The sequence below is a fragment of the Rattus norvegicus genome, chromosome 10 (assembly GCF_036323735.1).
Source record: "Rattus norvegicus strain BN/NHsdMcwi chromosome 10, GRCr8, whole genome shotgun sequence".
NCBI classification, from domain to species: domain Eukaryota; kingdom Metazoa; phylum Chordata; class Mammalia; order Rodentia; family Muridae; genus Rattus; species Rattus norvegicus.
In genome coordinates, this window is record NC_086028.1 from 55516492 (window position 1) to 55639444 (window position 122953).

Here is a 122953-nt window from a genome sequence, read left to right on the forward strand (position 1 = left end):
TTTCTTTCGTTTCTTCTTCTTCCTCTTCTTCCTCTTCTTCCTCTTCTTCCTCTTCTTCCTCTTCTTCTTCTTCTAAGATTTACTTACCTATTTATTTAAGTACACTATAGCTGTCTCCAGACACACCAGAAGAGGGCATCAGATCTCATTACAGATGACTGTGAGCCACCATGTGGTTGCTGGGATTTGAACTCAGGACCTCTGGAAGAGCAGTCAGTGCTCTTAACCACTGAACTATCTCTCTAGTCCTCTTCTTTTTTTGTTAGCTATAGATATCCCAGGCTGGGCGTGGTGATGCACCCTTCCAATCTCAACACCTGGGAGGCTGAGGCAGCATGATCTCACATTCCAGGTCAGCATGGGCCACGGGGTGAAAACCTGTCTCAGAAAACCAAAACTGAAATTATGGGCATCTTAGTTTGTATGACTTGGAATTTCATTGCTGTTTGATAACGAATCCTTTCATGGTGTGTTATATGCATATTGACTATTTTTATGTCTTTCTTAAGAAAACAAACAAACAAAAAACAGGGCTGGAGAGATGACTCAGTGGTTAAGAGCACTGACTGTGCTTCCAAAGGTTCTGAGTTCAAATCCCAGCAACCACATGGTGGCTCACAACCATCTGTAATGAGATCTGAGGTCCTGATCTGTCTGAAGACAGCTACAGAGTACTTATATATAATAAATACATGTAAAAAAAGAAAAAAGAGGGGTTGGGGATTTGGCTCAGTGGTAGAGCGCTTACCTAGGAAGCGCAAGGCCCTGGGTTCGGTCCCCAGCTCCGAAAAAAAGAACAAAAAAAAAAAAGAAAAGAAAAGAAAAAAGAAAAAAAACACCAATTCATACTGTGCCCATTTTAAAATTGGGTTATTTTGTTTCTGCATGTGAGTTTTTGGAGTTCTTCTTGTCCTCTGGACACTTCCTCCTAATGAGATAAATGACTTGCATTTCTCTTTACCCCACTGGGTACACATGTAAATAAAGCATCTTTAAAAGAGTGCTATTTGTCCCATATTAACACAAGAAGCTCATCACTTTTCTTGGTCAGCGTGGCGGGGAGAAAGTGTGAAAACGTAAATAGTAGAAAGGGCTGGAACAGGAGTTCTCAACCTGTGGGCTGCAACCCCCTGTGGGGTCAAATGAACCTTTCACAGGGGTCACCTAACACCATCAGAAAACACAAATATTTACATTCTGATTCATAACAATAGCGAAATTACAGTTATGAAGTAGCAACAAAAAAGTAATTTTATGATTGGGGTCACCATAACATGAGAAACTGTAGTAAAGGGTTGCAGCGTTAGGAAGGTCAAGAATCACTAATCTAGAATTTCACCACATTAACAAGCTAACAAGTCAGTTTATAACAGTTCAGAGAGGCAAGCCTTTTCTTCTTCCCTTCTTTTGAGCCAAATCTTCTAATTCAGAAATAAAAGACTTGATTACTCACACAAAATTTCTCCAAGGGGAAAAAATGTATCAGTTGGAGTTACATCACTATAACAGCATATCCCAGATAATTAACTTAAAAAGAGAAAAGGTTTATTTTGTCTCGGGTTCAGAGATTTCAGTCCCTGGTGGGTTCAGAGGTTTCAGTCCCTGGTGGGTTCAGAGGTTTCAGTCCATGGTGGGTTCAGTGCTTTGGGCCCTGCAGTGAGGGAGAAAATCAAATGAGCCTAATTAACAAGGCTGCTCACCTCAAGGAACTGCGCCAGCAAACCAGCGGCCTCGCTTCTGTCCATGAGGCCCCATGTCCTAAGAGTCACTGACTCCCAGTAACAACCCAGCTTTCAGTGCTCAGTCTTGGGGAAACATTTCATCCTCAAACCATGACGCCTCTGCTCCCCAAATAATTCATTTCCCATGGCATAATGCACAATACATTTAGCCCATCTCCGAGAGTTCTTAAAGTTTCAAAAGTTACAATTTTGTTTTAAAGTCCAAATATGAGAGAGATTAAGAGAGAGATTGAGAGAGAGAGATTGAAAGAGAGAGAGAGAGAGAGAGAGAGAGAGAGAGAGAGAGAGAGACTTCCAAGATACAATTATATGGAGAAAACATTTATGTTATGGAAGGGGAAAATAGACAGACATAAAAACACAGACAAAAAGCAAGGCTGAACCCCCATTGCTTCTTGTCTGGTGTCTGGGATATCATGATAGAAGCTCCAAGCAATAGGGCAGATGGGGCTGAAGAGATGGCTCAGCAGTTAAAAGCACTTATTGCTCTTGCAGAGGACCCAGGTTCAAGTCCCATTACTCACCTGGGGGCTCACAACTGTCTATAACTGTAATTCTAGGGTATCTGACACCCTTTCTAGCCTCTGCAGGCTCTGCATGCACTCATACATTTGCTACATAGCCCCATGGCCATTTTTCTGTTACATATCTTTCCCTGCATCTAAACTTGAGGAGAGTAGGAGTGACTGCTTAGACCCTAGTATGGCTCCCGGAATGGTTAAAAAAATAGTCCTTGGGGGTTAGGGATTTAGCTCAGTGGTAGAGCGCTTGCCTAGCAAGTGTAAGGCCCTGGGTTCGGTCCCCAGCTCAAACAAAAAAAAAAGTCCTTGATTTAAATAACTGTGAAAGGGTCACACGTGTGGATTGTTACCAGTGAACTGTCTAGGGCCTAGCTACATTGTTACCAGTGAACTGTCTATATGGCCTAGCTACATTGTCACCAGTGAACTGTCTAGGGCCTAGCTACATTGTTACCAGTGAACTGTCTAGGGCCTAGCTACATTGTCACCAGTGAATTGTCTAGGGCCTAGCTACATTGTTACCAGTGAACTGCCTACATGACCTAGCTACATTGTCACCAGTGAACTGTCTACATGACCTAACTACATTGTCACCAGTGAACTGTCTACATGACCTAGCTACATTGTTACCATGAACTGTCTACATGACCTAACTACATTGTCACCAGTGAACTGTCTACATGACCTAGCTACATTTTGACCTCACCTTGATGTTTGAGAACAGGATGCTCAAAGGCCAGGAGTTCCTCTTTAGATGACTTATTCAACACTGGGTAGCTCTAAAGTGGCTGTCAGAAGAGCCAGCAGATAACCTCTAGATTCATCACATTCTAATTTCCGTCCTAAGTAACACAGCCATCGGCAGATAGGGCAGGAAGTGCTGGACTTTCAAGGAAGCAAAGGACAGGGGTGCTCAAGTCCCTGGAATCTTCGCTTCTCCAGGGAAGGTCATGACACTCTTCCCCTGGCATCTCCCTCCCCCTGCCATCCTTGTCCTGTTGTCCTGTTTTGACAATGTGGTCTGGGAGGAAGGTTCCTAGCTCTGTTCAGTAGTCACCGTATGAACTTCTGCCTGTGTTCAGGTTTCCTTTTGCAGTGTGACTTTGAAAACCTCAACAGAGAAAGGACCCTACCCTGAGGATCCCTTCCTCACTAGAAGTGCTAGCAATCCGAGTAGCCAATAACCCCCAATTGTCAAACTATACACTTAAAACCTTTTTAATGACAAAATGTCAATTTGGAAACGGTCAAGTGGAAGCTTTCAGCACTGGCCTCTGCTCCTACAAGAAAGAATGGCAAATGCATTGGAGTTGTGTGGCCGAAGGGGAGCATGGGAAGAGGAGACAGACACTGGGCCTCTGCAGGACACTGATGCCTCGGATGGGAGCATGGGCAATTCAGTTAACCACACTGGCAACCAAGGCCTGCAGGAAGCTGCCTGCGCCATAGGGAAGGGCTGTGTAGGTGAGTCCCAGAAGATTCTGCCTCACAGGTGACACTAGCCAGAGGACAGTCCGACAGTTGCCATGGGGTTAAAGTCAGTTAGGGGAGCTACCTGGATCCTGCAGTCTTGCCTCAGAGGAGAAACTCACATTGCCTTCTGATACACGTTCACCATCAGAGCACCTGTCAGAATTCACTTCCCTAGAGGAAAGACACCCCTTATACACATCTTCCCTGGGGCCACCATCACACCCGTGTCCGGGGTGCCCCTGCCACATAGACTCAGTGCAACACGAATCCAGCATCTCACATCTGGACTGTAGCAGGGGGACATTTCATTCTAGCAGCGATTTGGCCACCTGGAAGATCTGAGTAACAAAGGACCGGGGCTCTGGGGCTTGAGACCGGTCCTGCATTTGCCACTACGTCTATTTCAGATGTCAGCTACTCCTTGACTCTTGTCACTTCTAGGCCTGAGGACACACATTTCTCATTCCCTGTGCTGCTAGGGCCACCATTATCAGAGGTCTATTGGCACCTGAGGGAATAGAAAGAGTAGATAAGTCTCTAAGCAGACACACTTGCACACATACCTCATACATACACAACACATACATACATACATACATACACACACACAATATAGATAAATACAATACATACACATGGTCTCTCTCTCTCTCTCTCTCTCTCACACACACACACACACACACACACACACACACACACACATACACACACACTCAGATCCACCCCTGTTGGCTTGAGTTTATGGCTGCATAGAACATACAAAATTAGGTTGTGCGCTTCTCTGTGTTTCAGATGTGGAAGAGCAACAAGCATGGTATCCAGGTACTGCTCCAGCATCATGCCTGCCTGCTGCCGCGGTCCCCATCTTGATGATCATGGACTCATCCTCTGAAACTTCCCCAGATGTGCCACTGGCTGCGTGCTCCCTGGAGCAGTTGTCAGTATTGGACTTCATTTCTTTACGTGTTTATGCTGCGTCAGCCCCACTGGAACTGAAAGCACAGATGGGGTCTGCTGTGCTCATACGTCATTGAGAACATGAAGAATGGGTTCATTTATCTGTTGCTATGGAACACATTACCCCCTAAACCTTCAGGATTAAAATAGCAAGCATTTCCTACCTCACCATTTCCCTGGATCAGGAATTCTGGAAGGCTGAGCTGCATGGGACGTGACTCAGAGTTGTATTGTGTGGGGGTGTGAGGTGTTATGTGCTGTTCGAGTGTCCACCAAGGGCTGAAATCCGACATTGGATGGCTTCCTTAGCTGCTCTCCGTCTTATTTACTGAGGCAGAGTCTCTCGCTGAACCAAGCTCACTAATTTGGCCCTCTCCCTGTATCTACACTCTGAGTACTGGGGCTATCCATAGTTTCCAGACCTGCCTAGCTTTTATATGGGTGCTGGGGATTTGAACCCAGGCTTGCACAGTACTGTTCTCCTCTCCTGTGACTCAGGGTTTTAGAGACTGTACTCAGTGTTGGTCAGAGCTTGCTCATCTGAAGGCTCAGCCTACATCAACTGCAGGATCTCTGTCTCTCCTAAAGCTATGACCAGAGGCCTGGGTTCCTTGCTACTGAGTTTCTCCATAGGGCTGCTGCCCATATAGTGGTTGGAAAGTGATGAGACAGCGGTGGGGGAAGAAGTGATAGATATTAATGTGACAACCATAGGAGTCCCACCCTCTCAATTTGCACACCATCTTCCCACTGACATTTTCTTATCAAAATACAAGTCATGAGCCAGACTGCAGTGGCATACGCCTGTAATTCTAGCACCCAAAGGCTGAGGCAGCTAGAACCAGTCTGGACAAATAAATACACTCAAAATAAAGTAATAAAAGACACTGGAGATGCCCAGCTCAGATTAGTGGGCTGTTTTGTTTGCTTTATACAGAATCTCTCTATGTAGATACTTAGTTTGAGAGCATTTGAAATAAATAAAATGATCAATGATATTTGAGTTAGACTATGTAATGGCTATTCCTGGTTGTCAGCTTGACTGTATCTGGAATGAACTACAATCCAGCAGTGGAGGGCAGACCTGTGATCCAGATCTTGAGGCTGGAAGACACAAGTTTTTGACCTGGATCTTGGCATGGAGATCTTGAGGCACAGTGGCCATAAAAAGCTTAGGCCAAGGCAAGGTAACATATGCCTTTAATCCCAGGAGACTGAGGCAAGGAGATCTCCAAGTTCAAAGTCAGCCTGCGACAAAACAAGTCTCAGATCCAGGGGTGGTGGTACGAATCTTTAATCTGGGACTCACCTTCTGCTGGAGGCTTACTGAAGGACACTGGAAGGAGGAAGATTCGCTCTTCTTTGCCTGCTTGCACTTACTTGCCAGCACATCTGTTGGAATCTACTTCTACAGAAGAGCAGCTGAAACAACCAGCCTCATGGGACTGAGCAACTACTAGGTCCTTGGACTTCCCATCCACAGCTGACCAGTGTTGGGAGTTGAACTACAGACTGTCAGTCATATTAACAAATTCCCTTACTACATAGAGACTACCCGTAAGTTCTGTGACTCCAGAGAACCCTGACTCATACAGACTATATATTTTTGCATCTGTTTGTTTTTAGTTTGATGAGCTAGGAGCTCACTCTGTAGCCCTAAATTTAAGGAAACCGTCCTGACTTAGCCTCCCAAGTGCTAGTATTACGGGTGCAAATGACTATGCCCGGCTGGAATAAACCTTTATATGATCCATTAGTGTGGTGAATGATGTGTTGGGAGAACATGTGACTACAAGAGTAGTCACATGATTGTGACGTTAATGGCAGCCGACCCTACTCCTTTTTGTGCCAAGCACTTCACAGCTATTAACTCTTTTAATCATTAGAGCAACCCGTAGAGCAGGTATCGTTTAATAGATAAGGGGACTGAGCCGCCTAGACACTCAGATGTGGCAAGCAGTGAAGTGGATCTGCGGTACTGTGGTTGACACCAATTCTGAGTGGGAGGTTCCAAAAATCTATTCAGATCCTGTGCTCCCATATAAAATCTAGGAGCACCTTGATCCAAGGCTGGGGTGGACAGAGACAGCAGATCCAGAGCCTATACTATCCCTGCAGGGGAATAAGACTCACGTCGGTATTCACACCAGAACTCACATCAGGCGGCTCCTGTAACTCCAGCTCTAGAGGATCTGTTGTTGCCAGCCTCTGTGGGCACAATCACGTGTGTGTGTACACGCACACACACATAAGGTAAGTAAAAAAAAATTAAACTATGCAAAGCAGGGAGCAATTGAAAAACATCTATCTACCTCTGTCACCCACATGCACATGCATGGGTAAGCACCCCTGCACACACAGGATACACACCACCCCCTCAAAACAAAAATGAATCAAAAGAAAACAAAATATAGTTGGCTGAGGAAAATATATTGGATATAAAAATACTCATAAATATATGTGGTAGATTTTAAGTTGCTTCCAGTATTAGCTTATCTTTTTTCTTAGTTTTTGATAATAGGAGTATATTGTTGTGATGAAGATTGGCTAAGTGTTTCTGGGACAAGAGAAAAGAAATTTACAAACATGACATTTGTTACAGTAAAAAAAAATTAGGTTATGTATCCATATGTTTGCACAAGAATGCCAAAATTTGAAGTATAGTGCTGCTTACGGGAGCACTTAAGGTTAAGTCCAACAGAATGTGCCACCATCCTGACAGAAAGGCAGCTGTGAACAAGTGACACAGCATAGTATGCCCGATGACTGGAAGACTCTAGTCAGAACTTCAACCCTCCCCTAATAGAGACACAGTTTTCCTTTTTCTTTTTTTTTTTTCTTTTTTTTCGGAGCTGGGGACCGAACCCAGGGCCTTGCGCTTCCTAGGCAAGCGCTCTACCACTGAGCTAAATCCCCAACCCCGAGACACAGTTTTCATACAATTTATTTCGAATTTCCAGCAATGGTGTGCATATCAGTAAGATTAACCTAAGACTTTTATACAAAGGGAACAGCATTGGAATGGCTAACGCAATTGACAAGAACAAAGTGATAGGTAAGGTAGGTCCGTCTACTCATTTTTGAGACTTGCATAAGTATAGTGTGCAGAATTAAGACGAAGGAGGAGGGGTTGGGGATTTAGCTCAGTGGTAGAGCGCTTGCCTAGCAAGCGCAAGGCCCTGGGTTCGGTCCTCAGCTCCGAAAAAAAAAGACTAAGGAGGAAAAAATACAAAGATAAGTGGAACGCGGTGTAAGAGCAACACAGCTATGCCACCGCCTTCTCAAGACAGTCATAACTTTTTTTTCATTTTAGTGTATGACGTTTCACCTGTGTATGTCTGCGCAGCACATGCATGCAATGCCTATGGAGGCCAGAAGAGGGCACCAGATCACCTGGAACTGGAGTTACAGATGGCTGTGAGCCAACATCCGGGTCCTGAGACTCAAACCCAGGTCCTCCCTCTGCAAGAGCAACCAGTGATCTTAACTTCTAAGAGCCATCTTTCTAAAAAATTGGTATCTATGGATTCTGAAAAAGAAACTTGCCTCACACCTTGTATAAAATTACCTTAGAATGCATACTAGTCTAATGTCTAAAGTATGAATCTGCTGGGTAGCATTCAGGAAATGGAAAGATTGCCAGTATGAAGAGATAGTCAGGCTGTGCGGTAGTGATGCACACCTTGAATTCCAGCATTTGAGAAGCAGAGGCAGGCCGAGCTCTGAAAGTCTGAGGCCAGCCTGGTCTACATAGTGAGTTTCAGGAAAGCCAGGGCTACACAGAGAAATCCTGTCTTGAAAAACAAAAACCACACAACAACAAAAGAGTCAAAGAATTCTCAGACTTAAAGTATGATCTATACAAAAATAAATAAACAAACTGCAGAAAATTAGAAACGTCAGCTGCATGAGGGGAAAGGGAAACTCACTTGTCTCCTGGGGCACTTTGTATTGAAGCCACTTTCACCCCAACTGATGTGAGCTTTTTTTTTTTTTTTTCAAAATTAGAAAAGAAAGACAATTGAAGCACAAAAATAGGAGGAAACAGAAGTTAATACCAGGAAATAAAGCAATAAGAATGCACACAATGAAGCACTTTTAAACTAAAAAAGTACACTAATCTTTAAATCTGTTTATTTTAAAACATTTGCTTCTATTTGTAAAACTCCAAGCGAATTTTTGTTAAAAAGTTTGTTTGTACATAATTTTTTGGGGGGTCTTTTTTTTTCTTAATCACAGTAATTCTGTTGCTGGGAATAAAAGAGGAGGTTGGAAAATACTCATAACTTAGTATTAACTCTTTTTTGCTTTTTAGGCATTTGAGATTATTACGTTGTTTTCTTTAAACCCGTAAAGAGAAAAATATAAACCACCTGGTGCAGAGAATCAGCACCAAACCCCACGCTGACACGGTCAGCTCCACCGGAGTCAGTGCCGATTGTTTAAAGAGAGCGCCCTCTCGAGGTCATTTCCGGAACAACAGCAAATGACATTTGAGATGAAACAGAATGAGGGTCCTGTGACTTGGAATTCTTTCCATAGGTAAATGGCCGCCATGTTGCAGAACTGCACCAGCACTCTCAGAGTTCCCGCCCCAGATTTATGTAGAATGCTGCTTTGGCGGAGGGTACAGACGGACTGAGTGGAGAATTGTTCAAAGTCATCTCAAAGTAATCTAATCAAGATTACCAAAGTTTTCTTGAGCCTAATATAAAAGAACGAAAGATCTAGAAAAAATGTAGAAGTTCCATAGAGTCCAGCAATCCCATTTCTGAGTTTATTTTGTATTGAATTAAATAGGATCTCAAAGGGCTGTTTAAGCACCCACGTTCATTCACCACAGCCACAAGGTGGCAACATCCATCGCCAGGTGAAAAGAACAGAGGGGCCCACCTCTCCCTCGGGCTAGAGCAGAGGTAATGTGGAAAGCCATGACTCTCAACCTCTGGGTTGGGACAGAGGCAAACCTCGTTGGTGGCTGGCGGGATTGCCCCCATGGCACAGGCTGCTTTGAACACGCCACAGATGCCTTGGGGAAGCTACACTAAGACTACAAGTGTTTGCTGCTGAAACTGCCTCCCCCATCCACAAAGCACTTTTCTAGCCATCCTGTCTGCATAGCTCGCTCTGGCCTTTCAGCCACCACGAACCTTTGTGGTCTGTAGCAGCCATTTTGATCCAGGCACACCCTGAAGGAAGGACTGCAGCTTTGTTCCCTGCTTTTCTGAATATCTTTTTGTCTAGTCAGCAAGAAGTTCCTCTCTTGTGCCTTTTCCAGCATTGCAACATTAGGCTCAATGAAAAGTCTCTCTTAGTCTTTGCCTAATCATGATTTTTCATTTTTGTCTTTTTTATTTTTTAGATTATTATATAGTTACAACATTTCTATCTTCCCTTTACTCCCTCCAAAACCTCCCCTCCACCCCTACTTGATCTCTTGAAACTTTATAGGTTCTTTTCTATTAATTGTTATTACATGTATATATTGTATGTATGGTATATATTTCTAAAAATAACCTGTTCTACCTATATAGTTACATGTCTATTTTCAGGGTTGACCACTTGCTATTGGATAACCAATTAATTAGTATGCTCTTCCCTGAAGAAAAGTATGTATCTGCTCTTAGCATTTCTTTGTTGTCTGTAGATCTTTGGGTAAGTGTAGCCCTTACCACTCATTGAGAAGAAATATACATATGCAATAAACAGAGGTCACTACATAATACACAACCAATCAAAATGCAGAGTCAAGGAACCCGTCCCAGTGGATACTTTCACACACACACTCCCACACCTGAGGCTCAGAGAACATCGTGGAAGAGGGGCCTGAAGGATTAAGAACCAGAGGATCGGGGAGTTTGCTGTGAGGTTGTGTTCCCTGCAAATGTCAGTATCGACACCCATGAAGTGTCAGTGCTTAAACATGAGCAAGGACATCGATGGACTTGCCAAAGAGGATAGGGGAAAGCCCATGAGGCTTGAGCCCTACACAGAGTTTTCTTTTTAAGTAGAAAGGGCTGAGCTGATAGCACAAAGACAAACATAAATAAAAACCCAAATGTCGGTAGCAGTGAGGAGATGGAGCATCTCATAGTGAAAGGTTGGGGCTTAGAGATGTCAGGGACATAAAGGAAAGAGGCAACAAGGAACACCAGAAGAAGACAGACAGACAAGGAAGAAGGAATGTAGACATGTGTGAAGAGAAAAAGATAAGAAACTGTGAGTGCTAGCCACTGGAAAATGTCTAGGAAGCAGCCAAGCATCGTCTGCTGTATTAGTCAGGGTTCTCTAGAGGAACAGAACTTATAGAATGAACACACACATATTCATACATACATACATACATACATACATACACACACATATATACGTGTGTGTGTGTGTGTGTGTGTGTGTGTGTGTGTGTGTGTGTGTGTGTATGCGCTGTGGTCCACCTAATCCAACAATGGCTGTTTACCAACTGAAGGTCTAAGGATCCAGTATTTGTTCAGTCTACAAGGTTGAATGTCTCAGCTGGTCTTCGGTGTGTCAAAATCACAAAGAAACAACTCAGATGGCAGTGAAAGGGACTTGCCAGCAAGAGCAAGCAGACAGCAAGCTTCCTTCTCTCATGACCTTCATATAGGCTGCCACCAGAACGTGCGGCCCAGATTAAAGGTGGAGTTTTTAAAAAATATTTATTCATTTATTTTACGCATAGGTACACTGCTGCTGGCTTCAGACACCAGAAGAAGGCTTTGGATCCCATTACAGATGGTTGTGAGCCACCATGGGGTTGCTGAGAATTGAACTCAAGACTTCTGGAAGAGCAGTCAGTGCTCTTAACCTCTGAGCCATCTCTCCAGCCCCTAACGGTGGATTTTTCTATTGTGGGTTGCTGGGGGTTTTTTGTTTGTTTGTTTGGTTGGTTGGTTGGTTGGTTTGGGGTTTTTTTTTTTTTTTCTGCTTCCTCAAGAAAGGTGCCTGTACTCAGGTGCGGTAAGGTGAGATCTCAGTCAGCAGATAAGGCTGTGATTGGGCAGGGGAAGGAGAGGCAGAGCTGAGAGAGAGGGAGACAAGATGGAACCAGGAGAGGAAGTCGGAGATGACCCACGTGGTCTGGAGAGGCTGCAGGCAGCCAGGGACCTCATAGATGGGCCATAAGCAGTGTAGGGCACATTTGCCCAATCGAAGTGTGCAATTTGTATTTATATCAATTGAGTTGTGTGTTCTTTGCACAGGCATTTTGGGGTCGGAGATTTACCGTTGCAAATCTGGCTGGTACATTACACGTCTCTAGTGTTAACATTTTACGGGAGTGGTAGCTGACTTTCTGAAGTCTAGCCTAGGGGGCAGATGGCCTGCGGAGATCGGAGCGGCGTGGTGGCAAGCTAGCCTCGGGAACCGTGGGGGTGAGCGAGACCGCGCTTGCTTAGCCGGTTTAGCATGGATCATTTTTCAAAACTGCATGCTACATCTTTCCACCTCAGAATATTTAATCAAGAAAAAAAAATCCCTCCCAGGTGTACCTAACAAGTGGGTTTTAGTTAATTCCAGATGTAGTCAACCTGACAACCAAGAATCGCCATCTCCGTGGGCCAAGGGTCCTAATGCCCCAGGTCTGGCAACAAGACTATGGCTACTGCTATGGACACAGCACCCCAGACTTGGAAGGCAACATGCTGGCTGGAATCGGAACTGAAAACCTCAATGTCCACGTCTCACCCAGGGCTGCAATGCTAGCAAGAACCACTTTTGCATTTGACTGCAGCTGACCAAGGGTTGCTTGGTCATCACTCTAGTGATGGCTTTCAGTAGCTATTAGGTGCCAGGCCATGAGTAACTGGAGCCTAGAACAGTAAATGTCTAATCTCAGTACTTTGAATTGTAAGCCTCTAGCTTCTAATGCCCGGAATTCAAAGTCTCTAGTTTTCGGGATTTGGTGCTCTATGCCTCTGTCTGCACTCAAGGGCCCAGGGCTACCAACACCAGATGAACCACTTATTGCTAACACCAGGTTTCCAGCCAAGCAGATCAAAGAATTTCATCCTTGCCAGGCAATGGTGACCCATGTCTTTAATTCTAGTACTGGGAAAGCATAGGCAGGAGGATCTCTGTGAGTTCGAGGCCAGCCTGGTCTATAGAGTGAGTTCCAGGACAGTCAGGGCTTCTCAGAGAAACCTTGTCTCTAAAATAGAAAAACCAACCAACCAAATAAACCCCATCCTACTCACTGATAATAAACCAGTGGAGTAGAATGGATTATCGTTCCGAATCTATAGAAGGAAACCCTCTCACATTTGCCTACATGAATGAACATCGAAGAAACTCCACAAAGACACTCCGCTAAGCGAAATAAGCCAGTCGCAAAAAGAACAGGAAATGGAGACTAGAATTATGGTTCTCAGGTCTAGGAGAGAGGAAGTCACTGCTCCGTACACTTACTGCAAACAAGGTGAGTATAGTCAACGTTGCTGAGCTGTGCTGCTGAGCTGACCATCACTGCAAATATTTCCCCAGCCTAGGGTTGCGAGTTCACGTCTCCTCTGGTCTGATGTAATCCCACGTGTCCACCTTTATGGCTGTTGCCCTTATGACCTTTCAGAATCATATCCCAGAAATCTTTGCCCAGCCCAATGGCATGAACGTTTTAGGTCATCTTATAGTTTAGCAATGTTTAGCAATCTCATAGTTTTAGGTCTTGTATTTAAGTGTTGAACTTGTTTTGAGGAGTTTTTTGTTTGCCTTTTTTGGGGGGGGGGAGCGGGATTATGCACATGAACATTTGTGTGTGTATGTGTGTGTGTGTGTGTGTGTGTGTGTGTGTGCAATTGCATACACAGTTGTGCACACATGTGGAGAGGCAGAGGTTCTCACCGAGTGTCTTCTGAAATCCCTCCCCTCCTTACTTTTTGAGCTATCGTCTCTCACTGAACCTGGATTTTACTGATCGACCATCGTTCTCCCAGCTGCTGGCGACTACTGCTCTATACCCGATTGTGATAGGATCTACTCTCTCTTTCCTACGGGGATGATGAGGTCACATAGCTCTTTTCACTGAGTGCCTGGCTCACGCCACCATTTAGTAGAATGCTCTCTAGTTCTGGCCTGTTCTGCTGCTGTAAATCAATGGATTTCACCTCTTCTCACTGCTCACACTCTCCTCTCTCGTGTGGACACCATGTTTCATCCATCCATCCACCAGTGGATGGGCCCTTGTGTCATCTCCAGTTCTCGGCCATTACAAATACTGGCGGGATAGACAGATGACTCCAGATGTCCCTTCAGTGTAAGGATTTGTTTCTTTCATGTCTATACTGAGTAATAGTATTGGTATAATTTTATTTTAGATTTTCCTTTTAATTTATTCTTTGACAGTTTCAGATGTGTATAATACATTGCTTCCCTCTCACCCACTCCCATCCCACAAACCTCTGCCTTCCACCCAACAACTCCCTCTCTGCATTCTATTTTTCGTTTGGCTCTGTTGTGTGACTCGCTAAGTTTAACTAGGGCTGCCAGTGTGGGTGTGGGTGTGGGGCTACCCCTGATACATTGAAAAATGCCTTTTTCTTTTACACCAGTACTTTATTAAAAAATGTATTTCTTTATTTAATGTATATGTGTTCTGCTGCATGTACACCCACATGCCAGAAGAGGGCATCAGACCCCCTTGTAGATGGCCACTAAGTGGTTGCTGGGAACTGAGTCAGGACAGCTGGGAAAGCAGTCAGTGCTCTTAACCACTGAGCTATCTCACCAGTCCTGAGTACTTATTATTTTTAATTAAACTTTGTGTGTTGATTGTAATTGTGGGTGCACATGTCACAGCATTCAAGCCGAGGTCAGAGGACAACTTTGTATAGTTGGTTCTCTCCGTCCACCTTTGCATGGGTCCTGAGAGGTAAACTGAGGTTGCTGGACTTCAGTGAGCACCTTTATCCACTGACCCATCTCACTGGCGCACACACACTCACACACACACTCACACACACACTCACACACACAGAGATACACAGAGAGAGAGATACACACATACACAGAGAGAGAGATACACACACATACACAGAGAGATACACACAGATACACAGAGAGAGTGATACACACATACACAGAGAGAGATACACACATACATAGATACACACACTCACACACACAGATACACACACACATGCACACACACAGAGATACACACACACTCACACTCACACACACAGATACACACAGAGAGAGATACACACATACACAGAGAGAGATACACACATACACACACAGAGATACACACATACACAGAGAGAGAGATACACACATACACAGATACACACACACAGATACACACACACATGCACACACACAGATATATACACACTCTCACACACACAGATACACACACACACAGATATATACACAGAGAGAGAGAGAGAGATACACACATACACAGATACACACAGATACAGATATACACACATACAGAGACCACACACACATACATACACATATACAGAGAGATACACATATAAACACACACACACACACACACACACACACACACACACACGAATTCAGTTAACTTAGCGAGAACAACACTTGTCAGTTCTGGTTCCAACATCTTGAAATACTTCCTTTATGTTTTGTTCTAGTAGTTCACAGTTTCGGCTGTGACACTCAACTTGACTCTATTTTGAGTTACCTTTCTACCTGACTAGAGAGAGTTCTGCATGTGGACAGAACTCAATTTTCAAGGCCCATTGGTTAGAGAGGATGTCCTCTCCCTAATCCTGTATCCCAGCCTCTGTGTCCTATCCCGGTGGCCTGCGTGCCTGTTTTGATGTCAGCGCTACGCTGTTCTGACTGCTATAGACTCACAGTATACGTCGAAGTCTGTGTAATGACTCCTGCTTTCCTTATTTTAACTGTAGTTTATTTTCTATATTCAGAGTTGCTTTTGGTTTTGGTTTGTTTTTGAGATGCCTCAAGAGAAGCTTAGAATTGTCAGTTTTGTTTTTGTTTTGAGAATTTTATGATTGTTTTTCTTTTTTTTTTTTTCCGGTTCTTTTTTTCGGAGCTGGGGACCGAACCCAGGGCCTTGCACTTCCTAGGCAAGCGCTCTACCACTGAGCTAAATCCCCAACCCCATGATTGTTTTTCTAATTCTGGGAATAGCATAGAAGGCTCTCTGTAGCCTGAGTGTTTTTAATGACGGTGACTTTTCCAATCCGTGAATCTGGGATATCTTTCCGTTCTGTCCTCTTTAATATTCCTCAATGGTGTTCACTTTCACCTGTTCAGATGTTTCAGGGAAGTTTATTTCTGGAAATGAGATTGTTCTGTTTGCTTCAGTTTTAGATAATTGACTATTCATATTCAGGTGCCACTGATTGGCAGCCCGTGTGCTGCAACCTGGCCGCACTTGTTCTGGTTCTAATAGGTTATCGTTGGTAAAGCCACTGGGGGTGCCTATACAGGTACATGTCCTGCTGACAGTGACAGGAAGACTTCTTTCTCTCCGGTGGATGCCCTTTGCTCTCTTCTTCCCTCCTGCTGGGAATGTGAGCACCCACCTTTCTTCAGTGCCTGAGACTCTGGGCTCGGTGGTTTGTTTTACTGTTAGCAGAAAGGAAAGAACTGAAGAGGAAGCCTTATCTTGGGTAAGAGCTATGTCTTGGGTAAGGGCTAAGGAGTGATTCAGTCTGAGAAGAGATCGTGGCAGTTTGATGCTGAGCTGGGAAGTCTGACTTCAGTGCAGGTGGCCAAAGGAACGCATTAAAGATTCAGAGAAGCCTGAAGTTCATATCCAGTGTTAAAAGCCATAATTCTCAGCTCCACTGGGTCCAGTCGGCCATAACCAATGTCATGAGTATATGTATAGTTTAAGGAAACCTTTGAGGAAGAGACTTTTGTTCCAGGAAAAACATCATTCCTTGTTCCTTTTATCTGAATAAGAAAGCAGGAAACAAAATAAGATCTTTTTCTCTCACCTCCTCTCACTTTGTATAACTACCTTTATTATTTAGTCATATTTTTTACTAATGTATAAACTGTATCCTTATGGGAAGAGAAGTAGGTAATGGGAATTCAAGAGTAAACAAGCATGTAACTGAAGTCAGCATGGATTAAGGCAGCTAAAACGCCCCAGGAATGACCGCTGTGTATTCCCCAGGGCTGTGTGGTGCGAAGCTACCTATTCACAAGAGGGTGTGGCCACGGAGGACAAGACTGTGCAGACACAGAGACAGCAGCTTCCTCTGGGGCAGATCTGGGCAAGGCCTCTCAGATGGTCACACTGTTCTCCACCATGCTGGGTCGGAGGTACTCATAGGGCAGGTCCAGGCTTGCATTCCGGACCTCAATCTCCTTGTCCATGACAGCCAGCTCCTCCTGGAACTGCTTCAGCACAGCCCGGGCCCCGGGGTCTGAGAAATATTCCTCTTTATGCTGCCCCAGGGCCACCTAGGAGAGTGACAACAAAATGGTTCAGGACTTTGGGTCTTTCTCAGGCAAGAATCCTGCCTGCTCCTTGGTCAAGCTGTCTTCCCCACCCCCAGGGCAGGACCAGCATCTGTGTCTAACCATGACAGGCTGGTGTCTGCCGAGGAACTTGGTGAATGTAATCTGCATCCGTGCCTGCTGGAGACAAGGCAATGCGTCCAAAATGTCCCCCTCTGTCACATTCTTGGAGGTGGGTGGGGGCTTCCGCATGGTGCATGGGCCATTTGGGATCCAGGAATACCAGTCCAGCTACAGGTAGAAGAGTCACTCAGAAATTCACACTGACTGCCCAGATGTTTGGTGTTTCTCCCCATCCCCTACATCCCAGAAGCCTGGGGAAGCCATCACACAGATTACCTGACCCAGATGTGTAGATGCATGCTGACCAGTGCACGTGAAGATGCACATGGTGACGAAACGACACAGCTGAGCCCGGGACTCTAAGGACAGGGGGAACCTGGGCAAAATAAAGAGAGGCAGATCTCAGCCATGCAAAAATATCTGGAGATACACAAAGGTCTTGTTCTGGTCATGGCCGCTGGATCTTATGTCTCTCACGGAGTGCACACTCAAAAACTGATGTGTAATGGAGACCATTATGGAAAATCACAGCCAATCACACTGCAGAGTTGTAGAGCCCAGTCCCAGTGGATACAACAACCTGAGGCTCAGGGATCTTTCCAAAGACAGAGCAGAAAGGTTCTAAAAGCCAGAGGCTTGGGGAGTTTGCGTGAGACTGTGTCTCCTAGGAAGTCAGAAACTACACCCAAGGTCTCACCAACTTCCTAAACATGGGCTGGCCAAGGATGGCAATAGATGTGCTAAATGGCAGGGGAAAGACCAGGGCACCTACACAAAGGCACCTAAGAGACACTGAGAGTGTGAGAAACGGTCTTCCCCAGGGAAGAATGCACCAATTGATCATCCAACACCAAACAGGCAGCTCTGAAACCAGAAACATGTAACATTGTACAGACTGAGCAGGGTGTGAGCATATGTGCAAGAATAGATGTGTGCACATGCATGCATGTATATACATATATGTATGTAACAACAATTAGTGAAAAGGGCGTCATGGATTTGAATGAGAGCGAGGAGCGGTACATGGGACAGTTTACAGGGAGGGGGAAAAAAGGAAGGAAAAAAATCCCAAAACATAAAAAATAATACTAATTAATAAAAACAAATAAATAAGCTGGTGTATAAAGGATGGGCCATGGGCTGCTAGAAAGGGCAGGGATGAAGAAGGGGATATATCCAAGAGAGATATTACTTCTGGCTCCATGTGCATGAGGAGAGAGAACTCTGTGGGAGGATGAGAAGGCAAAGGAGCTGCAGAACCCAAGGGTGATCATTAGGGCTTCTGGAGGCCTGGGTGATGCCCAGGGAAGGATTCATAGATCCAGATGTGGACTGTTGACAGATGTGTGCAAGGTGGACCCTGTGCCTTACCCTCGGTCCTGGGCCCCAAGCAGTCCGATCTCAGTGACCTCTCGGCACCAGACCTGCAGCTCCGGATCTTCCTTCACCTCTCTGTCATTCTTGTAGAAAAGCTCAACCATCCTTCCCACATACCTGTTCCCCAGAGAAGACAGGGCTCAGCCTCAGACCCAGGCGAGGGCTTCTGAAAGCTGCCGTCTGCCCTCCTCATTGTCCCCTCTGTTGTTCTCACCGACTGATGATCTCCCATAATCTGAGGGCATCCCGGGCATAAAGAGAAGATTTCACGTCCAAGAGCCCACGGTCAGCCAAGTCATCCGGAGGGCAAAAGGAGCGGTAGGTCAAACACGCTGTGGCTCTCTGGAGAATGTCCACGTGGCCTCCACTCCCTGTGCTCACCACCTGAGGACAAACTGGGATCAAGCAAGCTAGGTAACAGAATGGGGAGATGAGGCAAATGAAGGACAGCCCTCCTGGGCAAAGTTGTGTTTAGGGGAAGAATATGTGAGGGAAACAGCCTCGAGAGACTTCCAACATTGAATGCCCCTCCCTCTTCGCCCACCCCTGTTCCATACCAGATCAAAAATTCCCCATTCCGAGACAAGATTATTCCGTGCCAGGGTGTTGATCTCCATGGTGTAGCGAAAGTGGGGGGCAAGGAGCTGGTTGGTTGTGAGGAAAAGAAATGAGACAGTCAAATCCCAGAAACGGCAGGATCCACAGGGCAAGGGGGTGAGACGACCCGTGATGAGAAGGGAGAGAAATATCTTCCCAAAGTCCTCCAAGGTCAAACGTTCCAGGTTTCACTACTTATTTGCATAATCTTGTGTTTGTTATCATAATTCCAGCCGTCACTGAGCTGAAACCACAGAATCCAGTAGGATCCTTGGCTATGAGCTCCCCCATTTGCCTTGACCAGTACTCATATTCTCTCTCTCTCTCTCTCTCTCTCTCTCTCTCTCTCTCTCTCTCTCTCATCCTCTCTCTCTCTGTCTCTCTGTCTCTCCCCTCTGACTCTCCCTGTCCCTCTCCCTCTCTTTTTCTTCCTCCCTCTCTAGGTATTCAATGCCCTGTAGAAGACAATTCTTCCTTGACCCCACCTCCTTTCCCTTCCTAGAAGGACCTATTCATTTTTCCTTCTCAGTGAGCTTCCCGAGGAGGAGTCTCTACCGCCTCAACTCACAGGTCCCACTCAGCCCACAATCAAACTCCAGACTCTCTGCTTCCCCAAGTCAGCCTTCCTTGTCAACAAGGTGATGGCCATATTGACAGAGTGGCCTCCTCTGCTACTGTGCTGACAGAAAGGAGAACCAGCCTCTCTTCAAACACTTTCTTCTCTGGTGCCACAGACTCACACTCTTGTCCCTCCCTCACCTCACTGGGTGTCCCCTCTCTATGGCTCCTTCTACCTCTTTGTGCAGGGTGGGGCTGACTGGAATTCTGTCTCAGGCTCTGTGTGCCTCTCTGGCACTGCACCTAGAGAATTTCCTCCCGTACAGTGAGCTCAGCTACTCCTCTCTGCAGCCAACTGGAATCCGAACCCCCAACCCCTTTCTCACACATCACCATCCTCTGCTGCTGTTTTCAGACCGATGTCTACACGTGTATGGTCAGAGTGAGGCTCTGGGCTCTCCTCTCCAAATCTTTTTCATCTTCTCCCACTTCCCATCAACATGCGAATCACTTTCTGATATTTCAGTAATACCTAACATCCAAGATAGCCCACACCCCTTTCCTCCCTCACCACTACGGAGCGCTCCTTCTCCGTGGAATGCCCCCACACTTCCCTACCCATCAGACAACCCCGTCACTGGAAACTGCAATTCCTATATAAAACGTATTCTTTCTCTGTCCCAAGCTCATAGCAAGGGCATACCTTCAGGGTTTCCATAGCAAGCTTTCTGTGTGTGTGTGTGGCTCTGTATGCTCATACAGAGAGACTAGGATGGCTGCCTTGCCTTATATGCCCAAGAGCAGATCCGGAGTGGATGCTTCCTGAGAATTGTGAACTTCAGACAGCAGATGGAGAGTGACAGATATCCTTAAATACCTTGTATATGGGATGCAGGCTGGGTAAGCTCCTCATTGTGGCCACAGAGATAACCTCGGCCATTAGATGTCCCCTTAGCAGATGTGACTGTAACTGGTGCACTTGGAAATCAGAGCTTCGGACCCAGATCTTGGCCAGAAGCCAGGCCATGGGAGGGTCCGAGGGCAGGAAGAGCAGGGGTGGGGGACACCCATGTCGAGGTGGCTGGAGCTGGACCAGAAGACAGACAAGACAGGAGCTGAGGCCCTGTGTGTCTAACGCCCTAATGAGAATCAGGGTTAGGACAGACACATGGTTCCTCGCACCTGAATGACCATGGGTAAGAGTCTCCCATCAGACTGTAGCTTCAGCATGACCAAAGGGGCTGCCACGTGTTGCTGCTTAAAAATTATGACATTAGGCTTCACCCCATCCAGCAGGGAGAAATCGGCTTCAAACAGAGATCCAGCCTGTGGGATCAGGGCACATGGGCAGATAAAGAGGCCAAGCAGAGTCAGTTCAGAACCTGCCTTTCTTTCACTTTGCCAAAGTGGATCCCCTCCCTGCCACCCAACAATTTTACACTAAGCAAGTGATCTCCCTGGAGCTGGTGTCCTGGATGTATGGGTCAGTGCTTGAGCCTTCCTGAGTTGAAGTTTGTGCCTTCAATTACCATGGACCACAGTTCCCAGTCTAAGTCCTCACACACACTCCTCATAGGCTTTAGCCAAATGTAGCACGATTTGCTGTTTTACTCCCTCCTCCAAAAAAAAAAAAAATCTAATTTTTTCAAGGCCCTATTTAGTCCTCCTCCTACCAGATTCTTTCCCCTCTTCCTCCTACTCTCCCTCTGCTTCTTTCCTCCATTCCTCTTCCCTTCTCCTCTTCTTCCTCTTTCTCCTCGACGCCAACCCCCTCCTCCTCCTTTCCGTTCTTTGGGGCAGTCTCTTTGAGACATGATCTCATAAGGTAGCCCTGGGTAGCCTGGGGCTCACTATGTACAACAGGCCGGCTTTAAACTTGCGACAATTCTTCTGCCGCTGCCTCAAAGCACTGGGTTTACGAGCCACTACACACTTGTTGGGTCCTGATTTTCCCTCCAGAAGCTCTCCCTAAGGACAGAGGCTGAGCTCTGTCCCATGAAAAGGGAAGGGGTGAAGATGAGGTGGGGAGTGTAAAGGACCTAAGAATACACCGATTATAGTTCAGCCTCAGGTAATTCTGCCCCTCGCAAGCCCCCAACATTTGGCAATGTTTTTGGTTGTCACGAGGGATGTGCTACTGACATCTAGTAGGTAAGAGGCAGGGGATGGTGCTAGAACCTTCCTGTACAGGAGAGTACCCTACAACCTCACAACCACAGCACAGTTCCAAAGTCGAGAAACTCCAAGTGCTAATGAAACCCGTCACCACTTTGTATCCTAACCTAAAAAGAAATTGCTTTTAAAAAGAGAAATCCTAAATGCAGATAAGGGAGGGTATCGATGATGGGGTCACCCAAGGAGAGGAGGGGAGGAAGCGGGGAAGTAGAAGGCAAAGCGGTTGGAACTGCGGGGACGGGGGTTGGGCAGGTAGGCTACACAGATGCAGCGCAGGACCTTGAGCTCCTTCTCCAGCTGGGTTTGTAAATCTTCCATCCCTGGAGGCAGGACCAGCCGGGCTGGAAGGCGCTTAGACCGCCTCAGGAGCATGGGGTTTGCACCGTTGAGGAACTGGTACCCAAAGAGGGCATCTTCCTTCCAGGAGTCACGGACCCGTCCTGAGGGCATCAATTAAGAACACAGTGTGAGCTCTAAATGTATCCTCCAGCGACCCCATTACCTTCTGCGCCCTCTCCCCAGCTCTCTCCGATATCCGGGCTGGAATTCTGATTAAGAGACTTTAGGAAGTTGTGGTAACTGACCGGCCAGAGCAGTCTTGCTATGTGGAAATACTTTCTGGTAATCTTCCAGATGTTGTACACGACTTACGAAGTCTAGAGTCCCCTTAATAGCAAAGTCCTTCAACCTGTGCAAAGGACAGCGTGCAAGAAAATCAAGAAAGAGCCCACCTTGCCCCTTAAGGTGAAACCGCGCAAACTCAACCCACTACTCACACTTTGGCCAGAGAGAGGGAAAAATCTAAATCCTTATCCTCCATGAATCTCTGGTTCCTGGGGAGGTCCCGCTCTGTACTTCCTGCTATAGGCAGGATTAATCCCTCCTTCCAGGAGCCCCACCTGGAGGATAAATACGGAGTCCTGCATGAGGCAGTGGTTTGGAGGCTCTGGAGGGCGATCTCGACGGTTTTCTTGGACTCACCGATACACATTCCTTCTGTCCTCCAGCTCCTGCTCTCGATACTTCCTAAACAGGTTCTTAGTGTCGTCGTTTACCTTCAGGGCTAAGAGAGGAAGACACAAGAGTTTGCTTCCTCTCAGGACACCGCTCTGTGCTGGGGTTGCTTCATCTTCCTGTCCCCTCAATCTCATCCTTTCTCTTCCCCCCTCCCCCCCATCTCTAATCTTTTCCTTTAATTTATTTTATAACAAGTCCAACGACCTCCTGCGGCACCGTCAGTGTCCTCACCAGTGCCCTCGGGTAGGTAGATAGTCTCCTTGCCCTGCACCCAACTGTAGCAGGGGAAAAAGGCTTCTCCTTGGATCCCAGGGCCCTGCACAGTGATCCACTTGCAGAACCAGTCAGAATCCAATAGGCCTTTGTGTTTGCGAAGCTTTACCACCAGGAGGCGCCCTAGATGCAAGGGGACGTCGATCTCCAGCTCTGTCTTCTGTGGGATAAGACACAGTTCCTAAGCAAGTCTGGGGTCCTCCGTGAGGGCAGCGGTGTCAGTGAGCCCTCGGAGAAGCTTGGCTCCGATTGCCCTGCTAAGAATCACTCAAGGAAAGAGACCTGAACCAAGTGGCGCCGAGGAAGGATCAGGGCGCTCTGTTGGGCTCCAGGCTCCGCTGTGCACCTGCTGCGTGCCCCAGCGCTGTCTCATCCTCGTCCCTCTCCTGTTCCTTACTCTTGCCCCCTTTCCTCACAGTCAGTCCACCTGCGCCTGCTATCATACCCGCGTCATGTTCTCAATGGTTCTCTGGGACCAGGCTTCCTCCCGTCCCCACAGTATCAAGGACCCCTGCAGAGCCCCAGGTCCCGGGTTTCTGCGAGCCCACCCAGTGGCCTCACACTCACCCTTCCCCGCAGTGGCCGCAGCTGCTTCCCAAGGTCTGCCTCCGCATGCTCGCCCACCAGCCACAGCTGCACCAGGTTGGTGGAGCCCGCCAAAAGCGAATCTCCAGTGACCACAAGGATCTTGTACTTGCCCATCTCGGCTGTTCCTCTAGAGGGGTCTGGGAGAAAAGCTACTCTTAAGAGGATCTGAGAGGCTGCCTCCAAAGAGCCAGAGTTTTGTGTTTGAGTTGCTCCGCCCACTCAGGTCCCTCCCTCAACTAAGGTGCAAGTATCTGGTTTCCCAGAGTTTCCAAAAATGAAACCATACCTTGCTTACTTGGCAAGCTCTTCATGCCCCAACCGGTGACCTAAGCTAGCTAAGCCTCGCGCCCACCCAATTTTAGTGGAAAACAAAGAGCAGCAGGCGGCGATGAGAGCAGTGGAAAGGCTTTGGGTGGGGGCGTGTTTTTCAGTGGAAATGAGCTTACCATCTTGGCAAGGACAAGGAGTTTTGTTGAGGACAGGTGCAGTAGAGGTGTTCATTGATGGAACTGGAAGGCCCGGAGAGGGAGTTTGGAATTTCCCTATAGTCTTGAAGTTTCCATAGAACCTCCCTGAAACCTGATCTTTCAAGCCAAGGCTTTAGGCTGGACACTCATACTGTGCCTGGTGGGTGAGATCAGGCGCAGGTGGACAGACTTCAGGGAAGGGGAGAGGGACAGGAACAGAGAGAGGACTCGCTTCAGGACTAAGGCTTCCTACCCCACCTCCCAGAGTTTGGCCGCCTTCCTCCTCAGAGTAAGAGGTACATCTCTCCGTCCTATGGCACTCCTGCCAACACTATTCCTGTCTCTGTCTAGGTCCTCCTCTGCTACTGTGGACAAAAGTCCCTGAATCCACCATGGGTTTTGCTTAAGACCTATTCTTGCCTCGTGGTCAAAGAGTCAGTCAAAATACGTGGCTAATACCTGAATCTAAAGCATACAGATGCACTTTCTTGGACAAACCATGGGGAGCGGGAGGCTTGCTGTTAATTTTCAGTGGAGCCTGTGCTTTAAGGATTTTGTGGAACAAACACTATAAATGTAGTTTGTCTAGCTCTTTACCAGATTTCTCACAATCTTTCTGGTTGTTTGTTTTTCGAGGCAGGCTGAACCCGTCTCTTGTGTTCCTTTCACTGCCCTCTTTCCTGCAGTCAGTCGATCCTGCCTGACACCATGCCCTGACTATCTTCCCAGTGGTTTTCAGACTTCCTCTCCTCTCCCCAGTCCCCAGGACCCTGCAGAATCCCAGGTCCCCAAGTCTCTGCTATCCCATCTGTGGTCCTTCACTCACCCTTCCCAGCAGTGCTGACACAGGCTTTCTCTGTGTAGCCCTAGCTGTCCAGGAATTCACTCTGTTGACCAGGCTGGCCTTGAACTCAGAGATCCGCCTGCTTCTGCCTGAGTGCTGGGATTAAAGGCATGGGCCACTATGCCTAGCTTTTTTTTGATACCGTTATCTTGACTACTTCACATCGGTATGCAGTGCTTTCTAAATGACTTTTGCTTATACAGCCAGAGAATGTTCTATTTGATTCTACCATCCCGTGGCTAATATTTATCTATGAGTTGCACAATTTCATAATAATCACAGTTCACATACATAGTTGAAAGCTTACACAACTTGCTTCCCCCCTTAGACATGTTCTCACTATATACCATATGTAGCCCAGGCTGTCTCTGAATTGCAACTTTTCTATGTCAGCCTCCTGAGTCCTGAACAAGTGTTCTTTTTTCATGGTCTGTGTGTTTGTGTGTGTGTGTGTGTGTGTGTCTGTGTCTGTGTCTGTGTCTGTCTGTCTGTCTGTATCTGTGTGTGTGCGTGTGTCAGTCTGTCTGTGTGTCTATGTGTATGTTTGTTTGTCTGTGTGTGTGTGTGTGTGTGTGTGTGTGTGTGTGTGTGTGTGAGAGAGAGAGAGAGAGAGAGAGAGAGAGAGAGAGAGAGAACTTTTGGGAGTGTCTTTCTCTATTGTTCCCTGCCTTATTTCATTGAGACAGAGTCTCTCGCTGACCCAGGAGTTCACTGTTCTGTCTAGGCTGGTTGGTCAGTGAGATCTCAGGACCTGCTTATCTCTACTCCCTGTGTGTGTTGGGGTCACAGGCACACACAGCCATGCCTAGCTTACTTTGTGGACATTGAGGGTTGAAATTTAGGGTCTCCTGCTTTCAGAGTGAATGTTCCTGTCCATGCAGCCCCCTCCCTAGTCCCAAAAAACTGTTCTTAGCAGACATACAGTTTACCAGGCAGGCACTGACGTATCACACCCTCTCCTTGCTATGTGCATTTGGCATGCTGAAGGCATGTATGTCAGTCCTTTTGGAGGAGATAACAGGGTAAGTGCCCAAAAGGTTAGCTTGAGAGTCTGGACCTTGAATACCCCTCAAGAGTTCCTGTGTTCTCCACCCCATTCCCAACACAGCAAAGCTCAGAGGTAGGGTCTTTGGGAGGTAACAGGCACCTCACTCTGAACCTTCAGTTCTTACATCTGAGTTGCCCATCTGTCTTCACAACTTAGGCTTCATTTCCTGAAGTATTGAGTACAGTGTGTTGTCCTTTCTGCCTGTGCCATCCCCCTTTCCAAAGGACAGCAATTGGAAGGAGAAGGGAAAGAAACCACCAGTTCCTGGGGGGTTTTCCAGGTCCTGTGAGACCCACTTGGGTTCTAAAAAATACCCACGTGTCTTTCCAGCAATCCTCCCTTGCTGCCTACGTTACCTCAAAGTGAGCTTCCAACAAAAGCAAATACAAGACCGAACTCCTAATGGGACTGAGTCTAAGTTACAGATACATGGGAAAAATGATGGATTCAAGTGGAGACAGGTCTCAAGAGATGACGTATGGCCAGGAGCTGGGTCCCTTCCCTCGGAACCCACAGTCCCTTTGATTAGTGGTTTGCTCAATGACTCCTTGGATCAAATCAAAAACATTTTCAATCATTGTTAGGTAACAATCTAATTTCAATAAAGTTACTTATTTTGTAATTCTCATGTCAAAGTCCATGCCAGGGCCAGAGAGATGGCTCAGCAGGGAAACACACTTAGCACACAGCTGAATTTGACTCGGCGTGAGTAGATGAAGAAAACTGATTTACAAAAGTTATCCTCTGACCTCCACACATGTACCATGCCATGCCTGCCCAGGATCCCACACACATACTCCATGCCCAAACACACACTCACACATATCATACACATACTTACATGCACACATTATGCACATACAATAATGCAAATAAAATAAACCCTGAAGTGCACTCTGAGCTCTTTTGGTTAGGTCTGGGAGAGTGGAATAAAGGAACTGACTGTGTTTATTAGAGATAGTTGGGTAGCAGGTTCTCTCCTTTGGGACAGAAGATCCGCAGGGGGAGGGGAGCTGGTCAGGGCTCATTGAGGTATGCAGAGGGGCTCAAGTATGAGAAGATCAGGTTACAATAGCTTCCTTCTTCTGCAGCTGTTTGTCTCAGCAAGGCAGTGTTATCTGTAGGAACTGCTTGCCTCAGTGAGATTTGGTTGGCTGATAACAGTTAGGCAATGCCAGCATCTGTTTTGTATTCTCTCTCTCTCTCTCTCTCTCTCTCTCTCTCTCTCAGATATATATGCATATTTTGTAGGTTTATAACAGTAACAGTATCTATTCTATTTTTATTTTCATTTTATTTATAATTATTATTTTATATTATCTGTATATCTTATTTTATATGTACAGGTGTTTTGTCTACATGTATGTAGTTCACCATGTGCATGCAGTGCTCATGAAAATCAGATGAGGACACTGAATTCCCCAGAGCTGGAGTGGCAGATGGTTGTGAGCCAATATGGTGGTGCTGAGAACTGACCCCAGGTCCCCTGGAAGAGCAGCTAGTGTTCTTGACCACTGAACTCCTCTCCAGCCCCACTCAGCTTTTAATGGCCTCCTAGGAAGGGAGCTGGAGACTGTGCACTGACTTACTTCCCTTGCTCCCCTATGACCTATTGGAGCCCCACCCCCACCCCACTGAGCAAACCCAGATAGAAATCAGAGAGCATGAGAATCCATCAATGTAATCTTCACTCTTTCTTCCCAGGGAAGAGAGGAGCACATATGGGTAGAAAATGGGTTTGGGGATGTGCTAGCTGATATTTGTCAGCCAGACACAAACTAGAGTCACCTGGGAAGAGTTAGTCTCAGTGGAAGACTCTCCGCCATAGACTGGCCTGTAGGCAAGGCTGGGTGATGGTTACCTGATTCATGATTACTATGGAAGGGCACAGCCCATTATGGGCGTTGCATCCCCTAGGCAGATGAGTCTGGGCTGTAAAGAAAGTTGGTGGAACAAACCATGAGGAACAAGCCAGTAAGCAAGGACTGTTCCTCCATGGCCTGGGCTTTGGTTCCTGCCTCAAGATCCCTGCCTTAGACCCCTGCCCTGGCTTCCCTAGATGTCGGACTGTAAAGTAAAGTCCTCCTCCCCAGGTTGCTCTCAGCCAGTGTTTGATCACAGCGACAGAGAAGCCAGTTAGGACAGAGACACACACAAGACGATTTTCATAGTGTTTCCTTTGTAGCCATTCCTAGTCTCAATGGAAACTTCTCTGCAGCTGTCCCTGCAGCTTGGCTTTGGGGACACAGGAACCCTTGCCCCCTCTCCCATCTGAAAGGCAGCTGTGTGGAGGCACTCACTAATATGGCCACTAAAGACAAGATCTAGGGAAGCGCACTGTGAGCCTTGTGACTCTTGGGTGCAACAGAAGAGGGAAATTTCAGCTCGAATTTATCCATCTGAAGGCAGACAGGGAAGAGAGGAAGTTCCTGGAACCCGCTAACACAAATTCCCTTTTAATATAGTCAAGTTATGTGGAACCACTGGGGCCAAATAGCAAAGTGGTTGTCAGTTTTAATGAGGATGAGCACCCAGATGGGAGAAGCTGATGAATTAACTGGGAGAACAGAGAATCCTGGCAACAGAAGGAGCTGAGGAGTGGTCAGTACTAGGGAGACCGCTCTCAAAACCCAGCCACCTCATTCCAGGTCCTATCCCATTCTAAGTCCTATCTCTACATATGATGGGACAAAGGGCCAGACACCTGTTCTCTTATGAAACACTTTTACGAACCATTACTGTGGGACCCCCCACCACCACAAGAAGGGGAGGATAGTGTTCCAGGACTGAATTACCCTCCTACCCTTTAATCCCCCTTCAGGCCCTGAGGCCAAAACAATAGCCCTGATATGGCAGAGGCGCAGGGAGCTTCTGCTCACGGTGCTGAGGAACATAAACTTCACCCAGCTTAGTTCTGGCCACGAGCTTTCAAACCTGGACTCGTGCTGAGCAGTGTACTGAACTACTGTGCACCTCTCTCTCCCATAGACAAACAGCCTGACTGGCTATATCAGAGATGCAGGTCTAAACACATCGGTTCTAGCTACGTATCTAGATCTTTTTCTTCATACCTTAGATACACAGACATGACTACCTAGAGACAGCAGCAGTATTGTGCCCACAGGAAAGTCCCTTTGTAGGAGGAAAAACCACCAGTTATCTGTGTCTGCTATTGCCAACTAGTAAATAGGAGTTATGAACCTAGCAGGAAGCTTATCCAGGCGGTCTTTGGAATGCCCATCTCACCGCCATTTCAAGACATTAGGCAATGGAAAGCACCAAATCCAAACAAGGTTAGAACTCATTAACACAAGAGGGGCACCTAAGGTTTTGTGATCCCCACGTGGGGAGAAACGTAGACTTGAGAAAATGGAGGTGGGACTGGAAGGAACAGTGGTCATGCGTATAGGCTCGGGTCCACACTGGAGTTCTGTTCCATCTGCACCTGTCTTAGTCAGGGCTTCTATTCCTGTACAAACATCTGACCAAGAAGCAAGTTGGGGAGGAAGGGGTTTATTCAGCTTACACTTCCACATTGCTGTTCATCACCAAAGGGAGTCAGGACTGGAACTCACACAGGGCAGGAACCTGGAGGCAGGAGCTGATACTGAGACCATGGAGGGCTGCTGCTTACTGGATTGCTGGCAAGTACATGCAAGCAGGTGAAGAAGAGTGAATCTTCCTTCTTCCAATGTCCTGATGTAGGTCTCCAGCAGAAGGTGTGGCCCAGATTAAAGACGTGTACTACCTTCCCTGGGCCTAAGCTTTTCATAGCCACTATGCCTCAAGATCTCCAGGCCAAGATCCAGGTCAGAAACTTGTGTCTTCAGACTCAAGATCTGGATCCCAGGTGATTCTGGGTTGTGCTTCATTCCAAATATCGTCAAGTTGACAACCAGGAATAGCCATTTCAACGTTCTGTGCATGGACCGTCACTAATCTATGTGTCTAACGAAGGAACTGGGTGGAGTCTGCTCTCACCTTATCATTGGAGGATCAATCAGGGTGCAGACGCAGACGGCTTTGTCTCTACACCTGGTAACTCAGTGACACATGCCCAGTACTTAGAAGATCTGGCTTAGACATGAGGGGGATAAAGTACAGTGTTGTTGGCTTCAACATGGCCTCTGAATAGAGAACTTTGACCCAGATGTACTAGACCTATCCTTGATTACCTGTTATCAAAAAACAATTAGACACCCCCTGAGTCCTAACTTCTCTGTCACAGCATTCCTCCTCATAGACTGGCTAAGTGAGTGTCTGACCCATTTAGTGGGGTTATTCGCTACAACTGCATTGGGGTCTTTAAAAACTCCCTTTCGCATGCCCTGATGTTCAAACCTCCAAACTGTGAGAGAGGACATACTTCAAAGGTCTCTCAGGAGAGTGGCATATGCCTGGAATCCCAGCACTTGGGAGTGAGGGGCAACCAGGAGTTCAATGTCATTCCCAACAACACAGGGAGTTCAGGGCTAGCCTGAGCTACAAGAGACCACATCTTACACACACACACACACACACACACACACACACACACACACACACAAATCAAGAAAAGAAAAAGAGAGATAGGGAACTAGAGGTCTCCTGGCAACTCACTCTCACACTGGGCCCACAGCACCAGCCTTCCCTCCATGCTCCTCAGCGGTCACAGTAGCAGAAAGTTTGGTTCAAGACACAACTGGATCTACACTGTGTTATTCTGTGCGTGTTACATGCCACATAAGATCCAAATCTGTCCCCTGATGGTGGCGTCCGACCTTTCCCAAGCCTTCTTTTTATGACTTTTTTCTTTGTCTACTCCTTCCATCAGTCTATCTTTGCAAACGGCGTGATCTGCACAGTTCTCTTGGACTTGAAATAAACCCCAGTTAAGGCGCAAGTACCCTCGCTCCTTCCCTGTCTGATCTGACTGAAGTTCACCTTGTAGCTCTGAGAGGCCAAATCTCTTAAGTCCAGACTGCATTTTAGAGAACCCGACCTAAGTTTGAACTCAGGTAAACTAACAGGCTGGTACCTAGCATTAGTTTCCAAGTTGCCTCCCAACAAACCCCAAGCTTAGTTCCAGTCTCTAGGCTAATCCCCAACAAGACCAGTGTCTCAACAAGACCAGTGTCTCCAGGTTATTCCCCCAACAGACCTGCACCCCCAGGTTACAAGCCCACCCCCTGCCTAACGAACACCAATGCAGAGGGGAGCAGAAGTTAAGTTTATGATGTGACTCCCAGCAGCAGCCAATTACGTTAAAGACCACAGTAGCTTTCCAATTAGAGGCTTGCACACTCACTCCCTGATTGCTGCTTACTATAAAGCCATGCCCCCTAGACATTCGGGCTGTACACTACCACCAAACTGTCCTGCGTGATGGCGGTGGACTGGAGGGCGAGCTAGCTCAAATAGAATAAAGACTCTGCTGTGAGTTGCATCAGATCAGCTCCTCTGTGGTTTTTTGGAGATCACTAACATTTCCGTGGCACAACAGTTCTAGATCTCATCTTCTGTCTTGACTGTTGGTACTTCTGTACCCAGAAGGTTTCCAAGAAGACTCAGCCCTCATCCTCATCAGCCCACAGAGCATGAGCCCCACCTAAGCAAAATCCACTCGACTAGAACTTGAGACTCTTACAGGGACCTACAGTTTAGCTGTGGGAAATAGAACATCCACACAGCTGGCAGACATGTTGTCTGAGTAGTCTGTGACTTTAGTGACTTACGTAAACTCTTCCATTTGTGATTTATCCTGGGACACTAGTTCAAATGAGAAACAGGTGACTGACCATCTTAAGACCTGGTTTTTCAAAAATGTGTGCGTGTGTGCGTGTTTTTGTGTCTGTGTTTATGTGTGTTTGTGTGTATGTCTCTGTATGAGTCTGTGTTTGAGTCTCTGTGTGTACATGAATATACACATGTCTGTGTGTGTACTTATGTCTATGTGTGTATGTTTGTGTATATCTGTGTGTGTTTCTGTGTCTGTGTGTGTATATGTCTCTGTGTGTCTGTGTGTGAGTGTGTTTCTGTGTTTCTGTGTGTGTGTTTCTGTGTGTGTGTTTCTGTGTGTATGTCTCTGTATGAGTGTGTGTTTCTGTCTGTGTGTGTGTGTTTGTATCTGTGTGTGCATGAATGTGTACATCTGTGTGTGTGTGTTTGTGTTTGTGTATGCATGGATGTGTATGTCTTTGTGTGTACTTATGTTTGTGTGTGTATGTTTGTGTATATCTGTATGTGTGTTTCTGTATCTGTGTGTTTGTGTGTATGTCTCTGTGTGTCTGTGTGTGTGTCTATGTGTGTGTTTATGTGTGTGTGTGTGTGTGTGTGTGTGTGTGTGTGTTATGCGCTGTGAGCTCACAGAGGCCAGAGGAGGCTCTGGGTCCTTTGGAATGGAGTTGCAGGTGTTAGCTGGCCAGCCCACTATGACTTTGAAGCAAATGGTCTTAAATTCTGTACCATCTCTACAGTCCCTCAAGACCTTCTTTAAACAAGCTCTGGCCATACAAAAATAAAAGTTTATGCAGCCAATAAGTAAGATCCCAGGCCAGAAGAAAGCCATCGCTAACATAAGACCTCAGCAGTTTATCTGTTCTAATCCCAGGGCAGTGGGACCAGAAACTAGGTCTACTCACCTTACCAGCTAATGCCCTCACTGAGGAAATTCAAAGATCTTCGCTCAAAGCCCTTGAAGATACAAACAGAGACAACTGTTTCATCCCCTCAAAGTCCAAAACCAGACACTGAAAGGACCACTTGGCATCTTTTTGGTTCCTCACCAAATTCAGTCTTCGCAAAACCATTCCTATCAGGAAGGAAAGCTGAATCAATCCTTCAGCCATCAGTGACATGGCGACCTCACCCCTTACCGGAGTCCAGCAGCAGCTTGTCATCTCTTTTGTCAAAACTCTGACCATGGGAGGACTGTGGAATAGACAAGAGATGTTGCCTCTGGCAGAGCCCTCCATGCTGGTGTGTAGATTTTATCCTCCGTCCTAAATCTCGGGGTGTGGATACCCTCTGGACATGACTTGCCTGTACCCGCATTAACAGCAGCCCCTCTCAAGTCCCTCTACATGGTGAACCTTCTGTTGGGATGCATTCCCCCTTGGGAAAATCCACTTGCCTCTTCACATGACCAACAAAGTCATGTGAAAGTTCAACACTTAATTCCACAGTCCCCAGATTACATTGTCCTTATCCCCAGTCATCTTAAATTTTTGAGCAAGCCAATAAACAAAATAAAATCTGGAGTATGCCTAGCTCAGAGCCATCCGGGGCATGAGGGTTCATGCCTAGTCTCCTTGTAACTTGTTATACCATGGTCAGTTGCTATCCCTGGGAGACTCACTTGGTTTCTGTTGTTGTTGTTGTTGTTGTTGTTGTTTGGGGTTTTTTTTTTAAGGGAATCAGAGGAGTGGATCTAGAAAAGAGTGGAGGGCAGGGGTTAGGAGGAGAGGAGAGAGTAGAAACCACAGTCAAGATGTAATGTATGAGAGAATAATTTTTTTAAAATTAAAAATAAAAATAAATTTAAACACCTAAAATTTGAAAAAAAAGGGGGGGGGATTTATGAGGGATCCTCATTCTCCATGGTCTATCGAAGTTTTTGTCCCAGTCCTGATGACCTTGCAGTCTGCCCCATCCCCACCCACCCCCACTCCCATTCCCACCTCAGGCCACAGTATCCGCAAAAGGGCTATCAACAGAGAAATGTGAGAAATCTGTGTATAGCATACGCAGAAAACCTCAACTAAGTTCATTCACACTCCTTCCTATGACCCGCCCCTGGGGCCCCTGAAGAGCATTTTCTCATCTGTTTCTCATCCTCCCCGGACCCCCTGCTTTTCCCTACGATGTGCCTTTCTATGTCCTCCAACGGCTCCCCCTCTCTTCCTCTATCTCTCTCTATATAAAGATACAGATATGTGTGTGTGTGTGTGTGTGTGTGTGTGTGTGGTGTGTGTGCTGTACATGCGAGTGCGCCTGCGCCTGTGCCTGTGCATATGTATAGATATAGATGACATAGATCATAGATAGAATAGTTAGAGAGGATATAAATGTAGACGATATAGTTGTAGCCCCACGTGGCAGTGCTGGTTTAGGACAGAGTATCTGGAGCGCACCAGGCAGCAAACTCCGCCACTGACTCGTCCTCCTAGCTCACAACACGTTTATATCAACTTCTCTCTTTCCATTGCAACACCAGCCACCCACGGATCTCTGTGTGTTATCTCTTCATCCTTCTCTGCTCAAGCTACGCCTCTGGTAACTCCTCCGTGTATCCCCACCCACCAAAAGGCATAGAATTCTTTCGCATAGTTTATCCATAACCTTACCTCCTTTGGGATTGGCTCTGGCCATGTTTTTATAATTGTTAATCGATGTAAGAGGGTGCTGTCCATTGTGAATGGTAACAAACTTAGGCAGGTGGGTCAGGGCTGTGTGAGAAAGGTAGCCGAATGGTAATCTCAGAGCAAGACAGTAGGGTAGCATTCTCCCGTGCGTGCACTCTGCTTCAGTCCCTGCCTCGACAGGAACTGGAACCCCGAGGGACTGGAACCCATGACTCAAAACCAACTCTTTTCTCCCCAAATTGGTTTTGGTCCGAGTTTTATCACAGTAGCAGGAAGCAATCTAGAACACCTCCATTTGAGGATGTGTGCCTCTATCCCCGTTGGATGTAGGTTTTTGAAGTGCCTGTTCCCTCTCCTATAAGCAAGCACCTGATCCTGTAGACAGGCACTTCCACCCTCGCATTCTTGAAATACCCATGTCCAAGAATTCCATGTTTAAACATCCCCGTTTCTTTGATTTACATAACACTGTGTTTCTTTAACAGTCTTACTGATCATCTTTTTATGGGCTAGAATAAAATAAAGCCCAGATAACTAAGATTAAATGTAAAGGCTAAACCACCGCTATGGACTGTTCACTTTCCAGCTCAATGCTGCCCCCTTGCGGGACACTCAGAAACCTCACAGGATCATCCATTCATTGTATACCCCACCACGACTCCAGCAACCCCGGGCTAAGAGCACTGGCGGCTATTCTAGAGGAATGGAGTTTAGTTTCCAGCACCCGCATGGCCACCTACGATTGTCTGTAATTCCAGTTCCATGGGGTCCGACACTCTCTCTGGCCTCCGCAGGCACCAGACGCTTACATGGAATGCGGGCAAAACCTCCATAAACATAATAAAATCATAAAATAAAATAATTCCAGCAAAATGGCCCTTCCTTCATAGCCATCTGGCATCGATTGTGATTCCCGCTTCTCTCGGGGGCACTGACAATTGTAAGAAAAAACTGCTATCGAACAGTCTGTGATGTCTGTGCCATTATAATAACACGGTTAAGAGTACTTGTTGTGGGGCTGGGGATTTAGCTCAGTGGTAGAGCGCTTACCTAGGAAGCGCAAGGCCCTGGGTTCCGTCCCCAGCTCCGAAAAAAAGAACCAAAAAAAAAAAAAAAAAAAAAAAAAGTACTTGTTGCTTTTGAGTCCTCAGTCCTGGGGGTGCCCCAGTCCCCATGTCCTGAGATCCACTAATTTGGTTCCTGCCTTCCAAATGTGACCTCTATTAACTATTCCTTGTCTTTTTTTGGTTCTTTTTTTTTCCGGAGCTGGGGACCGAACCCAGGGCCTTGCGCTTCCTAGGCAAGCGCTCTACCACTGAGCTAAATCCCCAGCCCCTCTTCCTTTCTTTTTACTTATTTTTTTTCTTTCTTTCTTTTTGGAGCTGAGGATCGAACCCAGGGCCTTGTGCTTTCTAGGCAAGCACTCTACCACTGAGCTAAATCCCCAACCCCAACTATTCCTTGTCTTTCCAGGCAATCCTCGTGGGAACCTCATTCCAATATCTTCCTGCAGATGTCAGTCTGACAACAAGCTTAAGAGACAGTGCAACCGATCCTCCGGGAATGTCAGCCTGATAAGACAATTGCTCAAGCCCCTCCTCGGTCCTTCAAGAGGTTCAACTATTGTCTCTGAGTTGTCTGATGACAAACAGTATTGTCCACCTTAAATTGGGGGCTGTACAACCTTGAACTTTCCTGCATCCCTGTGATCCTGGAGAATGTTAGTTAAAGAACGATGTCCCACCCAGTCTGCATTCAGGAAAGGGCTGGCTGCAAAGGACCATTTTCCCCTATATGACTTAAATAAAACTTGTTTGGTGAGACAAAGCCAGGCACAGACCCTCTACACTCCTATCCTTTGTCTTATAAATCATATATGAACGGTTTGTGCAACTAGGCAACTGGAGAAAAACATTTTGTGTTTAACGACTGTCTAAGTCAGGGTTTCTATTCCTGCACAAAACATCATGACCAAGAAGAAAATTGGGGAGAAAAGGGTTTATTCAGCTTACACTTTTCCACAACACCAAAGAAAGTCAGGACTGGAACTCAAGCAGGTCAGGAAGCAGGAGCTGATGGAGAGGCTATGGAGGGATGGTTTTTACTGGCTTGCTTCCCCTGGCTTGCTCTCCCCCCCCCTTTTTCGGAGCTGAGAACCGAACCCAGGACCTTGCGCTTACTAGGCAAGCGCTCTACCACTGAGCTAAATCCCCAACCCCTCAGCTTGCTTTCTTATAGAACCCAAGACCACCAGCCCAGGGACAGCACCACCCACAATGGGCTGGGTCCTCCCACCTTGATCACTCGTTGAGAAAATGCCTTACAGCTGGGTCTCATGGAGGCATTTCCTCAAGGGAGGCTCCTTTCTCTGTGATAACTGCAGCTTGTGCCAAGTTGACACACAAAACCAGCCTGTACAGCTACTTATTGCTTTAGTTGTATATGCTAAAGTGGTTTACTCCAATAGCACAACATATTTGCACAATGTGTAACGATCAAATCAAGGTACTTAATGTTCACTTAATATTTGTTGTTACCTTCTGGCTACACCTCCAAGTGCTTCTCTTCTAATTATTTACAGAATGCATAGTAAGCCATGGTGGATTGATCGGTCATTCCATTGTGTTAGGGAAGAGCAGCGTTTATTCTTTCGACCACTGTTCTGTTTCAGCATTTGCTATTCATCCTCCTCTTACTCATCCACCCATCGCCCTCCCTAGGTCAACGTTTATAGCACCCAACGTGAGAGGGAATGTGTGGTGTCTTAGGGAGCCAAGCGTATTTCACTAATGCAGTGTTTCCCAGTGTTTTCCATCCACTTTCCTCGGTGGGAAAGATACTGCTGTTCTTTTTTTTTTTTTTTGGTTCTTTTTTTCGGAGCTGGGGACCGAACCCAGGGCCTTGCGCTTCCTAGGCAAGCGCTCTACCACTGAGCTAAATCCCCAACCCCTAAGATACTGCTGTTCTAATACCTGGTACGGTGACTCCATATCTTAGCTGTTGTGAATCACTATTAACTTCACCAAACTGCAGTCAAATCCCTCTGCTCCTCAAAGGATGCAGGAATCTTGTCCCATGCCTTTGGCAGAGCCAACGCTGGAATGTAGAACAGCTCTCTCCAGATAACTTTAAGGGAAGTTACATTCTGCTCAAAGGCTGATCCCTGCAGCTGTTCACTCTTCCCTGTTAGAGAAAAGTTTGAGAAGCCTGACTGACTGTGAGGATTAATTTCAGTAGTCAATTTGAGGAGAGGGTTTCTGAGTATGCCTGTAATTGGGTGAAGTGAGGTGGGAAGATCTACCCACTGTGGGGGGCACCATTCCCTGGGCTGGGACCTGCACTGAATAGATGGAGAGAGTGCACAGAGCACATTTAGTCATGGTATCTTCTTCCTAACCTCAGACACAATGTGGCCAATGCTCCAAGCTTCTGCTGACTTTCCTCCCCCACTATGGACTGTGCCTTAAACTGTGAGCCAAACCCTCCCTTCCTTAAGTTGCCTTTGTCAGAGCATTCAACACAGCGACAAGAAAAGAAACCAAGACCCCGGCCTGTGAGATATAATATGTTCCCCCAAGGCCAGCATGGCGCACACACCTGTAATCCCAGCATTCAGGAGGTGGGAAGAGTTCAGGGTCATCCTCAATTTCATCATGAGTTGACACTAGCCTGGGCTACACAAGATCTTATCTTGAAAAATGTTCTCATGTTGAAAAACAATCTTTTTAGGGCACAGCAGATAAGGCCATGAGTGCTCTCAGACCAGAGTTCAGATCCTCAGAACCCACGTAAACGCTGAATGCATGTGGCTGCCCACCTGTAATTCTAGCACTCAAAAGGCAGATGGGGGGGTGCAGGCGGTGAGGGTCCCTTAAGCAAACTAGTTGGTCGGACAATGTGAACCAGCAAGCTCTGAGTTCAAATGAGAGACTCCACATCCATGGACAAGATGGAAAACAATAGAGAAGGACTCCAACGTCAGCCTCCACCTTCACATGCTCGTGCACACACACAAGCACTCGCATATGCACACACATGCAAGCATACACATTCCACACACATACACAGGCAAAAGGTAATTTTTAAATGTGGGGGGGGGCGTTGGGGAGGGGGAGAAGGAGAGGGGGAAGAGGAGAGGGAAGGGGGATGGAGAACATGTGTGCAGGTACCACAGCGTCTGTGTGAAGATCAGAGGACAACCTGTGTGAGCCAGTTCTGACCTTGCACCATGTGGGTTCCACTCAAGTCGTCAGGCTTGTCATGGGCCTCTTACCTGCTGAACCATCTCATCGCCCCCAAAACATATTTTTAATGAAAGTTTTTTTTTTTTTTCAGAGCTGAGGACCAAACCCAGGGCCTTGCACTTGCTAGGCAAGCGCTCTACCACTGAGCTAAATCCCCAACCCCTAGGAAAGTTTTAAAATAGCACCTCCTGGGCAGAGCAGATGGCTCAGTGATGATGAGGACCTAGGTTCAGATCCCAGCACCCACAGCAGCAGCTCACACCACCTGCAACTCCAGCTCCAGGGGACCCATGGCTCCTGCAAACATTAGCACACATGAGACTCTCTGTCTGTCTCTGCCTAGCCCTGTCTCTGTCTCTCTGCCTCTCTCTGTCTGTCTCTGTCTCTGTCTGTCTCTCTGTCTCTCTGTCTCTCTGTCTCTCTGTGTCTCTCTCTCTCTCTCTCTCTCTCTCTCTCTCTCTTTCTCTCTCTCAAAAAGACAACAACAAAAATAGAATCTCCCCTTAGGGATAGATTGATTTTTTTCTTGATGGCGTTACAAATGGTTCTTTTCCTTAATTCCATCACTGTGGTTTGGATATGCTCTGTGCCTCAGGAGGTCATGTGAAGGAGCTTTGGTCCTCAAGGTGGCAGTGTTGGGGAGATGGTAAGATTGGTAAAGTAGCTTACCTGGTCTTCTTACTGGGACCTCCCCACTCTCTGGTTCCTACCCCACCATGTGATTTCTCCCACTCCCCCAATTCTCATGACTTACCATGAGGTCCTCACCAAAACAATGAACTACACAACCTGATTTTTATACACCCCAGAACTGCCTTCCTACGGTGTCACCCTCATCTCAGGCTGTCCCTGCATCAGTCATTAATCAAGAAAGTCTGCCCGACAGACTTGCCTACAGATTATCTGATGGAGGCATTTTTTCCACTGAGGCTCCCTCTTCCCATGGCTGGAGCATGTGTCAAGTTGGCCTAAAGCTAACCAACACCCTGGTCCTGTGGCAGCCTCAAAGCATCACAAGCCACTGTCGGCTCTTGTTTCACTCTTCCCACACACCTTATCATGGGGCCACATTCTTTTTTATTAATTAATTAATTAATTAATTAATTTGATGTCTATGAGTACACTGTAGCTGTCTTCAGACACACCAGAAGAGGGCATCAGATCCCATTACAGATGGTTGTGAGCCACCATGTGGTTGCTGGGATTTGAACTCAGGACCTCTGGAAGAGCAGTCAGTGCTCTTCACCACTGAGCCATCTCTCCAGCCGGAGGCCACATTCTTAAGGTCTGTGATGGAGACGGTGGCCTAAAAGGACCAAGCAGCAAGAACCATACGCTGAGCTGGCAAGTATGCTTTTCCAGATAAAGACAAAACTCTAGTCTATTTTCTAGTCTTACCTAAGAATACAGACAAGAACCAGGCTGGAAGGCAGCTTCCTTCTCGGCGAGTGCAAACCCTGTGTGTTATTCCAGAGTTGTTTGCAAGCGTCTCCATCAAGCCATTCTGACAAAAGACTATTACTGTCTCCTCACTTCCAGAAGTTGTCGGGCTATGCTTACTATAAATTTTTTGAGACAGGCTCTCTCTGTGTAGCCCTAGCTGGCCTTGAACTCACAGAGGTCGCCTGCCTCTGCCTCCCTAAGAGCTGGATTAAAGGTGTGCGCCATCATGCCTGGCTTTGCTGATTCCTAATGACTTGTCATAAGAGAAGATATTTATCAACCTTAGGATGGCGGTTCCCACTGGGAGCCCAGTATTCGGGAGATCAAAACAGGAGAATTTCAAACTCAAGGCCAGCCTGGAGCTATATGGTGAAACTCTGATAAAGGGAAAAAGACAAAAAATAAACACTTGTCAGATTATGTCTGTGGCAAGAAACTGTGTTTGCATGCATGCATGTAATGCAGTTCATATCCAGTGACCTCACCCTCCACTTAGCAACTGCCTGACCTGCAGCATCAGCCCCCATGAAGGCTGGGCCTCTTGGTTTTCAGCCTTCAAATCAGTTTGTAATAAACTCAAGGGTCTACCGCGTTTATTTCCAGAAAGCAAGAAGACTGTCAGAGACTAAGGAGAAAACCTGTGTGGACATAAGAACACCCAGCCAGGAGCCAAGAAGGATGTGATGACCCCAGGGGAACAGTGTGGCCCCTAAGGAGCAGGGCACAGACTCCCAGGAGATAGAAGCCTCCAAGGAAAAGGGCATGGTTTCTGAATAGCATGGACCAGTGGGAGGGCTGGCTTCTGAGGAAATCCTCCTCTACCCAATGAAATGCTAGCATTTCTGTAGAGTGGCATCCAGGACCCTGCTGTGCCCTTACCTAAGATCCTCTAGTGGCTGCTTCATAAAGATCATCCGCTTTCCTGGTCTTATGTTTCCCTTCCCACAGGTTCTCCTAGCACACCCCGCCCCCCCCACACACACCCCTACTCCCCCGCTCAGCAGACTCTGTAGCTTTGTTGTGGAAACTACAGTGTGTTCTGACTTTGACGATTTTCACAGATTCTAACATTACATTCTACCCCCAACCCTAAAGTCTTCTCTGGTCTTTCAAGACTTGGACCAAGGGCTAAAAGTGATATCCAGTGGTAGTGCTCTCACCTAGCAGACCGGGGCCTTGGGCTCCATCCCAAGTAATGCACGGGAACACACAGATCAGACCACATCTCACATGGAGTTAAGATCTAGGTCAACGTCATGGTTGAATGTGGCCCAGGGAGTGGCACTATTTAAAAGTGCGGTCTTGTTGGGAGTAGGTGTGTCACTGTGGGCATGGGCTTTAAGACGGTCTTCCACTAGCTGCCTTCAGATGAAGACGTAGAACTCTCAGTTCTACCTGCACCATGCCTAGATGCTGCTGTGCTCTGGCCTTGATGATAATGGACTGAACCTCTGAACCTGTAAGCCAGACCCAATTAAATGTTGTCCTTACAAGAGTTGTCTTGGTCATGGTGTCTGTTCACAGCAGTAAAACCTTAGCTAAGACATTCAAGCAGCTTTGTTTTCTTTCTTTTTTTTTTCTTTTTTTTTTTCTTTTTTTCGGAGCTGGGGACCGAACCCAGGGCCTTGCGCTTGCTAGGCAAGTGCTCTACCACTGAGCCAAATCCCCAACCCACAGCTTTGTTTTCTTAAGGGAACGTTTTGCCCTTAACACATTCCACTAGTTTGTTTTTACATACACACAGGTTGTCATAGGAAGAAAGAAAACCCCTTAAGTTTATTCTTCCAAAATGTCAGCCTGGTGCCCAAGTTAGATGTTCTTAAGTCATGCTGTACTAAGAGAATCATGAGGTTTTCCAGACTTGTTTTATAAATTTGGAGCTTCCCAACTGGCAAATGAAAGACAGTTTATAAATATGTCTCCTAATCCTTGAGACCAAACATCGCCAGCCAGAAGATACTTTAGTTTAAAGTTTGACCAGTTTCCTTCCATTTACATTTTCTAAGTGATTTGTAAAAATGAGAATCTTAAGAATTCAAAAAAACCCTGGCAATTGCTATATTTATACTTTTTCCCAAATCCTGCCCAGGTAGAAGGAGTGAACATCTGGATGCACTACAATCTCTGCGGCATTTTATTTAAAATAATTAGGTCTGTGTTCTTTTCTACCACTAGCCCAAAACATCCTTTATTGTTATTAGACTCAATTGAGGCTTGAAATCTATTCTATTCATAAACGGTGGGTAACATGATCACCCTTTTGTGTTCCTGAGGTGCTCCTCCTGAGCATGGCTATTATTTACCTTCTGGGGAAGGAAAAGCAAAAAGGATGAATGAAAAGTGGCACTCTGGGTAATGCATCCAAAGCAAAATGTATTCATTGCAGCAGACAATGGACAGCTTGGAGGAGGGTCCCACATGGGCAGGGGGTGGGGCTTTGAGGGTCAGAGGGCGGGGCTTGGGAGGGCAGGACTGCCACCACTCAAGCACAGGGATGTACTTGGGTGGTCTTAACTAAACAACAAAGCAGGAGTCTGGGGATGCTCATATGGCCACGCTGTTTTCCACCATGCTGGGCCGCAGGTACTCATAAGGTATGTCCAAGCTCTTATTACGAATCTCAATTTCCTTATCCAAGGCAGCCAGTTCCTCTCTGAACTTCTTCAGCACAGCCTTGGCCTCAGGGTTTGGAAAGTGTTCCTCTGAATGCTGGCCCAGGGGCACCTGGAATGCAGGAGGGAAAAGCAGCTTAAGCCTGTGATTTCAACCAGTCTTGGGGTGCAGAGTTTCCTCTGGACCCTGAATGACTGACTCTCACCATAACAGCCTGGCGTCTGCCCAGGAGCCAAACGACATTTATCTGGAGAGTAGACTGATTAGGGTTGGGCAGTGTAGCCATCAGCTTCTCCATTGTTGCTTCCTTGGTGGTGGGTGGTGGCAGCCGCATGGTGCAGGGTGCATTAGGAACCCAGTAGAACCAATCCAGCTGGAGAGACAGTGATCTAGGGTCAAGGCTGGCTAAACAGAAAGGCCCTCGGCCCACATGCTCATATTCCCCTCCCGCACCGCACTCCCCAAATCCCCAGCTGCCTCCCTCTGGGAAGTACCTGGCCAAGATGGACGGAAGAGTGCTGTGCGGTGCACGTGAAGATGCACATGGTGATGAAGTAGCAAGCCTGAGCCCGGGACTGAAGAGAGGTAGGGAAGCCTACGAGAGGTGTGAACAGTTAGTGTGTGATGTCACCAGAACTGCTAGAGGTGAGGCCTGGAGAGGTGAGAAGGGATGCCATGAACTCTCAGGCCTGGCATGAGAGTGGGGCTGGTGAGGGAAGAAAGGGGCCCTGGCACCTATGTCATACCCCCTCCCCGAGGTTCAGGGTCATTGTCAAAGGGAGGACAGACAGACGGTAAGAGCAGGGTAAGTGAGGACTTAGGAACTGACAGTGACTGTGGCTGCCAGAGTGAGATAAGTCGGTGACCATTACAGAACTGAGTGGGAAGGGCTCGAGAGTCCCCACCCCTAACTGAAGAGCTGTGGTCATTGACGGCTTCTGAGGGACATCATTTTCTTTGGGGGTGAGGTCACTGTTGAACTTTTATGAACGTGGTTCTTACTAGAAAAGACTTTGAGAGTTTTCATAAAGATCTAAACGCTTCTGGGAGATTCCATAGAAGCAGAGGGGGTTCTGGAGAAGTCTCAGAACATATGTCTTAGGGCTTCCTACTACCTCTGTCCTGGGCCCCTTGAAGACCAATGTCAGTGATCTCTCGACACCAGCTCTGCAGTTCATAGTCGTCTTGCACAGCTTTGTCGGTCTTGTAGTGGAGATTGAACATTCCCACCACGTACCTGCCACCGAAGGTCAGGGAAAGCTGAAGTCCTGTGTTCCCTGATCAGATGGCCAGGTCATAGTGTCCACACCCAGCCAAGCCAGGGTACAGACTTCTTATTCTCTTGGTCTCCCCACCACCACTCCGTACCAGCGTGCAGACCCGTCCCTCGGCCTGTGGCCCTCACCGATTCATGATCTGCCAGAGTCGCAGGGCGTCTTTAGCATAGAAGCAAGTCTCGATATCCAAGAGTCCTCGCTCAGCCAAGTCATCGGGGGGACACAATGAGCAATAGGTCAGAAAGGCTCCAGCTTGCTTGAGAAGATCCAGGTGGCCTCCCCCACCTGTGCTCATTGCCTAAAGGACCAAGGACAGGCAATTTCAGTCCACTCAAGCTGCCCTGAAGCCAGAGGACAGAGAGAATCTAAACCACTTCTGTCCCCATACCTTGTCAAAAAAGCCTCTCTCTGAGATCAGGTCACTCCTGGCCCGGACATTAATTTCCATGGTGTAAAGCAGATGAGGAACTAGAAGCTAGGAGAAGAAAGGGGGTGGGTAAGTCAGAAGGCATCTGTGACAGGTCACCGCAGGAAACAGGCTTGACAAGGGAAAGACTCTAAAGGAAGGCAAGGCTGTGAGGCTACGTGACCCTCAGTACTGGTAACTGCTGGTTTGCTGCCTGACTAGAGCCACAAGTGTCAAATTACTGCTTTCTGACACTCTTTCACTCTCTGTGTTGTCTTTTCAACAGTCTTTCTCGATCACCCAAAAGAAACGCACACGGCCTTGTTCTGATTCTCTACGGTCTCATCACAGCCAGTGTGTTGGATATAATCACCATTGGGGGTTTTTGTTGTTGTTGTTTTTCCTTTTTGTTTTTGTGTTTTTGTTTGTTTGTTTTACCTCTTACTGGAGATTAAAAAAAAATCTCAAAAGACCAGATGTTACCAGGAGCATCTAGACAAGTTCTATGTAGAGACATCCAATAGCAATTTAAATGGATGAGCTCTTTGCTCTGATTGGCTATAGTAAACCAGGCTACTCTAGGCTATGGCTTCAGAACTCTGCTGTAAGGAATCTGTTGTGTTATTTGCATGGTCCCCTCTGATTGGATGGAATCTGTAAGTCATTCACACCTACTTTTGTACTTGTACTGGCTGGTTTTGTGTTTCAACTTGGCACAAGCTGAAGTTATCACAGAGAAAGGAGCCTCAGTTGTGGAAATGCCTCCATGAGACCCAGCTGTAAGGCATTTTCTTAACTAGTGATCAAGGGGTGAGGACCCAGCCCACTGTGGGTCCTGGGGTGGTGCCGTCCCTGGGCTGGTGGTCTTGGGTTCTATAAGAGAGCAAGCTGAGCAAGCCAGGGGAAGCAAGTCAGTAAGAAACATCCCTCCATGGCCTCTGCACCAGCTCCTGCTTCCTGGCCTGCTTGAGTTCCAGTCCTGACTTCCTTTGGTGATGAACAGCAATGTGGAAGTGTAAGCCGAATAAACCCTTTCCTCCCCAGCTTGCTTCTTGGTCATGATGTTTGTGCAGGAATAGAAACCCTGACTAAGACAGTACTCTGTGTGTGTGTGTGTGTGTGTGTGTGTGTGTGTGTGTGTGTGTGTGTGTGTGTGTTTTGTGCATAAGAAGAATAGAATCTTTACACCCATTTCTGAGGAATCACTTGTACACACCCCCTTGGGAATTAGTGTCACTGAAAATGTAGAGGACACCAGTTCATCTCTCTTGTCTTCGTTGTTCATCTCATATCTTATCATCCTGAACCCTGAGATGCCGCTGAGATTGTCTCAGGGGCAAGAGTGTGCAGTAAGCCGAGAGCTGCAGTCAGAACAAAAACAAGTAAGGTGTTACCTTAAAAACAGGGTGCACGGAAGGCAGGCACCTCATGGTGGCCACAGCAAAGACCTCAGCCATCAAGTGTCCCCTCAGAAGATGAGCCTGCAGCTCATGGAGCTGTAAGTCGGAGCTCCGGACCCAGCATTTGGCTAGGAGCCAGTCCATTGGGGGATCCGAGGGCGTGAAAATAGGTGGTGGAGTAGACCCAGTTTTGGGCAGTTCAAGCTGGAACAGAACAAGAGGGTGTGAAGAAAGGGCTGGATGAAGATCTGCAGGTCAACGGATCAGCAAGCCCTGTTTCCTCGATCCCACACGTGTGTGGGCATCTTGTCTCTCCCTCATCCTTCAACACCATCTCTCCACAAAGGTCCAAGTCTCTGGGTTTCAGCTACTAGTTAGAGGATTTATATGCGTCCTCGTTACTCAAACTTGGCAGGACCAAAGCCTACCTGGGTGCCTACCTCTCTTTACTTTTCCTGTTTCTGAAGAAATCTCCCTGACTCCCACTTTTCCTGTCTCAACCCCAGGCCAGTTGATTCTCTCTCTGCTCTCCCTCCTCTCCAGTCCTATGTCTGCACTAAGAGCCCATTGCCCCCTGAAGCCTTAGCTTGAAACCCTAATCCCAGCACTAGTAATCCCCTTTATCCATTCTAACCTCGCCTATGGAGAGGAACTGTCCACATGCTCCTCTTGAGCTCCGCTTGGGTAACCCTCCCCACCTCAGTGCAAGCCACAGAAATCTCCTGGCTTCTCCACCTCAGCCTCTTCAACCTAATGCACCATGCTCTGGGGATAGATCCCACCCATCCTCCCAACACTGCTCCCAGGATCCCTCCTGAACTGGCTCTGTCCTTGGCATTGGAGTTTACACATGCCGATTAGTCTGTCTCTCAGCAAAGTCACAAACCCTTGAAGTCAAAGCCTGCCCATGTCCTCTAGTGCCTCCTTGGTACCTTAGGGCAATGCTACTGAGAAGAAATGGGAGAGGACTTGAGGCTCAGCTGAAGAGGCCACCCTGGGTTACAAGCTCATCCTCTCACCTGGATGGCTATGGGCAAGAGTTGTCCATCAGGCATCAGCTTCAGCATGACGAGAGGGGCAGCCAGGTACTGCTGGCTACAAAGGATGACATTGGCCTTGATCCCATCCAGAAGGAAGAAATCCGCTTCAAACAGAGTGCCTTTCTGCAGAGGGAGAGAAATCAGGGCTTCTGCCAACATAGTCTACTCACCTGAGTGCCCAACAAGGAGACAAAAAGTGAAATGACCTGTCTCCATCAGCCATCTGGCACTGTTTGTCCTTACTACCTCATGAAAGTCTTCTCAAACTTCTTCCCTTTTATCCTCTTACATTTTTATTATATTTGTTTGCTGTGTATGTTGTGTGTGTGTATGCATGTATGTCACATGTTTGCCATGACATTATGTGATGATCAGAAGCCAAATTATGGTAAGTAGTTCTCTCCTTTTAGCACATGGGTCCCAAGGATCAACTTAGATTGTTACATTTGGCAACAAGCAGCTCTACGTGGCCTTATCACATGTAATCCTTATATGCTCCATTTAAATTACTCCTGATTACTGGAGAGGACACTGAAAGGGTTTTCTAGCAGAAGGGTTTCTTGGCAACCGGAAGCCAAGGAATACCACAAAGTCACACCATGCAACAAACCTCACACATGAGATTTATTGGGGAGAGACACAGAATGGTGGCTGCCTCTGAACAGGAACAGAGACATCAGCAGGCTGAGCGGAGAGGCAGGCTTTTACAGGGTCTTTGGAGCATGTGCAGTGAGCGAGTGGAGCATACGCAGTAAACTAGTGGCGCATGCGCAGTAAGCTAATGAGGCAGTACAACGAAGTATTGCTTGGCTGTGAACCTTGAATAATGGGGGTGGGGATCTCCAAGTTCAGGTTCAGGGACAGACCAGGGGCAGGGTGATTTTTCCACTGGTCTGTGGCCCTAAAGAAACAGACCAGAGAATGGAATAGTGTGTTTAAAATCACACAGCATACACACGACAAGACCTATCTGGCCCCATGAATGTTGTCATTGTCCCACATTGGTTCCTAATTAACCCCAGCCCTGCCTTGGATTCCCTCATACTAGTCTGGACCCATGGCCTCCAGGATGACATCACATCTCTATTGGCCACCCCTCTAAGACTCCTCTCTTCAACCATATACTCTTCTCCTGGCGTGGGAAAGCCACGGTACTACATTTCTCCACGTTAGTCTAGGATGTGCCCTGCAGAATGCTCTCCTGACAAGCAGCAGGAAGTAGCGTCCACAGTGAATCTGAGCACAGTACCCTGGCACCCGTCTCCTCTTCCCTGCTTGTCTTCCTGGTGCTTTGATGTCCATACCTGGAGCTCCTTGTTCAGCTGGGCCTGTAGCTTCTCCATTCCTGGAGGGAATACCAGGCGGGCAGGAAGACAAGTAGAGCGCTTCAGCACCATGGGGTTAGCACCATTGAGAAATTGGTACCCAAAGAACGCATCTTCCTTCCAGGAGTTTCGAACCCGCTCTAGAGATGGGAGGTGAAGGTGTCTAAGATCCAACTTCCTGTTCTTTCCAACACCCCCAGACCATCCCTACTTGACCCAGACTACCAGAGATGTCAGACAAAAGCCTCTGACCCACTCCCAACCTGGCTTTCTCAATCTCTTTGGGGGTAAGAGTGGTTTTGGGGTAGGTGAACTAACCAGCCATTTTGGTATGGCCACTCTTGAAAACGCAGTTGAAGTCATCTAGGCTTTTCCAGCAGGTCACAGTGTTTATAGGAAAGTTGACAACAGTATCCATTACCCTTCAGGGAAGAATGAGGTAATGGGTTTGACAGTTATACTTAGAACCAAACATTACAGCCAACGGTGCCATAGGCTAGACCAGCATACACCCTGCCCCTCAAGCTGGGTACCCTTGCCCTTACCCTATAACCTGTGAAGCTTCAAATTCAATTCTTTTGTCCTCTCGAAATCGTTGGTCTACAGGGAGGTCAGATATACTGGCCGCCGCCACATTCAGGATTGAGCCATCCTTCCAGTTGCCCCACCTGAGGGCAGAAATGGCATCAGGCATTGCCCTGCAGTGTCGGCTCACCGTGGGTCGCCTGGGTCAGCCTCACCTGTACAGACTCCTCCTCTCTTCAAGCTCCTCTTCCCTATGTTTCCTGAACAGTCCTTGAGAATCTTCAACCACGGTGCAGCCTAGAAGCCGAGGAGGGAGGCACTCGAGATGTCTACCGAGAGCTTCTCCAGCCCCTGCTAGCCATACCTCTTCCAGGCAGCTCTGGCTGTCCTCTGGGCCTGCATCTTCATGCCCCTCCCCAAGCTGCCATGACACCTGGACCAGCTTCAGCAATTCTCTTCTTTGACAACTCATTTAAAAGAAACCAAGCCCAGCCTCCAGGCTCTAGCTCCCACATGCTGCCTCCTCTTCCTCAGACAACTTAGGCTGTTTCCCCAATGCCTCTTCGAACACTTCCACCCCTCTGCTCACCAGTGCCCTCAGGGAGGCTCAGGATGCTTCTGCCCTGAACCCATCGGTAACAGGGGAACATGTACTCTGATCCTTGGTCTCCGGGGCCCTTCACAGAAATCCAGTTGCAGAACCAGGCGTCATCCGTGAGATAATGCCATTTCTGCACTCTTACGAACAGCAGTGGCCCAAGGTATTCTGACACATCCACTTTGAATTCTGCTTCCTGCAGATAAACACAGGGTTGGGGGAGGGGGGACAGAATGGAGTGTTCAGGCTGGGCCACAAAGAAAATGGTGAAAGGGGCTTCATGACACATTCGCCAAGAGTGCAAGATGGCAGATGGGGAGGTATGCACCTTCCTTTCCTTTGCCCTTGGTGGAGTGGGGAGACTGGAGGAGGAGCAACGCTGGAAACCCTGCCTGAAGCCCAGTGAGGATACAGGTGAGATGGGACACCCCGCCAAGGCAGAGGATCCATGGGAATTCCATTTGGTCTGAGCCAGGGTTTCCAGAGGATGGTCTTTAAGGAGAAACCTGGATTTGGAGAGGGAGTTTGGCGAGAGAGAATGAAATCAGGGAAGTCACTGAGAGTCCACTGAGAACACAGAGGCTGAAAGGACCAGCACCTTCAGGAAGCTAGGACGCAGCCAAACAGGATCAGATCCTGAGGGACAGAAAGTACGTCAGAGGCTTCGCAGTCAGTAGAGAAGCAGCTGGAGCCGTTTTTAACAGGAAGGGTTCTACAGTGGGGATGAACTCGAGGTGATTCGGAGTCTGGGGCATCTAGTAGACATTAGTGTAGGACTGGGCAGGCATCAGGTTAGTCATGTAGGAGGTAGAGCTGACTAAGCTTACTCCATTCTTGGACAGATGAAGACCAAGGGGGAGGAGCCAGTAAGAACCTCATATCTGTAGCTTCCTTTGAAGTGACAATAAAACAAAATGCAGATCTGGAGATCTGAAAGAATTTGAGTCATAAAAGAAAAAAGAAAAAAGAAAAGGGAAGGAAAGGGAAGAGAAGGAAAAGAGAAGAGAAGGAAGAGAAGGGAAGAAAGAGAAAAGCGCTCCAGACCTGCCACATCTAACAGCGAGCCTTGCAGAGTATTGCTTCCTGCCTCCCACCTTTCTTCCTTCCCATTGCACCACCCGTTCGGTCCTAAAATCAGAGATCCAATATCTGCAGAGAAGATAGGAAATCCTAACTTTAAAAAACAAAACAAAAAACAGAGACATCCAGGCAGCTGGTACTACTGACACTGGCACTATGGTACAGCAGAACTCTGTGAAGTGAGGGACGCACAGGAACATCCCCCTCAATGAGGTCAGGAGGCAGCAACAGTTGCGGAGCGCTCACCGAATGCCTCTTGCACCCTTTCCGCTTTCCGTGACTGTGAGCGCCTCCCTCGGAGCTAAGGGGCCCCGCACCAGGGCTCCTAAGGATTTTTCTGACTTTGCCCACCGCTCCGCCTACCCGGGCAGCTCAGCCCCAGCTCTGTGCAGCTTACCGAGTCCCGACAGGGTCGTAGCAGCTTCCCGAGAGATGCCTCTCCATGCTGTCCAACCAACCACAGGTAGACCTCGTTGTTGGAGCCCGCGTACTTGGAGTCTCCGGTGGAGACGCGGATGCGGTAGACACCCATCTTGCAGATGATTTCTCCCTTCTGAGAATCAAGAGCGGTAGATGCGCTAAATAAGAAAGCTGAGGCCACGCCCCTTCAGAAACCTTGTTTAGGGTTGAGCAGTAAGTGACAATCAACCCCGCCAATCAACACCGCTTCTGTCACTTGCAGGGCCCCCAAGAAAAGGCGGGGCCTGGGCAAAGCAGAGCTCCCAAAAGTCGTTTTGATGAGAGGAGGATAGGAGAGGGAGGAGTAGATGGGGATTTGAAAAGAAAACATGCAAGAAAGAATCAACATCTGGTCCAGCTCCTCCTCTCTATGTCCCCCCACCCCGTGTGCACGCGCGCGCGCACACACACACACACACACACACACACACACACACTCTTACACACATACGCCCATGCATATACATACATACATACACACATACACGTTCGAGTGTGCACATCACGAGTGTATTCACCCACGCCCAAGCATAATCTTAAGGTAACAGGTGATGTGCAGCATTTAAAGGAGTACATTTTAGCCAGGCAATTAATTCCACCAGCCCCATACACTTTGCCCATCCTGAGGAAGGCTCTGAGCTCATCCCTTCGAGTTTCAAAGCATCCAGACATCTCCTGATGTCTGCATAATAAAACCCAAAATTGGGGGTTGGGGATTTAGCTCAGTGGTAGAGCGCTTGCCTAGGAAGCGCAAGGCCCTGGGTTCGGTCCCCAGCACCGAAAAAAAAAAAAGAACAAAAAAAAAAAAAAAACCAAAACAAAACAAAAAAAAAACCAAAATTACGTGGCCTTCGAAGCCCTCAAAAACCTGATTTCCTCATACTGCATTCCTGCTGAAGCCCCTTGTTCTCCAGACCCACCACCAAAGACGCCATATTATTTGCTGAAGAACCGTGAACTCGGGGTCAAATCTACTTATCTTTTCAAATCCTGAAGAGTCTCTAGCTTCTCAGTGAAGGACCTCTACACCCCACCCAGGTTCTTCTACACTGCCTACCCCCGGTGGTGCTTCTGCCGCTGCCCTGGTCATCTGTGTGTCTGTATCACCCGCTCTCAGGACATGGGTCCACAAAGGCTCTCGGGTCATGTGACTAATAAAGACGATGGAGTGTTAGAAACTGAATTAAACAAATAAAGTCAAGGGAAATGTGTTGTGGTATAGCAGCCTCCACTGTGAGTCAGTTCTGTGCACATTCCCAAGCTAGTACACACCTCCGATTGAAATGAGAATCACGTTATTGGCTAAGTCCTGACCTGACCGATGGCTAGAACGGAGGTCAGCATTACTCTCTGGCACACATGGCACTTACAGGAACTTTTGCTAACCTGAATCATTCTGCTTCTGTAAATGCAAGGCTTTCTGCTCCCAGAAACACCAACGGTGACACAAGTGTGCCCTATTCTTTTTTTTTCTTTTCTTTTTTTTTTTTTGGTTTTTTGTTTGTTTGTTTGTTTGTTTGTTTGTTTTTCGGAGCTGGGGACCAAATCCAGGGCCTTGTGCTTGCTAGGCAAGCGCTCTACCACTGAGCCAAATCCCCAACCCCGTGTTCCCTATTCTTAAAAGTTCAAATCCTATCATGCTTGCTAACAGCCATCACAACTACATCATCAGGAGGTACCAAACCTGTGATTTTTACCTTCACCCCAACTCACCCAGCTCAGGGCTTCCTCTAGATTGGTACTCACAACAGTGTGTACCCCTGAATAGAGCTGTGTGTCCCAATAAAAAATTCAAATTCATAAAAGCTCATCCTGGACTCCTCTTGGGTGAGAACAGCCTCGAGACAACACCATGTCTGTCCCTGCTGCATGCAAGGTAACGGGATTCCTACGCTCTCTGCTCTGCATTTCCCCCACATTTTAACACAGAGCAGGAAATCATTTCACAGTGATGCACAGAGATCTCCCTTGTTTTTGAAGGTTGCTGGCGTTTTGCTGTAACATAGTCTACCAGCCCCTTATAAACAGATGTTCAAGTTATTAGCAATCTTCTGTAGCTATTTCTGCTTACAGCAGTAAGTCTACTACTTGTATCGATTCTCCTGGGTAAATGCATCGATCCAATCAATCAATCAATCAATCCAATCCTATCAATACAGAGTCCTAGAGATGCGATTTATAAGGTGAATGCATGTGTAATTTTGGCAGGAAGTAAGGAGTCCCCAGCACGGGCTGGAAAGATGATACTTTATAGCATGAGACCTGGTTTGCTCCTGGTGCTTACACCATAGCTCACAACCATCCATTAACTCCAGTTCCAGGGGACCCGACCCCATCTTACCCCTGAGAGCTGAGACGTGCACATACAGGCGAAGAACTCACTTATAAGAAAGTACAGTTCCCTGCTTTAGAAAGCTGTGCCAACTTATGGTCCTATTGGTACACAGTATATGAGAATGTCTGTTCTCCCTCACTCTTCTCGTTGGTGTGTGGTAACCGTTTTTATCTTAGATAATCTAGTGAGTGTTTTTATTTTTTTTTAATGGCCTCATATATTATCTTCTGTGAACTGGCTGCCACATTTTCCCTTTGGGTCTCGGTCTATTTCTGAAAGGTTTGTGAAACAACTCACACATCAAGAAATTAGCCTTCCTCCAGCTTCCTGCCACTCGCCGAGTGTGCCTTCTGCCTGCACCGGCTTCGCACTCTTTTCTCCTATAATGTTGCTCTGCCCTACAAGAAACATGAATCTTTGAGTGAAACTGATTCCAGGTCCCACAGTGGATAAAATACAGGATAAGCCTAGAACATTCTGTCGTTTCTAAAGGATGCTTCAGAAACTACTCAGCAGCTCCTTGCTGACCTAAAGTGAGGAACAAAGAAAGCAACTCTTCAAAGCGTTTGAAGAAACAGCCGGGGCTGCAGTCCCCACAGGCATGAAGCCCGAAGCAAAGTCACGGAGACAGAGAAGGCTAAGGCAGGCTAGTGAACAGCGTGCGTATAAGACAAATGTCTTTAAAGACAAAACGAAGACGGTTACATGCGTTATTTAAAACAATTATTCTGAGAAAGGTAGTTTTGGTCACAGGTGAAGCAGGCGTGTATTTCTTTCAAGGAGACCCTGAGTAAGAAAGTCACCATTCAGCAGAGTCTGTGACAAGAGTTCCTATGGCAAGCAGACATTCCCGGGGCTCCTCCGTCCACGGACTCTCGCCTTCACTCACTATGACAATGTTCATGTTTCCACTTTTGTTTTTTGTTTTGTTTTGTTTTGTTTTTTTACCCAAACTGAGAGCCCAGACTGAAACTATTAAATGGAAAAGAGAGACAGAAACTCCATAATTCTTTCCGCCTCAATGGAATCAGCTCTGAACGCAGAGCAAGAACTGACACCCAAGTAACCACAGGCTGCCTGTCACAATCAAGAAGGCCAAAGAACCGGGAAGTAGACACCAAGTGTGTCTGCTGGATTAGCTCGCGAAAGGCCTCGACTCACACTAACACTCAAAAGGGAAAGCTGCCATAAGCCTTCACAACAGGGTATTGTGGGGCTGGAGGTGGCTCCGCTGTTAAAGCCTAGGCTCACAACAAGAAGGCATCCGAGAGGCCGGAGGGATAGATGCTCAGTAGTCAAGAGTACTTGTTGCACTTCCAGAGGACCTGGGTTCGGTTCCCAGCACCCAAAGGGTGCCTCACCGTCCATAGCTCCCATTTCCAGAGGATTGAACATTCTTTCTATCCTCCTCAGGCACCAGGCACACACATAGCATGCATGCATACATACATACATATATACATACATACATACATGTAGTCATACACATTAAGTCTTTTTTAAAGGTATTTTAATTAAACACTAGGGCCTTTGGCATCTTTATAGGGTTTTAATTAGAAGGGGGTATTCTTACATGTGTGTACTCCTTCTAAGTTTGAAGCTGTTTATAGAGACAGACACACTTATTTACACTGGCGAATAGATAAAAGTATAGACCTGTGCGTGAGCCAACTAGAGCTGGAAAATATTGGAAGACTTCCAAAACCCAGGACTGCGGGGCACATGTGCTCACACACGATAACCTGGAACATGTTCTAAACAGCCAGCGTTGCTGCTTTAACGCCCTTACTGAGAAGAAAGGCGGTCCTAAGATTCGGAGGATGTCAGCTGCTCTTCGAGGAACCTGGTGTGCAAAACCCCGTTTCCTCAGAAGATCCTGGTGGATCCCCATCAGCTATGAGAAGGTGTTAACTCGGCTTGCAGCTGTCTTTCACGATACTCAAAAAGCGAGATACTAAAAACCCACGTCACAATGACAGAATGAGGGGTTCTATAACCCTGATCACATAAACAAGAAGGAATACGTCGCTTCAGAGGGAAAACAGAGTAAAAGCCAAACACTTATGTGGAAGATAAACACACACACATTGAGGCAGCAGAAGATTTACAGAAAATACCAGATCCCCAACCACAAAAGTCTCCTAAAGGAGCCTGATTCTAGAGCCCCTGGGGAGCCGAGGACAGATGACATTAGACACTATTCCTTAAGGGATAGATCTGACAAGATTTCAATAACACAGAGACAACATGAAGGGAAACCTTATACTCTAGCCAAGCATGGCAGCTCCTAGCAGAAGGCTCACACGAATCTGAGAGTTTAGGTTCAGCATGCCAATACCTTGAGACCCTGTCTCTTAAAAGAAATGGAGCATTAAATGACACCCATACAGTTAGTGTTTAAAAACAGACACGCATCATTTGGGATGAGTTTGTTTGGGGACAGGATCTCACTGTGTATCCCAGGAAGACCTCAAAAGTGCAACCCTCCTGCCTCGGCCTCCTGAGCGTCTCTCTACCTGGCGGATTTCAGCTTACCTATGGTAAGGCTTATGTACTGGGCTTGCCAGGCAAGCAGGGAACCACTGAGTGGCATTTGAGCAGTTAAGTCACCAGTACATCTGCTTGTGTCCTGTTTAAAGAGCTTAAAAGAGTGCACAGCAGGCCTGGGTAGGTGAACTCTGAGTTGGAGGCTCTACTTCAAGAGTAACCTACCTCGGGATATGCATAGCATTACAGGTGTGGTTATTATGTCACCGTCTCAGTGGTCACCTCCCATGTGTCATGGTTAGTCTAGATATCCAGAAACTCTGGTAGAGTGGTCGGGATGGCTTCCCATGCTGGCCTTTCAGACAGTACAGTTCTTTACCTACTCTACCTCCTGACCCCCACCCCAGCAACTGTGTCTTAGTTGCTGCTCTATTGCTGTGAAAGAACACCACGACTAAGGCATCTCTTAGAAAAGAAAACATTTAGTTGGGGGATTGCTTGTAGTTTGAGAGATTTAGTCTATCATCATCTTGGTGGGGAGCATGGCCGCAGGCATGGAGCTGGAGCAGTGGTGCAGAAAAAGAGGCTGAGAGGCTGAGAAAAAGAGAGAAACACTAGGCTGGGTGTGGGATTTTAAAAACCTCAAAGCCCACCACTACCACCACCACCACCACCACCCAGTGGCACGGTGACACACCACATTTAACAAGGCCATACCTCCTGATCTTTCTAATCCTTCTCATACAGTTCCACTCCCTGGGGACTATGCATTGAAATACATGAGCCTATGGGGGCCATTCTTACTCAAAGCACCACAAACTGTCAGGGAGAAACCATGTGGGCACTCAGGAAACTCTGCACAATAAGGAACTGAGCTCTTCTTCTCAGAGCCATGGAGGACCAAGGTTGGCAGTCAACAAACAACCTGTGAGCATAGACTCTTGGGAGCAAATCTACCAGCTCCAGCAAATCCTTCAGACGACTGAATTCCTAGCTTTCATCTTGGACGAAACCTTGTAAGAGATGTGAACTGAAACCACTGGGTTGGCCCTCAAAGATAGATATGTAAAGATATGTAAAGATATGTAAAGATATGTAAAGATATGTAAAGATATGTAAAGATATGTAAAGATATGTAAAGATATGTAAAGATATGTAAAGATATGTAAAAGAAGGTTTGTGGGTTTCCACCATCACGTTGGAGTAATGGTGATATGGTGATAGCCATTTGGTTAACATGGCCCATGCCCTTATTTTCCAAATCCTCAACCTCACAAGCTTACCAAAAACATTCATGATCAAGCAGCCACTTATAAAAACCAGTCTTCCCCCAGCACTGTCCATCCCAGCAGCTACACAGTGAAGCCAGGAGTCTTAGCAAGACACACTGCTTAGGGCTGGTGCTGTGGTTCAGATGTGGAGCATCTGTAAGCCCCTGGGCTCTGTCTTCAGCACCAAAAGCGCAGAGGGAGACTACATAAACTTTATTCAAGAGCCAATCAATCGGGGTTGGGGATTTAGCTCAGTGGTAGAGCGCTTGCCTAGCAAGCACAAGGCCCTGGGTTCGGTCCCCAGCTCCGAAAAAAAGAAAAAAGAAAAAAAAAAAAAGAGCCAATCAATCTGCAAAGCAATTGGTAAATAATACCGGTGTAGAAGGAAGAGCTGCCACTTGTGATGATCAGACAGTCTGAGCAAATTTTCAAGAAAGAAACTGTCAACAGGCAACACTGGCTGTAGTCACCGGCACAGGCTTGGGTAAGCATAGCTTTTCTGTATAAGTGAAGTCCACTAGCTTTTCTGTATAAGTGAGGTCCACTAGCCACTTCTGTATTTTCTCCTCTGTTCCTCCCATGGTTCCTGGATACTAAACAGAGATGGCACCAGCAAGTTAAAGGCAAAGAAGACCTACCCCTCCATTTAGCTTCTGACCTCTACTTTCTGTATGTGTGTGCAGATACACACACCTCTGATGTCATTCTTCAAGAACCGTCCATCTTCTTTTTACTTTTATTTTATTTTAGACAGGCTTTCCATAGGCCTGGAGCTCACCGAGTAGGCTGACTGGTTTGACAGTGAGCCCCAGCAATCTGTGCCCCTAGCATTGGGATTACAAATGCATCACCACCAACCATATCTAACCTTTTCATGAAGGCTCTGGGGTTGTAACTCAGGTTTTTCTGCTTGCAAGACAAGCATTTTGCCAACTGAGCCATTTTCTAAGCCACTAAAATCCTTTTTTTTGGAACCTGAGACTGAGGTGCAAAAGGCGGAGAGGAAATCAAAGAAGGCACACACATCAGCGCTTCGCTTTACGAGCATCTTGTCTGCAGCGCCCAGCTGTGCAGTTTGATGGGTTATAACCATTGCTCTCACCAGTCTAGGAGAATGGCGGAGAGAGGACAACAACATCACTACACCATAAGCCCCTCCAGGAAGCCTCTGGGTCTGTCGTAAAATTGTGAAGTACCGTATGGGGTGGGATTTTGAGTGGAGTAAGGCTGGCCTCACAGAACAGAATGTAAAATAGATATTCTCTCCATAATGTTTGGCAGTAAAGCCATCTGTGCCTTGGGTTTTCTTTGTTAGAAGACTTACAGCCATTACTCCATTTCTTTACTAGACACTGGACTTTTCAAGTTACTGTTTCTTTTTTCTAGTAGCATCTTTCACTACAAGCCCGTCCACGTTGTCAAATGTGTGAGCACAAAACTGTTCCAATCCAAATAGCGTACTTTGAATAAGTTTTAGCCATTTACTATTGAGTAGTGTCTACAAGCATGTCCTCCTTTATGTTTTTATGTTAATTATTTCTTCACTGGTCTTCCGCCAGCTCTTGGGTTGTCTGGTTTTCTGTATAGCTTTTGTCCCCAGATTCACCTTTGTTTCTTCTCCTTTCCTTCTTCTTGCTTTCGATTTATTTTGCTCTTAATTTTTTTCTTTCTTTCTAAAGACGAGAGATCATATTTTATGTAAGTTTTCATATTTTCTAATCTAAGTGTTTAATCTGTAATTTTCCCACAAGCAGTGGTGTCCTGGAGCCAGCCCGTACCAACTTGTGAGAGTCGGTTCTATATTTCTCTTCCCAGCTTAGCGCTCGGTGACGTCACGCTGGTGCAGGAAACCATCTCTCCATGGTGCAATCAATTACCCCACAGGATGGAAACCACTGCCCACCAACGCTGGTTCTCCCTTACAGCGCGTAGGAGCTAGTGACTAAACACCACTTTGACTGTAGCTTTAAAAAAAAAAGGTCTAGAGGTGTATTTTCATTTCCCTTCATTTCAAAATATTTCTCGTTTCCAATTAGACTTCCTCTTTGAGACTTGAAATAGAAATGTATTGCATAATTTCCTAATATTTGGAAGACTTTTGAGATAGCTTTCTGCTGCTCATTTCTCATTCTATCCAGTTATAGTGAGAGACAGTTACCTTGGTTAATTATAATTTGTTAAGCATTGTGGCTCAGAGCAGGATTCATGTTGGTGAGTTGTCCATATGGAGCTGCAGACTGCACCTCCTGGTAGTTTGAGAGCCTGCACCACAGTACTAATTAGATCAAGCTTTCCGGTGTTGCTCAGACTTGCCACATCCTTGTTGACCTCTGCCTTCCAGTCCTGACAGCAGGGAGGGCACTGGCAGTTTCCAAATGCTACTGTGTATCTGTCTGTCCCTCTGTCTATCTGTATCAGGGAATCTTTTTTGCCCTGTTGTGTGTTTTGAGTCCTTCTCTGTAGACACATATGCACCTAGAATTGCTGCGACTCATTCTGGACTGGTCTCTGCTAGTCTTTGCTCTGCTGTCTCTAGTCCTGCAACACAGCTTCAAGGCTAATAATTTGCCTAAAATTGGTGTGGTCATTCCAGTTTTGTTGGCTAGTGTGTTATTGCTTAACTTTTTTACATTTGTTTATTAGTGCGTGTGCATGTGTGCATGTGTGCATGTGCATGTGTAAACCCTGACAGGTAAACATAATAAAGCCAGGAGACAAGTATATATTGAAACCAAAGACTAAGTAAATAAACCACAGACTGAGCAGAGGTGGCCCACTCCATTAATCTCAGCACTCAGGAGGCAGAGGCAGGTGGATTTCTATGAGTTTGAGGCCAGCCTGGTCTACAGAGCTAGTTCCAAGACAGCCAAGGCTGCACAGAGAAACTCTGTCTTCAAAACCTAGAGAAAGAGGGAGAGGGGGAAGAGGGAAGAAGGAGAGGGAGAGGGAGAGAGAGACTTCCAGTTACATACAGAAGAGCTCCAGAAGACATGATTATAGGGTATGGTAGGAACTGCTTGAATGACCGTGGTCTTCTATCTGGGGATGAAAATGGCAAAGGCAACAGAACGGCATGTGTAGAGCATTTAAGGACCTGCGTGTCAATCTATACCAAACATTTTCTTAGTAAATGCCAATCTTGCTCTAAGTGGGAAAAGCTGAGAAAAGAACTCGGAATTCTATTTCCAGAAGAAACAAATAATTCAGGTACAAAAATCCTCTCCCTCGCTCCTGTCCGCCTCACTTCCCTTGTTATGTACTCCAGGCTGCCCTCAAACGTGGTACCCCCCTGCCTCCACCTCAAGAGTGCTGAGATTTCGGGCATGAATCATCACGCCAAGACATTCTTAGACGAAAGATAAAGGAGAATTTTTGCCGTCACTCCTGTCTTATAAAAAGTGAAAGTGCTAAAGGAACTTTCTTGAGGCTGGAGGAAAACGATACCAAAAGATGGCACAGTGACAGAAACAAAGACAGAGGCAGCAGAAGCACCCGGGCACTGTGCCGAGCCCTCTCAGCAAACAGCTAAAGTGTGCACTAGCAGTGGAAAGCAGAAATCAGCACATTGCCTGGTGGAGTTTTCAGTGTATGACTAGGATAGAGAAAGGAGGCCTGAGAAGACGGCTCAGTGGTGAGGAGCAGTGGATTCTCTCCAGATGACCCAGGTTTGAGCAATTCCCAGCACCCACATGGCAGCTCACAGCCATCTTTACCTCTAATTCCAAGGTGTCCAACGCCCTCCTCTGGCCTCCTTGGCACCAGGCACTCATGTGGTGCACAGACATGTAGGTACACAAACATTCATAGATAAAAACCAAAGAGAGCAAAGGATGCTACGTGGTGGGAAAGCTTTACTATTAAGTGAGAAAACCATTAACCCTAAGCAGACTGTGGAAGGTCTGTGGTAAATTCTGCAGAATTCCCTGAAAAACAGACAGGAAAGGTTAAAAATGGGATCCTAAAATACTTAAATAACTCTAACGCAGGCAGTGAAGCAGAAAATAAGAATAGAAACAGGCATGGTGGAAGACCAGAACTCAAGCGTGTTGAGAGTTACTTTTTGGTTCCGAGCTAAATTTGGGGAGTTTCCATCAGTATGTGTTCAAAAAGCACCCTGCACCTCGTTCTCTTTGGGAACTTCAGTCATGTCATTGTCAGAACTTTGCCCCGTCCCATGGACCGCAGAGCCCCTGTTTGTCACTTTTTAATTCATTTCTCCCTGTTTCCATCAGCTTGGCACTTTTCTTCTTGATGATTGGCTCCTCTGTCATCTCTGTTTCATGACCGAGTCATCCCAGAGAAATCTTATTCCAGACGTTGTTCTCTTAGCTCTAAACTCTCCACTTAGTTCTCAGCAGAGCCACTGTGCTGCTGAGAGTATCCACTCATTGTCTTCACCTCGTAGGACACAGTTCTAAGAGCTGCTTTAGTTTTGTCTAACAATTCTAGTAACCAAGCCACCTCACGACTGATTCCTGCTAATTGCCCTTTTCTGGAGAATGAGAACAATCTTCCAGATCCTTTTTATAACAAGTAATTTGAATTAGATCCTGAACATTTTGAAAGCGATAGTGAGAGACTCTCTCCACCATCAAATTTTCTGGAGAATGTCAATTTTGTTTTGTTTTCTCTCCTTTGGTTTTGTTCCTTGACCTAGTTCTTCCTAGTTCCTCTGAACTAAAATTCGCTCTCCTGAAGAGAGGAAGGAAGCTCATAAGACTCAAGAAGTAAAGGAAACATAAAAGGCCCAGAAGTAAAGGAAATCTACAGAGTTCAGGAGCTCCCGAATGTTACAAGTTTCATGAGGTCTCTCACCGAAGCTATAGAACATATTGAACAACTGTTGGAGAGAGAAGACTCTTCAGCTGAGATACTGACAAGTTGGTTGGAAAGCTGCATTTCTGAGTAGGCTGGATGGCTCAGTGGGTAGAGGTGCTAGTCCTGATGTAGAGTTTGAAATATAGAACCCACATGTTTAAAGAAAGAAAACTGACTTCACAAGTCTCTGAATTACACATGATTCAACAGAGAGACATGTCATTTTAAACTAAACAAAAAAAAAAAAAAAAAAAAAAAAACACGGTCTTTGAGAGTTGTCACCAGGCTGATGGGCTTCTTGGAAATGAATCTCTCTTTTAGTTATCCACACTTCCCAGGCTTTTGTGGAATGATTTATTTGTTGGTGCACTGGTTCAGGGGATTAGCTATTTAGCTATTTATCCCCATTCTGTGGGGGAAGACACACAATGGTGAGTCAAGGTCACTCACTATTTATCTTGCTTTCTGTGGTTTCAGTGTCAAAACCTTTGCCTAAGCAGCTTCAGATCAGCTCTGCACACTCCTTTCTCGTGGTCTGAAACCCAAATTGCGGTGTGTGTCATAATTCAGCCCTCAAAGGCATTGGTGGCTGTGTGAACGTTCTCTGCATGCACATCTCTGTGATTGGCCCCAGACTTGTATAAATCCATACACACAAATCAAGGTTCCTTTTCCCAGCTCTCTCCTGTTCCGTATTTCCTACTCTTGCCAACTTCCAGAGCTCCACTTTCTTCAATGCAGGGCACACCTCCAAGCTGTAGGCACTGTGCTACTCAGTGACGACTGTCCTGCTGTGCAGTGGTGACATAAAGGGGATACTAGGCACTCTTCGACCCAAAAGAGTTTCTTTTCCTGGTTCCTTAGGTCTCCACTTAAGAGGGTGATTATCAGGTGGCCAAACTGGTCCCATCATAGTTTCTCCTGTGACCAGGTTATTTATTGTATTTTAAATATTTAAGTTTAATTAACATAAATTTTATATTAAATGTTAAGATGACGAGATGAAATTTTTTGATAAACCATAACAAATTCACAAGGGATTAAGGATAAAGTTAATATTTACCACTTTAAAAATGAACTGTGTGATAATGTGCAGAGGGAGAGACTTTGGAACCCAGTCCGAAGTGAACTGTCTTCATCAAACCCTGACTCCAAGTTCGGGGATCTATGCAGAAGAGGCAGAAGGTGAGGTGCAGTGAGAGGCAGAGGTGAGATGCAGTGAGAGGCAGAAGGTGAGGTGCAGTGAGAGGCAGAAGGTGAGGTGCAGTGAGAGGCAGAGGTGAGATGCAGTGAGAGGCAGAGGTGAGGTGCAGTGAGAGGCAGAGGTGAGGTGCAGTGAGAGGCAGAAGGTGAGGTGCAGAAGAGGCAGAAGGTGAGGTGCAGTGAGAGGCAGAAGGTGAGGTGCAGAAGAGGCAGAAGGTGAGGTGCAGTGAGAGGCAGAGGTGAGGTGCAGTGAGAGGCAGAGGTGAGGTGCAGTGAGAGGCAGAGGTGAGGTGCAGTGAGAGGCAGAGGTGAGGTGCAGTGAGAGGCAGAGGTGAGGTGCAGTGAGAGGCAGAGGTGAGATGCAGTGAGAGGCAGAGGTGAGGTGCAGTGAGAGGCAGAGGTGAGGGGTGACTCCAACAAACAGTGTCTTCCAGACACAGGAGAAGTGATGCCCACATGCACTCACAGACAGCACACAAAGACCTGCACAGGTTTTAGCTTGATAAGGTTCCAGCACAGAGAAGGAGTGGGGAGGTAGACACAAAGTCCTAAGTGAACTCTTTTGACATCCTCTACCTGTAGACTACATCAGAAGCAACGGTTTGCGGCCTCCACAACTGAATCCATCAGAACTTCATGTGTGCCTTTCACCTTGATTTTTTTTTATTGTTTTTGTTTCATTGTTGATATTTTTAAGATAGGGTTCCTGTAGCCTGACTCGGTATGTAGCCAAGGCTGGCCTTGAGCTCCTGATCCTCCTGCCTCATCCTCCCAAGGGCTAGAATTGCAGGCATGCATCACCATAACCCACATCACCTTATCCTTCTGGAACTTAGCTACCACACTACAGGAGAACACGCCTCATGTCGAGAACATGTGTAAGTTTTCCAGCCAATGGTCAGCACCCGGCACTAGATGTGAGCATGGAAGATAAGGCTAGCTCCAGACACAAGGTAACATACTCACTGAAAGACTGACCAAGAAACACTCTTCTTGATACCCAGCTACCCCTGGTAATCCCAACAGCCATTTGAGAAATCAAATTGTTAATATTTTATACCCCCAACTTTTATAATAATTTACTCCAGAATTAGCACTGGAGGAATCTGTATTGAGGGTTTAAAGGAAAGTGTTGTCAAAAGCTAAGAGATAATGGGACTGGGGTAGCAGTGGTTAGGAGCACTTGTTGCTCTTGCAGAGGACAGGGGCTCAGTTCCCAGCACCAGCATGGTAGCTCACAACAATCTGTAACTCTAACTCCAGAGATCTGACAACCCTCGACTGACCTCTGGCAAGCACCAGACACACACACGGTGCACACATATACATGCAGACAAAACATTCATATACATAATGCTAATAAGTCTAAAATGTAAAGCTATAGTTACATATCCAGTGGCATTATGGTTACATATGTAAAATTGTGACATAATAGTGAAAGCTACTGTCCTCTGCAGTAGCATGGAGTATGGAAGCATACAAACTCAAAATCCAAGAAATTTCAAGACACAATGTTTGTGTCAAATTACCATATGATTCTCAGTGTGATGACAGGCAAGAGGCAAAGGATGTGTTAAAATAAAGTGTTATGGGGTTGGGGATTTAGCTCAGTGGTAGAGCGCTTGCCTAGCAAGCACAAGGCCCTGGGTTCGGTCCCCAGCTCCGAAAAAAAAAAAAAGAAAAAAAATATATAAACATTCTAAGTTCTAAACATTTATTTCCCCTTGTAAAGGTGCTTTGAGGATTGGTGGTGACAAAATTAGGAAGTGAGATCTGGGCACAGATAAAGCTCAGGGCATTTCCAGAAAAGAGGATCTAAAGATTAAGCCCAAATCTGTGAGGTCTCTTGCTAAACCTCAGGACGTTTCCAGAAAAGATAAAACCCAAGACTCTCATGGGAAAGCGAGGCCAATGAGCCTGGCATGGTGGTGTTTGCCTGTGTTTTCCCAGTACTTTCAGAGAGGCAGAAGGACTGTGAGGTCAAGGCTAGCCTCTGCTATACAACAAAGCCAGCTATCATGAGATAGCTATCTCCCCTTTTTACAAAACATTTTTAAAGACAATTCCAACCCAAACTAGGAAAGGGTACCACAAAGAAATTCTAAGTGTGTTTTAACTGATAGCCTGAATTATAGCCGAAACATGTAACATGTACAGATGACTTTTTGTTAGTGTTTGTTCTGAACTGCAAGGAACAGAAACAGTAGAAAGACAAAAGCAAGCTTTGGACCTGTAGACTTCTGTACCCAAGGATCGCAGGAAGAGAATTAGTCGCTGATGAACACAGAAGAAGAATGGCCCACAAGAAGAAACTAAAGTCCTGAAGGCTGGCCTGGGAGAGAGTAGACAGGGGACTTGCCCACAGCCTGATCACCCAAGTTGAGACCAAGAGACCCGAGTGTCTGGAAGCTGCTGGGCCACTCAGCCTGGCTTATATAGCAATGGGAAAGGACCATCTCGAACAAGGCAGAACAGGTGAGGGATGCCAAGGCTGCCCTCTGACCTCTGCATGTATGCCATGGTCACCTATGCCTCACACACATGCATATGCATATGCATACACACACACACACACACACACACACACACACACACACACACACACTTACATCACAAATAAGTGAATTCCCAAAAGCTGAGGCCAAAAGCCATTGAGAACTCACAGGAGGTAGAGTTTTTACCTAAGAGACACACCAGGGATCTTGGTCTGCATTTGGACAAGACCCTGAACCTTAAACTGATGTCAGTCAGGCCATGACTTTTTTTTTTTTGGTTCTTTTTTTCGGAGCTGGGGACTGAACCCAGGGCCTTGGGCTTCCTAGGCAAGCGCTCTACCACTGAGCTAAATCCCCAACCCCAGGCCATGACTTTGAGAAGGAATTGAACAGAGTTTACATTTGGCAGAGATGTGACAGGGTCAGAGACTGGACTGGGACAGATCATTTTCCATATATGACCACGTGTATAGCATCTTGTGTTCCCTTACATGACGCGATACTCCTCTCATTGAGAAGACTATCTCTCCCTCTTCCTGTACCTGAGTAGACCTTTGGACTCTTGGCCAGTAGAATACAATAGAAGGAATGTTATGTGGGTTCTGATGTCAGTCAGGCAACCCCCTTCATCTTGATGTCTTACTATGTTCACTCTTGGAATGAGGACATTCCTAGTCACCATGCAATGACGACACACAGACCCTTTGTCAAAAACATATAAGCATTCCACTGACAATACTAACTTAGGACCCCAGTTTAATGCCAGTATCAACCATCAGATCTGTGAATTAGGAAGCCTCTGAGTTGACTGTGCCCTCAGCCACTGTGATCACAGCCTCATGAGAGTCCTCAGGTAAGGGAACTTAGCTGAGCCCCAGGACCATCAGAACTGTAAGACAATGATTAAATAACTGTGACAATTTTAAGTCATTAAATTTTAGGATGACTCATCACAAAATAGATAACTAGAACATACATACAGAAGCAAAAAACAGGAAGCAAGAGAAAACATGGAGAGAGGAGCAAACCTACTTCTTATTGCAAAGGTGTTGACATAAACCACAGGCCCCTTGGCTTGCAGGAAACAGATCCTAAACACAAGATATGGCAGCTGCACCCACAGGGCTTGTCTGGCCAATGGTCTTACACTCTGTGGAGGTAGCAGGTATGTGAAGCAATCAGGTAAAGTCAAGTGTGGGGTAGAGTGCTTCCCGGGGTCACCCTTCAATGTTTCCCAGCCCCCACCCGACAAAAGCTATAGATAGATAGATGATTGATAGATAGATAGGTAGATAGACAGACAGACAGACAGACAGACAGACAGACAGACAGACAGACAGACAGATTGTATAGGTTGAACAGTAGCCATCGTGGAAAGAATGGGGTGTGGGGAACAGTTCTCTAAGCAACCAGAAAGAACCAGGAAATATTACTTCAAAGGGCCCTAGAGAAGGTCCCATGCAACCCTCCTGGAGGAATGAAAACAGCACCGGGCTGAGTCAAATAAGACTCAGCTCGGGGCGGAGAGATGGCTCAGTGGTTAAGAGCACTGACTTCGGGGTTGGGGATTTAGCTCAGTGGTAGAGCGCTTGCCTAGGAAGCGCAAGGCCCTGGGTTCGGTCCCCAGCTCCGAAAAAAAAACAGAACCAAAAAAAGAAAAAAAAAAAAAAAAAAAAAAGAGCACTGACTGCTTTTCCAGAGGTCCTGAGTTCAAATCCCAGCAACCACATGGTGGCTCACAACCATCTTAATGAGATCTGATGCCCTCTTATGGTGGGTCTGAAGACAGCTACAGTGTATTATAAATAAACACATTAAAAAAAAAAAAAAAAGACTCAGCTCACAGGCAAAAGCTAGGCCTCCCCTCTCCTCACCTAGACCTCAAAGGAGATCATTTGTGCAGTATGTGACTTAAGAGTGAAACCTTGTGTTTTGGGGAATTAATCTATTTTCAAATAGATATGGATGTCACATATCCTCAACCAGGCACAGTGGAAAACACACATAAACAGACACACAGACACAAACACACACATACACACACATACACACACACACACACACACACACACACCTCTTCTTTTGACTAAATATAAATTAAAATATAAAGATATTTTAAGCCATTGGACAATAAAGCAGTTTCTCTTTAAATCCTGCTTTATATAATAGTTTGATTCAGTTTCTACTGAACTGCCAATTAGTGACACGGCAAATCTTTTCCTTCAGCCTGCAGTCCAGTCAATTGCTGGCCCCACTGCTCACCTCTTCATGTGTCTGCTTTGATCACACACTGTGCTCCACTGCTGTGGTCTTCACCGTGCAGCCCGATCTGTAAGAACTCCCATGACACAAGCAAGGAAACGGGGCTTTGTCTCCACTCTTCAGTGGTCAAAGGCCCCACTCAGCAATTTTGTGGCTAGAACTGGTGGGTACCTGACAGTCTGGCGATTCTACCATAACCTGAACTTAATCTTTATCGGACACATGCAGGTACCATTTAGTTAGAAGGTATGAGTCTGAATTATGCACTAAACGTACTCTCCCTTCCTCCCCCCTTCCCTTCCCCAGGCATTGTGGAGGCTAAGGCAGAGGAGCTAGACTTTGAGACCAGTCTAAGCTACAGTGAGTCTGCCTCAAGCATCCCTCGCTCCCAAAGATGAGATTTTTTTAAATTAGGGTGTATCTCATCATGTAACCCTGGCTGCCTTGGAACTAACTCTGGCAACCAGGTTGGCCTTAGACTTACAAAGATCTGCCTGCCTTTGCCTCCTGGATGCTGGGATTAAACCTGCCCCACCACGTTTTTTTCTTTAAATATTTATTTTATGTGAGTACACTGAGTTTTCCTCAGACACACCAGAAGAGGGCATTGGCTCCCATTACAGATGGTTGTGAGCCACCATGTGGTTGCTGGGAATTGAACCCAGGACCTCTGGAAGAGCAGTAGGTGCTCTTAACCACTGAGCCATCTCTCCAGCCCTCCACCAGGTTTTTTGAGACAAGGTCTCTCACTGGGTTACCATACAAAGGAGCCTGGCTAGCCAGGGAGGCCCAGGATTCTGTCTCTACCTCCTCAGTGCTAGAATTACAAATGCAACCAGCCTTTATTCTTTAATTATGGGTACACATATAGGGCTGTGTGTGGTTACATACATGAGTACTTGCCATGGAGGCCAAAAGCACCCGATGTCCCTGGTGCTGAAGTTATGGTGGGTGCGATCTACCCTGAGTGCTGGATTTTCTGAGAGGGCACAGCCCTCTTAACCACAGCCACCTCCCAGCCCCTGCAACTGGCTTTCTTAGGTTCTCAAGTTTAACCTCCAGTTCCAGTGTTTACACGGCGACACAAGCACTTTACTGAGCCATCTCCCAGTTCTATTTTTTAATGTCTATTCATTTTATGTGTATGGGTGTTTTGCTTGTGTGTATGTCTGTGCACATGCATGCAGTGCCCACAGAGACCAGGTGTTGGATCCCTGGAACTGGAGTTAAGAGTTACAGATATTTGTGAGCTGATGTGCAGTTGCTGAGAATTGAACCCAGGACCTCTGGAAGAGCAGTCACTGTTCTTAACCACTGAGCCAATCTTCCTTGCCCTCAATTTTGTTTTTAACTTGAGAAAAAAAAAAAAAAACCATAATCGCTAATCTAGACGCCAGTGATAAACTCCAGTAGTTAAGCAGGAGTTACCGGAGGTGCCCATGGCAGAGATCAGTGCAGGGACTCAGGAGCCCAAAAAGAGTTGAAGCTCAGAGATGGGATTAGGACATTTATGTCATGGATGGGACTCAGTATATGCCATGAGGCGACATAGAAAGTTTAACTCCACAAACAGCATTAAAGGACACCAGTAGTTGGGCATAGTGGTGTACCCCTGTACTCCCAGCACTCAGGAGGCAGAAGTAGGTAGATCTATGAGTTCAAGGCCAACCAGGTCTACAGAGTCATCACCAGGGCTACACAAAGAAACCCTGTTTCCAAGAAACAAAAACAATAACAAAATATATTTTTAAAGGACATTAGTGGAATAGTTGGAAAGATTTCAACTGCGACAATTCTTTGGGTGTTTATGGGTTTAGGAGTCTCTTAGGCAGTTCAGGCTGGACTACACCTTATACCCATCTTGCTTTATTCTCCCAAGGAATTACCTTCCTCAAAAGACAAAATAAAAATTTTAAATAAAATGTGAGCACTGTGTGGTGGCATGTGCCTTTACTCCTGCGGAGGAAAAGCCAGGCAGATCTCTGAGTTCAGACCAGCCAGGTCTACATGTGAGTCTTGAAAGAAAAAGGAAAGAAATGAGTCTAAAAGGATTAAGTATTGTAACATCACAACTCCCACAAAGGATACACCTGTAGGGAATTAGTATTTAATCTCAGTTTATGGTATCTGGATCTGGTACACTGTTACTGTTTCTGCAAATGTGGAAATTTCTGAGAAATAAAATTTCAGTTGACATAGTCTGCAATAGTGTAAATGTCACAATGTAACAATAATAATTACAGAGGAGGTCATGAACTTGGGAGGGAATAAAGGAGCAGGGAAGGAGCAAAAGCAGGGAGAAGGGGAGGAAGTTATGCAAATAAAGTACTCATGCATGAAATTCTCATAGAAATTGGTTTTGGTTTTGGTTTTTTTCAAAACAGTGTTTGTTTGTGTGGTCCTAGGGGTCCTCCAGCTCAGAGATCTGCCTGTCTCCGCCTCCTAAGTGCTGGGTTTAAAGGTGTGTACCAGCTCCACATGATTTCAAAAATGTTTCCTTGTTTTTGTTGTTTTAAGCAAAATAGTAAACACACACACACACACACACACACACACACACACACACACACACACACACGGCTCTTGTCCCCAGCCAATTAAAAGTGGTGGGGTACTCTATCCTTCTGGCCAGAATGCCTGAGCTCTGAAATACCAGACAGTGGATCCTCTGGACACCCTTCAAGCTTCCAGCTATGCCCACTCTTTGATGCCCAACTACTGGCTCTTTCGTGATTCCCATTTCCAAGAGAAATATGTTCTAATTACATAAGGATTTTTTGAGAGAGAGAGAGAGACAGAGAGAGAGAGAGATTGATTTACTATATAACTCTGGCTGACCTGTAATTCCCTATGTAGACCAGGCTGGCCTTGAACTCTCAGAGATCCACTTGCCTTGGGCCTCCCAAGTGCTGAGAAGAAAGGTGTGCGCCACCATGCCTGGCCTCACGTAAGAATTTTAGGTCACTGTGGTCACACTTACCTCTGTTCTTCTGTTTTCATCTTTGTTACCTCTTCCTGCACACAGCATGTGGAGTCTGCAGGAAGGACTGTTTCTGTGAAGAGAACCTGAGGAATGGCTCAGGGGCTGACAGGTAAACAGACAGCAGAAAGGAGAAAGCACAGTGCCCCCAGGCTAGTTGTTGGGCTGGGCCTATCCGAGTGAATGCAGGTTCAGAGTCTTTGTACTCAACACACCCAAACGTGTGGCTTAAGCTCTAAGCTAACAAATGGAAGCTAGGCAAACAAGATACGGTAAAACCAATAGCTGCCTACAGAAAGGTAAGGACATCCGATGTAAAGTGGGGTTCAAGTATAAGGAAACCTTAGAACACCACAAGTTGGGACCAGGTAAAAGCACAAAGAATATAGACGAGGAAGATGGTTCAGGAAGGTAAAGGCACTTGCCACCAGGCAGAACCACCTTAGTTCACTCCCGTAGGGTGTTCTCTGACCTCCACAGTAGCGTGTGTGTGTGTGTGTGTACGTATTTGCGTGTGGGCACACACAGGACAAAGGGGATCTAGAGATGATCAGTTGTTAAGACACTTGGTGTTCTTGCAGAGAACTCAGACCCAGATCCCAGCACCCATATAGCCATCCATAGACAACCTTTGTAGCTCCAGGGATCTGATGTCCTCTTCTGGCCTCTGACAGCATCCCATACATACACATGTACACATGAAGAACTTTTTAAAATAAAGTTGTAATAAATAAAACTTTAAAACTCAAAGAACTTTCTCTTTACTTCAAATCACCGAGGTGTGCACACTTCCCTCTGGCTAGGATTCCTTCATGCTGGGCGCCTTCCTAGGAAAACACCGTGAACATTGGCACACCACCCTGTCTATAGGGCAACGGATGAGTTAGGCTTTAGGGAAATTCACTGAGCAGACCATTCGAATATCCAGCATTTGAAAACATATTTGTACTTAAGCCCAGGCAGGTAAAGGCCAGAAGTAGGAAAGTGACAAGGGATAAGAGCCAATGTGGCCCAGTCAAGGTCAGAGGAATGCAACCCTGTGGCTGGCTCCACAGGTAGAACCTGAGGTTACTCCTTGGCTTACAAGGGAGGAGGAAGCAGGGTTGCAGTTCCCGGGATGCCTTCCACCAGCTCCACCTTATCCTTCATGCTCCACCTTTAAGAGCTGAAGGGCCAGGACACGGATTAGGTAAACCGCTGAGCATGGACACAGCCACTGCTCATGCGCGGCCAGCGGGAAGCATCTCCTCCTACCTAGTCTTTTTGGCTAGGACCCCGCCCTCTACGGGCTTCTTGCTCTCCCTGAATGGCCCCCTTTGTCCCCGAATGTGATGTTATCTGGGTTCCATTTCACATCGCTTCTTCAGTTCACCTCCCTTGGTGACTTATCCTTTCCCCAAATCTTCAACCATGGGCTGGCTCTCTTCTGAGCTTCAGAGCCCACACGCCCTGCTGCTGCTACCCCGAGGCATTGCTCATTCAAGTCCTGTTATTAATACTCTTAAGCCCAGAGGCATCCTGTATGTTTCCCGAAGCCTCCAATCCGCTGACACACTGCTGATGCAATGTAAGCACTCAGTACTCCCTAATTCTCCTAAAACCATTCTGCTTGATTGGGTTATCTACAGACTCCAGCCACTTTCCTCCTAAAGCCCCATCTCTAGGGAGTGTAAGCAATGGAAACGCTGACTCATCATGCTGAGTGGCCAGAGCGCCCAAGGCCTCAAGGCTGGGAGGCTCTCTGCTGGGGAGACTTCTGTCTCTTACCCACTAAGAGTCCATAAAACAAGTGCACAGCACAAGGCGGCTGATCCCAGACACTCAGGGCAATGCCAGGGCAGCTGGACTTGCCTAGACTGCTTGGTCTCTTGAGCGCCAACCCTCCTCCACAAATTCCCAAGGCTCACTGAAAATCAAATTAAGTCACGTTCCTCAAGAACATTTTAGAAGAATCCCTGCTTCCTGAAATAAGGCCCCGACTCCCACACTAGGTTTCCAAACCCTGCACCACCCCCAAACCAGCCAACAACTCCTTGTACTTCTTTACTAAACCTCCTGCATCTCTCTACTTCTATAAAAACATGTCCTCCTCTTGTGGTGATGAAGCTGAGAGGCCTCAGTCTGTTCCAGACACTACATGCAGATACTTTTTCTCTGGCTTGGCTTGGTGGTACTATGGAATCAAGCAAAAGACCTCCCATTGGCTAGGCAAACTCTGACATTAAACTACACCCTCATGCATTTTTTAAAAAATCCTTATACGCCCAAAGAGTCTAAAGATCAGCCCTTTAACTTTCAACATTGTGACTCACAGTTGACAAGACTTAGAAACAAATGGTTTTGACAAGAGTGCAGGAGGGAAACCTTCTCTAGGTGAAGTGATTTGTTAAGCCATTCAGAATGATCACTGACATTAGCTCTCAGAATATTCACTCCTTGGCCAGAAGCACAACCTAGAAGAATGAGGAAGAGCTCCGTGTGGACCATGCAGTCTCATTGCTCTATTCACTGCCTACGCAGAAATCTGGCCTAGCCTGACTGACCTCATTCTGGACCTTACCAATTACCCTTTCCTCCCATAAACCAAGGCAAACTACACCTTAATAAACTACTCTTCCTACCAGACATTTATTTAGATACACGATAAAGACCTGACAAGTGTGGATACAGTCAGATCAGGGATAAACCCAGAGGAATCACGACTTTATAAAACATGGCATATTTCCAAATGACATTTGGATAAAATACTAGATTTAATTTGTACCTAATATTTTACACTAGGGTAAAAACTTTAAAAACAAAACATTAAAACCATAATTTTTTTCATATTAAAAAAACATGGGGGCTGGAGAGATGGCTCAGCAGTTAAGAACACTGACTGCTCTTCCAGAGGTCCTCAGTTCAATTCCCAGCAACCACATGGTGGCTCACAACCATCTGTAGTGGGATCTGATGCCCTCTTTTGGTGTGTCTGAAGACAGCCACACTGTACTCACATACATAAAATAATCAAAATTAAAACACACACACACACACACACACACACACACACACACACAAAGACAGGGTATTACAAAGAAGTCTTTGGAAAAACAAATGAAACCTGTCCGATAATCTGACCCAAGGATTTTAAAATACTGCCGGGCTGGAGAGAGCTGAGGGGTTAAGAGCACTTAACTGTCCTTCCAGAGGACCAGCATTTACTTCACCTCCGAGCTGCACAATAGCCTACACTTCCAGCTTCTACAGGCACCTGCACTCATGCACACATACCTACAGATGAGGGATATAGTTGTAAAAATCATGCCAAATGTGTGAGGCCCTAGAGTGAGGCCCAAGTTTCAATACACACAGAGAGAGGGGCCAGAGGGGAACAGCACTGTGAAAGACTGATAAACATAGTAAAAATTAAAATGTTCAGAGGCAGAAATGTTACCCCTGTAACTCCAGGGTAGAGAACTTATGGTTTAATATGCACAGTACCCACGGTTCAGTCCTCAGCAACAAAAAAGTTAGATAAAAAATTTTAACATGGCAAACAGTAAACATAACCAATCAAAAGGAATTTTTTTTTTTTTTTGGTTCTTTTTTTCGGAGCTGGGGACCAAACCCAGGGCCTTGCGCTTCCTAGGTAAGCACTCTACCACTGAGCTAAATCCCCAGCTCCTAAAAGGAATTTTTAAAAAGGCATGCCAAACTGTCAATTTTCCTAATCTACAAGAAAAAGGTTTAAAGCTACGTGCTGGGCCACAAAACAAGCAGGCCAAGACGACACTGGACATACTCGCCCTGCGTGGGAGCAGGGCTGGCAGAGCTCCAAGGGCTCAGCAGCTCCATTTCCAGGAACTCATTTGGTAAATCCATGAGACCAGTGTAAGCCAGCTTCTATGCGCTCATGTGCCCACTTATGTGGGCACCAAAGTTATCCACCTCTGCTGGTCAGACTTGAGGTTTTAAAAGAATTTGAGGCAGATGTCGAGACAGTCAGGTAGTTCTATGTGGAAAATGGAATGAACTTCCAATTTTTATCAATGCTCCCTTTAAAAGTTCCCAGACTCCAACCCTGGGAAGCATCAACTCTCCCAAATGAGTTCCTTGCGTCTCCACTACCATCCTTATTCCATTTCAACTATTCTCCAAGTACATTAAACAGATATTAATACATAAATCAGAGCATGCCAATCATCTGACTACTCCTACAGCAGCTTCTGCCACAGACCCTCCAGCCCCCTCCACCCTCCTCCCAGCCCCATATCCACCTTTTAAAACTTTTTATGGGGTTGGGGATTTAGCTCAGTGGTAGAGCGCTTGCCTAGGAAAGCGCAAGGCCCTGGGTTCGGTCCCCAGCTCCAAAAAAAAGAACCAAAAAAAAAAAAAAAAAAAAAACCTTTTTATAACACAAGAACGCTTCTGTTTCTGAACTTTTGTACTGTATTCCTGCCTAGAAAATTAATTCCCCCAGAACAGCAAGTTAAATCTGTACTAGCCCTTACTCCCCCTCCCACTCACAAAATAATGTGGTACATGTGTTATCTATAATTCAATTTGCTTGAATTTTTTTATCAATGTTGAAAACAAACAAGGGCTGGAGAGATGGCTCAGCGGTTAAGAGCTTTTCTTCAGTTTGAGGCTAACATTGCCTGGGTTTTGCTCTGTGTGGGTTTGGTGGTTGAGATAGGGTCTCCTGTATCTCAGGTTAGCTTCAAACTCACAACGAGTTTAAAGTGTGACTTTAACTCTGATCTCCCACCTGAATGCTGGGATTACAAATCCCAGTTCATGTGGTGTTGGGGTTGAACCTAGGTAAATACTCTACCAACTGAGTGTTATGTATTTCCAGCCCATGGTTGTGTTTGAATTATTATTTGGGGGTTGAGGAGAGTGTCAGTGTGTGTGTTTTTAAGTGTGTGTGTGTGTGTGTGTCTGTTCTCCATGCCTGTATGTTTGTGTACCATTTGTATGGCTGGTGCCCACTGAGACCAGAAGTGTCAGTCAGATGTAACTAAAGTTACAGACGCTGTGGGCTGCACCCTTTGGAGAAGCAGTCAGTGCTTTCACTACTGAGCCATCATCTCTCCAGCCCTGAGTACTGAGTTCTCAACCTTAGATAACATTGCAGTTCTAGGGAAGAAAGGCCATGATGTCTACAACTTATGAATCAGACATAACAGGCAAACACGTAAGATTATATAAGTATACATAGGCCTATCTGTAGTTAGCATCTACGCACGACAGAAAGCAAGCTAACGTAAATACTAGCAATGGAGAATAGAAAAAGGGCATATATTTACAATTTCTCTGAAAACTTGAAATGTTTCAAATAACTTGGGGAGAACTTTTTTCCTAAACCTATTTACATTTCAAAAAATTAGTTCAACTGTTAACCTCCTCAAAAAGGTAGCCTTGCACTACAAAAACAAAAACAAAACACACCTCTCTGAAGCCTTACCTATAGGCAATTAGCTCAGACATAACACTAGAGAAGCAGACATGCTTGTGCGTAGGGAGAGGCAAATCTACATCAGCCCTTGGGACACGGAAAGTTTACACAGGATTGGATGTATGATTAGCCTGGGCTACTTAGCAAGCTCCTGCAGAAAAGAACAGAGAACTTAAAACTCCAGCACTGGGCTGGAGAGATGGCTCAGCGGTTAAGAGCACCTGATTACTCTTCCAGAGGTCCTGAGTTCAATTCCCAGCAACCACGTGGTGGCTCACAACCATCTGTAAAGAGATCCGATACCCTCTTCTGGTGTGTCTGAAGACAGCTACAGTGTACTTATATATAATAAATGAATAAATCCTAAAAAAAAAAAAAAAGGGCTGGAGAGATGGCTCAGCATTAAAAGCACTGACTGCTCTTCCAGAGGTCCTGAGTTCAAATCCCAGCAACCACATGGTGGCTCACAACCATCTGTAAAGAGATCTGATGCCCTCTTCTGGTGTGTCTGAAGACAGCTAATAAATAAATCTTTAAAAAAAAAAGAAAGAAAACTCCAGCACTAACTTGGCGACAGGACAGTTGGCTGGGTACTTCTCTTAGCAGTGGCTCTTCCTCAGGTCACTGAAGACAACAGTGGGGAACACGTGGAGGGATGCAGCAAACCCAGCACTCACCCAGGCTCCACACTGGGAAGAGTGGCAAGAGCCAACGCAGCACATGTGTCTACAGACATAGCTTTATTGGATACAAAGTGACAGGGTGCGGAAGGGGCTAAGAGTCAGGCTCTGTAGCAGGTGGTGGCTTCTCATCATCAGGGGGACAATCAATGAAGTCAGCCAGCATGGCAGCTGTGTCATCTTGCTCCTTTTAGGGACGAAGGCACAAAATTCAAAGTCACACACAGAAGAATATGTCAAATTACAGCAACCCCCTGCCCCCATCCTGCTCTTTTAAATTTATTTATATCCCAAAAGCTGCCCCCTCCCAGAGTCCCTCTCCCATCACACCTCCACAGCAAATACGCAGCCCAGTCTCCATGTGGGGCCCCACAACTGGAGCTACACACAGCCTGGCTGTAGCACCTGCTCCCCAGCAGAGCTGCCTTGCCAGCCCCATCCTCACCCACGGTCCTCCATAGCTGGCCTCTCACCTTTCCCTGAGGAGCTGAAGCTTCTGTTTCTGTCTCCATCTCTTCTTGTGCAGGTGTCTCAGGTGGGGGTGGCACCTTGTCACCTCCACCCTCAGTCCCTTCTTCCAGCAGGGTAGGGGGAGCAGAGGACTCTTCTTCAACAAGCTCCTGAGGTGGCCCTGCTGTAGGGCTTTCCCCTTCCCGCTCCACCTCCTCCTGGGAGGGGAGGACCTCAGGGGCCAGGGTGGGCGCGATCTCAGGCCCAGGCCCATCCTCGGCCCCTGGCTCCTCAACTTCCAATAAGAGCCCAGGCTCAGGTTCTGCCTCGGGCTGCACTTTGGGGGAGTCTGTAGGTGGCAGAGCTGGTGGCAGTGTTGGGGGTGGAGGTCCACCTTCTTCCACTTCCCCTGCTGAACCGAACTCCACATCTTCTACCTCTTCTAACTCTTCTTCCTCCTCCTCTTCCTCCTCTTCTAATTCACCTTCTTCCTCCTCAAATTCCTCCTCAAACTCTTCTTCCTCCTCTTCCTCTTCAAAATACTCTTCTTCATCTTCTTCCTCTTCCTCAAAGTCTTCTTCCTCCTCATCTTCATCTTCTTCCTCCTCTTCCTCTTCTTCCTCCTCCTCTTCATCACTGCTGTTGATATTAATAACTGTCAAATCTTCTTCCATAGCTGTGGGTCCTCCCCCTCCAGGAGTCCCTTCAGGGACGAGCTGGGGTGGAGGAAGTGTCACAGGACCAGAAACAGGTGGGGGTGGGGGTGGGGGTGGAGGTAGAGGCCCTGGAGTTGCAGGCAGTTCTTCAGAATCCTCCTTAGCAGGCACAGGAGGGGAGGCTGTTGGTGGGCCAGTAGGAGCCACAGGGGGAGGAGTGCCTGAGGGTGGTGGTGGCAGGGATGGAAGCCCCTCAGGTACAATCACCACACTGTCATCAGAGTCACTTTCCAAGGAGATCTCTACATCAGATGCCTCCTCCTTATCGTAGTGGACAAAGGCTGGCCTGGGTACTCTCCCCCCAAAAGTTTCATCTGGAGGTATGCTAGGTGGAGGGGTCCCACTAGGAGCAAGGACAGGATCCTCACCAGAACCTGCACGGTGGTTTTCAGAGCCAGGAAGGAGCCTGGGTGGGACAGACACCAGGCCTGGGACAGCGAGCCCTAAGTGGTTGGCTGTTGCTGGAGGTCCGGGGCGAGAGGGCACTGGGCCTGTGGATGGCACAGAGCCAGCTGAGGACATCGAGCCTACTGTGGGAATGGGGCCTGCTGAGGGCACTGGGCCTGGAGATGGCAGAGCACCTATAGAGGGCATGGGACCTGGAGTATGGAAGGCTGGGGCCCTGAATGAAGATGGGGCCTCAGGAGGAGGAACGGGGGCAGGTGTAGGACAGGCAGGGCCTGAGCTCTGTAGAGGTGGTACTCGGGGGTGTGTCAGAGCAGAACAAGTCACCAGAGCTTCTGAGCAGAAAGAGGAGACCTGAGGGAAAAAAGGGCAAGAGCACTAAGAACTCATGAGGCAAACATCAGAATAAGAGAACCCAGAAACCAGAGATCTGACCCAGTCAGCAATTACCTCAAGACTATCTTCCCATTGGCCAAGAGAGAAAGCTTTCAGGGCACAGGAAAGAGGAGGAGGGCAGCGAGGGGAAGGTGCCAGCAGTAAAGCCAGCAGCAGGCGGTAGAGCTCCAGGCGACAGCAGGAGCTGTTGTAAGGAGAACTTCCCAGGACTTCACCCTGCTGGACACTCATGACCAGGGGCAGGACGAGATCATGAAGCCTCTGAAAAGAAAACAGCTTTAGTCTAGAAACACCACCTTCAAGGCCAGAGCCTCGATCCCAGATTTCAATGGATCCACCTTTGGGGTAAACACTCCCAAGTGCACAGAACAGTGGACCCTCCCCAGGCTCCATCTGAACCCGTCCCTACTAACTAACCCTGTGAGTCTCCTCCTTGACGAGAGGCCCGCACATGAGGATGGTCCGGCTGAGACCTGAGAAGAGAATGATGTGTCAAAGGCAGACAAGAAAAAGGCACACAGCCCAGCAGGGAGTACCCAGTTCTGCCACTGCCCACCCTCTCAGTGTTTCCTCCACCAGTGTAAAGTGGGGATGACAGATAGTGCAGGTAACGCACACAGCTGCATCCTGAGGAGGACTGGCCTCACCTTGACAGTGAGGTATCAGGCAGTAAAAGCACATAGGACCCCCAGGAGAATCATCCCCACCAGCATCCTGAAATACACCACACACTAACCCCACTGGTACGGATCGGTGGATCCCCACCCACAAGTGCTCATACTGTCCCTGCCACACACAGGGCATATGTAAAACAGCACATATGTAAAGTGCTTGGCTGAATTAAACTGAGATAGTGCTCAAGGCTGCATGGCTGTCTCTGCTCCTATGTGCCCTACTCTGCCGACTGGCTCATCAGTTCCCATCAACCCACCTCTCAGTGCAGCTGCACACACATCGCTGTTGGCATTCCTATCTCCTTTCCTTTGGCTGGGTGGAGCCAAAGCTTCCCCCATATCGAGTTTTAGCTTCTTAGGGGCACTAGGCTTCCCACTTTGCAAACCTCCATCAGAGCTTCCCCTGGTACTGCAGAGCTTGTGATAAAAGGAAACACGGTCACATGTACAGGCAAACAGGAAGTCAAGACAGTCAGTCAGGAAATAGGCACAGGAGCCAGAGGAACAGGAGCCATGGGCTCACTCACCTTAAGAGCATCAGCTGGAGGGGAGATGTCACTGAGCAGGTGGGTGAGCAAGGCCTCTCCAGAGGCCCCTCCCTGAAGCATACCTGCTGAGGCCCCACAAACCTGCACCCATAGCTCTAAGATAGCGTACACCTTGGTCCGAATGGTGCTGGAGTAGGAGCAAGGAAAGCAGGGTATGAACAGACAGCCAGAACCCCTGGGGCTCCTGATATTCTGATCCACCCTCTCTACTCTGACTTCATAGGCAAATCACCTGTAAGGCCTCTCCTGGCCTGGAGCCAGAGCGTCCCTCCCAGTGCTCCAGGTGTTGAGAACCTGGGGAAGCAGCCGGCTGATCAGGGCACCAAAACGCAAGAGTCGGCCTCCACACCTAGGGGCAGGGATGGAACAGTGTGGCCTTCATTTCCAGTATGCTAATTCCCTTCACACCATGACCAAGCTCACTTACGCAAGGATCAGTGCAGAGAGCAAGTCCAAGGCTTCAAGGTGGAGAGAGGGCAGCAGCAGCAACCGGAGGGGACCATCTCCAAGCAAGTTCTGGAGAAAATTTCAGTCACAGTAAGATGGAAACAGAGCCAGAGGAAGACGGAAACAGAGCAGCTACGTCAGATTGTACAACAGGAACCAACTCCGAGGCCCAACCCAACCCAACCCACCCCATCCTGCAGAGGAGAGCCTCAACATTACTGAGCCCTGAACGGCACCTTGGCTCATCCCCAAACTCACTGGCACAAGTGGCTCGGCTCTGTATGAGTGAGTCCACTGACAGAGGCACAAGCCTCAGGGACACAGTTTCAGAGATGACAGAAAAGGTAAAACCCACTCACAATATTCTTGCTACTGATACCAAGGATCCGGCAGATGAGGTCCAGGATTTCCTGCACAGGAACGGACACAGGAGCCCCAAACTCAGAGCTAGAGAACCAGAGCAAAAAGAACCTTAGAGCAGTCACCCCAGCTAGACTCCACATACCCACCTCAACTTCTCCAGCCCCACGTCTATTTATTCCCTTCAATATCTACACACCTGAGCATGAGCCCCAGGCAACGGGCCAGTCCTGAAAACCTCTGCCAAAGCTGGAGGAGGACATGAGTGTTATCATCTTCTGAGGGTGAAAGCAGCATCTCTACTCCAGGGCCTTCACTCTGCACAGGAGCTGGGCAGCAATACAACCACCTATACACGCTGCCTCTCCCCTCCCTCCATTTTCCTTTGTGTGAGCTGCCCTGTGAGGGCTGAGAATCAATTCCCAGTCCTCTGGAAGAGCAGCCAGTGTCCTTCACCGCTGAACCCCTCTCCAGCCCCGACCCTTTTGCATTTGTGCTAGATTACCCACTTATGTTCTCATCCATGTTGCCCAGAAACCCACTGCCCGACCTCCTGTCCCCTCCTGCCACACTCCCCAACCCTCTACTGACTAGAGCCCTGCTCCCTACCAGTCTCTGTTTCCTCAAACAGGGACCCCAGCAAGCTGTGCAGTGAGGTCAGCAGGCTGTGCAGCTCCTGCTCCCAGTTCTCTGTGTGCTTCAGGCCCTGGGAAAAGCCAGCCCCTAAAGAGGGTAACCTGGAGTAACACTCACAGGCCAGCTGCAAAAGGGCAGAAAGCTGGTCAGAGAGGAGCTAGCTCAGCCATGGGTCTCCTATCCCATGGAACAGTGAGGCAGACGTCCCTAGGAGGACGAAAGCCCGTAATTGTGTATGTTAAGAGGAAGAAATGGGAAGAGGGTTCAAATGCTTACAGTTAACAACTAAGAACAAGCTGTAAAAGATGCCTCAGGTCAGATCCCCAGGCTCAGCGCCTCTCCCTTCCCGTTACCTGTTGGAGCTGAGGGTTCAAGGAATCCAACCGAGACAGGAAGAAAGAAGCAAGCTTTCCCTGGAGGAGGGAGGGAAGGGAGGGAGGAAAGAAGAGGTCATGAGCAATGTCAAGAAGAGTGTCCAGAGCAGTATTTCTACCTGAGATTCCACTTTCCTATAGACACAGGGAGCATGACGCATCCATAGGGCGGGGACAACTATTAACAGTACACTTCTGTGGTAGACAGACCCTGCACATGAGCTCTGGTTCTCAGCCTCCCTCCTGGGAGAAAGGGCCTGGTTCCTGACATAAAAACAACTGGGCTCCTCAGCTAGTTTTTGCAAATGACAGTCACCTTTTTTTCTGAAGACAAAACAACAGTTCTGAAAAACAAACCCACAGACTACTCTGCACGCTGAGATAGAAATGCAGCCCAGCGAGAATGAACACACTGCCCAGATCCCAGGTACGGGGCTGGCCACAAGTCAGTCTAGACGAGCAAAATGAAGGCAACAAAGCTATTTCCACCATCTATCAGCAAACCTCTGCCCGATACGAGAAGGCCTGGAATAGGTGTCCAACCTAAGAGCCACAATTTATTTGGGGTAGTAAAATAAAAGGGGCTAAGAACCCATGAATAATAATGGGGGAAAGTCAACCACTAGTTTCAGTGACCTGTAAGTAAAAAAATGTAGTTTATCTCGCAATTTTAAACGCAAACAAATATGGTTATGAGCAGGACCTGTGGCTGTCCACTTGTTCCTTTCACAGTGTAAGAGGAACACTTTACCCTACCTGATACATGCACCACAAACTTAGATCACAGAATTAACACCACCTCGCTCTATGGTGAATTCTAATTCTACGCTGTAATGGTCCCACTGTGAACATGTCAGACTTGCTCATACCAGAAGCAGGGCTCAGCCACCCTCAGTTTCCAGTTCTCCCTTCTGTCCGAGCTCCTCAATGTGGACAATCCTGATACTTGCTTTCCCTAACTTCCTACTGGAAACGAGCTCCCTAGACTAGCTTGCTTGACCCGAGACCCTGCTGACCTCACACGAGCAGACAGCACAGATCTGCCACAGCGATTGACCATCTGCAACTTCCACTATGGAAGTTCTAGGGAAACACACTCAAGTCATCAGGCTGGGTGCCTTACCCACTAAGCCATCTTGCCAGACCCATCTATACATTTTAAACTGTTTTGAAACACTTTTTTTTAAAGATTTATTTATTTATTATATATAAGTACACTGTAGCTGTCTTCAGACACACCAGAAGAGGTCACTGGACCCCACTACAGATGGTTGTGAGCCACCATGTGGCTGCTGAGATTTGAACTCAGGACCTCTAGAAGAGCAGTCAGTGCTTTTAACCACTGAGCCCTGTTTAGAAGGAACACTTTAATCAACATAGAATTTAATACAAACAGGATGTTTGTGATTCCATGTATTTTTGGTTTATGAAATTAAATTGCAACTCTGAAGGGGCTGAGGATGAAACTCAGTGATTGGACTGAGTTCACCCCACAGTACAAACAGAAAAACAACAGAATCCTGTCCTGAACAGCCATATGAGAATGAAGACTCAGTAGAGATAGGCTCACTGAAAATACCTGCTTTGACACTTCACATACTGGAGGAAACAGTGACACATGTGGTTAAGGAAACAGCCTTAACCACAAGGAATTATGTATGGACACCTCCAGGAAACGGTTAAACCATAAATAATTCCAAGTCACAATAGGATTTATGTTTATGACTAACTTCAAACTCACATCCTCCTGCTTCAGCCACCCCAGGGCACCACCACACAAGCCTGTACTTTTCCTATACTCACCGACCTATCGTAAAGTTAAACCCCCAAGCTGGGTACAGAAAGAGCTTAACAACCTAATAATAAACCATACAATTATAAAAATAGACTAATTTGCTCTCTCTTAGCAGCTTAGCTGCTCCCCTCCATTACCAGACAATTACAGCAGCACAGGGCTTGTGTACAAACAACCTTTATTTACTTTATGCTGACCTCAAGTGATGTCAATTCAAGCAGGCTAACAAGAAGCCATAAAGTATTCCCTTTAAATGAAAAGGTTGAAAGTTCTTGCCTTAATGAGGAAAGGAAGAAAGTGCCAAATAGCAACAGCAAGAACAAGTCTTCTACAGTGAAACTGGCCGGGAAAGACTAGTCAGGCTTGGTGGCCAGTCTCTCACCCAGGACAAATCCATGCTAAAATCATGAAAAACAAAATCAGAAGTTGGGCTGGAGAGATAATAAGTCTCTGTAGCACCTTCTTCCTGAAGGAGAAACAAGCAGGGTAGTCTAGAGCTCCAAACAGGAAAGACAGAGAGAGAAAGGGACTGAGGAGTGGGACCTGGAATGTAGCTCTGTGGTAGGGTAGTCATTAAAAGAGGAGGTGAGGGTGGTAGGGGCAGGAGAGACAGTTCTGCCATAAGCACACTGGCTGCTCTTGCAGAGGACTCAGGTTTGATTCCCAGCACTCACGTGACAGACAGCTCACAAACCAACCATCTGTTAGCTACAGTTCCAGGGGCATCCATCACCTTCTGACCGCTGAAGGCACCAGAGACACATGAGGCTCATAGATACATGCAGGCAAAACACTCATACATATAATGTGGTTTTTTTTTAAATCTATCTAAATTTAAAAATAAATAAAAGGGGACAGGAGGGAGGGAGAGACAAGGAAAGGAGTTTACAGGTCTAGCATCAGACAAAGCTCCAAGCCCTCTTCATCCTGGGCAGTAATTTAGTCAATATCTTCACTGTGAGGACTAAATGATACCATTCCAAGGTAGTATCATTATACCATGCTTGTTGTGATAAGAACTTAGAAATGCCAGGGACAGAATCTAAAGTGGAGAGCTTTAAAAGTTTCAAAAGTACTTACTTTTAGAAAGCCACAGGCCCGAGGAAAATAGGTCACACAAGCCTTCATTCCCTCCAAAGCTGATTGCTCACACTGTGAGAAAAGCAGAAATCAGAAGGGAGAGGCCAAGTACCAACAGTCCATATACTTCCATCCCATCCCTGGCCCATAAGGCCCCTTCTCCAGTCAGTCACTATCCTCTCACCCTTACACCCACTCCCTAAGCAGTTCTAACATTCTTTAATCCAAACCGTTGAAGCAAGAAATAGAACTGAAAAGTCTCACCTCTGGTCTGAGGCCCAGCAAGGAAGTAAGAAGCCCAGGAAGGTGGTTGGTGGAGATGTCCCGAAACAGGGTAGGAAGCTGGGATGCATATCGAAGCAGATCCCTCAGGATAGCCACAGCCAGCTCCATGGTGGGCGGTGAGTCCTGAGACTAAAAACAATAGCACCCATGCTGCCAATCTTACCAGCACAAGATGGACAGGAGGTAACACACAGGGCTTTTCAGAAATACCACAGCTTGGTAGAGATGGCTCGGCTGCTCTTCCAGAGGGTTCAATTCTCTGTACTTACACTGTAGCTCACAATTGTCTATAACTCCAGTTCTAGGAGATCCAACAGCCTCACACAGACATACATGTAAGCAAAACACTAATGCACATTAAACAGATGGATGGATGGAGGACAGAGGGATGAACAGACAGATAAATGGCAACACCACAGCTAATGTCACTATTACCATCACATTTATCATAGACAGAAAAGAGAATAAGGATGCTACGAAAGGAACCTATGTGTCTACAGAAAGGACATATTTACATTTTGGTATCTAGTGTCTGGAATACAGGATGTGCATTTGCCTAGCATACACGAAGCACTGGGTTCTATCCCCAGAGTCTCAAAAAAATAAGAATAAATTATAAAAATGTATCTGGGTCCCAGGAATTTGTTTAAAGAAAAAAAGTAACAAAGCCACACTTTAAAAGATCTGAGTGAGGGGTTGGGGATTTAGCTCAGTGGTAGAGCACTTGCCTAGCAAGCGCAAGGCCCTGGGTTCGGTCCCCAGCTCCGAAAAAAAGAAATGAAAAGTTCTGAGTGAGAACAGGAGACTGCAATGGTCTTTACTCTCCCACACTGCATTTCTCTGCCTCACCTTTCCAAGTTTGAGTGATACACACCCACCCTGGAACTCATGGGGAAAGCTATTTGGTTCCAGGACTTTATGGAAAATCACAAAAACATAAGGGAAAAAATAAATTGGTATATAACAGAGGCACATGCCTTCTAAACCAGAGGAAGCCATGTGCCAACAACACATACAGGAACGCCTACTAAGAAAATGTGAACCGTCATGCCTGTAGTCCCAGCTATCAAAGGGACGAAGGCAAGAGGGTGGCTTGAACACAGGACTTTGAGGACAGCCCAGGCTATATATCTTATCTTCTTCTCTTCCTCCTCATTTATTCGTTCGTTTGTTTGTTTGTTTAGGCAGGAGCATGGAAATCAGAGGGCATCTTTCAGGAGCCAGTTTTTGATTTCATCAAGTCCAGGACTGAACTAAAGCTATCAAGCATGGCAGCAAGTGGCTTTACCCACTGAGCCATCTTGACCAATTTGTTAATTTTAAAGCAAAAGAATGGTTGGGACCATGGACTACAAACAGGTCTTCAACACTGTCCAGCAATCCTACATTTCTTTCCAATGAACTTGCAAACCCCAACTTCCCCCACCAGTGCCATCTTGCATGGTCTTGCCTTTAATATGGCAGAAAACTGAACAGGAGCTACTTTAGGTTCCAATTTCCAAACCCGAAAATGTAGGTAAAAAACAAACCCAAACCAAACCCTGAGGTTTCTAGGCACCCTCATTCTCCCTCATTCTTCCTCATTAGTCTCCCTTCCTCTGGTTTACAAACCTATCCTCCTGTCCATAATTGTTCCCTTAATACTAACCATTCTTCTCTTCCCACTGACATGGGCACAAGCTCACTTTGCTCCCATTGTAGAACTTCTTTGAGCCGATACAAAACTCTACCCCCAAATCCCAAGAACTGCCCAATGCTAGGTCCTTACATGTACCCCTCTTCTCCAAGTTACTTCTCATTCCAATCCAGTCTAGCTTGGTTCCCAACTCTTCAAACACCACTTTCATCGGTCTAAGTTTACTTTTAAAGAAAACGACTCTAGGTCAATCTTATTCCAGCTCCACTAGTATAAGCAGAAGCCACCCCTCCCTCGTTCCTCCTGGCCTTCCTGGAGTCCATCCAACCCCACAGTCTCACTTACTCCTCCCCCTTCCTTTGGATTCCATCCAACCCTCAATCCTGGTTATCTCTTGGCTTGCTCCGTCTCAGACTCAGACTCTTCTGTAAAGCCCTCTTCCCTGAGTGACCCTTCAGCACAGTGTGCACTTAAAGCTCAGTTCTGGCAAGGACTCACACCAAACCCACCCCAGCCTCCCTGCTGGCTAAGCACTGGTACTCTCCTAGCAAAACATGCCAACAGCCGCCATCTTCAGGTCATGGTCATACAAGAGGATGTCTACTCAAAGGGCTGCTACTCAACACTCCAGGCCACAACCACAGTGTTCCCCTTTATTTCCCAAGCCTTGACTGCCTTCCAGTATTCTGAAGGCCACAAATCATGTTAGTCATGTCTTCTCCCAAAAGCCAGTCAGTCATGAGACTGCTCACTTGGCTCCTTCAAACCCACCTTCCCATCAGTTCCACCACACTCCCTCCTCCTGGCCACTGCCAGTGCTCTACCACCTTACAGCCATCTATCTGGTCCCTCTCCTTCAGGCCTCTCCTTTCTGGTTCTTTACCTAGCACCCAGAGAGAAATCTTCAAATGTGACAATGTCATCAATACTACTTCACTATCACCACTATGGTTTGATTTTTTTTAAAGATTTATTTATTTTATACATATGAGTATACTGTCACTGTCCCATTACAGATGGTTGTGAGCCACCATGTGGTTGCTGGGAATTGAACTCAGGACCTCTGGAAGAACAGACAGTGCTCTTAACTACTAAGCCATCTCTCCAGCCCCAAAATATAGGTAAGACATTACTTCTTTTTAATTTAAGATTTTATTTACTATTTATGAGCACACTGTAGATGTCTTCACCACTATGATTTGTATAGCCTCCAAATTCCCTCTTCTGGACTCTTAATCTCCAACACAATAGTACCAAGGCAGCACATCTCCCTAAGTCATAGAGACAGTTACTGCAGGGGTAGGTCTGTTAAAGAGGGAGGCTTAGGACACATTCATCCCCAGCCCCAGCCCCATTTCCCACTGACGGTGTCCACCATGTTATAATGGAGCAAGCAGATCCTCAAGAGATGCTTCCCCCCCCCCCTTTTTTTTTTTTTGGTTCTTTTTTTCGGAGCTGGGGACCGAACCCAGGGCCTTGCGCTTCCTAGGTAAGCGCTCTACCACTGAGCTAAATCCCCAGCCCCGAGATGCTTCCCCTTTAACTTGCAGTCCCAGCTTCCAGAGCCATGATGCAGACCACTCTGTTCTTTATACATTGCTCAATCTGTAGCACCGCATGATCGCAGCAAAAAATGAAATCTACTCAGAACCTCCAATGAACTCCCACTCCTCAAAGAATAAAAGCCGAAATTCTTATAAGAAGCCCATGATCTGGCTCTTCTACAGTCATCTCCGATACCCCGGCTCTTCTACAGTCATCTCCGCTACCCCACCTCAATCTCACCGATCTGCCCGTTTATAACTCTTCAAAGAGCCGGCTTCCTCCTGTGGGACTTGTCATTCTTAGAGTGCTTCGTGGTCAAATTTAGCATGATCAGAGCAGAAATGCCCTTTGTAAACTGATGCCCTAACTGCTAACCCACACTACCCTCGGTAGGGTCAGATGCCCAGTCTTTATTTACTGCAGCAGGTTGTCACTGCACAGTTAGTCATATCATTCTCAGTTCAAGTGACTACCATTAGGACAGAATCTGCCAACTGTAACATGTGAATATCTGGTTTTGCATGGCCTATAAGCTAAGAGTTTTTTCCATTTTAAAAATTTTTTTATTAATTTTTATTCATATGAGTACACTGTATCTGTCTTCAGGCACACTAGAAGAGGGTATCAGACTTCACTACAGATGGTTGTGAGTCACCATGTGGTTGCTGGGAACTGAACTCAGGACCTCTGGAAGAACAGCCAGTGCTCTTAACCACTGAGCCATCTCTCCAGTCCTTTTTTTCTCCCATTTTTTTTTTAAAGGTTTATTCATTTTATTATATATAAGTACACTGTAGCTGTCTTCAGATACACCAGAAGAGGGCATTGTATCTCTTTACAGATGGTTGTGAGCCACCATGTGGTTGCTGGGAATTGAACTCAGGACCTCTGGAAGAGCAGTCGGGTGCTCTTAACCGCTGAGCCATCTCTCCAGCCCTTTTCTCCCATTTTTAAAGGTATAAAAAAATAGCACTTAATGGAAACTACATGGCTCATGGCTCTAAATCGGTCTCTGTAAATTCCTAGTTCATAAGAAAATGTCCCAATCCCTGTATTAGACTTAAGGGCCATCCAAGTGGAGTCCAAGCCCCTCTTGACCCTGAGCTTGGTACACAGCTTGCCAATGTACTCAGAAAATGCTTATGGAATAACTAAGTGCAGAAAGTACAGTGGATGTTAGGGACAGAGACTAAAACTTTACAAGTGTAACAAAGCAATAGAGCGACAGACAAGACAGACAGACACCCATGCATACACATGCACATGAACACACCGGTCCTTAAAGAAGGAACTTCAGAGCGGTCGGTCCTTAGACAAGGGAACCAGGTGAAGCTGAGAGCTATAGCGTGTGAAAGGGCAAACAAAGTAAAGTAGGCTGACAGATAAAACTATCAGCAAGTTTATTAAGATCTCTATTCAAAAATTAACCTCCTCTCTCCACAAAGCAGAAAACTGTTTCAATCATTCTGCTCAGAGTTAAGTGTCTAGGCGGAATGTCCAGACCTAACCCACGCTTGGCAGGACAGAGGAGAGCAAATCCTTACCTGCAGCACCTGCTGGATGCTCCGAAGCCAAGAAACACAGTGTTGCTGGAACAACTCTGTGGGGCTCTCCCCTACCAACAAGGACAGCAGACACAGGCCTTCAAACCTGACAAGCAAAAAGAAGGCGATGAGGACATGGGCTAGACCTCAGAAGCCTGCTGACTGTCCTCTTACTTTCCTTGTATAGTTATTGTTGTTCATAGGACTCCATCCCCAGATTTCCTATGGTTTCTAGTTCACAAGACATGTAAGACTCAGAGAGAGGTAGGATATCAAGCAAAGAAGGAAGCAGGTGGGAACAAGAGACCTAAGAGATGGAAACGGTGAGTTCAAGTGAGCTCACAAAAAGAAAACTCCCTCAAGCTCCTGAAATGGAAAAAAATCTCTTGAATCCATGGGGTGGGGACAAGGGATTGGCAAACATACACTCAACCCACTTTCTAAAAGCATGTCGTCCCGAACAAAGAGGATTAAAGACTTACCGAGTTTTGATGGAGCTAAGGTGTGCATTACTGAGATTCACCAATGCCCCAAGAGCTGAAAGATTCTAGAAGTGGAAAGGGAAAGAAAACAGGAGTGAATGAGACAAAAGTCACTAGAGATGCACAAGAAATTCACCAATCCCTCACTGCCCCTGCTCCTGAAAAGGCTTTCTCAAGGTGCACTTTCTGAATACAAAAGGGCCATCAGCCTACGTCACAGCTGTCTTTCAGTCTGTTTTCTCAAATTCTATTTTGTCTGATCTCCTCCCTCTTGTCCCACAGGTTGGGGGGTGGGGGAACATTAGGGCTAACAAGAGGACACGCCAATTCATCTACTATATTTCAACAATAAGGCTTGCTTCCCTCAGCAGACCTCCTTAGTCACTTGGAAGAAACAACTCTCTTCCTCCTGATTCTACCTTCCTTAGAGGCAAAACCACACCAACACAGATTCAACCTATCCTCCTCCCAAGCCCTCCTTACACAGAAGCATGTTCCTTCATCAGCCCCTTTTCAAGTAACCCAAAGCGTCACACTCCTCTCAGGGTACCTACATCTCCCAAAGGCCAGAGATCACCCATTCTTCCTAATCCCACATCAGCACTGGTGAGATAGAGGAAGGCACAACTGAATAAAACAAAATTCCACAAAATTCTACATGGCTCAGCAGGTTAAAAACACTTGCCACCAAGCCTGACAGCTTGCATTTGTGTCCTAGAACCCACATGGTACGAGAACCGACTCCCAAAAAGATCCATTTGTCCTCTGATCTCCATTTGTGCACCATGGCATGCAGATACCCATACATATACAAAATAAATAAATAAATCTAACTCCTAAATTTAAAAAGACCGGTCGTGGTACTGCATGCCTTTAATCCCAGCACTCAGGAGGCAAAGACAGGAGAATCTCTATGAGTTTGAGGCCGGCCTTGTCTATAAAGCAAGTCCCAGATAACCAGGGCTCTGATACACAAAGAAACCCTGCCTTGAAAAACCAAAAAAGAAAACAAGAAGGTCCTTGGCCAGGTGGCAGAGAGTGTTCGTTCTTTATCTGGTACACATTTAGTAATCTACTTCAGGAGAAGCAAGCCGTAGGTGCTAGGCAGCCTATCTCCCTGACGGAGTAAAGTATACATAAAGAATCCATAAATAAGGTAAACACAGGCTGAGCAGCCATAACTAGAAAATGCAAAATGCTCCAAATCCAAAACATTGATTTCTAGGGACCTAACTCAAGTGGAAACCCCACACCTGACCTTGCATTGAAACACAGGTAAAGCCAGGTGGTGGGAGTGACACATGCCTCTAATCCCATTTGGGAGGCAGAGGAAGGGGCCAGCCTGGTCTATACAGCAAGTTCCAAGACAGCCAAGGCTACTCAGGGAAACCTTGTCTTGAGAGGAAAAGAAAAAAGAAAAAGGGAAAATAAGTCATAAGCCAGGCATAATTCCAGCACTCAGAAAGCAAAGGTAGGCAGATCTCTGAGACCTACATAGCAAGAGCCAAGCCAGCCAGAAATGCATAAACAAAGGCTAGAGACAGTCGGTCGGTGGTTAAGAACACTTGTTGCTCTTGCAGAGGACCCGGGCTCTTGCCAGCAGTGGTTCAAACTTACCAGCAATCCCAGTTCCCTTCAATGGGCACACATTTGTATGTGTGCTACATTCAGGCAAAACACACACAAAATGAATAAACTTTAAAAAACAAAAACAAAAACAAAACAAAACCACAGGCTCACATTTAATCAGTGTTTGCCAGGGGAAACAAAAAGACCCATTCAGCCCCCTTAGTTGTGATAGTTTTTAGTTTTTCCATGACCCCTACACACAAAGAATAACAAAACACATAGTAGTGGTTGGTCAACAGCTACTTCCCCATAATGCATCACAGACGTCTAAGTCCTGTGTGCATTATTTCACCATGAATTGCTTTCTTGCCCTTTCTCTCTGCTTTGTGGCATAAATGTGTGTCAGAGAGAGGCTGCAGACACTTCTAAGTATAACTAACTCCAGTAAGAAGAAAGTGGCTGCCCACAGCCCAGGTGACAGTCATAGTAGAACAGCAGTAGCTGTGAACAGGACACAACATTATAGAGACGTGCCAACTGACTCCTAGGGAACGTGTGCGCAGGGCTTACTGAAGGACTAGTCAACATACATCAGAACAAAAACTCAGGGAACTGGAAAAATCAGAGAGATTGCTAGAACACACAAACGAAACAAACAAAAAACAGTAACAGGACAGACAACTGGAGTATTCCCAACGGTCTGAGACAGTTCAGTGGATATAAGAAATTGCCACACAATCCTGTCTTCCAGAACCCACACAAAAGCCAGCCACAGTAGCATAAGCATCTGTAATTCCAGTGTCCCCTACTGAGAAACATGAGGTAAAATCAAAGAGTATTAACATAAACACTTGGGCTAACTAGTCTGGCTTCCACCACAACCAAGAGACCTTGATAAAGGAACTTGAGGACCTAAAAGTTCCTATGACTTTGACATGTACACTGTGCTACCCTTGTCCATAATCACATAAACATACACGCACAGCTGAACAAGATGGCACATGCCTTTACTCCCAGGCACGGGTAGCTGGATCTCAGTGAGTTTTAGACCAGCCTGGTCTACATAGTTCCAGACCAGCCAGAGCCACATAGTGAGATCTCGTATCCCTAAGAAAAAAAGGCGGAACTTCACAGACTGCTTATGGAAGTAAGAAACCAGGTATTGAGGATGACACTTGGGTTTCTAGCTTGCAGGACTGAACACATGTGAATTTGTGCACAGGCTCCTAACCAGATAGACAACATATTGTCTACCGCCTACCTACCTCACCAGCCTCAACTCTACCCACTGTCTTCAACCACCTAAACCCCTAACCTACAAATGCCCTTATTTTCCAACCCTTCCTACTCGAGTGTCCATCTAACCTTTTAACTATCCATTCTATTTTCTTTCACTACCTAAACTCCAGGTCTTTTGAAAAAAAATCTCTAAATACTCTCTCTATGCTGGTTTTAAAAATTCATACCAGACTCAGTTTTGTGTTACAGCATTTTGCTCATCGCCATCATGGCTGGAATTGGAGCGCCGAGTAGGGGAGTAGGCCTTTGGCTAAGAGCTAGTAAATATTTGTGTTCAACTACCCCAGGGAAAAAAAACCGCCAGAGGAAGTTTCTCTGAGGAGGAAACTAGTCAAGAGACCTAGCAATGGAACTGAATCCTTTCATTGCTTTGTGCTTATCAATGACCTAACAGAAACAGGGCCTAATTTTTCTCTGGGGAAAACGCAGGTAATGAAATACGTGAGTCTCATCTGGAATGGTTAAGTGCTCTATTCTCTCCTCTCGGCTCTACTCAAGCTCACAACTTAAGCTTCAGGAAGGCGGGACCGCAGTGCCCGCTCCCTCACCAGCCTTCCCACGGTGACTTCGAGAGCCACAGACTTACCTGAGCCCCACCCGCTGTCCCATGCAGCCTCAGTAAGCACATGAGCCCAGGCAAATAAGGGGCCCACTGGATTGGGGGATGCACAGGGGCAACGTGCGACCCTGTTCGCGGTTGCAACAACCCAGAAACGCTCTCCAACAGCAGCAGACGCAAACGCGGACCGGATCCCGCCGCAGAGAGACCCCCAGGCCCGCCAGGAGCCCCAGCAGGGGAGCCCGTGGTGGGCCCACTAAGAACGGCTGCCGCCATCTTCACAGGCTCGAGCAATGGCGTGGCGTGATGACGCAACATAAGTGCGACGCACGCCGCTCGGGGAGGGGTCTTGAGGAGGGGGCTGCGGCCTGACTCTGAATGAATGAGGACTGACGCCCTTGTGGCAAGAGAGAGCATGCGCAATGTGGGCCGGCGGTGGCGCTTGGGTGGCCTGTAAGCCCCCAGCCCCAGGCCAAGCACTGTAGGGCGGGGCGGAGGCGGGGCTGCGCTGGCCGGACACGTGGTCTGCAGGAAAGGCGCGGGAGTCCGAAAGCTTTCAGTCCAGCGTGGCTTCTGGTCACCGTCCCTCAGGGCTCAGTAATCCTAAGGAGCCAACCCTAAGTCTGAAATTTGGGACGTTCTAAACTGCTTTTCCAAGGATGGAAAAACAAGCTCAAACAGTGCACATGCCACAAAGTAACAGAAGTGCCACTCTCCCCAAGACACCCCCACAGCAATTTGTGTATTTACATTAATCTATACACAAACATAAATATTGTTTTTTCAAGAGTAGATTCTGCTGTTGGCTTTTTTTTACTCTTATAGTGTGGAACTGGCAATTTCACTGGCAATTTCACTGGCTGTGCCAAGGGTTAATCATTTTGCTGCCCCAAGTTTCCCTAATGCTCTAGCCAACACTCTAATAACTGTGCACTAAACAATTGCTAGATTTAGATTCAATAACCTTATATGTTCTCGGTTTTCTATTCAATTCTCAAGTTCTAAGATTCTGCTTCCAAAATACATTAACTTGGGCTGGGGGCTCGGTAGTAGATAGTTTGGTAGTAGATAGTTTACTTAACATGAGGGACTCCCTGTGTCCAATCCTGAGCACTCGTTAAAAGAAGAAAAAGCACACACAACTCACACACCCCAAACAGGGGTAATTTTTTTCCCATTTCTATTTCTTTTTTTTTAAGATTTATTTATTTATTATATAAGTACACTATAGCTGTCTTCAGACACACCAGAAGAGCGCATCAGATCTCATTACAGATGGTTGTGAGCCACCATGTGGTTGCTGGGATTTGAACTCAGGACCTCTGGAAGAGCAATCAGTGCTCTTAACCACTGAGTCATCTCTCCAGCCCTCCATTTCTATTTCTAATCCCAGTCGTCTATATCACCACCCTCTTTCTCTTGAACTCTTAGAACATTTATGTTTGGTTCTGACTCTGAGACAAGGAATTTAGGTGCATATTTACATATCAAAACAGACCTGACGCCCTGGCCTTTCCCAGAATCCCTCAGTCCCTACCTGGTATACCCTGCTCCCAACCCTGAACTTTCCAGCTCTTTCCTGGACATTTTGGGCTCTCCTCATTTCTCCTTCTCCTTCTCCTTCTCCTTCTCCTTCTCCTTCTCCTTCTCCTTCTCCTTCTCCTTCTCCTTCTCCTTCTCCTTCTCCTTCTCCTTCTCCTTCTCCTCCTCCTTCTCCTCCTCTTCCTCCTCTCCTCTCCTCTCCTCTCCTCCCCCCAAATCTCTCTCTCACCAATCCCCTTTCCCCATGGAGAAGTTTGAGTCTGTGAGGTCCAAATTGAACTTCTTCCAGGACCTCTTGAATGAGACTCACGGAGGCAGTGATCAATGCAAAAAGCAAGAGGACTTTAAATCCAACATGTCTGGGTCAGCTTACTTCAAAGGGAGCCAACCCTGAGCAGACTCTAACAGGGAGTTATATACCTTGCAAACAATTGGGGCAGAATTCAAACAATGGTAACTAGGCAGGGTACTATTGATGGGGTGAAGCGACCTTCAAACTGACTCGTGGTCAGTGGACCATGCTGGACTTTTCAGGGGGGACGGTTGGGAGTCAAGGGGAGGTCTGTTAGGAGTCCTAGGTAGCTTTGTTTGACAGTTTGGCCTGCAGTTGCTCCAGGAACTGAACTAATTCTACTCCTACTGGAAGGGTGGGGTCTTTCTGTGCTCGGGGGGGGGGGGTTTGTGGTGGAATTTTCCCACTGGCCTCAGATTGACCCCAACTCTGGCCCTTTCAAGTTTTGTTTTGTTTTGTGTCTTCCCCAGCCTTGAGCTAAACTAGTCTTCTTTCTATCCTCCAAGGCCTTTGCGCAGACTTCCATCATGCTGGACAAGCTTGTTGGCATGCTCAGAAAAGTCTTCTTTCTAAGTAGCCCCATGGCAAGTTCCATCACCACACACACACACACACACACACACACACACACACACACTTTCAAAGTCAAGGTAGCCTCCCCTGGTGAACTCCCTATGAAGTTAAGGATGGCATTTCCTAAGTCTCCCACCTCTACCTTCCAAGTGGGATCCCAGGCCTATGCCACCTAGCTTCTTCTGTGCTGGGGATGGAACCCAGGGCCTCGTGCATTTGACCAAGTGAGCTAAATCCTGGTCCTTATTTTTGACACTTCCTTTAATTTCAGTTATTATTATTATCTGTGTGTGTGTGAGAGAGTGTGTGAGTGTGTGTGTAGTGGTGTGTGTGTGTGAGTCTGTGTGTGTAGTGGTATGTGTGTGTGTGAGTGTGTGTGTGAGTGTGTGTGTATAGTGTGTGTGTGTAGTGGGGTGTGTGTGTGTGTGTGTGTGTGAGAGAGAGAGAGAGAGAGAGAGAGAGAGAGAGAGAGAGAGAGAGAGATGTGCAGGAGGAAGGGTTCTACTTTGTAGGCACTTTGAGACAGGTGTCTATGTAGGCTAGACTGACCTGAAATGTGCAGCAATTGATGAGCCGGCCTGACTCCATCTTAAGATTAAAAGCCATCTTAGCACAAGGTCAAAATAAGTTCACTCCTGGTTTCTATAAGACTTGGGTTTGACCACGTCTTGACCTATTTTCTGAAGTTTGGCATGTTCCACACCCTATACCCTAATCTCCACCCTGATAAGAGTTCTGCCAAGTCTGCCAAGTAATTTTGAAATGTTTTGGCAAGTTCCTACATAACAAAAAAAAAAAAAAAAACTTGAAAATCTCCTCTCCTTGCAATTTGGGGTTGGGGATGGGAGGCTAATATGAGCTTGCTTAACTTAATTTAGAGAATGTGGGTAATGGTTTTTACTCTCATTTGCTGGGATTAACACAATCTTCTTGCTTCTGCTTCTTGAGTACTGGTATTAAAAGATTCACCACCACCACCACCACCACCACCACCACCACCACCACCACCACCCCCCCCAGCTCTCCACATGCCCCCAACACCTCAGAATCTTACTATAAATCCTACTCTAGACTCACCAGCATCCTCTTCCTCGGTTTCCAAGTCCTGGGCCTACGAGCAGGTACCACCCCACCGGGCTCTCTATAAATAGTGTAATTCAGTTATATTCACATCTACATCTTCTCTTGTCTTTTGCTTTCCTTGCCCACGATTACTACAATGACTTTCATGGCTTGAAAATAAACAACCTAAATTCTACACAGCCAAGAACATGTGAATCTTGTGTTCCGATCTGCCTTAGTTCATGACGATCTCCGGTTCTGACTTCTGCATATGACATGCTTTTGTTCTTTGTCATAGCTGAATATACTTCATTCTGAATATATGCTTAACTTTCTTTCACCGTCCTTACTTGATGAGCACCTAAATGCCGTGACTTAGCTGCTGCGAGCAGTGCCACGGTGCACACAGGTTCCCAGAAGCCCTTCTGCCACTGCTTTCAGTGGTGTGTGCTCAGGAGTAGCAAAGCTGAGTCACTTAAGAGTTGTGTTATTTCTGAAACATCGTTGTGTGGATTTCAGTAACAGCTGCTGGACTAACTTACATTTCTTCCTGGCAGGGTACACTTGCACCCCTTCCTTCCTCCTCTTCCTCACCAGCATGTGTTGTTTTCTTGAACTGGTGGTGGTGGTGGTGGTGGTGGTGGTGGTGGTGGTGTGGTGTGTGTGTGTGTGTGTGTGTGTGTGTGTGTGTGTGTGAGAGAGAGAGAGAGAGAGAGAGAGAGAGAGAGAGAGAGAGAGAGACAGAGAGAGAGAGAGAGACAGAGAGAGAGAGAGAGAGAGAGAGAGAGAGAGAGAGACTCACATAGTTCAAGCTACTTTGAACTTCTCATAGCTGAGGATGACCTTGATCCTTTGGCCTCTACCACCTAACTGATGTAGTTACAGGCATTAAGGACACCTCTTTTGGCTTTCAATCTGTGCTACCCTGGTGGCTGAAGAGGTTGAACATCTATTCTGGCATTTATCTGCCATTGAGAACTGTCTGTTCCGCTTAGGTTTCTTTCTTTCTTTCTTTCTTTCTTTCTTTCTTTCTTTCTTTCTTCCTTCCTTCCTTCCTTCCTTCCTTCCCTTCTTCTTCTTCTTCTTCTTCTTCTTCTTCTTCTTCTTCTTCTTCTTCTTCTTCTTCTTCTCCTCTTCCTCCCCCTCCTTCATCTTCTTCATCATCTTCTTCAGCATCATCTTTTCTTTTTTCTCTTCCTCTTCCTCCTCCTCTTCCTCTTCTTCTCTCTTATAGTGCATCCTTACTACAGCCTCCTCTCCCTCCATTTCTCCCAGATCCACTCCTCTTTCAAAATTTCCCTTCATAAAAGAACAGACATTCCAGGGAAGTCTGCTGAACACAGCATAACAAGATGCATAGGACTGGACATAAACCCTCATATCAAGGCTGTCGAGGAAACCCAGTAGGAGGAAAAGGGTCCCAAAGGCCAACCGAAGGGTCAGAGACATCCCCACTCCCACTGTCAGGAGTTCCATAAGAGCACCGAGCTAACAACCATAGTGTATGTGCAAAGGACCTAGTGAAGCCCTGTGTAGGCTGCTTGAATGTCACTTCAGTCTCTGTGAGTCTCTATGAAGCTGCTCACTTGATTCTGTGGGGCATGTTCTCCTGATGTCCTTGACCCCTCTGGCTCCTACAGTTCTTACTTCCCCTCCTCCATGGACTTTCCAAAGCTCTAAGGGGAGGGACCCAATGGAGCTCTCCAGTCTGACCTTTCTCTACACCTAATGTTTGGCTGGGAAAATATTTATGTGTTTTCCGGCCTTTTTGTCTGTGCACTACGTGCATGCAGTGCTGACAGAGACCAGAAGAGGGCGGTAGATCCCTTGGAACTAGAAATACAGACGTTTGGGATTCAGATTCAGAATTAAGAGCAATCAGTGTGCTCTTAACCAGAGTCATCTCTCCAGCCCTCAGTTTGGGGTTCTCATATGTATATTCCTGGTAGTAATCTCCTGCCAAATGAATTTCAGGTGAATATCACACTCTGTTGTTTTCCTTTCTGTGTAGAAGCTTTTCTTTCTTTTTTTGAAACCCCTTATTTTGTAGCCCTGTCTGGCTTGGAACTTGCTACATAGACCAGAATGGCCTCAAAATCAGAGATCTACCAGTCCCTGCCTCTTAACCGCTGAGAGTAAGGATGTGTGGCACTACATCTGGCTGTGCAGACGTATTGCAATTTGATCAAATCACTGCGTGGCTTGTTTTTGTTTGGTTGCTATTGAAAGAGCGTACCCCAAAACGGGGAGCCGCGTCTCTCGCTCCGATCGCAGGGTGGGGTGCCCCCAGGAATCACAAGGAGCCATTCTTGATGTAACAGCAAGAGGTAGCTTTATTAACGAGATCCCACGTCTTAGCGGGATCCCGGGTCGACACATATCTCACACAGGAGACAGAGGAATCGACCCCGAGCTTCCAAACTCGGGGGTTTTTATAGGGGAGGTAAGGGGCATTCACGCGGTTACACATGATTGGTCAATTCAAAAGGTGCACGGTTACTTTCGGCGCGAAATGACATCAGCAAGGAGTATGTGTTATCTAGCAGCTCGGCAGGCAGGTAGGGTGGCTCATCTCACTCAGGGGGGTGAAGGAAGGGGAGGGGGTGGCTATGGATGGTCAGTGTCCTTGGGGCTGATAGCTGGTTTGGCAAGTCCTATCTCTGGCTCTCCCTCAGGCACGTCCGGCCCTGCACATCCGGACTCTGACAATGAGCAACCTTTATGAAACTCTAGTTCTACATCCCCCAATTCTTTTTTTTTTTTTTTTTTTTTTTGTTAATAGTTCTAATCCTAGAACTTCATGGAGAACTCAGCTTCATCTAGCATAACAGCTTGGTATTGTTGTCTTAACATGAGGATTCTAATCTGGACACTATCCAAGCCTATCCACCAAGGTCATGACTAGCTTTTAGAACTTCTAAGCTTATACAGACTGTGATCCCTGAGGCACAGTCCCAAGAAGTGTTAAGAGTACTAACATATGCAATGTTACATCATTTGTAATGGAAATCAAGCCTATCCCACACCTATCTTGATAGAACCCAGGACAAACATGACTGAATTTCCCTCTAGGTCCCAGCTCTCAGCCCCAACAGCTAGTACGTGGCTGGTGAGGGCTGAGAATTGACAGCTCTCAGGGTGGTCAGCAGCACCAGGTACGGTCCTTTCCAGCGAGGCTCGAGTGTCTGGGCTCAGTGTAGCTGCAATCTCCGACCTGGAACTGATGGGTCTCCGGGGCATAGGCTGCTGTCAGCTGTGAGCAGATTTCTTTCTGTATCACCTGTAGGTCTTTTAGCCTGGCACACAAATCATTATTACTATGGCACTATGACATGTTGGTTCAGTAACATCATCTAATACATTCGGGGGTGGGGGGCTGAGGCCCCATATAAGATCTCAAAGCGGATAAGGCTGAATCTGGAAGGGGTATTTCTTGCTCTGAAGAGAGCAAGAGGGAAGGAGTGTCACCCAGTCTGCGCCAGTCTCCATGGTTAATTTAATTTGGTCAGGGTCTCTTTGCCCTTTTTGCTTGCTAAGCATTCACTTATTGACATACCTTATACTTTCTACTGTCTCTCTGGCTAAAATCTTAAAGTCTATTACACACACCTTAACTACTTGGACAAACTTCTTATCTCCTAAATGAGTCAATTTCTGTATTTGGCAAAGTGAGTCTTTTCTTTGTTCTCTGGGGAGTATAGCTTTCCTCTCAAGTGTGCCATTGTCCTTTATCTTTTAAGCAATTTGGGCCTTTTCTAAGTGAGGCCATCCCTTAGTCCGATCCTAGTTCTCAGTGGCTGTCTCTTGCAGGCCTGCAACCAGGATAGGCTCCTGCATAGTCATTTTTCGAGCCGCTTGATCTGCTTCGTTATTGCCCCATGCCACTGAATCTCTTCCCTCCTGATATCCTGAGCAATGAATAGTACTCACAGTTGTTGGCTTCACCAGGGCATCCAAGAGATGGCAACAGCATCTGAAGTGCTGATGTGCTGGGGGGGTAGAGGTTCAGCCATCCCAGATGACATTGTGTTGTCCACCATGGCAGCACCCACTTGTCTCTGACCTTCATTCATGAAGAGAACTGTTCCCGTCTGTGGACAAGGTCCTCGGCTTTCAGCAGGGGTCAATCAGCCAGTCGCAGAGGTCTTTCCTCCACCCATGGGCTTCTGCCAGTACTTGACACTCGTGCTGTGGTGGCTCCAGGTCCGGATTGGGCAGCAAGGTGACCAGATTGTCCCCAACCGGTGGAGAATCTAGTCCATGGCAGCTGACCAGTGGTCCCATCTTTTGGGACACTCTATTCAAAGGCAGAACATCAGCCACTCTATCACAGTTTAAGTCCTGGATTGGGTGATAATTGTTAGTGCCCGGCTGGCAGGAGTGATGTGTTCCAGGCAGATCAGGACTAAGTCACACATCTCCCAGCATCAGGTACTGGTGCACTGAGACAGGTCTTAAGCTCCACATACACAGTCTGTAGATATGTATACACATGGCCTCACCCAGCCATTTCAGCCCACGCAAGCCATTTTGGAGAGCAATTTTCTCATGAGCAAGGGATAGGGGCAGTCAGGGATGACCATGAATTAGTGGGTGGGTTACCCGGCCCACGCCAAGGTCCACTGTTCTTCGGGCAGTCCATAAGTATTGTTCGTTGCCAGTAGCCCCTTGCACTCAAGGTCTTTGGATATTGGCCCACTGGGGGGCATAGGAGCACAGAGCATTGGGTCCCTGTATCCACACTTCCCTTCTATCTCTGTACATAGCCAGCACTCTAGGACCAAGAGGCTCTCCAGTGGCCCCTCTTGTTCTTCTTGGGCAGTCCCTGACCCAGTGTCCTTTTTTCTTCGTATTAGGCACACTGATCTTTAGCCAGGAATTCTTTTCTGTTGCCAGGTACTATCTTCCTAGGTTCCCTAACTACTGTGGCCAGTATATGTTCCTCTCTCGTCTTTTATCTCTCTTTAGCTCTCTAATTTCCTCTTCTTTTTGTCTCTTTTCTTCCCTAGCTTCCTGCTCTCTTTACCTCTTTCTTTCTTTCTTTCTTTCTTTTTTTCAGTCTCTCTGCATCTTCTTCTACAGCTATTAGGTGCTGTCCACTTTTCTGCACAGACCCTGAACCATGCATCAACTTATTTTCTCTGCAACTTACAATAACTCTCTCAGTGACTTAGCTTAACCCTTCAAGTTTCTGTAACTTTCTCTTCATATCTTTTCCTTATCTTAGCCAGATTGGTGGGGCATTTTCCAGCCCCTCAGAGACCCACCCTTGGAGCCTGGCGGCAGACCCGGCACTCCCTACCTTCAGGCGTCTGAAGAGAGCAGGCAGAAGTGAGGGCCTTCTATCCATGTCTGGAACATTTTTTCTGGTCTCCAGTAGGATTCCGTCTTTCCTCGGTGGTAAAGAAGACCTGTAACAGTTACTAACAAGCATCTCAAATGGGATGGTGAGAAAACAAGAGAATCTTGAGAATAGAGGTCTACTGAAGAAGGCAAACAGCATTTAGTCACACAGCTAAACCAGGAGGCCTTTCTTGGAACAAAAAGGCCATTGTCAGTGTCAGCTCCATGGCTTTGCCTCTCAAGAGAACCAGCCTCCAAATGACACTAGGCTTCTAGTAACAAAAGGATGGAGAGATGGTTAGAACCTGGGTGCTAGATGCCAGGGGGCTGATAACCAGTTCACCTGGGGCTATCAGGACCTCAGTAGTAGCCCTTTACCAAACTGTCTCACTGGGTTTAAAGGGCCCAAGGAAAAGAAAACATTAATAGTGCTGGAGACTGACTCCTCCCTTGGAATAAAGACAGCAGATAAGGCAGGCTTCCTTAAAGAACTTCTCTAAATGAGTGCTCTCCTACTGGGAGCAAATGTCAGAAATTCCTTTACTGTTCTTGTTTTCCTTATAGCCCCACCTAGCTCTCAGCCTTTTTAGATTATTCTTCCTGTAGCATTTCTTTTTTTTTTCTTTTTTTTCTAAAGATTTATTTATTTATTATATATAAGTACACTGTAGCTGTCTTCATATACACCAGAAGAGGGCATCGGATCTCTTTACAGATGGTTGTGAGTCACCATGTGGTTGCTGGGATTTGAACTCATGACCTCTGGAAGAGCAGTCGGGTGCTCTTAACCGCTGAGCCATCTCTCTCCAGCCCTCCTGTAGCATTTCTAACACAGCCTGTCCCTTTTTTTTTTTTTTTATAGCCTGTTGACAGCATTTCTGATCTTTTAGGCAGCTACGCACTAAGTGTCATACTGGCTGAAACTCCGCCTTTAAGATTCTTTGCTCCCAAGCAAAATTTAAATCCTTTTCCAGCTTATCTCAGCTGTCCAACGTGAGATTCCCAGAGATCGCGAACCAAGGTGTAGTAATTCACTAAGAAATCTCTCTATAGTGTTTCTTTTTACCTTAAGCCTTTTCCTTTTAAACAGCTCCTGAAGAGCCAGAAAAATTGGGTGAGACTTGAGAAGTCCCCATGCTCGCTGCAGCAGCTCCGCAGCTAATTTCGCTCCCCTCTACTGTGTGCTGCGAGCACAAGCACAGATAAAACACTATTTTAAAAATTAACTTTGGGGGCTGGGGATTTAGCTCAGTGGTAGAGCGCTTACCTAGGAAGCGCAAGGCCCTGGGTTCGGTCCCCAGCTCCGAAAAAAAAGAACCAAAAAAAAAAATTAACTTTGGCTATCAACCAACACACCGCCACTAGAGCGGGGTCCATAAGATTAAGTTTCTTACTCACTAAGCATTAAGGGGACCAAGTAAAACTCTTCGACGAACAAAGCATAACAAGATTTCAAACACAGTCGTCAGTCCAAAGTCAAACACGAAACAAAAGCCAAAAAAGACACTAGACAATACCACAGAAAACAAACCAGACAAGCAAGACTAAAACAAAGCATCCTATAACCAATTTCCACAGATGCCTGGTACCTTCAGTACCTGGCCCAAACTTCAGCTTAACCTTAGCTGCTTCTGGGATACCAAACACAGAATACAGACAACAGACACTAACACATCTAAGCACACTTGTCCATGCCTATACTTAAATAGGCAGCCGAACTCGACCTCCAAAGTCACAGTCAGATCTTTTTGACTGTCCGTTGCCGGGTCCTCCTGACAAAATTCGGCTTGTGGAACGTCTCTCACTCGTCCCAGAGCCAGGACCCAACAAAGGCTGACTCGTGGAACGTCTCTCATGCGTCCCAGAGCCTGCGCGATTGGGGCGTCCCCCGGTGCGCTTTCTAAAAAGGAAAAAAGAAAGAAAAAGACTATTCAGAGTAGGAATCCTTCATCTACTCACAGGCGCCTATTCGGGGTGGGGAACCTTCTTCCACCCGTGCACAGGGCAGGAATCCTTCTTCTGCCCAGACAGTGCACTCTCAAGCTAGCTTTCTACAGGGCGGGAATCCTTCTTCCACCCGTGCACAGGGCAGGAAACCTTCTTCTGCCCAGACAGTGCACTAAGACTCTCGTGCACAGGGCAGGAATCCTTCATCTGCCCAGACAGTGCACTAAGACCTTAAACCGGTACCGAAAAACACAGACTACAGGACTTAATTCACACACACTCACACACAGCGGCCGCTTTCCAGCACTCACACTAACGTACCTCCAAGTGGCATTCGGGGTTCCGGGGGTCACGCTCCGATCCCGGACGAGCCCCCAAATGAAAGAGCGTACCCCAAAACGGGGAGCCGCGTCTCTCGCTCCGATCGCAGGGTGGGGTGCCCCCAGGAATCACGAGGAGCCATTCTTGATGTAACAGCAAGAGGTAGCTTTATTAACGAGATCCCACGTCTTAGCGGGATCCCGGGTCGACACATATCTCACACAGGAGACAGAGGAATCGACCCCGAGCTTCCAAACTCGGGGGTTTTTATAGGGGAGGTAAGGGGCATTCACGTGGTTACACATGATTGGTCAATTCAAAAGGTGCACGGTTACTTTCGGCGCGAAATGACATCAGCAAGGAGTATGTGTTATCTAGCAGCTCGGCAGGCAGGTAGGGTGGCTCATCTCACTCAGGGGGGTGAAGGAAGGGGAGTGGGTGGCTATGGATGGTCAGTGTCCTTGGGGCTGATAGCTGGTTTGGCAAGTCCTATCTCTGGCTCTCCCTCAGGCACGTCCGGCCCTGCACATCCGGACTCTGACAATGAGCAACCTTTATGAAACTCTAGTTCTACACTATGTGGGGTGCGAGTTCACGTGTGTTTAGGTGTGTATATCCCACAAGCTCATGGAGGCCAGAGCAGGCGCCCTCCTCCAGGACCCTGTCCTTTGCAGCAAAATTTCTCAGTGACCCTGGAATTAACTGCCTGCCCCCACCACCACCACCATCAAACGCACTCCAGTCTGACAACCAGTGATCCTCCTATGCCTATAGCTCTAGTGTTTGGAATGTGAAAGACCATGCCCAGCTTGGACGGTGGAATCAGAACTCAGGTCCTCATGGCTGTCCAGCAAGTGCTCTTAACCCCTTAACCATCACCAGCAGACTTTTATTTTAAGATTTATTTAGGGGTGGGGGATTGGAGAGATGGCTCAGTGGTTAAGAGCACTGACTGAGGGGTTGGGGATTTAGCTCAGTGGTAGAGCGCTTGCCTAGGAAGCCCAAGGCCCTGGGTTCGGTCCCCAGCTCCGGAAAAAAAGAAAAAGAAAAGAAAAGAAAAGAAAAAAAAAGAGCACTGACTGCGCTGTAATTGGATCTGATGCCCTCTTCTGGTGTGTATGAAGACAGCTACAGTGTACTCATAGGCAAAATAAATAAACCTTTAAAACATGCATTTGTTTTTATTTATGTGCATGAGCGTTTTTCCTGCATTATGTCTGTGCACCATGCCCATACCTGGTGCCCACAGAGGTCAGAAGATACATTAAATCCCATGGACGTGGAATTACGGATGGCGTTGAGCCATCACGTGGGATCTGGGATCCATGTGGGGGCTAGGATCTGAACCCAGGTCCTCTGGAAGAACAAGCGCTCTTAACTGCTGAGCCGGCTCTCCCTTCTTGAGACAAGAGTCTCATGTAGCACAGGTTGGCCTGGCTGAACTCACTGTCTATAGCCAAAGAGCACCCTGAAGGCCTGGTGTCCCTGCCTCCCCTCCCAAGGGCTCGGTTAAAGGCATGAGTGCCCACACCTGGCACCATTTATCACCTCCCATTAGTTACCTGTTGGACTCACGTTCAGAAAGTCCTTGCCTACACTTAATAGCATCTTGAAGTGCTTTCCCTACATTTTTTCCTGATGGTTTTGATATATTTTGAATTGATTTTCTTGATCATAAAAGATAGGACTCTAGTTTCAATTTTCTACATGCAGGTATCCAGTTTTCCCTGCACTATTTGCTAAAGAGGCTTTTCCTCAAATGAATCATGTGAATACTCTTTTATTTTAATTATTTCATTTTTTATTTTTAATTTTTGTGAGTGTATATGTGTGTGTGTGTGTCTGTCTGTCTGTCTGTCTGTCTGTGGGTATGTACACATAAATAGAGGGTAGATCGCCCAGAAGCTGCCGTTATAGGTGGTTGTAAGCCATCCAACTTAAGTACAGAGAATTGAACTGAAGTCTTCTGCAAAAGTATTCATTCTTACCCACTGAGCTGTCTCTGCCAACCATGTGCATTTTCTATATCTCATTTACCATCAGAAACATATTTACATCTGGTGAGTGCCTGTAGTCCCTGCAGCTTGGAAGGCTGAGGTGGGAGAGTCACTTTTGCCCACCAAATGAAGGCCAACCAGGAGAAAAGAGTGAGACTCTGTTTCAAGAAATGGAGAGGGGCTGGAGAGATGGCTCAGCAGTTAAGAGCACCCGACTGCTCTTCCAGAGGTCATGAGTTCAATTCCCAGCAACCACATGGTGGCTCACAACCATCTGTAAAGAGATCCGATGCCCTCTTCTGGTGTATCTGAAGACAGCTACAGTGTACTTATATATAATAAATAAATAAATAAATAAATAAATAAATAAATAAATAAATAAATAAATCTTTAAAAAAAAAAAGAAATGGAGAAAAGAAAAAAGGAAGGGAGGGAGGGAGAAGGATGATGGGAAGAAGGGACGAACCTACTTTCTAATTGATTGACAATCTCTAGTGTTTAAATACAAACTCACAAGGAACAGAACATAAGAATGTAGTATGTATGTATGTATGTATGTATGTATTATGCATGTATTACGTTTGCATACATATATGCATGCATACATGAGGATTTATTAGAATGACTGAGACTGTGGTCCAACTAGCCCAACAATGGCTGTCTATAAATGGAAGATCCAAGAATCTGGCAGTTGTTCAGTCCCGGCTGGATGTCTCAGCTAGTCTTCAGTATATGCCAGAATCCCAAGGAATGCCAGCGAAGGAATAGACTTACTAGCAAAAGTGAGAGCAAGCAAAGATCAAAAGCATTCTCCTTCCAAGTCCTTTATATAGGCTTCCAGCAGAAAGTGGGGCCCTGATTAAAGTTGGTTCTTCCCACGACAAAAGATCTGAATTAAAGCTTCATTTTTCCCCCCTTCAAAAGATCCAGATTGAAATTGGGTCCCCTAGCCTTTAATCCCAGTACATAGGAGGTAGAGCAGGTAGATCTCTGAGCTTGAGGCTAGCCTGGTGTACAAAGCGAGTTCTAGGACAGCACAGAGAAACCCTGTCTCAAAAGCCAAAAATAAAACAAACAAAACAGAAAAGAAGAAAAGAAAGTGGGTCTTCCCACTTCAAATGATTTAATTAAGAAAAAAATCCCTCCCAGGTGTACCCAGCTGCTTGGATTTTAGTGAATTCCAGATGTGGTCAAGTTGACAACCTAGCATAGCATCACAGTGCTGCACACCTCTAATGCCAGCACTCTGGAGGCAGAGGCAGAGGCAGGTGGGTCTCCGTAAGTTCAAAGCTGTACAGTGAGACCCTGTCTAAAAACAAACAAACACCCTGAAAGGATTCAGATCTTCATTGTTTGGTTTCCATCTCCTAAGACAGGTGGGTCTCTGAGTTCAAGGCCAGTCTGGTCTACAAAATGAGTTCCAGGACAGCCAGGGTTACACAGAGAAACTCCATCACAAAAAAACCAAAACCCCAAAAAAGCAAAACAAAACAAAACAAAAGGAAGAACTTAAATACAGTACTGAGAGAATATGCACAGCATAGAGCACTACTGTGCAAATGACTGGCAATGGTACTCTATCTATCTATCTATCTATCTATCTATCTATCTATCTATCTATCTATTGGCACTAAAGTCAAATAAATGGTACATAATATATGTTGTAGGGCCTAGAGAGATTGCACAGTGGTTAAGATCACTGGTTGTTCTTGCAGAGGGACCAAGATGGCAGCTCACAACTTCCTGTAACCCAGACTCCCGGGGATGTCCTCTTGTAGCCTCCACAGTCATTGACAGCAGGTGGTACACTTAACATACATTCAGGCAAAACACTCATGCACATAAATAAAAATAAATAAATCTTTTTTTAAATCTTTTTTTTTTTTTGGTCCGGAGCTGGGGACCGAACCCAGAACCCAGAACTTTGCCCTTGCTAGGCAAGCGCTCTACCACTGATAAATCTTTTTTTAAAGAGTTCAATTAACATTTGTTGAGTAAATGGGTGGTAGTGGTGCACGCCTTGAATCCTAGCACTGGGGAAGCAGAGGCAGGCAGATCTTTCAAGTTTGAGGCCAGCCTGGTCTACAGAGCACATTATAGGATATACAGGGCTACCCAGAGAAATCCTCTCCAACAAACAGAAAAAAATTGTTGGGCTGGAGAGATGGCTCAGTGGTTAAGAGCACTGACTGCTCTTCCAGAGGTCCTGAGTTCAATTCCCAGCAACCACAAGGTGGCTCACAACCATCTGTAAAGAGATCCGATGCCCTCTTTTGGTGTATCTGAAGACAGCTACAGTGTACTTATATATAATAAATGAATAAATCTTAAAAAAAAAAAAAAGAACACTGACTGCTCTTCCAGAGGTCCTGAATCCAATTCCCAGCAACCACATGGGGCCTCACAACCATCTGTAATGGGGTCTGATGCCTTTTCTGGTGTTGCCCTCTTCTGGTGTATCTGAAGACACGACAATGTCTTTAGGAAGATTGTATCCATTTTTTTCCCTGCTTGGGCTGGGGATTGCTGGTCAATAGAAGAGCGCTTAATTAGAATGTGTAGGGTTCTAGATTGACCCTTAGTGTCAAATATATAAATAAACAGTGTACCATTGCCAATCATAGACACAGTAGCGCTGTAAGCCATGTACAGTCTCTCAGTACTATTGTATTTAACTTCTTCCTTTTGTTTTGTTGGGTTTTTGTTGTTGTTTGAGGGAGTTGTTTGGTTATTTGGTTGGTTTTTGTTTTTGTTTTTGTTACTTTTTGTTTTTTGTTTAGTTTTGTTTGAGACAGGGTCTCTCTGTGTAGCCCTGGCTGTCCTGAAACTCACTTTGTAGACCAGGCTGGCCTCTACCTCCCAGGTGCTGGGATCAAAGGCATAGACCACCACAGTCCAGCTTCGTATTTAACTTAAATTAAGTTATTAAATTAAATTAATTTAATTTATCTATCCAAATGATGACAATGATCATTTTTCAACTTTCCCCCTGATGATTACTGAAATGGAGTAAGTTCTCATGTGTATGGTGGGCAGCATTTATGTTTCTTCTCAGGAACCACTGGTAGTCCCATTGTCTTAATTACTTTTCTATTACTGTGATTAAAAAAAAATACACCTTCAGCAACTAATAAAAGAAGACATTTAACTGGACTTATGGTTCCAGAGGGTGAGAGTCCGTCAGAGACGAGGAAGGGCACAGCAGCAATAACAGCTGAGAGCTCACCTCTGTGACCCACATGCAGGAGCCAGCAAGACACTTTTTTTAAAGATTTATTTATTTATTATATATAAGTACACTGTCGCTGTCTTCAGACACACCAGAAGAGGGCATCAGATCCCATTACAGATGGTTGTGAGCCACCGTGTGGTTCCTGGGATTTGAACTCAGGACCTCTGGAAGAGCAGTCAGTGCTCTTAATCACTGAGCCATCTCTCCAGCCCAGCAAGACACTTTTAAAGCCCTCAAACCCTGCCCCAGTGACACACCTCCTCCAAACAGGCCCCACCTCCTAATCCTTCTCAAACAGTTCTGACTGCTGGGGATATGAGCCTAGGGGGGTGAGGGGGGCTTTTCATTCAAACCACTACACTAGCCTTGGTTCAAACTCACAACTCCCTGGCCTCAGCCTCCCGAACTCTGAGACTACAGGCTCATGTGCCACCAGCTTCTTATGAGTTAATCTCTTGGTGTCCTTCACCTGCCTGGATGTCTCTATTGGCTAATTTGCCGTGACTCTTTCTACATGATCTTACTAACTCTGTGGTTTTGCCTTGTCAGCCACAGTCCCATCCGTTGCACCTCAGGAGCCACCCTATGGTCTCATTTTACTGGGGACAGGGAGGGAAGAAGGGAGAGAGGGAGGGAGGGAGGGAGAGAGCTTTAGGAATTCTTTTAAGGTTTTTCTTAATCACCAAAATTGTATGTTGGCTGCTGTTAAGACTCGAAGGCATTGTCCTGCTTAGAGTTATTGTTGCTGTGATTAAACATCATGACCAGGAAAAAAAAAAAAAACCTTGTGGAGGAAAAAAATTGTTAGGCTTACATTTCTACATCATAGTCCATAGTTGAAGGGAGTCAGAACAGACACTCAGACAGGGCAGGAATCTGGAGGCAGGAGCCAACTCTTGCTTGGTGCCTTTCTCCCCATGGCTTGCTCAGCCTGCTTTCTTATTGAACCCAGGGCCACCAGCCCAGAGATGACACCACCCACAATGGGCTGAACCTTCCCATCAATCACTAATTAAGAAAGCCCCCTAACGGTGGGATCTTATGGATGCATTGTCTCAATCGAGCTTCCCTCCCTTCAGATGATTAAGACTAGCCGGGACATCCTCCATCCGGAAACTCTTCCCACAGGAGGGAAAAACAGCATCTAAAACTAGAATGTTAGGGCATGAAGAATAGAGGAACCCGAGCTCTGTTCACAGTCAATCATAGCAGGGTGTAGTGGCACACACTTTTAATCCCAGCACTGGGAAGCAGAGGTAGGTAGATCTCTGGAGTTGGAGGCTAGCCTGGTCTACATAGTGAATTCCAGGAGAGCTAGACCTACACAGTAAGACCCTTTCTCAGAAATCATCATTATCATCGTCATCTCCCCCTCCCCCTCCCCCTCCCCCTCCCCTCTCTCCCCTCCCCCTCCCCCTCCCCCTCCCCTCTCTCCCCTCCCCCTCCCCCTCCCCCTCCCCTTCTCTTCCCCATCTATGGAATTGACAGGTTACAGACACAGGATACAGATACTGAGAGAACGAGACATGCTGATAAAGATGAGGAATGTTCATATCTTTTCTAGAAATGGGTGGAGGTCTCGCAGGAACTCAGTGCTACCTCTTTTTGATACGTTTAGAGTCTGGTGTTTTCATTTGTGATGTCTGGTAGTTACCTTTAACCTTTGAAGGACAGAGAGACAGACTAAGGAAGCCTAGGTCAGGTTAACTCTGATTTAGAGTTTGGGACAAAACATTTCTCAAATGACCAACATGTTTACATGAAAAGCTAAGTAGATTCTCACCCACTGGCTAGGCCAGCCGACAAGACAGACACACTGTGAGGGCTGAGCGTTTCACCCCATTTAGCTGCTTTTGCTTGCAGATCCAAGTGAACATTTGGTATTTTCATCACAAACAACCTTGAGTTATTGAAAGGTAACCTAGGCAACTGTTATCATCTCAATCCACACATCAGAGGTGTTATCAAAAGCAACGTTAGTGGGAGACTAAGGATGTTCTGGTGCATCTTTGTGACCTATAAAATTCGTGATTTTTAAATCAGCTAAGAGTAAATAAAGTCACCAGGTTTGTTTAGGCTTTTTCCTCGGTAACAATATGGGATGTTATTCCGTCACATGTTGCAAGGGTGCTGTGCCAAATGGTTTTTAATGTATTAAAGCAGTTTAAAAGATTTATTTATTTTTAATATTTTCAGGTGTTTTAACGGTTATTTGTTTTAATGCTTATTTTTAATTTTTATCCTCAAAACTACTCCCCTCTGCGTAAAATTCAGTATGTGTGAAGGTGCCGTAGGAGAGATGTCAGGTCTCCTGGAGCTGGAGTTACAAGCAGTTGCAAGCTGCCCATAGGTGCTAGGGGAGTATGTGTTCATCATCTGAAGCATCTCTCCAGCCTGGAAACCCAGCCATTTTGGAGTACGGTGCTGTGAATAAGGGAAGTTTTACCTCCTATTGATTATGAAGTTTAGCCACAGAGGCTTGGACGGGATTTTTTTTTTTTTTCCATCACTGACAGTTTCTTTCTTCGTCTTGTTCATTCCTCAATTCTAAGCATTTGAGGCTCATTACAATTCAGTTAGCCGCCTTGGATCCAACCAGTTTTAGCTGGATCCGAGGATCTTCTAGCCAATCTTCATTCAGTCCTTGAAAATAAGAAGACTTAGGGGATTAGATAGGCTCAGTTCACTCGGGCTGTGTGGCAGTTACAAGTGGTCCCTCTCCTTACTTTTACTCTTCATTCTTGAGAGGCGCTGAAGGGTGAAGGTTGGTGGGTTCTATAACATCTTCAAGCTCAGTTTGAGAATCTGTAAGGTGCCTGATGGAAGAATGGCATCTTCTCCTATTTAACATAGATAGATAGATAGGGAGATAGATAGATAGATAGATAGATAGATAGATAGATAGATAGATAGATAGATAGATAGATGATAGACAGATAGACAGATAGACACATACATACATACATACATACATACATACATACATACATACATATTTTAGAGTCCAAGATCACCAGAGAATGATACCCAGGTTCAATTAGTATGCAAAAGCAAAAAGTGTTTATTCAGCTAAATTTCTTGCAAGTCGGGGTCTCCCCAATCAGGAATGGAGACACCCCGTGGGCTCAAAGGCCCAGCTTTTATTGTCAGTTAGGGGAATTCCAGGGAGGCTATGTGGTCCTTTACCTTGATTGGTCAGCTCTGTCTCTAGGAGTCTGACTAATTCTGCAGCTGGCTAGGCTCTGGAGAACCCCCTGGGGGTCACTTACTCATTCTGGCTACTGATTTTTACTTCAGGCCAGATGACAAGGTGTCCTCAGATTGGTCACCCGTGGATGGGGTTGGCTGACCACAGGTTCCTGGATCTGAGTTCTCATTTCTAGGAAACAGAAACCTAGGCCTAGTCTCCCAAACTTCCATCTTGTCCATCATGTAGCCTGTCCTGGAGTCAGCCTGGCTCTGAGTCCTGTCAGATAGATACCTAGACATCACCCGGGATCTTTTTATATTCCCTGAGTAGTTGCAGTTTTTGTAACTTTATGGTCTCCAATCTTTTTCTCATGAAAGAAGACAGTTGAGGCTACTCTGCCTTAAGAGAGACAGGAGCAAGATCACTACAGAGATCACAAAGGCAGAAACCGGGTGATGGCTGCTGTCTTAGCAACTTTTCTATTGCTGAGATAAGATATCATGACCAAGAAGTTTATTGGAGGTTTAGTGTTTCAGAGTCCACGACCACCATGGTGGAGAACATGGCAGCAAGCAAGTATGCATGCCATTGGAGCAGAAGCTGAGAGCCTACATCTTGAGACACAATCACAGTTCCGACAACTGGGGACAAAGGATTCAAATACGTGAACCTCTGGGGGCCATTCTCATCCAAACCACCACATGTGGCAGCATTCTCTCAGCTAGGTTCTGGGCGTGCGTAGCTGGACTTGGATGTACATCTTTTTCTCATATGAGTTTACTAATGTTTACATTACAATCACAGGATGTGTTGGGTGTCTGTCACTGTGCCTGAGCAATCAAACATGTCTTAGACGAATGTCAGATAATTAAGCCTAAAGTTAAAAATATATAATAGCCTTACAAGCCAAGTTAAGATTAAAATAAAACAGCATTATAAGCCAGATATGATAGTAAACACATGTAAGCCCAGTTTTCAGAGGGTTGGGGCAAGAGGGTGGCAAGTGTGAGGTCAGCATAGGATACGAAGCAAATCATGTTATAAACTGTAAGAATGAAAAAGGCCAGAAAGCATCTAACTAGATAAATCACGGGAGGGACCTCTCTTTTCTTGTAAATGGCTCCATGGGTATGGACCACTGGGAAAGACACTTGGAATCCATGAACATGAACTGTAGGGGGCCCTACAGAGCTGCGGGTGATGTCTGCATTTCGTTACTTGGTAGAAGCAACTTTGCAGTATCTTTTTTCTGGATTAGCTCATGGTGTCTTTCATCCCTAAAAATGTTCCCGTCTGAATAAAATTCAAGATGTAGACCTTAGCAAGTCAGTTGAATCAAGCTCAAACTGGCCAGTAAGAGCTTCTGATCTGGGCAGCGTCTTTTCTAACAGTTACTTTCAGGCACTTGAGGAAACTCTTCCTTTATAACTCCTCATTTATCCCTTGGTAATCCTGAAAATGGGCACATTTTCTCTCCTCCCTTGTCTTTGGGAGAGCATGTTCAAATCATGATCTAAAGTCCTGACAATGAGTTTGATTGTCTTTCATTGGGAGGATGGACTTGTCCCAGATGTTGATCTAATTTGGACCCAAGTTAGAGAGGATCTGATTATTGGGAGTTGGGGTCAAAACCCTTTTAGTCACATTTGAACAACAAATTGGTTTAGAAAGAGTGACTCCCAGGCTAGCCTTAGCTGCAATCCATTGCTGGGACTCAACTTATCTGTTCCTTATTTCATGAGTGTTGGGATGGAAATCGCAGCTCGGGTCGGGACAAACCACACCAGGCCAACATCGTCTCCATAGAGGAGGTTTATTGAGCTGGCAGAGACAAGGAGGGAGTAAGAGAGAGAAAAGAGAGAGAGAGAGAAAGGGTTGGGGGCAGGAAAGGTCTGCCTTTTATTTGAAATGTGATGTAACTGCTCCCAGGTGAAGGTGGGAGCTGAACAAAAAGTATGCTGGGAATGTATGGCCGTTGCCATGACAACAGATGCGCATGTGACCCGGTGACATCACTGCTGGAGGTAAACGCAGTTCCCGATACCAACAATGGGCACACCTTAAGCCACTGGGACAGACTGCTTTATTAGGGGTTGTAATTCTGTGAAATTTTCAGAGGCAACAGTTCCAAGTTTCAAGCACAAACTACAAAACGAAACAAAAACTAAGTATTCAAAACTAGGAATTTTGTATACTAACAGAAAATATGGAATCGAAACCTTAAGAACAAGATGATGAGGGTAATAATGACCACACATTGTTTGATGTCAATCGTCGTAAATGACTGTGGCTGTTTGAATAGGCTTGTCCTATAGGGAGTGGTACTATTAGGAGGTGTGGTCTTGTTCCAGTAGGTGTGGCCTTGTTTGAGGAAGTCACTGTGGGAGTGGGCTTTGAGGGTCCATGCTTAAGCTCCGCCCAAGGCAGAAAAGACCCTCCTACTGGCTCCCGGCAGAAGGGAGTCTCCTGGTTGCTTTTGGATTGAGATTAGGCTCCTCCAGCACCACGTCTGCCTGGAGGCTGTCATGCTTCCCGCCATGATGATAATGAATAGAACCTCTAAAACTGTAAGGCAGAGGTTGGGGATTTAGCTCAGTGGTAGAGCGCTTGCCTAGCAAGTGCAAGGCCCTGGGTTCGGTCCCCAGCTCCGGAAAAAAAAAAAAAAAAAAAAAAAAAAGCAACTGTAAGTCAGCCCCAATTAAATTTTTTTCCTTAATAAGAGTTACCTTGGTCCTGGTGTCTCTTCACAGCAATGAAACTGTAAGTAAGACAATGAGAATGTGCGTTTCAGGAGAAGACTTCATATTTCTGGGGTTGGGGATTTAGCTCAGCGGTAGAGCGCTTGCCTAGCGAGCGCAAGGCCCTGGGTTCGGTCCCCAGCTCTGGAAAAAAAAAAAAAGACTTCATATTTCTACTGAAGAACAGAGTGTCTTCGTCTAAGGAAAAAGAAGCCACTCTATCAAGCAGAGGGGAATCAAAGTTCCACACATTATGACAGCTTTTAATTTGTTGTTGACGTAATCAATATTGTATCATTTGTCATATTTTTGAAGAGTTGAAACTGCTCTATTAATGGGCTCCCTGCTGTTAGGGACCAACTATATTGTATTGTATTTTCTGTTTGAAACATTTTTTTTAAAGATTTATTTATTTTATTTATACGTGTACACTGTAGCTGTCTTCATACACACCAGAAGAGGGCATCAGATCTCATTACAGATGGTTGTGAGCCACCATGTGGATGCTGGGAATTGAACTCAGGACCTCGGGAAGAGCAGTCAGTGCTCTTAACCACTGAGCCATCTCTCCAGCCCCACTGAGCCATCTCTCCAGCCCAAAACATTTTTAAGTAGTGTTTTCTGAAGAGCTTTTTCCCTTTGTCCCTTCTTTTCAACATATTGTTGTGACTTGGTTGGTCACCTTTCAGTACCATCACTTGCCATTATTTACTTTTGTTAGCATCATAATTTAAAGAACTAGAAGTCACAACAACTGGCATGAAAAATAATTAAAATCCTCCCTTACTAAAAAATTTCCCATTTTTGATGAGATTAAGCCAAATGTAGTATGTTGTTTTTGAGTTTTTAAGTAGTAGTAATTATCTGTGCTATTATATGCAGAAGAATAAATATGATTTAAAATTATTTAAGTGGTACAGACAGAGTATGTTTTTTAAAATAAAATTGCATATAAAAAATAAGTTCAATTTGATAATCAGAAGGAAAATCAACTTGTCTGTTAAATAAGTTTAGTTTTATCAAATAGTTGTATTTATTAAGGCCAGAGAGAGGCCTCATTGCGTAAGAGTGTCTGCTCCTCTTGCAGAGGACCTGGGTCAGTTCCCAGCAGCCACTTGGCAGCTCATAACTGCCTGTGACTACGGTTTCTGGGTGTCCATCACCTCTTCTAACTCCCTGGGCACTGCATGCACCTGGTGGATTTACATATGTGCAAGAACACACACATACTCATAAAGTAAAATAAATAAATATTTTTTAAAGAAAAAGCAAACAGGCAGGTAGTAAGTGAAAGATTTTCTTTAAAAAAAAATAAAAAACAAAAAAACCCTCAACTCATTAGATTCCTTTCATTAATCTGGTTGCAAATGCTTCAGAAAATAGCCAAAACTGTACATGACAAATATTTGGAACAGTCATGAGTTAGGATGAAGAGGCAAAGGGATCAGATTTTCAAAACAATCCTTGGCTACACACTGAGTTTGAGAACATTGACTCTATGACATTGAGTCTAAAACCCAAACCAAACAAACTGAAAGCCCACATTTTGTGTAATTTAGCTCTCACAAACCTTCATGGCAACTTGCACTGCTACAAAAGCTGAGCAGCAGAGAGGGAGCTTCCACATGCAGAATGCTGTCTCCATGGAGATTCCACATGCAGAATGCCGTCTCCATGGAGCTTCCACATGCAGAATGCTGTCTCCATGGAGCTTCCACATGCAGAATGCGGTCTCCATGGAGCTTCCACATGCAGAATGCCGTCTCCATGGAGCTTCCACATGCAGAATGCCATCTCCATGGAGCTTCCACATGCAGAATGCCGTCTCCATGGAGATTCCACATGCAGAATGCCGTCTCCATGGAGCTTCCACATGCAGAATGCCGTCTCCATGGAGATTCCACATGCAGAATGCCATCTCCATGGAGCTTCCACATGCAGAATGCTGTCTCCATGGAGATTCCACATGCAGAATGCCGTCTCCATGGAGCTTCCACATGCAGAATGCCGTCTCCATGGAGCTTCCACATGCAGAATGCGGTCTCCATGGAGCTTCCACATGCAGAATGCCGTCTCCATGGAGCTTCCACATGCAGAATGCCGTCTCCATGGAGCTTCCACATGCAGAATGCCATCTCCATGGAGCTTCCACATGCAGAATGCCGTCTCCATGGAGCTTCCACATGCAGAATGCCATCTCCATGGAGCTTCCACATGCAGAATGCTGTCTCCATGGAGATTCCACATGCAGAATGCCGTCTCCATGGAGCTTCCACATGCAGAATGCTGTCTCCATGGAGATTCCACATGCAGAATGCCATCTCCATGGAGCTTCCACATGCAGAATGCTGTCTCCATGGAGATTCCACATGCAGAATGCCGTCTCCATGGAGCTTCCACATGCAGAATGCGGTCTCCATGGAGATTCCACATGCAGAATGCCGTCTCCATGGAGCTTCCACATGCAGAATGCGGTCTCCATGGAGCTTCCACATGCAGAATGCTGTCTCCATGGAGATTCCACATGCAGAATGCCGTCTCCATGGAGCTTCCACATGCAGAATGCTGTCTCCGTGGAGATTCCACATGCAGAATGCGGTCTCCATGGAGCTTCCACATGCAGAATGCTGTCTCCGTGGAGATTCCACATGCAGAATGCGGTCTCCATGGAGCTTTCACATGCAGAATGCCGTCTCCATGGAGCTTCCACATGCAGAATGCCGTCTCCATGGAGCTTCCACATGCAGAATGCTGTCTCCTTGGAGATTCCACATGCAGAATGCTGTCTCCATGGAGCTTCCACATGCAGAATGCTGTCTCCGTGGAGCTTCCACATGCAGAATGCTGTCTCCGTGGAGATTCCACATGCAGAATGCCGTCTCCATGGAGCTTCCACATGCAGAATGCTGTCTCCGTGGAGATTCCACATGCAGAATGCCGTCTCCATGGAGCTTCCACATGCAGAATGCCATCTCCATGGAGCTTTCACATGCAGAATGCTGTCTCCATGGAGCTTCCACATGCAGAATGCGGTCTCCATGGAGATTCCACGTGCAGAATGCCATCTCCATGGAGCTTCCACATGCAGAATGCTGTCTCCATGGAGCTTCCACATGCAGAATGCTGTCTCCGTGGAGATTTCACATGCAGAATGCTGTCTCCGTGGAGATTCCACATGCAGAATGCTGTCTCCGTGGAGATTCCACATGCAGAATGCTGTCTCCGTGCATCCAAAGCACGCAGTATCTTCAGCAGTACAGTCTTACAATCTGGTTCTGATAGAAAGTCAAGAGCAATAGGAATGGCCCTCACTGGCTGGGGAGTGGGGACTCTGGGGATTTCCTAACCAACCACTCACACCGAGGTCTCCACACCCAGTATTATGATTTTCTTTTTTTCTTTTTCTTTTTTTCTTTTTAGATTTATTTATTTACTGCATAGGAGTACACTGTAGCTGTCTTCAGACACACCAGGTCTCATTACAGATGGTTGTGAGCCACCATGTGGTTGCTGGGATTTGAACTCAGGACCTCTGGCAGAGCAGTCGGAGCTCTTAACCGCTGAGCCATCTCTCCAGCCCCACGATTTTCATTTAGTAACTTACAACTTCTGGGATCAGCATTATCCACCATTCAGGGCTCCTCCACTCAAACTCCCTTGGCTCTACCTTTTTATTAGTTTATAACGTAGAAAGTTTCCATGTGGCTTCTGATACATTCTTAGCTTTGGTTAACCTCGTTCCTCCACACTCTCCTCTCTCCGATCCCCACTTGAATATTCCATTCCTAGTACCCTGCCTTTCATATCACGTGTTCTGCTATTTCCACCTTTCCTTAAGATACCTACATGCACCACAGAAGGACACTTCTTTGCACTGTGGACGTGTGCTAAATGGACTCATTGAGCAGCCAAGTTCCTAAGACTGTCTATTGCTAGGGCATAGAGGACCAACACTCAGCATAGATGGAGGAAAATGCTCCAACCTCTAGGCCTGCAAGCTCGACAGGCAGGATCATTACTTTGACCTGTTGTTGGTGCTCTACCCATTGTAAACAGATGCTTTTTCATGTCTCCCGAAGAAAAGTCACACAACAAGCCCGTCTCTCACCATCTGACACGCAGGCAACATGGAAGAAGAGGTGTCAGAAAGATGTTAGAGCTGGAGGAAGGGGTGGCATGCTGTATCACAATTCCCTTCATATTGAAACACTCCATCCTGAAGAAAGCTTATCAAGACTTTGAATTCAAGGCCAACCTGGCCTACATAGTGATTTCCAAACCAGCCATGGCTATAGAGCTATTATTGCCTGTCTGCGGGACATGTTCTTCTAGCTGGGCTGCCTAGTCTGGCCTCAGTGGGACAGGATGCGCCTAGCCTTGCAGAGACTTGATGTGCCAGGGTGGGGCAAGGGGGAGCCCTCTCTCAGAGGAGAAGGGGAGGGGGGAGGATTGTAGGAAGAGATGACCAAGAAGGGGGGCAGTGAGCAGGTGGGATGTAAAGTGAAAAAAAAAAAAGACTTGGAGCTGGAGAGATGGCTCAGAGGTTACTGACTACTCTTCCAGAGGTCCTGAGTTCAATTCCCAGCACCCACATGGTGGCTCACAACCATCTGTAAAGGGATTCAGTGCCCCTTTTGGTGTGTCTGAAGACGCGACAGTGTACTCACATACATGAAATAAATAAATAAATCTTTTAAAAAAAAAGACTCTGGAAATAAACAAGACTCAGAAAGTTCCTAAAACATAAAATTCATATAGCTCCTCCCTAAGGCTGTATAAGAACAACTGAAAAGCTTTTTCTTTTTTTTTTTTTTTTTTCTTTTCTTTTTTTTGAAGCTGGGGACCGAACCCAGGGCCTTGCCACTGAGCTAAATTCCCAACCCCTGAAAAGCTTTTTCATAATGCAACTGCCATCTGGTCATCTCTGCTCTTGTAAGTAACCCTGATAAAGTCACTAGTTCACTAAGCAAGCCTGGGGAGGGTGGGTGGGGAGGGTTGTTTTTTTTTTTTTTTTTTTTTTTTTTTTTTTTTAAAAAAAGCTTTATTTATTTTATGAGTATATGTAGCTGTCTTCAGACACACCAGAAGAGGGCATCAGATCTCCATTACAGATGGTTGTGAGCCACCATGTGGTTGCTGGGAATTGAACTCAGGACCTCTGGAAGAGCAGTCAGTGCTCTTAACCGCTGAGCCATCTCTCCAGCCCCGTGGGGAGGGTTGTTACTTTGGTCTGTTGGTGGTGAGCTCTCTGGAGTGAATAAAATATGTGCTCGTATCTCCCAGGAGACGTAGCAAATAATCACTGTCTATCACTGTGTCTAAAACTCAGTGCGAAATGGAACATGGAGTCTTGAAACTACTAAATGAGCACAATTCAAACTGCAGGCCTCAGGAAAGACATTATGCAAGAGACTTCAACAGTCAAGAATGATAACAAGAACCAGCAAATGAGATTACACAGAGTTAAAAAGCTTCTGCACAGCAAAGGAATAAGGAGTTATCCAACAGAATGAGATAAAATCTGTATACACTACATACACACAGATGAGGGGTTAATACCTAGAAATCAAGAATTCAGAATCAGGTATGGTGGCTCATGCCTTTAATCCCAGAATTTAGGAGGCAGAGGCAGGCAGCTCTGAGTTCAAGGCTGGCCTGATCTACAGAGTTCCAGGGTAGTCAAGGCTACACAGAGAAACCTTGTCTCAAAGAAAAACAAAAATATTGGAAGTAAGATGGCCACCCAGGGAGTGAAAATCCATGTGCTTAGAAACAGATTTTAGAGGCCGTTTCTCTTCACAATATCTTTTTCCAAATCACTAGGTAAGGCTCATGGCGGCTGCAGTATAATGGGAAGGGGGCAGCACCTAACAGGACTGAAGGTGTTTATTTCTTTTTTTTTTTTTCCCATTTTTTTTTTTTATTAACTTGAGTATTTCTTATTTACATTTCAAATGTTATTCCCTTTCCCGGTTTCCGGGCAAACATCCCCTAATCCCTCCCCCTCCCCTTCTTTATGGGTGTTCCCCTCCCCCTCCTCCCATTGCCGCCCTCCCCCCAACAATCACGTTCACTGGGGGTTCAGTCTTAGCAGGACCAAGGGCTTCCCCTTCCACTGGTGCTCTTACTAGGATATTCATTGCTACCTATGAGGTCAGAGTCCACGGTCAGTCCATGTATAGTCTTTGGGTAGTGGCTTAGTCCCTGGAAGCTCTGGTTGCTTGGCATTGTAGTTCATAAGGGGTCTCGAGCTCCTTCAAGCTCTTCGAGTTCTTTCTCTGATTCCTTCAACGGGGGTCCTATTCTCAGTTCAGTGGTTTGCTGCTGGCATTCGCCTCTGTATTTGCTGTATTCTGGCTGTGTCTCTCAGGAGAGATCTACATCCGGTTCCTGTCAGCCTGCACTTCTTTGCTTCATCCATCTTATCTAGTATGGTGGCTGTATATGTATGGGCCACATGTGGGGCAGGCTCTGAATGGGTGTTCCTTCTGTGTCTGTTTTAATCTTTGCCTCTCTATTCCCTGCCAAGGGTATTCTTGTTCCCCTTTTAAAGAAGGAGTGAAGCATTCACATTTTGATCATCCGTCTTGAGGTGTTTATTTCTAATCCAAAATGGAGGTCTATCTAATGTTTTCCATAAAACTACGTATTCTTCTCTTCTCCTCCAGATGACTACAGTTGCAAGGAAGAGCTCCCTTCCACACCTGACAGCGGGACAATAGTGTGTTGTCACCCTCCCGTGGACATCCTGTGTGGACACACCAAACCTATCCCTCAACCAGATCGTTTGCATAACAATATGTAGGATGGCGTCATCATGCAGGTGTAGGTAGGTACAAGATAGAACGAGGCCTGTCATTGGACGAGAAGGAAGGATGGGCGGGAGAAAAGCTTTAGAGAGAGGAGGAGACTGGACCAAGGCAGGAGAAGCAGTTGAGAGAACATTGAGGCTAATGTTAAGATTCCTCTCTGCACATTTACAGGTTGTTATGAGTATTCTTAAGGGA

At 46.4% G+C, this 122953-nt stretch overlaps 3 protein-coding genes and 1 long non-coding RNA gene across 7 annotated transcripts; all 4 read right to left on the reverse strand.

Moving 5' to 3' along the window:
• Positions 1–16552: 16552 nt before the first annotated feature.
• On the reverse strand, positions 16553–24018 carry Alox12e (arachidonate 12-lipoxygenase, epidermal). The gene is made up of 14 exons (NM_001107014.1): positions 23807–24018; positions 23198–23399; positions 22931–23012; positions 22726–22848; positions 22534–22637; positions 22229–22389; positions 20957–21100; positions 20652–20861; positions 19177–19263; positions 18834–19003; positions 18614–18736; positions 17519–17618; positions 17243–17410; positions 16553–17122 (listed from the first exon to the last, which is right to left on the reverse strand). Exons 1-14 carry the CDS (start codon positions 23939–23941, stop codon positions 16943–16945), a joined length of 1989 nt encoding a protein of 662 aa, NP_001100484.1. The 5' UTR covers positions 23942–24018; the 3' UTR covers positions 16553–16942.
• Positions 24019–42568: 18550 nt separating this feature from the next.
• Alox15 (arachidonate 15-lipoxygenase) lies at positions 42569–51044 on the reverse strand. Of its 4 annotated transcripts, none has more exons than XM_006246824.5 (15): positions 50877–51044; positions 49728–49905; positions 49391–49595; positions 49017–49098; positions 48822–48944; positions 48595–48698; positions 48256–48416; positions 46931–47074; positions 45906–46115; positions 44494–44580; positions 44234–44403; positions 43944–44065; positions 43323–43423; positions 43034–43201; positions 42569–42939 (listed from the first exon to the last, which is right to left on the reverse strand). In XM_006246824.5, exons 1-15 carry the CDS (start codon positions 50921–50923, stop codon positions 42760–42762), a joined length of 2082 nt encoding a protein of 693 aa, XP_006246886.1. In that variant the 5' UTR covers positions 50924–51044; the 3' UTR covers positions 42569–42759.
• Positions 51045–76952: 25908 nt separating this feature from the next.
• Positions 76953–93987, reverse strand: Pelp1 (proline, glutamate and leucine rich protein 1). Its single transcript, NM_001024270.2, is given in 17 exon segments — positions 76953–77096; positions 77383–78834; positions 78931–79137; positions 79294–79349; positions 79808–79967; positions 80078–80225; positions 80331–80447; positions 80526–80614; positions 80905–80992; positions 81105–81234; positions 81515–81665; positions 81895–81954; positions 84791–84862; positions 85055–85204; positions 89801–89906; positions 90283–90347; positions 93737–93987. Coding segments are annotated over 17 exon segments (3393 nt in total). The 5' UTR covers positions 93986–93987; the 3' UTR covers positions 76953–77003.
• A 5500-nt stretch (positions 93988–99487) lies between these two features.
• Positions 99488–105669, reverse strand: LOC134480702 (uncharacterized). The gene is made up of 2 exons (XR_010055403.1): positions 102481–105669; positions 99488–100474 (listed from the first exon to the last, which is right to left on the reverse strand). It is a non-coding gene; the product is annotated as an uncharacterized LOC134480702 (long non-coding RNA).
• Positions 105670–122953: the final 17284 nt, after the last annotated feature.

Bases quoted from the DNA above. Each gene is read 5' to 3' on its own strand.
- Alox12e (NM_001107014.1), bottom strand. From the start codon at position 23,941: ATGGGCAAGTACAAGATCCTTGTGGTCACTGGAGATTCGCTTTTGGCG. The intron at 22,390-22,533 runs GTCAGTTACCAC...TGATGCCCTCAG, and splicing joins TAGCAAGACTGCTCTGGCCG to GACGGGTCCGTGACTCCTGG. The intron at 19,004-19,176 runs GTATGGAACAGG...GTTTGTCCTCAG, and splicing joins AATGGGGAATTTTTGATCTG to GTGGTGAGCACAGGGAGTGG.
- Alox15 (XM_039086930.2), bottom strand. From the start codon at position 50,679: ATGTTCCTGTGCGTCCCTCACTTCACAGAGTTCTGCTGTACCATAGTG. The intron at 48,699-48,821 runs GTAAGGGCAAGG...TCTTCCCTGAAG, and splicing joins GAAGCTTCACAGGTTATAGG to GGTAATGGATACTGTTGTCA. The intron at 43,424-43,943 runs GTAGTAGGAAGC...CACCTCTCGTAG, and splicing joins TCAAGGGGCCCAGGACAGAG to GCTTCCCTACCTCTCTTCAG.